Source organism: Podarcis muralis, chromosome Z (assembly GCF_964188315.1).
Source record: "Podarcis muralis chromosome Z, rPodMur119.hap1.1, whole genome shotgun sequence".
NCBI classification, from domain to species: Eukaryota; Metazoa; Chordata; class Lepidosauria; order Squamata; family Lacertidae; genus Podarcis; species Podarcis muralis.
In genome coordinates this window covers 3,078,050-3,218,321 of record NC_135673.1, presented here as the reverse complement: position 1 = coordinate 3,218,321, position 140,272 = coordinate 3,078,050, and the positions used below count along the sequence as shown (strand labels likewise).

General features: G+C 47.7%; 5 protein-coding genes across 9 annotated transcripts; 4 read left to right on the top strand and 1 right to left on the bottom strand.

Moving 5' to 3' along the window:
* The first annotated feature begins 4,207 nt into the window (after positions 1 to 4,207).
* Positions 4,208 to 24,265, top strand: UAP1L1 (UDP-N-acetylglucosamine pyrophosphorylase 1 like 1). The gene is made up of 9 exons (XM_028715309.2): positions 4,208 to 4,925; positions 7,275 to 7,479; positions 10,109 to 10,284; positions 11,322 to 11,494; positions 14,372 to 14,565; positions 16,915 to 17,055; positions 20,138 to 20,323; positions 22,211 to 22,277; positions 24,050 to 24,265. The coding sequence occupies exons 1-9, from the start codon at positions 4,631 to 4,633 to the stop codon at positions 24,134 to 24,136; spliced, it is 1,524 nt and encodes a 507-aa protein (XP_028571142.2). The 5' UTR covers positions 4,208 to 4,630; the 3' UTR covers positions 24,137 to 24,265.
* Positions 24,266 to 28,390: 4,125 nt separating this feature from the next.
* On the top strand, positions 28,391 to 59,572 carry MAN1B1 (mannosidase alpha class 1B member 1). Of its 3 annotated transcripts, XM_028715876.2 has the most exons (14): positions 28,527 to 28,645; positions 30,582 to 30,876; positions 32,518 to 32,626; positions 34,839 to 34,966; positions 38,580 to 38,740; positions 39,155 to 39,264; positions 41,183 to 41,368; positions 42,474 to 42,622; positions 47,356 to 47,544; positions 48,302 to 48,492; positions 49,095 to 49,215; positions 50,117 to 50,314; positions 54,315 to 54,446; positions 55,628 to 59,572. In XM_028715876.2, exons 2-14 carry the CDS (start codon positions 30,829 to 30,831, stop codon positions 55,829 to 55,831), a joined length of 1,926 nt encoding a protein of 641 aa, XP_028571709.2. In that variant the 5' UTR covers positions 28,527 to 28,645; positions 30,582 to 30,828; the 3' UTR covers positions 55,832 to 59,572. The 3 variants fall into 3 exon arrangements, with proteins under 3 accessions (XP_028571708.1, XP_028571710.1, XP_028571709.2); XM_028715875.2 differs by lacking the exon at positions 30,582 to 30,876 and having other exon boundaries at positions 28,391 to 28,645; XM_028715877.2 differs by lacking the exons at positions 30,582 to 30,876; positions 48,302 to 48,492; positions 49,095 to 49,215 and having other exon boundaries at positions 28,391 to 28,645.
* Positions 59,573 to 60,341: 769 nt separating this feature from the next.
* DPP7 (dipeptidyl peptidase 7) lies at positions 60,342 to 91,075 on the bottom strand. Of its 2 annotated transcripts, XM_028715878.2 has the most exons (13): positions 90,919 to 91,075; positions 89,354 to 89,467; positions 88,033 to 88,172; positions 87,759 to 87,922; positions 86,492 to 86,627; positions 86,250 to 86,331; positions 85,630 to 85,796; positions 84,005 to 84,065; positions 69,563 to 69,681; positions 62,774 to 62,930; positions 62,126 to 62,190; positions 61,950 to 62,020; positions 60,342 to 60,622 (listed from the first exon to the last, which is right to left on the bottom strand). In XM_028715878.2, exons 1-13 carry the CDS (start codon positions 90,983 to 90,985, stop codon positions 60,487 to 60,489), a joined length of 1,479 nt encoding a protein of 492 aa, XP_028571711.2. In that variant the 5' UTR covers positions 90,986 to 91,075; the 3' UTR covers positions 60,342 to 60,486. The 2 variants fall into 2 exon arrangements, with proteins under 2 accessions (XP_028571711.2, XP_028571712.2); XM_028715879.2 differs by lacking the exons at positions 62,774 to 62,930; positions 69,563 to 69,681.
* LOC114589501 (kelch-like protein 9) lies at positions 72,079 to 84,010 on the top strand. Its single transcript, XM_028715880.2, has 4 exons — positions 72,079 to 73,353; positions 78,773 to 79,025; positions 81,076 to 81,236; positions 83,068 to 84,010. The coding sequence occupies exons 1-4, from the start codon at positions 72,298 to 72,300 to the stop codon at positions 83,503 to 83,505; spliced, it is 1,908 nt and encodes a 635-aa protein (XP_028571713.2). The 5' UTR covers positions 72,079 to 72,297; the 3' UTR covers positions 83,506 to 84,010.
* A 7,784-nt stretch (positions 91,076 to 98,859) lies between the features above and the next one.
* Positions 98,860 to 138,194, top strand: LOC114589202 (dual specificity testis-specific protein kinase 2-like). 2 transcript variants are annotated; one of them, XM_077922235.1, is made up of 10 exons: positions 98,860 to 99,166; positions 99,234 to 99,324; positions 109,454 to 109,653; positions 120,878 to 120,999; positions 124,034 to 124,082; positions 124,636 to 124,785; positions 129,367 to 129,540; positions 131,170 to 131,253; positions 133,447 to 133,533; positions 134,936 to 138,194. In XM_077922235.1, the coding sequence occupies exons 3-10, from the start codon at positions 109,468 to 109,470 to the stop codon at positions 135,035 to 135,037; spliced, it is 954 nt and encodes a 317-aa protein (XP_077778361.1). In that variant the 5' UTR covers positions 98,860 to 99,166; positions 99,234 to 99,324; positions 109,454 to 109,467; the 3' UTR covers positions 135,038 to 138,194. The 2 variants fall into 2 exon arrangements, with proteins under 2 accessions (XP_077778361.1, XP_077778360.1); XM_077922234.1 differs by lacking the exon at positions 99,234 to 99,324 and having other exon boundaries at positions 98,864 to 99,166.
* The last annotated feature ends 2,078 nt before the right edge of the window (positions 138,195 to 140,272 follow it).

Here is a 140,272-nt window from a genome sequence, read left to right as displayed (position 1 = left end):
ACAGGGTGCCCCTTACTGAGACCCAAGGCAGCCATCCTGGGGGAACTGTCAGCAAAAAGGTCACCTCCCGGCAGTTCCCTGCTCAGTGGAGGCTGGTCCACTAGGCAAATGGGGCCCTGTCCCACCAACGTCAATCCAGGGGAAGACCCTGGCTACCACCTTCCTCCTCCCTGATCTCAGAGTGGCCCAACTCAGCAGGAAGGAAAATGGGTTGAAAAGCAGACTTTGGCTATACCTGCCATTGGTTCTAGCCTGTCCCCGTTTCCCTGGATAGTCCCCGGATTAACAAATATGTCCCCGGACAAAATCCATCCACGGATTTCATTTAATGTCCCCGATTTATATTTTAAGTGTTGCAGATTTATTAGTAGGGAATGAATGTTGTGTGATTGGTTCAACGGCACAAGACACATCATATGGGGACTTCTGGTGAGGCAAAATGGCAGGTGCCAAGGTAGCAAGCCGCTCCTGAAGCCAGCCAGAGCCAACTGCACTGCCAGGCTGGCTCTGAGCTGCTGAGACTGCCACTACCAAGGGAGAACCGGGGACGCCCAGCGTGTCAACTGGGGGAACTCCGCCCCTCCATGACCCAAATTGAGCTGGGAGGGAGAGTGCCTGGCCGACTGCCCAGCGGTGCTTCGGGGCCAGGAAAACCCCACAGGGAGGAGGAAAGGAGAAGGAAGAGAGAGAAAGACAAAATAGAAAAAAGAGGGGACCCCCTACCTTGCTGCACCACTGCTGCTGCTGAGGAGGAGTGGTAGGAGAACACTGGGAGGGCAAGGACATGTGGCCGAACTCAGGCCTGACATGAGCCTCTCCATGGCAGATAGTGCTACGAGGGAGCAGGCAGGGCCCACAGGAAGGCCATGCGACAGAGGAGACCACAGAAGAGAAGGTATTACTTCTTCTTTTTTAATAACTTTTTTTCTCTTAAAAAAAAAAGTGTCCCCGGATTCTTTGAAAAAAATCTGGTAACCTTATTCTAGCCCACCTACTGTTGACCTCCTCCCTTATACCTTTCCAATTTCAGTATATGGTAGCCATTACTGGGCACTCCTCCATTGGCTGTCCAATTCCACACAGCAACTGGGTTGGTGGTTGCATTGGTTCTAGAAAATAATGGAGGTGGGGGGAACTTACAGAAAAAAACACAGCTGTGGATTTTTTTTCTACCTCTCTCCCTCCTCATCACTCTTAATGAGGCACCGTGCAGTTGTGTAAGCTCCTCAAGGGACCTGGTTTTTGTTTTGCCTCTGTTGACTCCAGCAAAGCAATTTATCTCCTACATTGATGCTGCTGTATAAACAATAATTATTATTATTTTATGCCCTTTTAAAATGTGTGTGTGGGGGGGTTATTTTTATGATGTATTTTGTATTCTGATTTTATTCTGTGAACGGCCCTGAGAGCTCTAGGTATAGATAGGGTGGTATATAAATTTAATACATAATTTAAAATAATAAAATTATTTTTATTAGGTTACTGAACTAACTTTCTGCCAGTGCAATCACAGTTTAAAACAGCAACTTACAATTCAACAGGCACATAAGAAGAGCCTGTTCAAGCAAGCCAATGGCCGATTTAGTCTAGCATCCTGTTCTCACAGTGGCCAACCAGAAGCCCCACTGCGAAATCCTCAAGCAAGATCTGAACCACTATATAAAACTCCCCATGCATCAGGTGCATTTTGCTACTGGTTTTGCAACTATGCTGAGATTTCTGGGCACCATGTTGGTGACCACAGTTTAAAAACCTCTGTCTTAGTCTAGGGTTACCAGACATCCCCGGTTCCCAGGGACAGTCCCCAGATTTGCAAATCTGTCCCTGGACAAATTCCGTCCCCAAAATGTCCCCAGATCTGCAAATCTGTTCCTGGGAAACGTGGCAGCGGCAGCCTCAGCAGCCCGGAGCCAGCCTGGTAGCGCAGTTGGCTCTGGCTGGCTTCAGGAGCTGCTTGCTGCTGTGGCGCCTGCCATTTTTCCTCTCCGGAAGTCCCCATATGATGTGTCTTGTGTGCAACCTATCATATGGGGATGTCCGGAGAGGAAAAATGGCAGGCGCCACGGCAGCAAGCAGCTCCTGAAGCCAGCCAAAGCCAACTGCGCTACCAGGCTGGCTCCAGGCTGCTGACTGCCTCTGCCACCACCACTGCCAAGGGGGAACCAGGGACGTCTGGCGATACGGGTCTCCTGCCCCCTTCCCCTTTGTTTTGACTGATCGGGGGAGGCTCGGGAGTTGTGGGTGGGTGTTGGCCTGTTTTTAAAAAACTCTGCGCATTTATGTTTCACAGCGTACGAAAGAAGGGCTTTGCACCTTTATACAATATGCATGTGTGCTTCAGCCCAGGGTCTTTGGCCTCACCATCCCCATGACTGACTCCCTGTTGCTACTTAGCTTCCCCCCCCCCCAAAAAAAAAAGTGTCCCCAGATTCCTTGAAAGAAATCTGGTAACCGTAATTTAGTCCATATTTTATTCCATTTCCACTGCGTGTGTTTCACCTTCTTGCATACTGGGACAAGTGAATTGTTGCAAGAGCAAGATACAGTCAAGTAATGTAGCTGAGATTATAGAGCCATAAAATTGTAGCATTGGAAGGGACCCTGAGGGTCCTCTAGACCAGGGGTCTGCAACCTTTAAGACAAAAAGAGCCACTTGGACCCGTTTCTGAAGAAAAAAACACTGAGAGCCGCAAAACCATTGCGACATTTAAAACAAATATATCTCCGGAGCCGCGATCTGACAGCGGGCAGGAAGGTGACGTCGGGACGGTGCGTGACTAACGCACGTACTGCCCCCATGCGACGTCACAGCCAGTACAGCGCCCGCCACAGTGAGAGTGTCGGGGCGCAGAATGCGCCTCCTCCCCTCACTAGTATCCGCCCCGGAGCCGCGGCAAAGGTGTCAAAGAGCCACATGCGGCTCCGGAGCCGCGGGTTGCAGACCCCTGCTCTAGACCAACCCCCGGTAAACTGCAATCTGGAGCTAAGGTGCCATTTTGCGCTTAGCTGATATGTCTTAAGTCTCTAGCACTGGGAGCACCAGAGCCCTCTCCCCTCCTCTGGCTTCAAACAACTGGTATTCAGAAGCATTCCTGCCTCCAACTTCCTCCAAAATCTTTTTTCTGACCACTTTCTCCAGTCCATACCATCCAAAAACTTCTATCATGTCACCTATTTACTTGCCTTTTCTCTACACATCTCTTTTCTGTGAACTGCCCTGAGACCTCCGGATTTGGGGTGGTATATAAATTAAAAAATAGTAATAATAGTAATAATAATAGTACACCAAAAAGTCCCAAACAATGCAACATTTCCTCAAAGAGGAGTTGCTCCACCCCTTTGATCATTTTGGTTGCCCTTCTCTGAACTTTTCCAATTCCCAACCCTACAATATCCTTTGTACAGTAATGTAAACTACATAGAGGGGAGAGGCAGTGAGGTCAATTCAGGGAACAGATTTTTTCTTTCGGGCCCATTATACCTGGTAAACAAGCATAAAGGTATCTAAAAGACAAACGTGAAATAGCGCTGTTTCCATAGAGGACCATAGAGGCTTTGGAGGAAAAGTGTTCGTTTGCTATGAAAGAGGACAACCTGCTGGAACAAGGCCGTTTTCTTGCACAGTACACGCCGTGCTGTGTTTGGACATCCTGCGGTGGAGCCCGCAGGTGAGGCTGCCGGGGAAGGGCGGGGGTAGGCGTAACTAAGGCCATTCCGTTTCTGCAGGTGGTTACCTGCGAGGGTGGAAGGAGAGAGTCACAGATATTCACCGCGTTGGGGCAGCCGTGAAATCATAGATTGGTAGAGAAGAGGCTCTAAAGGGTGGTCTACTCTAGTCCATCTCCCGCAATGCGGGATTCACAACTAAAGCATCCCTGACAGATGGCAGAAAACGTTCCGGGAACTTCCAGCGGGCAGAGCGGGCGTTTTGCCTCCAAAGACTCCAGGATCAGTCCTTGGCATCTTCGGCTAAAAGGATCCGGCTGCAAGCCTGGAAGTATCCCCAACCCGCTTCGACGTTCGACCTGAAGGAGAACTTATGCATAAACATACACAGCGTTACGCTGCAAGTAAGCGGAATCGCTTCAGCTCAGACAAACAAGTTCGAAGCGAGCGCCCAGTATAAACAGCTAACAGTTTTGCATCCTCGCGGGAAACAGGACGTAGAAGCGGGGGCGTTCCTTATGCCTGGGGGCGGGACTGCGCGCTGGCTGCAATTTCCTCCAGCCATTCCTCTCCTTCCTCCTGAGGCCTGACTCCCACCAGTTGCTTTTTTAAAGTTTGACCGGTTGCAGTTTTGTTTTATTCCCCGCCCCCTCTGGCTAATGGAAGGGGAACCCTGCGTGGTTGGACGAGGACACGCCTGAAATCAGTGCGCTCAGGCGAAGGGGGGCGGGGCGGGAATTTGGAAGTGACACGGGTTTCCGTGCTGTGGTTGCAAGAGAGGATCTTGCAAGTAACCGACCTTCACAGGGGGAACTAGGTGGAGGCGACGTTCCGTTTCTTCCCGGGGAACGTTCCACAAACTTTGGCGCGCGCTCCCCAGGGACAGTTTTGTAGCTGTTGCAAATTGCAAAAAGACTCTTTCCCCTTTGCAAAAGCCCAGCGAGAAGCGCAGAGAGAGGAGGTGATGGCGTGCCTGGAAGAGGAGATCCGGGCGCGGCTGGAGCGTGCCGGCCAGTCCCACTTGCTGCGCTTCTGGGGCGAGCTGGACCCGGCGCAGCGAGACTCGCTCCTGGAGTCGCTGGCGAAGCTGGACGCCGAGGAGCTGGGCGAGCATTGCCGGAGGGCGGCGGAGGCCTGCGCGCGGGAGGAAGAGCCGCGCCAGGAGAGACTGGGCTGCCGGATAGAGCCCGTCCCTCCAGAGTTCTTCGGCAGCGTCTGCAGGAGCGACCCGCGGACTTTGGAGCAGTGGGAGGAAGAGGGTAAGGTCAGGAGAGACCTGGCTTTTGGTAGCCCTTTTGACCTCTGGGGGTTGCAGGTGGAGGATGAACAAGCAGTTGGAACGTTGTGGGTTACTGTGTTAACTTTTCGCTGTAGAACCTCGGCGCAAAGGTAGTCTACCTGAGACTGCCGGAGGTCGGGTGCATGTGTACCTGCCTGCCTACGTGCGCTTCCCAGAGGCTTGGATAATGATGGACCTTTGGTCCGATCCATTAGTGCTTTAATTTTCGGAGAGTGGGCGTGTGGAGAACGGACTACTGTACATTATTGGTTCTGTTCTTGTAGCCCCGCCTTTCCTTGGTCGGTCACGCCCACTTAATCAGACACACCCACAGACACACCCACCGGCCCCTTCGGCCGCACCTTCTTCGGCAAAGGCCGTTTTGGAATACAGTACTGTAGTGGACGACATACAAACCGGCATATTTTTCTTCTTCATTGTTCCATGTAGAAACAACCTGAATAAAGAAAGGAAGATTGCACAACTTTCGCACACAGTAAAATAAGTTTTGTGCCACCTAAAATTGTACATTTAGACACCAGGAAACTGTTCCCTTGCATTGTCTGTGGCCCCAAATGCTGTTGTTGGGTAAAACATTTTAAGGAGTGATGCCCCCTGTAAGCCCGCCTTCTTCCTCCAGCTTGATAATCTCCCGTTGCCATTGGTGGCAATATTTGGCTGGGGCTGTTGGGAGTTGTAGTCCACCTGTTTATGAAGGGCGCCATGTTGGCAAAGCCTTTGTTTGCAAAATACAGTTTGGCATGCCTGGGTGTCTGTATGTTGTGTGCTTTGGGGTGGGCAAAAACTTGCCTTGGGTGCTGTGCAAACACCAGTTCTGCGTTCAGAGTACTTGTGCACCTGTGTTGTTGTTTAGTTGTTTAGTCGTTTAGTCGTGTCTGACTCTTCGTGACCCCCTGGACCAGAGCACACCAGGCATTCCTGTCTTCCACTGCCTCCCGCAGTTTGGTCAGACTCATGTTTGTAGCTTCGAGAACACTGTCTCACCATCTCGTCCTCTGTCGTCCCCTTCTCCTTGTGCCTTCCATCTTTCCCAACATCAGGGTCTTTTCCAGGGAGTCTTCTCTTCTCCTGAGGTGGCCAAAGTATTGGAGCCTCAGCTTCAGGATCTGTTCTTCCAGTGAGCACTCAGGGCTGATTCCCTTCAGAATGGATAGGTTTGATCTTCTTGCAGTCCATGGGACTCTCCAGAGTCTCCTCCAGCACCATAATTCAAAAGCATCCATTCTTCGGCAATCAGCCTTCTTTATGGTCCAGCTCTCACTTCCATACATCACTACTAGGAAAACCATGGCTTTAACTATACAGACCTTTGTTACCTGTGCTACATAACTTTAATACCTTTAACAAAATTTAAATATTGTACTGATTATTGGACAGAAAACCTCTGAGCAGTTTACAAAGAGACTTGGGACTGAGGATTCCAACCAACTGCCTAGAAGATCAAAGAACCTCTGGGCATGTGTAGAGATGAAGTAAAGCACACTCTGACATCATCAGGACCTAGGGCTACTAGAGGCTTTGCCCCCTGCCTCTAAGTACTAAGTACAGTGGTACCTCGGGTTACATACGCTTCAAGTTACAGACTCCGCTAACCCAGAAATATCACCTTGGGTTAAGAACTTTGCTTCAGGATGAGAACAGAAATCGTGCGACGGCGGTGCAGCAGCAGCGGGAGGCCCCATTAGCTAAAGTGGTGCTTCAGGTTAAGGACAGTTTCAGGTTAAGAGCTGACCTCCGGAACAAATTAAGTACGTAACCCGAGGTACCACTGTACTAAGTAGTACTGTCTGGGATTGCTTTTTACCTTCTCCTTCCCAGTTCCTTTTCCTTTTGTGTTGTATATTTTTGGTGGAAAGTCTGAGGGAAGAAAAAGACTTAAGCTGCTTTGGGCGCTTACGAGTTGGAGTAAAAGTACTTCAAATAATTTAAATTCCTAGGCATTGCCTCAGTTTTTCAAGCTTCTTCTGGAGCTGTCAGACCTGTTCAGCGATGAGGGGAAAGAAGGCAGCTGGGTCCACAGAAATTGCACCATCACCCCTGTGCCTCTTTCAGATGATTCTTGCTTGGGGTGTGGGTGGGGGGCTTTCGGGGCCCCAAAGGAGCCTCTGGCCCTGTGCACTGTCTCCAAGGGCAGCCACCCGGACTGCAGTTGATCTCAGGGTCTTAATCTCAGGGTTGTGTGTTTGACAAAAGATTGGGCAAAGATTCCTGCATTGCACTAGATTCGACTGCCCTCGTGGTCCCTTCCAACCGTGATTTGAACGAGATATATATTTCCTCCGGTGATCTTTCTCTTGTCTCCTTCAAGGGCTCCGTAAGATCTCCCAGAACAAGGTGGCCGTGCTCCTTCTGGCTGGAGGGCAAGGGACACGCCTCGGGGTGCCCTACCCGAAGGGCATGTATGATGTGGGGCTGCCGAGCCGTAAGACCCTCTATCAGATCCAGGCAGAGCGGATCCGCAGAGTGGAGCAGCTGGCTGGTGATAAGTTTGGAACTCGCTGCACAGTCCCTTGGTGGGTAGCTGGCTCCTGGGTCTTAAGGCACTGGCCAATGGTTCTTGTGGTCACTTGGTGTCCCAGAATTCTTTGCTGTTGTTCCTTTTGCTGAGTGGCAGGGTGGCTTTATGCCAATCTGATGTCCTCTTCTTGGAGCCAGTGTGGTGTAGTGGTTAAGAGCGGTGGACTCGTAATCTGGTGAACCGGGTTCGCGTCTCCGCTCCTCCACATGCAGCTGCTGGGTGACCTTGGGCCAGTCATGTTTCTGTGAAGTCTCTCAGCCCCACTCACCTCACAGAGTGTTTGTTGTCGGGCAGGAAGGGAAAGGAGAATGTGAGCTGCTTTGAGACTCCTTCGGGTAGTGATAAAGCGGGATATCAAATCCAAACTCTTCTTCTTCTTCTTGGTTTGCAGTGTGACTCCCATTGGCAAAGTCTGTTTAGACCAGGGGTTGGCAACCTTTGGCCCATGGGTCACAACCAGCCCACGGGGGTCATTTAACTGGCCTCTGAGCTACCCCCAAGCTGAGCTGCCCACTTGGCGAGTCCCCGCCTGCTGTGCTAAACCCGTGCAGTACCGAGCTGGGACTCGCTTCTGTAACGCCGGAAATCACATCTGCACATGCGCAGACACCAGAAATTGTGGGCGGGCGATCCGGCCCACGGAGGGATCTCCGCTGGAGTGAATTTGCCCAGGCGAGGTAAACCTTGCCAATCCCTGGTTAATCATTTAACTAGGATATTTACAAAGCTCCAAAAATATCAGGACCGTCCCCTGAAATCTTTGTCAGATAATCAACTGAATGCTAATCAGTTGGTTAACCCTACATAAATTTGCATGTAACTGAAACAGTACCTCCGGAGAAGGGGAGAAGCATATTCAGGACTTTTCACTTTAAGAGGAGAGTAAGAGACGCGGGTTAAACCACAGAGCCTAGGACTTGCCAATCAGAAGGTCAGCAGTTTGAATCCCTGCGATGGGGTGAGCTCCCATTGCTCAGTCCCTGCTCCTGCCAACCTAGCAGTTCGAAAGCACCTCAAAGTGCAAGTAGATAAATAGGTACCGCTCCGGCGGGAAGGTAAACAGTGTTTCTGTGCACTGCTCTGGTTCGCCAGAAGCGGCTTAGTCATGCTGGCCACATGACCCGGAAGTTGCACGCCGGCTCCCTCAGCCAGTAAAGCAAGATGAGCACTGCAACCCCAGAGTCGGCCATGACTGGACCTAATGGTGAGGGGTCCCTTTACCTTTAAGGGGTGACACAATATAAGTTTATAAAACGACATATTCATGGTGTGGGGAAAGTTTCCCTCCCTCCCTCGTAATACTAGAATTCATGGACATCCAATGAAGCTGAATGCTGGAATGACTTCTTCACTCAGTGCATTGTTAAACTGTGGAACTCCCTCCCACAGGAGGCAGTGATGGTGACCAACTTGGGTGTCTTTAAAAGGCGACTGGACAAATTCGTGGCAGAGGAGAGAGCCATCAATGGCTCCTAGCCCCAGTGGCTCTGCTCTGCCTCCACAGTCAGAGGCAGCAAGGGTTCTGGACCAGTTCCTGGAAGCATAGGAGGGGAGAGGGCTTTGGGCTCTCAGTCCTGTTTGGGGTTTCCCCACAGGCATGTGGCTGGGCCCTGTGAAAACAGGGCTCTCTTTAGGTCTGGGCGATACCTGGTTTTTAACATTGTCATATACCACCACCTAAACATCACAATAGCTGAAATAAGGATGGAACTATGTAGAGGCATTGGTTGGCTTCACGTCCCCCCCCCCCCCCCCGATGTGATCTTTGCATGGCACTGCTGTTCACTTCTGTGTTTTTGAATTTTTTGTGCCTGTCCTTGTCATGCTCGCTTGTCATGCCCTGGGTGTGCCCAACTGCAGAATAATAATAATAATAATAATAATAATAATAATAATAATAATAATTTATTTATATCCCGCCCTCCCCAGCCAAAGCTGGGCCCAGAGCAACAGTAAAAGTAACACAGTTTTCATAAAATCACAATCTGTTAATTGAAATACATTCTAAAATCAATTCATTCTAAAATCAATTCAGAATCAAATTAAAGGCAGCCATTGGGCTAGAGTTCTATGAGGATTACCAAAGGAGGGGGTCAGATTGTGCCCTGGCCAAAGGCCTGGTGGAACAGCTCTGTCTTGCAGGCCTTCGGAAAGGTGTCAAGTCTCACAGGGCCCTGGTCTCTTGTGACAGAGCGTTCCACTAGATCGGAGCCACGGCTGAAAAAGCCCTGGCTCTGGTTGAGGCCAGCCTAACCTCCCTGTGGCCCGGGACCTCCAAGATGTTTTTGTTTGAAGACGGTAAGGTCCTCCGTGGGGCATACCAGGAGAGGCAGTCCCATAGGTACGTGGGTCCTAGGCCGTATAGGGCTTTAAGGTTAAAACCAGCACCTTAAACCTGACCCTGTCCTCCACCGGGAGCTAGTGCAGCTGGGATAGCACCGGGTGAATGTGATCTCGCAGCGAGGACCCCGTAAAGAGTCTTGCTGCGGCATTCTGCACCCCCTGGAGTTTCTGGGTCAGTCTCAAAGTAACATTCTCTGCTTGCTTTGGTTGTGTGAATCCAACCCTGCTGGTTTCCTTGTCCGGTGCTTCTAATTGCAGTGCCCTGTGTTCCTCCCCTGCAGGTACATTATGACCAGCGAGTTCACTTTGGGACCGACTGAGAAATTCTTCCAGGAGCACAACTACTTTAACCTGGAGAAGTCCAACATCATCATGTTTGAGCAGAGGATGCTCCCGGCCGTGGCATTTGATGGGAAAGTGATCTTGGAAGAGAAAGGCAAGATTGCCATGGCGCCAGGTATACAGCAGTTTTCCTAAACTTGGGGAAGTGTTCTGTCCCGCTTGGGAGCTTCTGAAGGCCTCTCACTGGCACTGTTTTGAATATTTGAGCGAAAAGGGACATTGCGTGTAGCAAATCCTTCACATGTGGCAGGTGCAGAGCTTTCTCGTAGCGGTACAGCTGTATCATTTTTCTTTTTCAGAATTGATTTATTATTTTTTTAAATGCAACCACAACAAAAGGAAAGAAAACAATAGAAATAAAAAAGTACAGAGTTAAAGCACAGCTCCGAAGGGTTGATACAGTATTCATTCATACAAAGATTCCCTTTACAGATAAAGAAGATTTATAAAAATAAAAGTATTGTCCGCCTGTGAGTTGCATTGTTATTGAGAGTAAAGGTTCTATATAGCTTTAAGTGAGCCAGACATTTGCATATACTGATTGTACTGAGTGACCACGTCCCTCAATATTTGTACGGTATAGGGAACACAATCATGCCACATAAAACATACTATTATAATTGTTTATTAGATCTTTTACCTCCTCACTGTGAAGCTCTAGGATGGGTTTCATTCATTTATTTATTTTTAAAAATTGTTTGTTTATAGTATTTGTACCCTGCTCTTCAGCCTTAAAGACTCCCAGAGCAGGTTACTTATAGTCAAAACAAGATAGTCCCTACCTGCAGGCTTACAATCAAAAATAAAAGACAGAATATTACAATCAAGAGGATAGGATGTGTCCTAAAATATATATCTCAGCTTTCAAAGGCTAGGGTAAGGCCATATTTTATCAGCCTGAAAGATCAGGGAACCATCTTCCCCTTTGACCTGCACCCCTGAAGGTGGGCTGCCTATATTTTCAAAATTGCAAGTGCCACATGTGCATTTGTTTGGTTATACATTCCTCCGCCACCAGCAGTGGTAAAACTAGTTACAGAGGTTGCAGGTGAGAGGCAAAGGTAGGTGGTTGATAGCATGGGTGCTGGCCAGTTGGTGCTGGTCCTAACCCAGTTTCTGTCTAGTAGTTAACTCATCCCTTGTGTGTTGCAGATGGCAATGGTGGTTTGTACCGCGCCCTGATGGACAACAAGATCCTGGAGCACATGGAGCGGTGTGGCGTCCAGTACATCCATGTGTACTGTGTGGACAACATCCTTGTCAAAATGGCAGATCCCGTCTTCATTGGTTTCTGTGTCTCGAAAGGAGCTGATTGTGGTGCTAAGGTGACAGAGAACAAAACATTGGGCAGGGATGATCGCACAATTCCCTTGTGTGCCGGCCGGAGGGCTGTCATGGTTAAGGATGAGCAAGTGGGTGTGTGAGAGAGAAGATCTCCATCTCTGCTAGAAGTGACTCATGATCTGATGGTCCTTTCAGCATCCATATGACAATTACATTGCTCATCGTGGTATGCCCTGTGGTTCCTAGACCCCAAAGCTGGGGTGTAAGTAAAGGACAATTGCATCTTACGCTTGATTAAGTTGTGCAGTTTTAACCTTACGTGGTTGAAAGCCAGCTGGCTGAAATCCCACAAATTAATCACACGCAAGGCTTAAAAGAGTTTAAAAGTTGAATTTGCATCGGGGGTAAGGAAAATGTTTTTAAGTTCTTGCTTACTGGGTTCCGGAAGGCTCTTGTGAGGTTTTGTAGGATTTTGCAGGAGCCTCCCAGAGCCCATCTTCAAAGCTGTTTTCCTTGCTTGGATGGTAAGCATGGTTGTGCAGTGGTGATTCCAAGGGGGCGCTTTGGGTATACACATTTTTGTGCATATGCGCCACTCCCAGAATGTGCTCCCAACACAAGATGCAGTCGTACTGCATGTTAAACTACAGTATTTTTCCGTGTGTAAGACACCCCCATGTATAATACAACTCCTATTTTATTTTAACCCAAAATTAAGTTGTTTAGTTGTGGGGTGTGGGGGGGGTCACTTGTGCCAATCGCTCACCTGCCTGCCCGCCACTGCCGATCACTTGCCACAGCCACTGCCAATTGCACACCTTGCCACCAATTGTCTGTCTGCTCACCACCACCAATAGCCCACTTGCTGCAGCCGCCAATCGCCTGCCCAATTGCCACAGCCAATCGCCAGCAGGCCTTGCCACAGCCACCAATCACGTGCCCAATCGCCGCTGCCAATCTCCTGCTTGTTGCTGCCATTAATCGCACGTCCCCCCTCTGCATTCACTATCCGTGTATAAGACCCAGTTTTTGCCTAATATTTTTTTTTAGCAAAAAGCATTGTCTTATACATGGAAAAATATGGTAATAAAACTGTTGTGGATTGGGGGCGGGAAGTGCAATTTGGTCCTTCCACATGTCCCCCCCCCCAATCTTTGTTTTTTTAAAAAAGAGCCCAAAGCATTGCTTGTGTCTGGCAGGTTGCAGATGGAATCTGATTAACAATCCCGGGTGGTGCTGTGGGTAAAACCTCAGCGCCTAGGACTTGCCGATCGCTTGGTCGGCGGTTCGAATCCCCGCGGTGGGGTGCGCTCCTGTCGTTCGGGCCCAGCGCCTGCCAACCTAGCAGTTCGAAAGCACCTCCGGGTGCAAGTAGATAAATAGGGACCGCTTACCAGCGGGAAGGTAAACGGCGTTCCGTGTGCTGCGCTGGCTCGCCAGATGCAGCTTTGTCACGCTGGCCATGTGACCCGGAAGTGTCTCCGGACAGCGCTGGCTCCCGGCCTATAGAGTGAGATGAGCGCACAACCCTAGAGTCTGGCAAGACTGGCCCGTACGGGCAGGGGTACCTTTACCTTTACCTTACCTGCTCAAATGAACCTTCCTTCTTCTTTGTTGTTGCATTTTTTTAAAGTAGAGCATCTCTCATCTAGATCTGCTTTTGCCTTCATGTAATGTGTTGCGTGTCTTCCGCATGCCTCTGAACCATAAACATGTTGAATATAGATAGTGTCTGAGATGGACAGTATATGAAACTTTAAGTACCCTTATAGCAAAATGAAACAAAACATGAAAAGTGAGTTTTTTAGATGAACTTTGAACACCTATGGGCAGTGCCTAGGTAAAATCTTAGAAGGGTATTTGGGGGGGGGGGTGACTGGCAGAGATCCTTTCCCCCCACTCCCTGGGCCTGCAACAGTTGAGTAATCTCATTCTAAACAGGCAAACATATGCACCCAATTAATTGACCATGTGAATTTCTGAATCCAGCATCCTCTGAGCGGAATTGGATTTGATCTGTAGAATCAAGAATTACCTGGACACAGATATAGCAAGAGAAGATCAGAAAATATTCCTCTATGCCACAGGAGCGGCAAGGATCCCAATTGCTAAAAACTGGAAAAAAGAAACCGTGCCAACAAAAAAGGAATGGCAAGACAAACTGTTAGAGTATATTGAACTGGCTGGATTAACAGAGGCAATTAGAGATCACACTAGACAAGAGTTTCAAAAAGCCTGGGGGAAATGCAGAGAATACTTCACAAAACAGTGCCCTAAAATACATACTTGGACTTGTTTTGATTAATGTCTGCAGGAGACTTTGTGGATATTTAAGTTATAATTAGAAAAATCTTAATAATTATTCATAAAGGAAACAGTTTATAAGAAGTAAATAAGGAGGCCAGATACAGGATAAAGGAAGTACTGTATTTTTTGCTCTATAAGACTCACTTTTTCCCTCCTAAAAAGTAAGCGGAAATTCGTGTGCGTCTTATGCAGCGAATGCAGAAGCTAGAACAGCAAGAGGGGTTGCTGCTTTTGCTGTGCAGTGATCCCTCTTGCTATTCTGGCTTCTGAGAATCAGAATATTTTTTTTCTTGTTTTCCTCCTCCAAAAACTAGGTGCGTCTTGTGGTCTGGTGCGTCTTATAGAGCGAAAAATACGGTATTTTTTTTCGTTGTTTGTATTGTTGTATGTTAGGCAAACTGTATGTTCATGTTTAATGAGGGTGGATTTTTGTACTGGGGTGGAGTGTGGGGTTTATGGTATGTTGTAAATAAAATTCTAATGAAAATTATTTTTAAAAAGAAAAAAGAATTACCCAGCCCCCTCCACCTGCTTGATCCACTCTGCGGTTATTTTACTCGCTACCTGACTCTGGCCCAATTTTGTTGTTGTTGTTGTTTCGTTTTGTTAAGGTAGTGGAAAAAGCCTACCCCACAGAGCCAGTTGGGGTGGTTTGCTCTGTGGACGGAGTATATCAGGTGGTGGAATACAGCGAGATCTCCTTGGAAACGGCACAGAGGAGAAACGCGGACGGACGGTTGACATACAGCGCTGGGAATATCTGCAATCACTTCTTTAGTCTTGACTTCCTGAAGGCTGTCACAGAGTAAGTCCTGCAGTTGTGCATGCTCACTTTCCCATGACCTGTTCCAGAGTTTATGAGTGTGGGATCTGCATCCTGGAAATCAGTCGGGTGGGAAGGGATGCATGCATTTCTGAGCATTGTATCAGGATTGTGACAAACTGAGCTCCTAGTTGTTGTAAACAAAATCTGACCTTTTTCCCTAATGGGGTATCCAAGAGCCCATATAGAGTCCTTATGTAGGTTCCCTATTGGTAGGAGAAAATAACAGAGGCCAACCAGAGAATATTGAGAAGCAAAGCAGCTAGTAAGCCTGATCTTTATTGAACTGTTGGAACAGGGTGCTCCCCTCACACGCAGGAGGACAGAGGAGGACCCCGAACAAAGGTGTGCCTGCCCTTATATTTACATTTTAAATTGCCTTCCCTGGAGCTTAAGACCACCCCTCCATACATCACAGAAGGGGCGTAACCCAAGACCAACCCCCACAAACATCATACCTACATCACAGAAAAGGTGGTCTACAACAGAAATTTGATTGCTGTTGTTTTTCCTGTCTGCCAGGTTATCTGATAATGCCTTATCTGATCGCCTTTCCTGGCAGTCTGGCCATTCCTTTGAGATGGTGATTTCCCAATTCCTGAGACAATGGGAAGGTTCCCTCACCCCCTCCCTCCTTGCAGAGAAAACATTTGGTCAGTTTGGGAGTTAAAATGGTTTCAGGAAGGTCTTCCTGTGCTGCTCCAGACTTGGTACATTTATGAACATTTTCTCTCTCTCTCTCTCTCTCTCTCTCTCTATATATATATATATATAAAACACCTTAAAATTCTATTACATAGTTTTCTGGTTAGAAGCTGTAGAATCATAGTGCTTTAGACTTGGTAGAGGACCCCCCAAGGGTCATCTAGTCTAACCCCCTGCAATGCAGGAATCAGAGCTAAGGAATCCCTGACAGATGGCCATCCAAACTCCATGTGTAAACCTCCAGCGAAGGAACATCTACCACCTTCAGAGGTTGCCCGTTCTATAGCTCTTAAAGCGATGCTTTTCCATTTTTATAGCAGGCAGCTTCAGCAGGCTTTTAAACTCACTTTATTCAGCAATACTGCATGCAGAAGATAAAATCTATAATGAACACTATTTCATGGAGGATAAAGCTTGGAACGGCTGCCAGCCACAATGACTATGCTCTGCCTTCACATTAATGTTTCTGAATATCAGTTGCTGGAAAATACACAGCAGTGGAAAGTGCTCAGATCCTGCACTTTTCCACAAGCATCTGGTCAGCCACGGTGAGAACAGGACTGGAGGAGCCATTGGCCTGATCCTGCAGGGCTTTTCTTAGGTTCTTATTTTGAAGAAACTCTAATGCAAAGGAATTACAGTGGACGCTCGGGTTGCGAACGTGATCCGTGCGGGATGCACGTTCGCAACCCGCAGCTGCGCGTCTGTGCACACACGAGTTGCGATTCGGCGCTTCTGCACATGCACAAAGCGCAATTTAGCACTTCTGCGCATGCGCGACCGCCGAAATCCGGAAGTAACCCTACCGGTACTTCTGGGTTTCAGCATTCCGTAACCCACCAAAAAACCAACCTGAAGTGCCTGTAACTCGAGGTATGACTGTAGTCCTGTAATTGGGAAAACAGCAGAACTCAAAAACTTGGTTGCTATCATCCAGACAGCCAAAAAAGAGACGGCTTACCAACACGCTCTCCTAAACCGCGGCCTCTGTCATATAGCTCCTAAACTGCAGTCCTAGGACAAATCTTTGCCTTCTGTTTGAAAGGCAGATTTCAGAAAACCCACAGAAACAACTCCAATATACCAGTGAATCATTACCCAAAGATTTCCAGGAAGTGTTCAGCGAATTGCCAAAAATAACTTATGCAGAGTCTCCCCCCCCCCCGCTTTCTCCATGAAAACAGCTCAGCAGAAAGGTCCCCACCAGCAGTTTGTCATACACACCACCCCTCCTGAAGAAAGGTGGGGAAACAAAATAATCAGGGGGATGAAGCTTTCCTCCCACTCCCCCCCCCCCATTTAAATTAAACTTGTCCATAGAATCATAGAATTGTAGAGTTGGAAGAGCCACCAGGTCCAACCCTCTGAAATGCAGAAAGAAGCATGGAGATAGTTGGGTGGAACACTGAAACCCTGGATCATCCAAGGGTGATCCATTGATTGTGGCAGTAGATTTCAGGCAGGTGAAAAGGCAGAAGGCGCCGCTCCTTCCCCTTACAGCTGTGCAGTGCAAGGAATGGCCTGGGGCAGCCCTGAGCGATCTTGCTGCACAACAACATTTTTTAGCAGAGCAGAGTTTGAGGAAGTCTCCTGTGTGCTTACGCCTCTGTCCTTCCTGCCCACCAGGAAGTTTGAGCCCCGCTTGAAACGCCATGTGGCTGTCAAGAAAGTCCCTTTCGTCGACCAGGAGGGCAATCGGGTGACGCCGCTAAAACCCAACGGGATAAAGCTGGAGAAGTTTGTGTTTGATGTCTTCCAGTTTTCTAAGTTAGTACCAAATGTGCCTCTTTCCTCTTTCTGTGTATCCTGTTCTTTGGGGCTGGAGTTGGGTAGACTCACTAAATTGGCCTTGGCCAAACTGGTGCCTGCCAAACATTTTGGACTACACCTCCCATCAGCCTCTGCTGGGCCTGATGGGGGGCACAGTCCAAAACATTTGGAGCGCACCAGGTTGCTAAATGATAATGGAACCAGCTGCTACGGGGTAAGGAGTTGTGACAACACAGGGTGTCTCCCAAACTTCTGATAGCTTCTGGTTTTGTTTTCTGAATTAAAATGGCAGGCACACTTACCTGCTCCACCCTAGAGCATTTCTTTTTTTGAGGGATTGATTATTGCAGTCAGTAGATGAGAACATTACATGTGCAGCTGCAGCTGCTGTAACAGGGCAGAATGGTGTGCCCCGGTAGCCTCTAGATTACTACCATGAGTTATATGTGGTGCTGCCTATGAAAACCGTTTGGAATTTATATGCCTGGCTGCATTAAGGTAAAGGGACCCCTGACCATTAAGTCCAGTCGTGGCCGACTCTGGGGTTGCGGCACTCATCTCGCTTTATTGGCCGAGGGAGCCGGCGTACAGCTTCTGGGTCATGTGGCCAGCATGACTAAGCCGCTTCTGGCAAACCAGAGCAGCACATGGAAACGCCGTTTACCTTCCTGCCAGAGCGGTACCTATTTATCTACTTGCACTTTGATGTGCTTTCAAACTGCTAGGTTGGCAGGAGCAGGGACCGAGCAACGGGAGCTCACCCCGTCGTGGGGATTCGAACCACCGACCTTCTGATCGGCAAGTCCTAGGCTCTGTGGTTTAACCCACAGTGCCACTCGCGTCCTGCCTGGCTGTATTACCGTATTTTTCGCACTATGAGACACACTTTCCCACTCCTAAAAAGTAAGGAGAAATATGTGTGTGTCTTGTGGAGCGAATGCAGGCTGTGCAGCTATCCCTGAAGCCAGGAGAGCAAGAGGGATCAGTGCGCACCGATCCCTTTTGCTCTCCTGGCTTCAGGGATAGCCATGCAAAGCCTCTTGAGTGAAGAGGGAGCGCTCCTGCCTCTTCGCTCAGGAGGCTTTGCGTTGCTTTCTTGTTTCTTGTTTTCCTCCTCTAAAAACTAGGTGCGTCTTATGGTTGGGTGCGTCTTATAGAGCGAAAAATACGGTACTTTCAATAAAAGAAAACTCTTCAAAATATGTAAATGTGGCAATCCACCATGAATTGGGAAAAGGTGGTAGCTCAGTGGCAAAGCATCTGCTTTGCATACAGAAAGTTCCAGGTTCAAACTCAAAGGAGGCCTGGGAAAGATTCGCTGCCTGAGACCCTGGAGAGCTGCTCCCAGTCAGTGTAAGCCATGCTGAGCTAGCTGAACCAAGGGTCTGACTTGGTAGAAGGCAGCTTCCTGTGCTCCTAATAACAATGATGGCTGCACCAACAACAGTGAAATTTTAAGCTTCTTTATTAGAAGCTTTCTGAGCAGTGCTTTACACCAATTGTGCTGTAGAGGTATGTGTGTAGATGATAGATAGATGATAGATACAGTGGTGCCCCGCAAGACGAAAAACTCGCTAGACGAGAGGGTTTTCCGTTTTTTGAGTCGTTCCGCAAGACAAATTTCTCTATGGGCTTGCTTCGCAAGACGAAACGTCTTGCGAGTTCTTGCGAGTTTGTTTCCTTTTTCTTAAAGCCGCTAAGCCGTTAATAGCCGCTAAGCCGTTAATAGCCGCTAAGCCGTTAATAGCCGCTAAGCCGCTAATAGCCATGCTTCGCAAGACGAAAAAAACGCAAGACGAAGAGACTCGCGGAACGGATTAATTTCGTCTTGCGAGGCACCACTGTAGATAGATGATAGATAGATAGAGATGATAGATAGATAGAGATGATAGATAGATAGATAGATAGATAGATAGATAGATGATAGATGATAGATAGATGATAGATAGATGATAGATAGATAGATAGATAGATAGATAGATAGATAGATAGATGATAGATGATAGATAGATGATAGATAGATGATAGATAGATAGATGATAGATAGATAGATAGATAGATATAGATAGATAGATAGATAGATAGATGATAGAGATTGATTGCATTCTGCTAGAATCCAGAGACCCAGCTTGAATGCAGCATGTTTTTCAGATCACCTATCTAGAAATATTTAGTTCACATCCACACCATAAATTAAAAGCACCCTTATACTGCTTTAACAGTCATGGAGAGCCACGGGGACTGTATTTTGTTAAGAGTGCTGGGAATTATAGGCCTGTGAAGTCAGCACCCCTAGACTACTTTTGGGGTGGGGAAGGCATGGTGGCTAAATTATTTGTTTATTAATTAAATTTATTAGTCACATGGGGGGGGCATGGCAACTTAAAAAAAGCCCACACCATAATAATAATAATAATAATAATAATAATAATAATAATAATAATAATAATAATTTATTTATACCCCACCCATCTGGCTGGGCCTCCCCAAAAAAATATTAAAATACTAAAAACATTAAAAGCTTCCCTAAACAGGGAATACATTAAAACCGGAGGGGGGGGGGGGAGAAGAAATACATTAAAACATCCTTCCCACTCCAAAAGGCCATAGGTGGTTAAAAGCCAAAGCCCCGGTTAAAAAGGTTTTTGCCTGGTGCCTGAAGATACGTAACGATGGCACCAGGCGAGCCTTGCTGGGGAGAGCTTTCTACATGCGGAAAGCCACCACAGAAAAGTCCCTGTTCTCCTTTTGCCACTCTCCAGACGTCCTGGGCCTCGGATGATGACCGCAGGGTGCAGACTGGTTCCTATGGTATAAGAGTGCTTTTAAAGGTCTGGCGTGGATGTGGCTTTAGTTCGCCTTTGCAGTCAAGTCCAACTGGAATTGGCAGCTTGGAGAACAGCTGCAAGGCCTCCCTGCTTCCCTCCAAATGCATTCCTTTCATGGATATGGCAAGTTACGTTTTCCTGGATTCTGGAACGTGCCGTGGCCTCAAGGGCTCCATGCTGCACATACAGGAGGGCACGACCGCAACTGAAACTCCCATTTTAAGCCTCCAGTTTCTCCCTTCTGTTAACAGGAAGTTCGTAGCCTTTGAGGTCCCGAGGGAGGAGGAGTTCTCGCCTTTGAAGAACTCTGATTCGGCCGACAAAGACACTCCCATCACGGCTCGTCGGTCACTCCTCTCGCAACACTACCGTTGGGCTGTGAAGGCAGGAGCTAGATTTGTCAATGGCAATGGCCAGAGGATACCTGAAGAACCAAGGTCTGTGAAGGCTTCTCCCATTTATCCTCCCCAAGGGATTGTGGGAACTGTAGTTTACCCCAAGGGGCCAGGGAGCACTAGATGAAATTGTGACCTGGAATGCTGCCACAGTGAAACACTCTGTGTGTCTGTGTGTGTGTGTGTGTGTGTGTGTGTCCCCGTGTCCCCATTGGCACTACAGTGGTACCTTGGGTTACAGATGCTTCAGGTTACAGACTCTGCTAACCCAGAAATAGTACCTCAGTTTAAGAACTTTGCTTCAGGATGAGAACAGAAATTGCGCGGCGGCAGCAGGAGGCCCCATTAGCTAAGTGGTACCTCAGGTTAAGAACAGTTTCAGGTTAAGAACGGACCTCCAGAATGAATTAAGTTATTAACCAGAGGTACCACTGTATGAGTAAAGCGGTATCACACCACTTTAAACAGTCATGGCTTCCTGCAATTATTTCCTGCAACTGCAATGGCTTCCTGAGAATTATTTAAGGGTGCTGAGAGTTGTTAGAAGACCCCCTACTCCTCTTACAGGGCTACAATTCGTGGAGTGGTTTAGCAGTCAAGCCCTCTTCCCAGGAAACTCTGGGAGCTGTAGTTCTGAGTGGGGAATAGATGGGGGTCTGGTCAGGACTAACCGTTAAATATCTGTTTAACATCCTTGCAACAGATTTCTGGCCTCATCCACACCATACACTTGAAGCACTACGATACTACTTTAAACAGGTGTGGCTTCTCCCAAAGGATTATGGGAGCTGTAGTTTGTTAAGGATTCTCAGAGAAGACCCTCCCCGCTCCCAGAGCTACAATTCCCAGAGTTCCCTGGCAATTGTCAAAACCACTGTGGGAATTGGTGCTTTGGGAGGGGAATTGGGGTGGGGGGGTTGTCTCCTAACACCTCTCAGCAGCCTTAGCAAACCACAGCTCCCAGGTTTCATGGCTGTTCAAAGTACAGTGGTACCTCAGGTTACAGACGCTTCAGGTTACAGACTCCGCTAACCCAGAAATAGTACCTTGGGTTAAGAACTTTACCTCAGGATGAGGCGGCAGCGGGAGGCCCCATTAGCTAAAGTGGTACCTCAGGTTAAGAACAGTTTCAGATTAAGAAAGGATCTCCGGAATGAATTAAGTTCTTAACCCGAGGTACCACTGTAGTATGATAGTGCCTTAAATATATAGCGCAGATGAGATCTTCTTGTGGAGATAAATTGTGCCCTCTGGGGTTTATACCAGGGAGGGGAAGAGTGCAATAGAGCAGCTTTCTCCAAGATGGGGCTGGATTCCAGCCATCTGCTGCAGCCACCAAGATGGATGTTGTATTCCAGCAGCATTTGGAAGGCACTAGATTAGGAGAAGTTGTGTTAACATGCTGTGACCAAACTCTTAATATGGCACAGGGAAGGTTTTATTTTGTTTTATTTTAAAGGTGGGGCATAATAATAAAACACAGGGTTCAGGATTCAAAGCTTATTGAGGTCATCCTCTCTAATCTGGGGTGCCTTTCTCCCCGTCCCAGGTGTGTGAGGCCATAAAATAATAGAATTGTATGGTTGGAAGGGACCCAAAGCGTCATCTAGTCCAATCTCCTGCTTACAGAAGTACATTGCAGTTTTGCATTCTGGTTGCAGTTATTCGGGTGACAAGGGAAAAACACTCGGCTAATGCTCTGGTGCTTCTGTTTATTGTTTACTTCATTTACGTATGACTTGTCTTCCAAGCACCCATGGTAGATTGCAGTTTTAAAATACCAAAACCGAACAGATGATATGAAAAGTGAAGTTGACCTGGGGCTGCGTTGAGCAATTTCTGTTGTTGCCTTGGGCTGCCTGCCTCTCTTTTCTGTGGCTTGTCATATGTTTGCAGAGAGTCATTATTTTCATCTTTCTCTCTTTTCAGTTTATCAGGCGATGACGAACCACCCGCTGTATGTGAGATTTCACCTCTAGTCTCTTACTTTGGGGAGGTGAGGGCAACATTTTATGTGAACTCCTGTTAAGGATTCAGTATCTGCTTCTAAGGAAATAAGTTCTTATTTCTGAGTCAGTGCAAAGAATATTGGAGATGTTGTAGAGCAGGCATAGGCAAACTCCGGCCCTCCATATGATTTGGAACTACAATTCCCATCATCCCGAGGTAACAGGACCAGTGGTCAGGGATGATGGGAACTGTAGTCTCAAAAACATCTGGAGGGCCAGAGTTTGCCTATGCCTGCTGTAGAGCCCTGAGATTGAAGAATGTTCAGCCAAGATGGCAAATATGGGATAAAACTCCCCATGAGCAAACTCTCCCTTCATAAGGGATCAGGCAGTAGCGTCTTTCAACTGTGGCAGAGTCCATAGCCTGGAACCGCAGAGCTATATAGGCTTTCCTCCATTTGGAATTTGTGATGCTGGTTACATATAATTACAAAAAACACAATATACTGTTGTATCAGAATAATAAAAAAGAAAAGCAGCTAAGAATAATTTCTTCCCTATTATTATTACTATTAAAATCTTTTTGATTGTTTTATAAGTGTATGTATGTCACTTTGGGACGCGGGTGGTGCTGTGGGTTAAACCACAGAGCCTAGGATTTGCCGATCAGAAGGTCAGCGGTTCGAATCCCCGCGATGGGGTGAGCTCCCATTGCTCGGTCCCAGCTCCTGCCAACCTAGCAGTTCGAAAGCACGTCAAGTGCAAGTAGATAAATAGGTACAACTCCGGTGGGAAGGTAAACGGCATTTCTGTGCGCTGCTCTGGTTCGCCAGAAGCGGCTTAGTCGTGCTGGCCACATGACCCGAAGCTGTGTGCGGACAAACGCCTGCTCCCTCGGCCTATAGAGCGAGATGAGCGCGCAACCCCAGAGTCGGTCACGACTGAACCTAATGGTCAGGGCTCCCTTTACCCTTTACCTCTGTCACTTTTAGAGTTAACAAGTTAGGCAGGTCCTTGTCTCCAGAGGTTTTAAATCCAGAATGGGTAGCAGGGACGTAAGGGAGAATCAGTATGTGACAGGAAATAAAGGCTGAAAGATGGGTTACAGTAGGGGTCAGCAAACCTTTTCAGCAGGGGGCCGGTCCACTGTCCCTCAGACCTTGTGGGACTATATTTTGAAAAAAATAATGAACGAGTTCCTATGCCCCACAAATAACCCAGAGGTGCATTTTAAATAAAAGGACACATTCTACTCATGTAGAATCACGCTGATTCCCGGACTGTCTGCGGGCCGGATTTAGAAGGCGATTGGGCCGGATCCGGCCCCCGGGACTTAGTTTGCCTACCCATGGGTTACAGCAGCAAGAGGAAACCTCTGGCTCTCCAGCAGCAACTCAACTCATGCTTGCATCATCTCCAACCATTGGCTGAGGCTGCTGGGAGTTGGCGTCTGACATCTAGAGGGCCACAGATACCTCATACCCCTGACTTAGGGGCAAAAGTCGTGCTTAGATTTACAAATGGGTGGAGAACCTCAGGCCTGGGAATTTAATGTGACCCATGAGGTTTTTTCTGGCTGTTAGGACTCTCTGCAAGCTACTTGCCCCACTGATGTGAGTGCTTTGCCTTGGCTTGAATGTATGCTGAACTGTGTTGATGCCTCTTGACATATTCCGTGGAAGTAAGCTACAAAAGCAGGAGCCTCATTGGTTACTCCATCCACTTCCATCTCTGGCCCTGACCATCACTGTCATGCGAACTCTGAAAGCTTGTCCATAAGGGAATGTGGCCTTTGGCTCAAAATTGTTTTCTTTTGCAGGGACTAGAGAAGTACCTGAAAGCCAAAGACCTCCAGTCACCTTTTCTACTCGATGAAACCAAAGCAGAAGCATTAACAAGAGCTTGAATGAAGACCCAACTTGGAAGATTGTCCTCTGTGACCATCTTTTTGCTTGACTGTTGCTTTGTAATTAAGAAAAGAATAATTTTGAGAAACTATCAGTGTTTATGATACTATAAAGCCAAAATCTTCTAACTTTTCTGCTTCTGGGCTGTTAGGTCACACTGTGCCTGGAGAGTGATGGTTTCTGCCCTTAATTGTCCCAATAGCATTCTCTGCAACTTTCAAAGAGCTGTCTGAAATAAGACCCACCATCCTTACTATGGCTGAGAGGTGTAATGCTGAAATTGGAGGCAGCCCTGGGGGATGGGATTCTTTGCTGGTGTCAACACTCAAAGGAACCAGAGAGGCAGGAGATAGCTGAGAGGAACCTCTAAATAGTGCTGCACACATTCCATAGATATGATTTACCAATGCTGGGTGAAGGGGCTCTGTATTATCTTGGAGGAGCATGACTCAGTGGCAGAACAAACAGGAGGACCCATGTTTGATTATGGACAACTCCACTTAAAAGGATGTTAGGTAGTAAGTCTGGAGAAAGCTCTCTGCTTCAGACCTTGGAGATAAGCTTCCAGTGAGGAGCAATCAGTGCTTACCTAAACCTGCATTTGCAAGAACATTATGCACTCAAAGTTAAGGGCATTGTCTGTGTCCAGAATCTCTTGCCTCATCTTTGACTGTGGAAGAGACAGGATCTGAATTGCATCTATTTTGGCAGTGCCATCTTGAATCTGGTGTTTTCAGCTTGAGCTGAAAGCTTCCCTCTTTGCAAATCTTTGTGTAGCAGAGTGCATTGTTTTCTTTCTCCTTTTTAATTATCCCCAAACCGTCTTGATACTGATTAATGCCCTCCCTGATCTGGTACCCTCTAGTTGTTTTAGGGCACTACAGTTTCTCTAATCTGTGACCATGCTGACTGGGGCTGATGGAAATCTAACCATAGCTGAAGGCGCCACATTGGGGAAAGCTGCTTTATACATGTTCTGGAAGAAGGTGATGAAAACCCTATATTGCCTTAATTTTCGCATATTAAAAGTGCTTTAAAAAGTCTAGCTTGCCTTTTGTGTTTCAAAACTGGCCCTACTCCCAAGACCTGGCACACAGATAGAAAACGCAACAAGAGGAGTTGCAATGCCCAGCCCTAGCAACCCCCAAATCAGTTGCCCTTCCATAGTTTACTAGTTTCCTTCCCTAGACGTGGATGCAGGGTGGGTGGGTGGAAGCTATATATACACAGGACCACTTGCCTTCTGCACTAAAAACCAGCAGGCACACAGGCAACCCAGATTGGGTGGCAAGGAAAGGCTCAGCTGTGTAAATGACACAAATCATGACAGCTTGCATAATGTATTTGTTTTTGGTTTTTTTGCGCAACTTATTCTCTTCCTGCTAGCCAACAGAAGGGCAAGGCTTCTGATGGTTCTTGCCCACTGAAAATCTTGCTCTGCCACTTCTGTCTTCACATATCAGCTGATATTTATAGAGCTTTTTTTAAAAAAAGGTTTGCAGCCATAATTACTTTTTAAAGTTTAAAATTTTAGTTGCCAAAATAAAGCTTTTAAATGTGAGCAATATCAGAAGATCTGCAAATGGAAAACTAAGGTCCTTTAAAGGCCAGACACTGCAGTGCCATGTGAAGAGTTGAGGAGTTACCGATTTGTAACACGGATCCAGAGCCCTTCCTGTCCATTAGTGGTCCGATTTCTTTTGCAGTATGTTTTCCATGAGCCAATTAGCAGCATTCTGCTAATTAGCAGCATTCCACCATTGTGCCAAAGATGGAAAAAAATTCTGGGCATGTATGCCCATGCTTTCTGGTCAACATAAGGCTGCTTGATGGAATGGGCAATAATAACTTATTTTAGGTCAGGATTAACGTGTGACCCTCCAGATGTTATAGACTACAGCTCTTTTCAACCCTGACGGGTCAGGCTGGGCTGAGGCTGATGAGCATTGTAGTCCAACATGTGGCGGGCCACAAATAAGTCACTCCTGGTTTATGATGAAAGACTGGGTATAGATAAGTGTCTTAACAGATAATAAACATAAAGTGCTGAGTGTCATATTAAAGCAAGCAGTGTGATCCAAAATCCCATTTTGAGGTTTGCAGTTCTATCAACATGGTAAATTCCCATGTTGTGGGGAGTTTTCTGAGATATATACAGTGGTACCTCGGATTACATACGCTTAAGGTTACATACGCTTCAGGTTACTCCACTAAGCCAGAAATAGTGCTTCAGGTTAAGAACTTTGCTTCAGGATAAGAACAGAAATCGTGCTCCGGCGGCGCGGCAGCAGCAGGAGGCTCCCCCCCAAAACTACATCACTCATACATCATGTTTACATCATGAAAGGGGAGGTCTGGTGGCAGGACCCTGCCCCATGGTTCCCCTTTCCCTCCACCAAACACCCATCAAGTGTGTTGTTGTTGTTTAGTCGTTTAGTCGTGTCCGACTCTTTGTGACCCCATGGACCAGAGCACGCCAGGCACTTCTGTCTTCCACTGCCTCCCGCAGTTGGGTCAAACTTATGATGGTAGCTTCAAGAACACTATCCAACCATCTCGTCCTCTGTGGTCCCCTTCTCCTTGTGCCCTCAATCTTTCCCAACATCAGGGTCTTTTCCAGGGAGTCTTCTCTTCTCATGGGGTGGCCAAAGTATTGGAGCCTCAGCTTCACAATCTGTCCTTCCAGTGACTACTCAGGGCTGATTTCCTTCAGAATAGATAGGTTTGATCTTCTTGCAGTCCATGGGACTCTCAAGAGTCTCCTCCAGCACCAGAATTCAAAAGCATCAATTCTTTGGCGATCAGCCGTCTTTATGGTCCAGCTCTCACTTCCATACATCACTACTGGGAAAACCATAGCTTTTACTATACGGACCTTTGTCGGCAAGGTGATGTCTGTTGAATAGTGGGTAGACATGGCAGACGACAGCGATTTCTCCAAAGCAGCTCTTTATTTTGTAATCTGGAACAGAAACTGAACAGCAAACAGCTCAGCCGGCCTGCTTTTATAGGCAGCTAGCTGTCAACATTGTAGCAACAACCACCCAGGGTTTCCTGCCTAAAATAACTTACGTGGACCTGAGTGAAAACTATCTACAGTATCCCCCAGCTGGCCCAGGGTGAGAACTTCAGTACATAACAATGTCTCTACTTTTTAAGATGCTGTCTAGGTTTGTCATTGCTTTTCTCCCAAGAAGCAGGCGTCTTTTAATTTCGTGGCTGTTGTCACCATCTGCAGTGATCATGGAGCCCAAGAAAATAAAATCTCTCACTGCCTCCATTTCTTCCCCTTCTATTTGCCAGGAGGTGATGGGACCAGTGGCCATGATCTTCGTTTTTTTGATGTTGAGCTTCAGACCATATTTTGCGCTCTCCTCTTTCACCCTCAATAAAAGGTTCTTTAATTCCTCCTCACTTTCTGCCATCAAGGTTGTGTCATCTGCATTTTTGAGGTTGTTGATATTTCTTCTGGCAATCTTAATTCTGGCTAGGGAACAAAAGAGATCTTTACATTTCCCTGTTTCCCAGCCAAGTTAATCACACCCTTTTGTCTTCCTCTGAGTTTGTTATTTCTGGAATGGCTACCTGTCTGGCACTCAGGTATCAGGATGCCAGGAATTATGACTCGGGCAGAGGGGCTGCTGAGTAGCTGAGCTCACGTGTCTAGATGAATTTCTGAAGTTTTCCCTGTGAGCCAGTACATAGATACATTTATCAGTGAATTATTACATTTGGTATTGTGCAGCAGAGGCCCTTGGGATAGAGAGGAAGAAACTGTGATGAAGTGTTTTGTGGGGACAAGTCACAAAAGTGGTTGTGCTGATTTTGGTAGTGGGCTGCATGTGCATGATATCTGCTGGAGGGGCAACCCCACTCCCCAACCTATACATAAATTCCTGCAACAGGGAGACCCATGTCCCCACACCATTGAGATCCTTTGGAGCGGAGGGCGGTATATAAAATGGCAATAAATAAAACAAGGCCTCTAGCGGGCATGATGCAAAACAGCAATGTCCTTTTAAAAAGGCGCTTGTGATTTATTGGCCATGGCAAACAGTCTTTTGCTGGCGGAGCAAAAGACTTTTAACCCCTTCACCACAGGGGAATAGAGAAAGGCTCCGCGGCCTTTTCCCCAGGCACTCCCTGGGCGCTGTTGCCAAGGAGATAACCATAGAGCTTTCCTCCCCGCCCACCCGCGGACGAGGGAGGGAGAGCGCAGACGCGGAAGCGGCCGCTCTGCGCCGTCATCTCTACGGGCTCGGCGGACGCGAGGAAAAAAAAAACACACCATGGCAGCCGGCGGAGGAGCGGCTCGCGGATCCTGAGGGGCCATTGCCCGCGCCGCCATGTACTCCTCCGCCGCCTCCTCTTCGACGCCGCTGCCACCCTCCGCCAGGCGGGACTTCATCACCGTGACCCTCAGCCCCGGCGGAGCCCTCGACGCAGCGGCGGCCGCCGTCGGCGGCTACAACAACAGCAAGGCCTGGCGGAGGCGCTCCTGCTGGCGGGTGAGGGGAGAAGCCATAGAGTCGGGGCTGGTGGTGGTGGGGTGCGCGGAGAGGCAATAAGGGCCGCAGCGCTCTGCCCTCCTCAGGCCGGGGTGGGAAGTGCCGCGCAGGGCGCATGCGTCAAGCCTTGGCAAGCCAGGAAGCCCCCAGGGTGGGCATTGCATAGTCCTTAGGGTGGTTACTACTCTCCCTCTCCAACCTCACCAATCCAACCCAAATGGAGCAGCTGAGAGTCATAGAAGGGACCCCAAGGGTTATCCAGCCGGGCCCCCTGCAGCGCAGGAACCTCGGCTAAAGCATCCAGGACAGATGACCACCCCGAGTCCACCGCCTCCCGAGGGAGACAGTTCCACTGTCGAAACAGCTGTCACTGTCACAGAAAGTTCTTCCTGATGTTTGGTCGGAATCTCCCTTTTTGTAACTGGAATCCATGGGTTCAAGTACTCTAAGCTGGAGAAAACAAGTTTGCTCCCTCTTCCATATGACAGCCTTTGAGATTTAGTTGTAGGGCCAGGTGAGAAATGCAGGAACTTCCTCTGACCCCTCCTTCCCTGCAGTCTGAAATGGTTGCATTGCTGCACTGGTTGGATTTCTGTCTCACTTTTCTGAATCATATGTACTGTTGTAGAATGACTGAATGATTGATTGCTTTCATATCCCACTTTCTCCTCTAAGGAGCTCAAGGTACATTGTTCTGAGTGCCATAATAAAGCATGCAGTGTGATCCACTCCCTCATTTAATCCCCACAGCAACCCTGTGGGGTAGGTTAGGCCAAGATGCAGTGACTGTCCCAAAGCCACCCAGTGAGCTTCATGCGTGAGTGGGGATTTGAACCTTGGTCTCTGAGGTCCTAGCTTGATCTCCTAATCACTATATCAGCACCAGCTCTCAATCACCTTGTGGGGAAAGGGTGTGGGAGAGTGCAGCTGGAGGAGGTGCTGGGGTGGATTCTGCTTGCTCTCCTTCCCGTTGTTGTTGTTGTTGTTGTTGTTCTTACAGTCATACGTTGGGTTGAAGCAGCTTCGGGTTGAGCATTTTCAGGTTGCGCTCCGCGGCAACCCAGAAGTAACAGAATGCATTACTTCCGGGTTTCACCACTCGTGCATGTGCAGACGCTCAAAATGATGTTATGCGAAGAAGCAGCAAATCACAACCCGCGCACATGCAGATGTGGGTTGTGTTCGCTTCAGGATGTGAACGGGGCTCCAGAATGGATCCCGTTCGCATCCAGAGGTACCACTGTATTGTAATGGTTGATTGAATGGGGGTTTTTTTAAGGGTAATATTATGGATAGTAAATGTTGGTGTGTTTACCTTTGTTCCTTCAAAGGGCAGGCTTATAAAAAGAACAGGAAGAGTCCCATAGGTGAAGGAAACTGGACTATTAGTAACCATTTATAAGAATATCAATTCCAACATGTTTTGAAAACAAACCTGGAGTTTTCATTTTAGATTAATAGACTCCTGTCCCTGCTGGGTTCCTTCCAGCTTTTAAAGATAGGTATATGAACAAATGTCCATGGAGTCCAGGATCCAGGATCCTGCTTCCCTCAGTGGTCAACCAGATGCCCCCCCCCCCCAGAAGCCTTGGAGGAAGCCTTAAAGGCACGTGTCCCCCCCAAGTTTGATGCTGCTAGTATCTAGTATTCTGAACACAGGTGTTCCAGCCCAGCTCCTCCTATGTTCTTCTGATAATTCAATCAGTCCAGAGGGGGCCTGTCAGGTCAAGCATCCTCTTCCCCCAGTAGCCAGCCACTTACCCAAGTCCACATGTGAGGCATAAATACAACTCTCCTCTCCCATTGTTGCTTCCTAGCAACTGATACTCAGAGCCATGCTGCCTCTGAAATCTGGTGGCTCAATACAGCCATCACAATTGGTAGTCATTGATTGGCTTTTCTCCTATTTATTCTCCCCCCTCCCCTTGATTTTCAGACCAACATTTATTCTCCAAAGCAACTTGCATCAGTTCATGATGCTGGCAGCAGGTGCTGTACCTTCAAGGTGTAGGCAGGGTGCCTTTCTCTCCCCACTGAATCATCACAACAACAAAAGACAGACCTCTGGGGTGCGACAGGAAACAGAGAGGTGGCATTAGCCCTGGTAGCTTCCTTTTCGAGAAAGAAACTTTGAACAGAGAACTGGCTCTGTGTTTTCCTCAGACAGCTGTTGCTTTTAAGCCATGAGAAAGTCAAGAAGCGGCCTTGATCCAGATCTCATGAGCTGTGCTGTACGTAAGAGAAATCTCTGGCATTTTTTGTTTTTGTTTTAGGCAAGATGCTGACAAGAGAGGGAGGTGCCCAGGTGCAGTGAAATCGGGGCAGTTGTGGAGGCGCCTGGGACAAGGAAGGTTCATGTTGCTTCCCTTTATAAACTCTCCTTTCTAATCCCTCCGTAGCGGAATAGCTATGGTGGCTGCATAGAACCTCCATGCTAGGAGGCAGTGTGCATCTTGAGTGCCAGAGGGAGGGATATTCTTGCCCTCCTGCCCTGCTTGTGGGCTTTCTGGAAATATCTGGCTGGCCGCTGTTGGAAGCAGGGTGTCGCACTAGGTGGACCTTTCGTGTCATTCAGCTGGATTCTTCTTCTTTGTGGAACTATACCAGTGGTTTTTATTTAGGATCTGTGTTCAGAAGCTGGAGGAGATGCTGGAGGCATACAGCAGAGAGGGGCCAGGGAGGCTGTTGTATTTCCTGTTTCGGACTTTCCAGGAGGCTTCTGGCTGGCCTCTGTTGGAACCGAGTCTTGGATTGGTCAGTCTGAGCCAGCAGGACTGCTCTTCTGCTCTAACTTTTTCTCCACAGTCACAGCACAATTTAAGTTGTTTAACTGTTTTTGCTTGCAATTTGTTCCTTTTCCCTTCCCTCCTCCCTCCCAACAGTTAAATTTCAGATTTAAAGTCCTTCTATAAGGGTGTGTGTGTGTGTGTGTGTGTGTGTGTGTACACTGTATTATACTATAGAGCAGAGTGGGGCAGAAAATAAGTCAGGATCTGCAGGTAGATTGGGATCCACTGCTAGATCTCTGGGTAATCTGAAGAACACCAAGAATGATTTCTCACTCCCAGTTGCTTAAAAATTTACTGTGTACAGTTCTGGTTGCCACAAAAATGTTATTGTAGAGTTGGAGGGCAACCAAAATTATCAGTTGGGGGGTTTGGGGGTGGAGTGACTTTCCGATGAGGGAAGTTTGCAGCATTTGGGACTTTTTAATTTAGAAAAAAAGCCAATAAGAGGTGGCAAGATAGGAGTTTATAAAATGATGCTTGGTATGAAGAAAGTGGGTAGAGAAAAGTTTTTCTTCCTTTATTATAATACCCACTGAATGTTGCAAGATCCTGTGTTCCTAACAATGGCATCAACAAATTTACCCCAAATATTGCTGAAATACTGAAAACTAGGGAGGCGGGAACCCAGAGTGGATATTTTATGTAGAAGGGCTGTGTGCTCTGCTCAGTTCTGGTTCTCATAAGAAGTTCCTGGGCTCAGAAGTCTTTCATTCTAATATTTTGTTTTTGCTATGGTCGATCTTGGGGTTCCAGTAAAAAAGCAAAGTGGATCCAGCAAAGCTGAAGTCTGCCCACTTTTATTGTAAAGTTTTATATGTGGCAAAGGAACACTGTCTACATAATTGCTTCAGAGATTCATCTTTGCTTTTCTGTGTCGAGTGAAAAGGGAGATACAAACTGGGAAGTGTTTAGTGCAGCTTGTGAAAACTCACACGGAGACCTGTGGTGTCAATGCATTCATGTCATGAGCTAGGGTTCTTTTCTGATTTAGACTTGTGAGTTTTTGGCATTATTTATTTATTGCTATATAAATAGCGCAGTTATTTGCATTTCTGATCTCTCTCTCTATTGTTTCAATCTCAGAAATGGAAGCAGCTGTCCCGCCTCCAGCGGAGCTTGATCCTCTTCCTGTTCGCCTTTCTGGCTGTCTGCGGAGTCATCACTTACGCAAACATGTCCGAACCCTGGAAAAGTAGGTCTATTTCACTTACTTAGCTTTTCTGCAGCTTAGCAAGGTTGCAGATTTGTAATTCTTAAAAAGCAGCTAAAGCTTTCATCCTAAACTCAGGACAGGTTTGGAAAGTTCTATACACAGAGAGGGTTCTGTATGCAAAAGGAAGAGGCCCTTCATTGGTGGGAGGCCAGTTTTAAAGCAGCAACCACTGGAGAAAAATTAAGGGCATCTTTGCTTATTTTCAGAGGCTGTTCTGCTTCTTTTGTGTACTGAAATCAGCAGTGCTGAAAATCCCCACCCCACCCCAGGCCTCCCTAATCAAGGGCATATTGGCTAGAAAGTATTTACATGGGATGTAAAACAAATTCATGATCTCATTTGGGTGTCAATAATAAATGAGATGTTTTTGTACCTGCTGAGAATGTTAAGATCCTAATGACTTATATCAGTAGTATAAGCATATAAGCATCTACACAGTCATTGCTGAACTAGTCAAACACTTGAAACATTCAACTTGTACTTCATTGTACAGTGGTACCTCTGGTTGTGAACGGGATCCGTTTCGGAGGCCCGTTCGCAACCTGAAAAGAATGCAACCCGTGTCTGCACGTCTTCGCACACGCGGGTTGCGATTTGCCACTTCTGCACATGTGCATGATGTCATTTTGTGCGCATGCGCGAGCAGCAAAACCCGGAAGTAACCCTTTCCAGTACTTCTGGGTCGCTGCGGGACACAACCTGAAAAATTGTATCACGAAGCAAACGTAACATGAGGTATGACTGTATTCGCATGGTGTTCACTTACGAAAACCCACATCGTAAGATGAGACTGTGCTGTCATATTGTCAAAGCGTAGAAGCGAATGTTCGTAGACGGTTGGAAATACTCAGAAATCATAGAATCATAGCGTTGGTGTAACATGGAAGGACACTGGGCAACTTATAGAGGGACTTGGACAAGTGGTGATGGATTGGTTACAGTATCATCAAATAAATGATGTGTTAAAACTGGACAAAAGAAGGGGTTTTTTGGCCCAGAGTTCACAATTTGAAAGAGAGATTATTGATAGTAAAGAAAAATAATTTATAAAATGTAGAAACAACTATTAGAATGGGAGACAAAAGATGAATTGGTAAAATTCGTTGGGTAAATGAATTGGTAAAATGGGTTAAAAAATATATGATCCATTGGGTAAGGAATAAAGGGCATGATATAGAAATGAGTGCCTGGGAGAAATTATGGAAAAAAGATCTAAAATTTACTGCATGTTACACACTGAAGGAAAACCATATGAAAATGATCTATAGGTGGTATTTAACGCCAAGTAAATTAGCTAAGATGTATAAAACTGAAACTGATAGTTGTTGGAAATGTAAAGAAAAAGAAGGCACATTTTATCATATATGGTTGACATACGAAATGGTTAAAAACTTCTGGGAAATGATGAGTTGCAAAAAATGTTTAAAACCCCAGAAGCTTTTCTTTTAGGCATAACAGATGAAAATATACCCAGGGACCACAAATCTCTTTTTATGTATGCTACTACAGCTGTATGGATGGTAGATAGAGGGAAGATAAAATACCAACAAAGGGAGAATGGCAGACAAAGTTAATAGAATATATAGAAATGGCAATGGGGGGGGGGGGAATCACAGAGTTGGAAGGGGCCACAAGGGTCATCTAGTCCAGCCCCCTGCAGTGCAGGCTCAAACTCACAACCATTAGATTAAGAGTCTTTTGCTCTGCTGATGGAGCTAACTTGCTGTTGATGCTTAGTTCACTGCAAAAGTTTGCAAGCTATTATTTTGGAATTGTGCGTGCTTTGAAGATGAAATACATATTTTGTTAATATGTTACATAAAACATGTGCAAGTTAGTGAGTACCCCCTCTGGACTGCCGGGCCCCAGCTGCACCTGCTGCCCTGTCATCAGCCCTGACTGCAATAATGAATGAATCGAAAGATCAAACCCGGTCTCAGCTCTTTGGGCTAATTTGTAAGGAAAAAAGAAATTATGCCAGTTCTTCTTGCTGGGTGATTTTTCTTGTGGGAGCAAGATACATTGGACAGGGCACAATGATTTGGTTTCCATGGTTTTGTTTATTGTTCTGGTAAGCCTGAAGCCAGCATGTAAACATGTTTAACTGGTTGAGATCTTACCAGGAGTCTTGGACGTTCATTTCATTATGTTGCATCAGGTGGCATTCACTGCAGTTAATTTCTCTTTCCAGGTCTAACCAGCAGAGCTTCAGAGGAACAAAAGACTTATATGGAGGTCCCTGGGTTGAAGCCAGCAAATCAAGCAGTTCTTCCAATTCCACAAAACGCTGATGCCAATCAGGGGGATTTTTCACTTCAAGTAATTCTCTCCCCAATGTCTTTTTTGGAATCTAGAGGGTTGGGGGGTAGCAGCCTAACACACAGGAAACACCCTCTGTATCTAAACGTATGGTAATATTTTATTATTTGGCGAATTGTGCTTTTAAAAATGTGTATTTTACATCAGACTTCCTTTAGTAATGCTCCCTTTTGAAAAGGTGAGTAAGAGGTGACATGATGAACATTTATAAAACGATGTATGGCATGGACAAAGGGGATACAGAAAAGTTTTATTTCTCCCATACTGCTGGAACTCATAGACATCAAGTGAAACTGAATGTTGGAAGATTGAGGAAGAGAAAATAAAGTACTTTTTCATGCAGCACATGATAATAATAATAATAATAATAATAATAATAATAATAATAATAATAATATTTATCACTTGTACCCTGCCCATCTGGCTGGGTTTCCCCAGCCACTCTGGGCGGCTTCCAACAAAGACCAAAAATACACTAAAATGTCACACACTAAAAACTGAACAGGGCTGCCTCCAGATGTCTTCTGAATGTCAGGTAGTTGTTTATCTCTTTGACATCTGGTGGGAGGGCGTTCCACAGGGTGGGCGCCACTACCGAGAAGGCCCTCTGCCTGGTTCCCTGTAGCTTGGCTTCTCGCAGCGAGGGAACCGCCAGAAGGCCCTCGGAGCTGGACCTCAGTGTCCGGGCAGAACGATGGGGGTGGAGACGCTCCTTCAGATATACTGGACCGAGGTCGTTTAGGGCTTTAAAGGTCAGCACCAACACTTTGAATTGTGCTCGGAAACGTACTGGGAGCCAAGACTTTCAAGACTGGTGTTATGTGGTCTCGGCGGCCGCTCCCAGTCACCAGTCTAGCTGCTGCGTTCTGGATTAGTTGTAGTTTCCGGATCACCTTCAAAGGTAGCGCATTGCAGTAGTCCAAGCAGGAGATAACTAGAGCATGCACCACTGGCAGTTAAACTTTGGAACTAGCTCCCACAGGAGGAAGTGCTTCCCACGAGCTTGGATGGATTAAAAAGAGGATTAGACAAATTCATGGAGGATAAGGCTATCATTAGCTACTAGCCGCAACAGCTATGCTCTGCCTCCACAGTTGGATACAACAATTTTTCTAAATGCTGGTTGCTGCAAGCTACAAGGGTGGAGGAGAGTGCTCTTGTGCTCAAATCCTGCTTGCAGCGGGTAAGAGGTGACACGATAGACGTTTACAAAATCATACACGGCACAGATAGAGAGAAGTTTTTCTTCCTTTTCTCATGACACTAGAACTCGGGGTCATCCAGTGAAGCAGTAATTCTTCTGAATGCCAGTTGCTAGATGCCGCAGAAGGGGAGCGGGCTCTTGCGCCCAGATCCTGCTTGTTGGTTTCCCTTTAGGTCACCTGGTTGGCCACTGTAAGAACAGGATGCTGGACTAGATGGGCAATTGGCTTGATCCAGCAGGCTCTTCTTAGGTTCTTATGAGTACCTAACATACAACAACCCTACCACAAAGGAAAGGGACGCGGGTGGCGCTGTGGTCTAAACCACAGAGCCTAGGACTTGCCAATCAGAAGGTCGGCAGTTTGAATCCCCGCGACGGGGTGAGCTCCCGTTTCTCAGTCCCTGCTCCTGCCAACCTAGCAGTTTGAAAGCACATCAAAGTGCAAGTAGATAAATGGGTAGGTACTGCTCTAGCGGGAAGGTAAATGGCGTTTCCGTGTGCTGCTCTGGTTCGCCAGAAGCGGCTTAGTCATGCTGGCCATGTGACCCGGAAGCTGTACGCCGGCTCCCTCGGCCAATAAAGCGAGATGAGCGCCGCAACCCCAGAGTCGGCCACGACTGGACCTAATGGTCAGGGGTCCCTTTACCACAAAGGAAGAACAGGAGAGGGTGGCTTTCATTTGTCTTCTACCATTTCCTATCTTCTGAAGGCTGTCTGGAACACAACTTGATTAATCATTAATCTGAGGAAATGCCAGTCTTCTCTGCCAGCACCTTTGTTTCTCAGAAAGGAGACTGAGGTTTACGAAAGGCCCTGTATGATTGCTTCACATCTTTAATCTTTGACTCCCAGCCCAGGACTCCTCCTTGTGTCTTTTGCAGGTTGCTGACGAAGTCTTGCATGCTTACCACTCCCATAAGCAAGTCTCTTTGGGTGACAGCCCTGTCTCAAGCCCTGGGCCACTGGTGTGTCACCTAGTGTGGTCAGAGGTTGCTGCCGAAGGAAGCTCAGGTCCACTTGGGATACCACCTCTCTGGCAAAGTGGGCGAGAGAAGTGGTCCATGTCCTGAATTTTCCCTGTGTCTGAGGTTTGGCCGGATTGCTGGGGCGGGGGGGCAAGCACCGTATCCTGTCTCATTTGGTGGTGCAATTATGACTCTCTTTTGCTTTGGAGGCAGGGCTGTGCAAATGGCTTCATGCTCCATCCCTTTTTGTGGGAGGCACATTCCATTTTCCAGTCTTGCCTGTACTTCCAGGCAAGGGGGACCCTCAAAGAGCTTCAGATCCTTTGCATGGCAGTAGGTGGTGTTAGCGGAGAAATCTGAGGGCTCCCTTGGACAAAAAACAAGGACATCAGCCAGGGATACCAGAGCAAAACAGAAGCCAGTAGGCTTGGTCATTCTTGAAGACTGTCGTGACACAAGGTGGAAAAAGATGGAAGCCCCAAACAAAAGAGCCCCCAAACTTTTATTAGCTGCTAATCCCCATCTTACACCCACCCCCAAACGGCATCTCTCATACATCACGGTTACATCATGAAAGGGGAGGTCTGGTGGCCGTAATCTGAGCATCCTGGACCCTACCCCATGGTTCCCCTTGCCCTCCACCAAACACCCATCAAGTGTAACAAAAGAGATCTTTACATTTCCCTGTTTCCCAGCCAAGTTAATTACACCCTTTTGTCTTCCTCTGGGTTTGTTATTTCTGGAACAGCTACCTGTCTGGCACTCGGGTATCAGGATGCCAGGAATTATGACTCAGGCAGAGGGGCTGCTGAGTAGCTGAGCTCACGTGTCTAGATGAATTTCTGAAGTTTTCCCAGTGAGCCATTACATAGATACATTTATCAGTGAATTGTTACATTTGGTATTGTGCAGCAGAGGCCCTTTGAATAGATAGGAAGAAACTGTGATGAAGTGTTTTGTGGGGACAACTCACAAAAGTCACAAAAGTGATGGTGCTGATTTTGGTAGTGGGCTGCATGTGCATGATATCTGCTGGAGGGGCAACCCCCTCCCCAACCTATACATAAATTCCTGCCTCAGTGGCATCACTATTACTGGCCTGTTTTCTTCTGACCTGATGAGAGAAGCCTCTCATCTTAAAGAAGCAAATGGAGGCTAGTAATGAGGCCAGGACTCAGTGGGGCTTCCTGTCCTGAGAAACTAGGAAATAGCTGGATTCAGTTCCCTGTCAACAGATGAAAGGGGAGAGCTGAAGGTGGGGGCAGTTTCAGTTTATCCCAGCCCTGCAGATATGGTCACAGACATGGCCATCGAGCCAAGTCTCCCCTTTCTTCCCAGTCTTGCCTGCCAAAGGTGACAAAGCAAGTGGCTTTTTACAGGTATGTGTAGCTGTGTATGGGAAGGTGGGAAGTCATTGTTTTCTTCCTCTGCTCCATTTCCTTAGAAACCTCCGAAGCAGCTTCCTGTCCGGCGGGGACCTCCTAACCTGCAGATCAGGCCACCATGGAGAGACTCGAGGTTGAACTTCCCAGATGAAGCAGTCAAGGAGGAGGGAGAAGCTGGCCAGGCTGGTAAAGAACAAAAAACGGAGAAGTCCGTCATCAGGTAGTTGGCTGGAGGAGCATTGCTTGGTTGCAAGAAAGTTATAACACACATTTCGACCCTTTAGGAGAGACAACCGCAGGAGCAGCAGGAATGGAGATGTGAAGCTAACATGGAAAACATCTAGTGACAGATGCCTGGGCTTCAGTTCAGCTGGGGGTTAAGTTCTGAGACTAAGGAGAAGCTACACGCTGGCACCACAGAGGACCTGGGAGTGTTCTGGGCATAAGGGGCAGTAAGGGAGAACCATTTAAGAGACTTTTGTGCGGAGAAATCTGCACCCCTGGGAAAAGAGGAGCATCTATATTTGGGTATGCAGCACCCCAATCCTTGACTGAGCCTTTGTTGTACATCTTTCTGACGTTGCTGTGACAGCAGAACCCAGCCGGTTTTCCTTGAATAGTTCTCTTTTTGCAGCTGGAGAGGAGCAGTTATTGAGCCGGACCAGGGCACAGAACCTCCTTCCAACAAAATAAAGGAACCAGACAGGCCCTTGCCTGTGGAATCCGAAGATACTAAAGAGCCAGGTAATGAGTCAAGGGGAACCCCCATCTCTGGTGCGGTCAAAGCTTATTCCTGCCATGCAGGCAGTTCTGGTTACTGCTACACAAAACAGACAGGTCTGAAACAGACATGTCTGTTGGGTACAGAGACTGTTGTGGAAATGTCCAGGTTCAAGCCTGATGCCCTGGACTGCTTGGAACGGCCAATAGAATCCAGACGCCAGTCATCAGTAAAATAGGATGTTTATTTAGGTGTTGCAGGGCCGATGCATCACAACCTCATCCACCAAGTAGTATGGGGGGCAGCACATCAAATATGAAAAAAGCACAAGCATGGTATACAGTTACAAGCAAAGGGTCAGGTCTGTCCATATATGCCAATAACTTCCACCTCCTAACTTCTACCGGCTTCTACAAGAGATGGCAACAGGCTTCTAACTTCCTTATCTCTTCTCCTACAACAATTTATAATAATAAGCGTGGTGTAGTGGATAACTCGTAATCTGGGGAACCAGGTTCGCGTCTCTGCTCCTCCACATGCAGCTGCTGGGTGACCTTGGGCTAGTCACACTGAAGTCTCTCAGCCCCACTCACCTCACAGAGTGTTTGTTGTGGGGGAGGAAGGGAAAGGAGAATGTTAGCTGCTTTGAGACTCCTTTGGGTAGTGATAAAACGGGATATCAAATCCAAACTACTCTTCTTCTTCAAGTTCCTGCTTATGTGCTACTTTGTCCTTCTCTCACGGTTCTGTTGTGAACACAGCCTTCACATTCCAACCCTCACTAGCTCAGTCCTTCTCAAACACTTTTCAATTTCCATTCTTTAATTTATCTGACATATTAGTGAAGATGTGGGCTCAAGCTTTCTTCCTGCCATTTCCCCTTTGTTTCAGACAGTATGGCTGCATGTGACATTCAAATATTGTTTATTTTAACCTTTTTTAACACTCCTGGCGCTGTGGGTTAAACTACAGAGCCTAGGACTTGCCGATCAGAAGGTTGGTGGTTTGAATCCTTGCGACGGGGTGAGCTCCCGTTGCTCGGTCCCAGCTCCTGCCAACCTAGCAGTTTGAAAGCACGTCAAAGTGCAAGTAGATAAATAGGTACCACTCCAGCAGGAAGGTAAACGGCATTTCTGTGCGCTACTCCGGTTCGCCAGAAGCGGCTTAGTCATGCTGGCGACATGACCCGGAAGCTGTACGCCGGCTCCCTCAGCCAGTAAAGCGAGATGAGCGCCGCAACCCCAGAGTCGGCCACGACTGGACCTAATGGTCAGGGGTCCCTTTACCTTTACGGTTTTATTTTAGCCGTGGTTTGTTGGAACAAACTAGGATCAGTCTTGTGGATAAACAAAGCAACCATGCCTTAATTTTGCCTAATGCTGATTGCACTTTTCTAATGGCTCTTGCCTCACATCTCTAGCCATGTGAGCGTCTGGGGAGGGGTGCTGAAAAAAAACCAGGTTCATGCCAGTACATTGCATTCAAAAAGTAATGGGAAATCATGGTTGCACAAGCCAGTGTTTGTAAGCCAGCTTCAGTCCATGGTTTCACATTCTGAATTGTTAGTTTCCTCAATTTATCAAATTTATTAGCCACTTGTCACCTGAAGGTCTCCAAACAACTTACAGTAAAAATAAATAAACACACACACAACAATAAGGGAGGGGGGAAAAGGGTATTGTATAATATATTAATATATTGTCTAACAAAACACTTATGAAAAAGCAAAATAAATAAATTGCCTTATAAATAATAACGGTGTTAACTATACGCTTAACTAATAAGTTTGATAAATGGGGAAAAAACGGTTTGGTAGTTGACTAGAGTAGGCGAATCATGCAATGTCAGAGGGGGCCCTTGCCTATCCAGAACCCAGAGAGCTGGTCCCAGCAGCTAAGTTCCTGTGTCCTACAGCTGAGTTCTTTTGCTTTCTGATTTTAGTACCTCTCAATGAGCGCCAGATGGCAGTGATAGAAGCATTCCGCCACGCTTGGAAAGGCTACAAGGAGTTCGCCTGGGGCCACGACGAGCTGAAGCCCATCTCTAAGTCATTCAGCGAATGGTTTGGCCTTGGCCTAACACTCATTGATGCCCTGGACACCATGTGGATCATGGGCTTGAAAGAAGGTCTGCCCCATTTCTCCCATGTCAGCTTTTTCACTTGGCCTTGATTTATTTTACCAAACATCTGTACCACTTCATCGGAGCAGAACCTCTTGAGTGGTTTATGGGAAGTGTTGAAATCACCAGTAAGACAATTAAAAGCAAATAATGAAAAGCATTTATAAAAGCAAAGGCAGTAAACAAAAAGAAGAGATTTAAAACATGCCTGCTTTTATGTGTCTTCATAGGCTTGCTCAAACAAAAATGTTTTAAGCAGAAAAAAAATACAGTGAAGGCACTTGCCTGATGCCAATAGACAGGGAGTTCCAGAGAGCAGGTATTGCTGTGCCAGAAGAATGATTTATTGCAGCTGCAGAACAGGTATTACGTGGCATCTGCAACAGTGGCAGATCTGCAGATCAGAGTGGTCAAATGGGCACATTCGGAGTGAGGCAATGCCCTCCTTTCCATTGTTCCGCTTGTTCCGCCAGTGTTATCTGAGGAGCAAGAACCTTTCTTCCAGAGCTGGCACATTACCTTGAATATTAGCACACTTTGCTGTAGCTGCAGAAGATTTTCTTTTTTGTCTTTTGTTTGGGGGAGGGGATTTAGTTTGGGCCCCCAGCCCCAGGTTGACCATGTCTGCTGTGGAGAGCATCACCTGTCCCCTACCCCCACCCACTTCCACAGGCATGAATGGTAGAGAGCTATATTGGGCAGGGGCCATAGCTGCTGCGGAGCACACTCTGCAGATGCAGAAGGCACTGGCATCATCTCCAGTTAAAAGGGTCCAGGTGACAAGTGATGGCAAATACACTTTTCTGCATGAAAAGCTGGACAGCTGTTGCCAGTTAGAGTAGGCAGCACTGGACTAGATGGACCCATTTCCTGAATGGGCATAAAGGCAGCTTCTCCTGCTCCTAGGCCAACAAAGGAAACCTGTGTTCAGCACCTTGGGGGGGGGGGGCTGCTCTTTTACCTGGCATCCAGGTGGGCAGGAGCCACTCCCAGATGTGGCCTTAAGAATGAGGGTGGGGGGCTTTCCTGAGTCTTCCCTTTCCCAGCAGCCCAGAAAACCTTGGTGCAGGGTTTCCGTTGACAAATCTCTTGACTCCCTTCCCCAATGCAGAGTTCAAAGAAGCAAGGAAGTGGGTTGCCACTGACCTCAACTTCAACAAAAATGTGGATGTCAACCTATTTGAGAGCGCCATTCGGATCCTTGGGGGCCTGTTGAGCACTTACCACCTCACGGGGGACAACCTCTTCCTAGAAAAAGCTGTAAGTAACCGTGTGATCCTGCAGTCCAACAACAACCAACGTCCCCCACTCCACCGCTGCCGCTGCCAAATCCCCACAATAATGTCTGAATGTTTCTGGCACTCTTGAGAAAGTAGCAGCCCTGTGGAACTGAAAACTGAGGGAAGCCAGTTTAAAACCAGTGCCTGTTTACAGTGGCTAATTGGATGTTTTCCATACTCACCTCTGCCACCTTGTCATGAGCCCCATAGAGAAACTGTAGAGAGAGCGGTCAGACCAGGAGAGGGTTGGGGTGTTGGAGGAGCTGCCTGCTGGTGACCCTGGGGAGACAGGCTGTGCCTGGGCCTTGAGAGGACGGAATCCAATCTTGGGGAGGGTCCCGGTGCTGTAGCCTCCCAGCACTCTGCTCTGTCCCCTTCCCGCGTCACCTGGGAGTGCTGCGTCCACTCCACAACCGCCAGCTCCAGTGCCAGTCTCGCCTCTGATCATGACACCTCTGCTGCACCGCCAGAGTCCACTCCAGCTCATCCTCTTAGGAGAAGTTAGGCACTCATCAGGAAGAAAGGGTATTCAAGGAAGACTGGAAAACGTTTGTTGAATATATGAAGAATCATTGTAAACAAATTCAAAGATTAGCAGGATTAGAGTAAATTTCAGCAGCATAAATTGTGTTGAGATAAAATGGATAAAATAGGATACAGAGTGAATGGAATATGAAACAGCAAGGGAAATTTAAAAGGAACCATGCAATGGGGGGAAGGGAAGTCAATGTTAATGTATTGTATTTGGTGTATGTTAATGTAAAAAAGCGCAACAATGAAAATCCCACATAACGGGACCCAGGTTGTGTTTGTGCTTGTCTTCATTTGCTTAGCCAGACATAGCACCCGTTGTTTCTTTGAACCCTGTTTTGTGCCACACTGACTTGAGCATTGAAGATATTGGCAGAGACTGCACTCCGAGTTCGAGTTCTCAATCCAGTGAGAGCCAGGAGGACACTTGCTGATAAAGGGCTCTGCAAATCCAAGGATTGGGGAAATCCTTTTGTGTGCTGTGGATGTCATGAGGGAGACCCTCAAAGGCAGCCTCCCCCAACCTGGTGCCCTCCAGATGTTGTGGACTGAAACGGCCAGTGGTCAGGCACGATGGGAGCTGCAGTCCAGTACCTGAGTCTGGAGAATATTGCTTTGCCTGTTCTCCTCCCAGTGACACTTCAGAGCAGCCCACCCGTGGCAGATCTAGCTGTCAAGCAAAAGATGAGCATTAGTGACATTCTGTTTGGTTGCTGAGCTTGGATGCAGCAAACCACTTAGCTTCTTTGATATCCCTGAAAGAGTTGTTCACTTTTGCTTCTTGAATGGCTACCCTCTCCCCCTACCCCCTGCCCTGCTCTATGTTTAAAGGCAAGCTGTGTTTGAAACTGAGGGAAATGTCAAGAGCCCTTGGTAATATTGCGTTATATAGCAGGGGTGTGGGTCTGTTCTAAAATGTCAGGCATGAGCCCTTAGGCCCTTCTGAAGCAGCTCTTTGGACCCCAGCAAGTCAGTACTGGCTTTGGCAGCCCCAGAATGCCCCTGCCCCGTTCAGAAAACAGGCTTCGTGATGGAGGGCCCGACCTCCAAGGCTGGCTAGCTCAGTAGTTCTGAAATGGCATGACAGGGATTGTGGGGGATTCTCCAGGGCAAGACTGGAGATGGTCGATAGCTTTCCATGAAAGGCAGCTAGCACATAGCCGCTGACCGCATTATACAATTGTAGAGTTGGAAGAAACCCCTAGGGTCATGTAGCCCAACCCCCTGCAATGCAGGAATCTCAACTAAAGCATCCATGAAAGATGGCCATCCGACCTCTGCTTGAAAGCCATTGGTTCGAGTCCTACTCTCCAGATCAGGAGAAAACAAGCTTGTTCAACTGTTCCTCATAAGGTTTGATTTCCAGACCCTTGATCATCTTGGTTGCCCTCCTCTGCACATGTTCCAGCTTGTCAACATCCTCCTTAAATTTGGTTCCCAGAACTGGACACAGTATTCAAGGTGTGGTCTGACCAAGGCAGAATGGAGTGGGACTAGTACTTCCCTTCATCTGAGCACTACTTCTGTTGATGCAGCCTAGAATAGTGATGGCTTCTTTTGCTGCTGCATCACGCTGTTGTCTCACGTTAAATTTATGATCCCTAGGTCATTTTCACGTGTACTGCTAGTAAGCCAGCTGTCCCGTCTTATATTAGTGCAACTTGTTCTTCCTGCCTAAGTGCAGAACCTTTCATTTGTCTTTATTGAAATTCACTTTGTTAGTTTGGGCCCAGTTCTGCAATCTGTTTTAAGGTCATTTGAATCACAATTCTGTATTCTGCAGAATTAGCTACCCCTCCCAGCTTGGTGTCATCTGCAAATTTGATTACCATCCCCTCAATTCCTTAGTCCTAGTCATTGTTAATAAAGACACTGAACAACAATGAGCCCAGGACAGAACCCTGCAGCACCCTTCCTGTCCTTGTTCTTCAGGATGACGAGGAACCACTAATGAGAACTCTTTGGATTCAGTCAGTCAACCAGATACAAATTCACCTCACAGTTACCTCATTCAACCCACATTTTATCAGCATTCTCGCAAGAATATCATGGGGGACTTTGTCAGCACTCTTACTGAAATCAAGATACACTATGTCCACAGCGTTCCTCTGATCCATCAAGCTTGTGACTCTCATCAAATAAGTGTGATTCATCTAGCATGACTTGTTTTGAGAAACCCATGCAAAATCTTAGTAATCACAGCATCCTTTTCTACATGCTCACAGACCAACTGTTGAATTATCTCTTATAGGACCTTTCCTGGTATCATTGTCAAGCTCACTGGTCAGTAGTTTTGTTGTTGTTTAGTCATTTAGTCATGTCCAACTCTTCGTGACCCCATGGACCAGAGCACGCCAGGCCCTCCTGTCTTCCACTGCCTCCTGCAGTTTGGTCAAACTCATGCTGGTAGCTTCGAGAACACTGTCCCACCATCTCGTCCTCTGTCGTCCCCTTCTCCTTGTGCCCTCCATCTTTCCCAGCATCAGGGTCTTTTCCAGGGAGTCTTCTCTTCTCATGAGGTGGCCAGAGTACTGGAGCCTCAGCTTCACGACCTGTCCTTCCAGTGAGCACTCAGGGCTGATTTCCTTCAGAATGGAGAGGTTTGATCTTCTTGGTCGGTAGTTACCTAGGTCTTATTTCCCCCCTTTTTGAAGATTGAGACATTTGCCTGCCTCCACTCTGTAGGGACCTCACCTGTTCTCCAAGATTTCTCAAAGATCATAAACAAAGGCTCTGAAATTACATCAACAATCTCCTTTAGTTCCCTTGGGTGCAACTCATCAGGCCTTGGAGATTTGAAATCAATCAAAGTACCTAAGTGTTCCCTTACTACCTCTTTTCCTATCTTGGGCTGCAGCTCTCTACTTGCATCATTTATTCTGTTATCACCAGGTTGGGCATCACTTTCCTTTTGGGTCAAGACAGAGGCAAAGTAGGTACTGAGTAGTTCCACCTTCTCTTTGTCACCCAATAGCATTTCTCCGCCTTCCCTACGTAGATGACCAACAATTGCTTGTTCTTCCTCTAGCTTCAGACTTAGCAGAATAAACATTAATCATCATCATCATCATCATCATCATCATCATCATCATCATCTCTCGCAAGCCTGAGCTCATTCTGAGCTTTAGCCAGCCTGACCTTCACCCTGCAACTGTTGGCTACTCTTGTTTACCCCTCCTTTGTGATTGCCCAATTCTTCCATTTCTTAACTCTCAGCTCATCTGTAAGCTCCTTGTGCAACCACACTGCTTTCCTTAGATGCCTCCCACTTTTCTTTCTTGTTGGTATTGTCTGCTTTTGGGCTTTCAATATTTCTCCATTTAGAAACTCCTATCCATGTTGGTCTCCCTTCTCTTTGAGTATTTCTGACCATGGGATCTCACCCAGTAGCTCCTTCAGCTTTTCGAAACTGGCCTTCTTAAAGTCCAGAGTGCATGTCCAACTACACTCCACTTTCCCTTGCCTCTGTATCGTGAAACCCAAGAGGACATGATCACTTCCTCCCAAGTTTCCCAGTACTTCCACTTTGTTGATCAGTTCCTTCCTGTTGGTGAGGGCCGGGTCTAGAACAGATGATCCCTTTGTTGCTTCTTCCACCTTCTGAGAAATGAAATTGTCAGTGATGCAATGGAGGAATTTGTTGAACCTTTCATTCGTGGCAGAATTTGAGTTCCAACAGATATCAGGGAAGTTGAAGTCTCCCATGACTACTATCTCTCTCTATTTCTGTATTGCATTAGGTGCCTTCCTTACTTATCAGGTGTGACAGTGAGGTCCAGTGGGTCTGGCTGATGACAGCCCTATTAACTGAATGCATGACTGGAAATAATCCCCTTTGGTACATACAGCAAACCAACTCTGGTGGCTTGTAGAATAGCAAGTTTGAACCTGCACAAGGCAAACAAACTCAATGAAGCACTCGGCTCCAGGTGGCAATCCCAAGTCCAGTAGCAACATGGCAATGCCTTGCAGACTGATTTATCTGCCAATTTAGCTTATTCCTGCATTGCATGGGATTGGGCTAGATGGCCCTTTGGGGCCCTGCCAACCCTACAGTTCTGTGATTCATCAAAATGGTTTTTGCTCACGGTGAATAATAAAATGATATTGGCTGTTCTCTCTTCTCCTCCTGTCTCTTCCCCCACCCCACTCTGCCAATACCACATATTCTCAACTGTTCAGAAAGATATTGGGAGCAGGCTCATGCCGGCCTTCAACACCCCATCTAAGATTCCATTTTCGGATGTCAACATTGGCCGGGGCACAGCGCATCCTCCTCGCTGGACATCGGATAGCACCGTAGCAGAGGTGACCAGCATCCAGCTGGAGTTCAGGGAGCTTTCGCGCCTTACTGGGGAAGAGAAATTTCAGGTATAGCTGTTGGTGAGCTCTTCGCTCCTTCCTTTTCTGATGGCGTGCAGAGGGGGACCATTGGCCATCTAGTCCCACCCCCTTCCATCCCTTGCCAGAAAATGGGAATATTCAGCCATGCCATCCTGACTTTTGCAGGCCAGAAGTGGTAATAAATAGCTTCTGGGACATATATCATTCCTATGCTATATAGACTCGGGCGCTTAAGCTAAGACACCCAGAATGGAACAGGTGGGAGGGAGGGGTCGGAGAGAGAATTGTCTGATATGATCCCAACGATTCCAAACCACCCCCAGTATTTCCAGTAACCAAATGCAGCAGGATTTAAGGTTCTATTAAAATGCAGTGTAAAGTAGTTTCTCTTTTGGCAAGGTAATAGTTACTGTTTATGCCAGGAAAATAAATGAGCATGGAGAACAGGCTTGTCCATGGCTATTAGCCCAGCTAGCAAATGCAGGCCTTCTTGTTTAGATCTGGTATACCTCTAAGTATTAGATTCTGAGAACGGGCAACTGGAGGGGACTGTTGCCTAGGAAGTCTTGCGGCCACTGAGAGAGAGGCACTTTGCTAGCCACCATTGGAAGCAGGGTGTTGGGCTGCATGGATACTTGGCCTGGTCCAGCAAGGCTGTTCTTGCATTTTCGCTTGTCTCTGAGAAATCAAAATTTGAAATTCAGTCCATCTGTTTTTGTACTTTTCCCTGGGGGGTGGGGGTTGTGTAAGCGTACAAATGAGTCTCCCTTGTTTGTACATGTAGAAAGCAGTGGATGGGGTGATGAAACATGTCCACACCCTTGCTGGCAAGAACGACGGCTTGGTGCCTATGTTCATCAACACCAACAGTGGGCAGTTTACCCACTTGGGGGTCTATACTCTTGGAGCCCGAGCAGACAGCTACTATGAGTACCTGCTCAAGCAATGGATCCAGGGAGGGAAGAAAGAAAATGAGTAAGTCCTTTTTACTTTTCCCCATCGCCTCCTTTCTTTTTTAAAAACTCTAGATTACATTGAACTTTGCTGGAAGTGGGGAATAGGTGGGCATCAAGGGGCCTGCTGAAGATCTGTGGCCTCTGTATGGAGGCAGACTATTGAGTGACCTGGATGGAAATGCAACAGCATGTTGGAAATCTGTCCACTCCCCCAAGCATTTCATAATCCTCCTAAACCAGACTTCCCTAGCCTAGTGCCCTTCAGATGCTTTGGACTACAGCTCCCATCATCCCCAGCCAGCATGACTGTATGATGCTAGAGCTGGTAGTAGTGCAGCTGGGGCTGATGGGAGTTGTGGTCCAAAGCATCTGGAAGGGTGCCAGTTTGCATAAGGCCGTCTTAAACTAATTTTTGTTTCCCTGTTCTGAAAAAGCCATTTTGCTCTGAGACCTGTGACAGTTCATTCACAGATTGACACACACAAGGTAAATGTGAATGTCACACAGGCTGGAAGTGTGAAAGGGCTCTGGGTGGTATCTTGTCTGCCTCTGCTGACAGCAGTCACAGTGCTTAAAAAGCCAAGCCCTCCTGACGTGTGTGTGTGTGTTTATAATTGTCAGGCTTTTGGAAGATTACGTGAAGGGTGTCGAGGGGGTGAAGATGCACCTTCTCCGGAAATCGCAACCAAGGAGACTGACTTTTGTGGGTGAACTTGCTCATGGCCGCTTCAGCGCTAAAATGGTGGGCTTGCTTTCCACGGCTGGGAGAGCTATTTGTTAACATTGTTTTCTCTTGACCGCTCTGTTCTGTAAAGAGGTCCAATTCCTTTTTCCATTTTGCTCCTCCCTGAACCACCAGACTTCACCCTTTTTTATCTGTAAGGGTGTCCTGGTCTTTGACTTTGTAAAAGGCTTGCACCTCTCCTCCTTTTTCATGAAAGTTAGGCAGCAATCCTGTACATCCTTTCTTGACTGTGATCTCCACTGAATACAATGGGATATAGTTCTCTGTGTGTGTGGACTGCTAGCCAAATTTTTCCTTTCTATTCCCCAAACAAAATCTTAATTCCACTGGATAAAATGAGCTGAATTTGTCAATGCACTATCACATTTTGGTGGGTGCCCTCTTAGTGTTGTAGATCTGTCTTTTTCTAGGCTCTGGGGCACTTCATAAACTTTTCACCGGTTCATTCAAGGAGTAGCTCCCATGAAAACGGTTGGGCTTTTACTCCTCAGTCCATTGCACAGCCACAGGGAACTGCCGGCTGCATCCTAGGGTACAATCTTCAGCTCATGTCTGGCAGCATTCTTCCTCTTCCCTCCCTATCCTCGTTTCATTCTGGGTTGTCTCTATTAAGATCATAAGCCTTTATTTTTAATTTACACCCCCAAGTCCACTGTCAGGAAAGCAGTATATATAGTAAAAAAAAACCCCACATTGAAATGCAGGGACCCGGTCGACCTGTCCGTTACCCCATCCAAATGGAGCACATGCCCAAGAACCCTTTTCAACGTCCTCTGGTTCTGTATCAGGGCTCCTGGCAGGTAGACTGCCAGAGAAGTCTCCCCGCCCCAGCATAGACTTTGAAAACTCATAGAGAGATTTGGTTCTTCCTAACTCTTGTCATGTGTTTCCTGAGCAGGATCACCTGGTCTGCTTCTTGCCCGGAGCCCTGGCTCTTGGTGCCCACAATGGGCTCCCCGCGGACCACATGGCCTTGGCAGTGGAGCTGGCAGAAACCTGCTACCAGATGTATGCGCAAGTGGAGACGGGCCTGAGCCCAGAGATTGTCCACTTCAACATGCATGCGCAAAAGGACCGGAAGGATGTGGAGATAAAGGTGAGCAACTCAGCAGGTGGGGGGGGGGGAATCTCAGCCCTGAGTGAATCTAACACCCTTTTCCTCCATGGACTCCCTTCCTTTATAAGCAGCAGGACTGCTGTGTCCTCTTGACTTCAGCAAAGTTTCCACTCTCCCATCTCTCCACCCCAGCAAGCTTACAGGCCCAAGGCCCACCCCCAGCACCTCCACTTACAAGCGCGGCAGAAAGCAACCTGAGGCAGGGGCACAGCTGCTCAGCCTCTGGTTGCTGCTGTCGCAGGCAGAAGTGGGACAGATGCACCAACATACAAGGTTTGACTGTTGGTCCATGTGTTCCATGTGTCCTTCTTACAACCGTATTACTCCGATATTGTTATTTTGGGGGGTGGTGGTCTAAAACTGAGAGGTTCTGCTTTATTAAAGACCGTCTAGAGCAGGGGTCTGCAACCCGCGGCTCCGGAGCCGCATGTGGCTCTTTTACACCTTTGCCGCGGCTCCGGGATGGATACTAGCGAGGGGAGGAGGCGCATTGTGCGCCCCGACACTCCCCACTGTGGCGGGCGCTGTACTGGCTGTGACGTCGCATGGGGGCGGTGCGGGCGTTAGTCACGCACCGTCCCGACGTCACCTTCCCGCCCTCTGTCAGATCGGAGGGCAGCGGCGTGCATGCTTTAAATGTCGCAATGGTTTTGCGGCTCCTAGGTTTTTTTTTCTTTGGAAACGGGTCCAAGTGGCTCTTTTTGTCTTAAAGGTTGCAGGCCCCTGGTCTAGAGAGAAGATACAGTGGACGCTCAGGTTGCGAACATGATCCATGTGGGAGGCACGTTTGTAACCCGCAGCGCCACGTCTGCGCACGCGCAGGTTGTGATTCGGCGCTTCTGCGCATGCGCAAAGTGCGATTTAGCACTTCTGCGCATGCGCCAAAACCTGGAAGTAACCTGTTCCGGTACTTCCAGGTTTAGTGCAGTGTGCAACCCAAAAATGCGCAGCCTGAAGTGTCTGTAACCCGAGGTATGCCTGTACATGAGACAGTGGCGGAGCATCTCCGGCACCAGGGGGTGGAGAGCAGGTGGCGGCAAGGCTGGCACGTGTCCTGGGGACGTGGCACACTGCCTGTAGGGGCGGGGTGCCCAGTGCGCGCCGGGGGGGGTAGCCACGATGGCACCCCACCGGGATCGCACTGCCACTGAGGGCAATGCTCTCTCCCTGCACTGAGAGTCCCAGTTTGTAGCTTTGAGTCTCTTAGCAACTGTTCAACTTCATGGTAAGTACCAGTGAGAGGGCCTTTGGAAGTCTTCCCTGGGCAGCTTGCCTGGCACCATTTTTGTGGTGTTTTAACGCCATGAGAAACCGGGACGTGGGTGGCGCTGTGGGTAAAAGCCTCAGCGCCTAGGGCTTGCCGCTCGAAAGATCGGCGGTTCGAATCCCCGCGGCGGGGTGCGCTCCCGTTGCTCGGTCCCAGCGCCTGCCAACCTAGCAGTTCAAAAGCCCCCCCGGGTGCAAGTAGATAAATAGGGACCGCTTTCTAGCGGGAAGGTAAACGGCATTTCCGTGTGCTGCGCTGGCTCGCCAGAGCAGCGATGTCACGCTGGCCACGTGACCCGGAAGTGTCTCCGGACAGCGCTGGCCCCCGGCCTCTTGAGTGAGATGGGCGCACAACCCTAGAGTCTGGCAAGACTGGCCCATACGGGCAGGGGTACCTTTACCTTTACTTAACGCAGTGTTTCCCAACCTTTTTTGGGCAAAGGCACACTTGTTTCATGAAAAAAACCTCGAGGCACACCACCATTAGAAAATGTTAAAAAATTTAACTCTGTGCCTATATTGACTACCGTATTTTTCGCCCCATAGGACGCACCGCCCCATAAGACGCACCTAATTTTTTGGGGGGAGATTAAAGAAAAAAAAAATTTTCCCCTCCCCAGGCACGGGGCAGGCGTGGGGGAAGCCCAAGCTTCCCCCGACCCCAGAACAGCCTGATATCCGCAAGCCTAGGGAGCCACACTGGTCTCCCCAGGCTTGCGGAGAGGTGCGTGAAGCCCGGGGGCGCTCTTCAGCGCGCACCAGGCTTCGGGATGCAGGCAGCTCTGCGCTACCCTCCAGAGCCCTGTGCGGCTTCGCGCTGGGATCCGGGGGGTGGCGCGGAGCTGCAAGAAGCCCTGGAGCGCAGGCAGCTCCGCGCCACCCTCCGCAGCCCCGCGCCGGGATCCGGGGGGTGGCGCGGAGCTGCAAGAAGCCCTGGAGCGCAGGCAGCTCCGTGCCACCCTCCGCAGCCCCGCGCGGCTTCGCGCCGGGATCCGGGGGGTGGCGCGGAGCTGCAAGAAGCCCTGGAGGCAGGCAGCTCCGTGCCACCCTCCGCAGCCCCGCGCGGCTTCGCGCCGGGATCCGTGGGGTGGCGCGGAGCTGCAAGAAGCCCTGGAGCGCAGGCAGACCCGCGCGGCTTCGCGCCGGGATCCGGGGGGTGGCGCGGAGCTGCAAGAAGCCCTGGAGCGCAGGCAGCTCCGTGCCACCCTCCGCAGCCCCGCGCGGCTTCGCGCCGGGATCCGGGGGTGGCGCGGAGCTGCAAGAAGCCCTGGAGCGCGGGCAGCTCCGCGCCACCCTCCGCAGCCTCCTACGGAGGGCGCCCCGTGCTCCGCGCTGCTGGCTGCGGGCTGCCGCCCGCAAGCCGTGCACGCGGGGGGGGGAGTTCCCCTGGGCGCGCAAGGCTTGCGGACAGCTGCGCGAAGAACGGGGCGTCCTCCGAAGGACGCCCCGCGCTCCGGGCTGCCGCCCGCAAGCCTTGCGCGCCGGGGGGGGGGGAGTTCCCCCAGGCGCCCAAGGCTTGCGGACAGCTGCGCGAAGCACGGGGCGTCCTCCAAAGGGCGCTCCGCGCTGCAGGCTGCCGCCCGCAAGCCTTGCGCGCCGGGGGGGGGAGTTCCCCCAGGCGCCCAAGGCTTGCGGACAGCTGCGCGAAGCACGGGGCGTCCTCCAAAGGGCGCCCCGCGCTCCGCGCTGCAGGCTGCCGCCCGCAAGCCTTGCGCGCCGGGGGGGGAGTTCCCCCAGGCCCGGCGCCCAAGGCTTGCGGACAGCTGCGCGAAGCACGGGGCGTCCTCCAAAGGGCGCCCCGCGCTCCGCGCTGCAGGTTCCCGCCCCCCCGCCCCGCTTCGGAGCACCGGGAGAAGCGATCTCCCCGCAGCCCCTTGCTTCAAAAGAGGTCCCGGGGCAGCGGGGAAGAAGCGCTGCGCTTCCCGCTGCCCCCGGACCTCTTTTGAAGCAAGGGGCGGTGGGGAGAAGCGATCTCGGGCGCCGCGGCGCGCAGGCGCACTGCTCGCTCCTCTTTCTGCGCAGGCGCCTTCTCTCGCTCTTTCGCCTCCTTTTCTTTCTCTCTCGATGGTCCGCCTACAAAGGAGCGAGGGAGGCGCCCGCCATGTTTGGATTTGCATCCAGCAGGAGATGCCGCCGCCGCCCCGCCTCTCCCGCCTCCCTCCCACGGCACACCAGGCAAGGTCTCACGGCACACTGGTGTGCCGCGGAACACCGGTTGGGAAACACTGATTTAACGCCATGAGAAGCTTTCTATTCAACTGGGACCTATTAAACGGTTAGCTGGTGTCACCTGGGTCTTGTGATTCTTAGCTCTGTGTCGGGGTACAACTGAGTTTTGCTTTTGTGGTTTCCTGACTTCTTTGCCTTCATGTTGTTTTCTTATTTATTAAGAGACCAGCTAAGAGAACAATGTTATGAGGTGACAAATGCAATAAAATGAATAACTTAAGAAAATAAATAAGCAAGCTACTAGCTGTTGTGTGCTACAAGCACCTATTAGGGATGTATACTCTGGCATGCATAGATACATTTTAAAAACGGACCTGCTCAGTAGGTATATTGCAAACATTTTAGATCAAGAAAAGTAAGGATATGGTAAAATGGAGGAAGGAGAGGCCAACACACACAAACACCCCTCAGGGCTGAGGGATGTGGGGCTACAAATGGTCCCTTTCTTCTTCTATAATTCTTTATTTTTTTTTTCCTACCCCAGGCAGCGGACAGGCACAATCTTCTGCGCCCTGAGACAGTGGAGAGCCTTTTCTACCTGTATCGATTCACTGGTGATAAGAAGTACCAGGATTGGGGCTGGGAGATACTGCAGAGCTTCAATAAATACACACGGGTAAAGCAGATCTCTGGGCTGTGCTTTAGAAGGTCTTGGGCAGCCTTGGTCCATATCTTCATACGATGCACAGCTGATTTGTGGAATTTGCTGCCGCAAAATGTGAAGGCCTTGAGCTTAATTAACTTTAAAGGCTGTGTGTGTGTGCATGAGAAATCCAGTGGCTATTAGTCATAGTGGCTAAATGAAGCCTCCATGTTCAGAAGCAGCATAGCTTTAAGACCACTTGCTGAGGAGCAACAGCAGGGGAAGCCCGTTGTCTTTATGCCCTGCTTGAGGACTTTACCTGGAGGCAACTGGCTGGCCCCTGTTGGGAGCAAGTGGCTGGCCTTGATGTGTTCTTTGGTACGATCCAGTAGGGATGTTCTTAAGGTGTTTGTTTTTAAAGATTATTATCTCACTTTTCCTTATGGGACGCGGGGCCCTGTGGGTTAAACCACAGAGCCTAGGACTTGCTGATCAGAAGGTCGGCGGTTCGAATCCCCGCCACAGGGTGAGCTCCCGTTGCTCGGTCCCTGCTCCTGCCAACCTAGCAGTTCAAAAGCACGTCAAAGTGCAAGTAGATAAATAGGTACCTCTCCGGCGGGAAGGTAAACGGTGTTTCTGTGCACTGCTCTGGTTCACCAGAAGCGGCTTAGTCATGCTGGCCACATGACCCGGAAGCTGTACGCCAGCTCCCTTGGCCACTAAAGCGAGATGAGCACTGCAACCCCAGAGTCGTCCACGACTGGACCTAATGGTCAAGGGTCCCTTTACCCTTTACCTTATCTCACTTTTCCAGCTTGTGTTAGCTGTCCAGGCCAGCCTCTGCCAACCTGGTGTCCTTCAGACGTTTTGGGCTGCGACTCCCATCAGCCTCCAGCACAATGAGTTGTAGTCTGGAACACTTGGAGGACACCAGGTTGAAGAAGGCTGGCTTAGAACATTCAAGGCAGTCATGTGCATAACACCAGGCAGTGCAGGAAAGACGACATTCTTGGAGGCTGTCCTCCTGTGCACAACCCTCCCCCATTTCCCTCATGAAGTAGGAAACATGGGATTTGGAAACCTAACGTGTAGGGGGTGGGGAATGGCTGGTGCAGGTGTGTGTGTCATTACACTTGCCAAGCAATAACCAAATGGCTCTAGGCAGGGAGCCAGTCCCATGCTCAGGTTTCTTTTCTTGGGATCCTTCTGCCCAGGTCCCCACTGGTGGCTACACGTCCATCAACAACGTCCAGAGCACCAGCAACCCGGAGCCAAGGGACAAGATGGAAAGCTTTTTCCTGGGGGAAACGCTCAAGTATCTTTTCTTGCTCTTCTCTGACGATGTGGACTTGATAAACCTCGATAAGTATGTCTTCAACACAGAAGCTCACCCTCTTCCAATCTGGCCATCAGCATAAAATGAAAGATGAGACACCAACCATTCCCGGTCTTGATCGTGTCCCAGCTTGTTGGGGTCTGAAGGGAGAGTTTTGTGGGTTCATTTTTTTGCTGGCGGCACGTCAGAAAGGTTTACGGAAGGGGAGCTCCAGACATACACCCCCTCCACCCACCACACTACCCTTGCGTCTTATCTCTCCGTCCACAAAGACTTGGTTGGGCAAGCAATGAAGTGCAATGCTGAATCCTGCCTGGAGCACGAGACATTTGAGAGGAGAAACAGGGATCACATTTATTTGACCTGGTGAGATCCACCAAGCCTTAGATTTCGTATTGGTGTCCGAATGAACGTCCTGGTGAGAGGAGACTCATTTGGGAACGCCAAGCTGCTCTCACTTTACAGCATCGTTCCACTGTATGAGCCTGTGCCATGTCTGTATGGTAGAGGGAACAGAAAGAGATAGGCATCCTCATCCCAGATTTAGAATCCTTGTTGCTGGTGCAGTTTGCTGATTTTCCACTCACATTCCAAAGCCAGAGGACTCTACCGCTGGCCACACAAAAAAAGCTGACCCTTTTTAGCAGTGTTACCAGTGGCGACATCTTCATGGCTCTCTGAATAATCTTGTGATGCTCGTACCGTTGTGAACTGTGGGGCAGTTTAAGCGCAGAAGCTGCTGGTTTGGGTGGAGGGTTGTGTACACTTCTAGGTGTGTCACTCTATATATTTCTTAACTTATCTGCATAAATGCAGGAAGACAATGTGAAAAAGAAATTTTACATTCTAAAAAAAAAAAAGGGTTATCTGTGCAGAAGTTTATATATGTATAGTTAATGTTTCAGCTCAGGTATTCCAACTGAAAGCTGCTCCCTGAAGCTCCAGGAGTCCTGAATATATGTGTGAGGTCGTTGCCATTTCCTCCCGTGGATTGGAACCCATGCCTGAAATAAGCAGGCTTGCTGTTCTTTCCTTCGCTGTGTGCTGGCTCAGCTGGGCCTTTGCTGGAAAAGAGGGTTCTTGTTTGGTGTACACAGCTAGGAAGCAGTTGCTTCCAGGGTCCAATTTCTATGGTGAAGTCAAAGAGAATGGTAATGATTGTGACTGTTAGGAAATGGGTTAGCACAGAGGATGTATTGATTTGTATTGATTCTCCTGAAACAGTAGGCTTGATAAGAAAATGCTGTGGTGGCTTTTTAAATACAGGTCAAGGAGTAAACCTAATGTATTAAGTGCAAATGTATTAAATAACCTAATGGGGTTTTGAGGTCTTGAAAGCTCTTGCTAAGGGGAAAGCTTAGTAGGGGGCTCTTTGGCAGTATTCTGGCTCTGATGCTCCTGCTTCCTGTTCTTCGTCTTGCTGGCCACCTCCAGGGTTAGCTCAGGGTGGTGAAGGGCCTTGTGCAATAACCTGAGTTTGGGTCAACTAAGGAGCGGGGGCATTTCTCCATTTCCTGGGTCTGTTGCATGTTGCTACCCTTTCATTTGCCCTTGCTGTGGCTTCATGTGGAATTCAGGGTACATGTTTCAGAAATGTCTTGTCTGCAGTTCCTTTTTTTCCCCTTTTTGTTTATGCTTGCACAGCACCACCTCTCCCTCATAGTTTGTTAGCCATTATTTATTCCACCTCCTCCTCCTTCCACTGAATCCCAAACTCCAGAAGAGGAATCCCAGATTGGAGGGGTGGAGAGGGTGCTGGAGACTATCCTCTCTAGTTTGGGGACTGACCAGTCACCCAGCAATTTTCATTGCCTGCCGTGGAATTCCCAGCCTCTGTTGCTTCCTGCTTTTCTCAGTAGTACGTTCTGTCAGGCCTGTCTTGTAACCGCTTAGTCGCTGTTTTTGAGCTGGAACAAATTATTTAAATATCAAGGGGTAACAAATTAGTGGGAAGGTGCCCTGTGGCTTCCACGTCGGAATGAATAAGAGAGCATAGCTTGGACTGGCACGAGAATTTCCTGCAATGAATTATGTTCTTGGTAGATCCTACTTGTCTTTTATTTTTTAGAATTGTGACAGAATTTCAGAGTGTATTTTGCGAGCTGTATCAAATCTGGCACACATGGTGTTGGTGGTGGACTCGCTTTGCCCAGAACAAGAGCTGAACAACAACAACTTGTCTTAAGACTTTCCAATAAAAAAGCAAGTTTTCAGAGACTGAGGCTTGGCTGCTGACTTAATAGCTGGAGCAGCGCAGTGGACAAGACCCTGCAGGTGGTGATCCAGTTCCAAGTCTCACCACGGCTAGGTATAGTCTCAGCTTCAAGCTTCCCTGCAAAAGTGCATGGATTGCAGCAGCCCTACCTTGCAGGGATGGCCGTTAGGATCTCAGAGATAAAAAGTGCAATATAATTGCTAAGGATTAATAATTCCAAATTTTGCTGCTGTAACCATGGATTTTCAGAGGAAGGCACTGGATGCCAGTTGTTTTACACGAAGCCTGTCTTCCCGGTTGTAGGGCAGTGTCTCCTGAGTGGCAGCAGAAAAGCAGCCACAAGCCACATGACCCTGCCTGCCCTGGGCAGTACTGGAACATTCGTCCAAGAAAGATTTATGTGTGCGTGTTTGTGTGTGTCATTTAGAATACTGTGGTGTTCCCTGTTCCCCACTCTCCTCACCCAAGTGCACCCTGGAATTTAAAAGCCATATTCTAAAGCTGAACAGTTGCCCCATCTTGGGAAGGCCAACGCTTAAACTTTGCACTGGGGCCTTCTACACCCAAGGGTAAAGGGGGTGTGTGAATGGGTGTGGGAGCTGGAGGCGAGTGCTTTCCCTAGGAAGGAGGCAGAAGCTGGTAGACAGGTGATGATGTATCCCTTGGTAACATGCAGCTAGCCAGGCACAAGGTGGAGTCTTTTTGGCACTGAGCAACCTACCGTGCTGGAACACGCTCTCCAACTCCTGGGCCCCCACCCAGAGACTAACAGCAGAACAAATGAGCTGCACCTGCAAAATGTGGCTTTTGTTGGTGCAGAATCCTGAATTCTCACTCCCCTCACATGCAGAATATTCACAGCTCCCCACAAAAGCCAAATCCTCTTCATTCTCTCGTCTTTCAAAGCACTTCCAAAAAAGAAAAAAACACTGTATTGTCATTTTTCTCGCTCTGCAATGCCACAGGTCTGCAGACATTCCGTGTTAAATCTTCCATGGTTATGTGTAGGCAGGTGGGTTATGGGTACAGTGTTGTGAATAGGAACATGTCTTACTGTGAAATGCTGCCTATGAAGATTGCCAGTTCTTTCTCCAATGTCTTAAAGGAGGGGAAACAGGAGTTTCCCATCCTCTTCCTCCGAGCAACAGAAACAACAACCAGGAGTCTAGTTGGCAACTTGCTGCAAACTGATAGGAAGAGAAGGCCAGATCTTCCAACCACCAAACCTCATGCCTAGATGCTCAGTTGCTGCTGCGTTTACTCCTCCGTTTGGTACAGGAGCTGCAGGGTGGAGGAGCTTCCAAGACTTAGCCTATTCCCTTCCCCCATGCAGCTGCTCTAAAGCCGACTGCCTTCCTTCTCTTCCCCTGCCAAAGAAGAAAAAAGAATGAAGCCTTGCTGTGTTTGTTATCTGGTCCACCATATTTGTTACATAGATGAACCCATCCCATTGTGAATGTGCAAATGATTTTTGGTGTACTTCACCTTTTTAAGAGGTGGAAGAAATATATCTTAAATATGATTTAAATAAAAAAAAACCCCATTGTATTTAGTCAAGCTAATCCACAGAATTCTATTCCACTTTAATAAACTTGTAATTTATTTTGAGACGCTGGTTTTTCCCGTGTTCTGGTTTACTGCTTATGCATCCTCACACCCTCCGGGCTGCTCAGCACCAGGCTTTGCTTGATCTTGCACTGAACTAAATGGGGCACGGGTGCCGCATTTCAGTCAAGCTGCAGGCAGTGACCAAAACAAACAAACAAACAAACAAACAAACAAACAAACAAACAAACAAACAAACTCATTGACACTAGTGGTCCGCAGAACAGCTAGAGAGCAATGCCCATCCATGTGTTCCTTTAAGGCTGGCTGGGAACACCCTTTGGGGGGGGCGTAGCTCTGTCACAGGATACCTGCTTTACATGCAGAAGTCCCCAGGTGCGACCCTTGGTGTCTCCAGTTAAAAGGAGCAGGGGGCAGGTAACGAGCCCGAGATGGGGGGGGGGGGACAACTGAGTACTGGGCTAGACAGACCAATGCTCTGACTTGGTGTGTGGGAGCCTGAGCTTATTCCAAGTGATTTCAATGAGAGGGTAGAATAATCAACATACTTGCCTCCAACACTTGGGATCGGTTATAAGCTCCATTAAGACACAGGCTGTTCTTCTTGTTCTCAGCAATGGCAATTTGCCTGCTTTGAAACAACACGAGACGAGTGAGCTTGAAAGCCTCAGCTAGCGAGATCGGTTAATGGCAGAAGTCCCTGTTCCTTTCTCCGGAGAGAGCTGGCTGTCTCACTATAGGAAATAATGCGTGTCATGTATACCTGGACCTGATCCAATGTTCAGGAAACACAAACAAAGCAGGATAGAGCTCCTGAGGGAATCTCCAGTTTTATTCTTTTTACAATCCTGTTGCAGAGAAGTGTCATTGATTCAGCAGCCCAACAACCAACTGGCAAACCGTAGGCAGGACTCCTAGCTGGTTTTGGTACCCAAATGTTGCCTTGACGACTCCTGCTAAAGTCTGGCTGGATGGTGGTTGGGAGTGAGCTGCTTCGAGGCCCCAGCTGCTGCCTTGACCCAGTCACGGATGATGTTTGCTTCTTGGAGACGAGCCTCTCTGGCGGAAGGTGGATCGGCTGGGTTGGAACCCCTGTTGGAACACATAAAGCCCACAGGAAGCAGATGCCAAATCCAGGGACCCACAGCTGGCAGTTTTTCAGTTCGGCTATTTTGGAGCTCTTTTTGGGGTGAAATGACCCCTCTGGTTTACACCTGCTCCTCTGGGGTAAACTGCCTCTAAACACAGAGGCTCTATTTATCTATCACAGGTGTTGGTCCTATCTTCTGTGAATTTATTCAAGTGGCTGCTCAGGAACTGGGCATCTTAACATACCTGCACTGAAATAGCCCAGATTGAATTGCTTAATGCAATATACTAACCTGGTGCCCTCCTGATGTTTTGGATGTTAATGGCTGTTGTAGTTCAAAACATCTGGAGGGTGCCCAGTTGGGAAAGGCTGGCTGAATGGCATAAAATAAATGAAGAGTTAAAAATGTATTTACCACATTTTTCACTCCATAAGACACACTTTTTTCTTCCTAAAAAGTAAGGGGAAATGTCTGTGCGTCTTATGGAGCAAATGCGTGGACCCTGGAGCCAAATTGTCCAGGGGCAAAAAGCAGATCATGCTCATTTTTTTGAAAAAGGGAAATGGGTGTTGAAACAAAGCTGCTGATTGGCAAGCGATCAGGGAGGGAGATAAGGGACACTAGCAATAAAGGAGGCTGCCTGGGAGGGGGGAGGTAAAGACAGTGAACTTGCAAGGAGAGGAGACAGGAAGACTAAAGCAATGAGGAGAGAAATTGGAAGAAAAGGAGGCGCAAAAAATGCTCCAGCTAAGGAAAAGACACTAAGGCAAACAAGAGGGAAGGGAGTGTTGAAAGGAAGCAGCTGATCGGTGGGATCGGGAGGGAGATAAGGATGCTAGCAATAAAGGAGGCTACCTGGGAGGGGGGAGGTAAAAGCCCATAGATCCTCAGGATTTTTGCATTGGGCCACCCCAAATTCACCATCAGAGTACATAGCATGTCCATGGCTACAGCCTGCACCAAAAAAACCCCACACATCCACTGTTTCGTGGGGCCGCAATGGCGCAAAAGCGTGGTTACAAAGCACGGATCCACATGGATTCTCAGGATTTTTGTATTGGGCTACCACAAACTCACCGCCAAATCACATGTCTGTGGCCACAGCATGAACCACAAAAACCATACATCCACTGTTTCATTCAGAATATTTTTTTTCTTGTTTTCCTCCTCTTAAAAACTAGGTGCATCTTATGGAGCCACAAATATGGTACTTATAGGTTTTTAAAAGGACTTCGTGTCTGAAGGAGGATCTTGAAGGATTCATTAAACCTTCAGTGGTGGCACCCATGTTGGTTACATAGCTCCTGACAATTTCTGCAAATACATACCTGAGATCTAGGTGGTGGGCACCTCCCTTGATAAATATCGCTATCAACGAGGAGCTCAGGTTCTTTCTAACCTGCAATGACAATGAACGGAAGTCAGACCTTTCTGGGGCCAGGCAAAGCGTTCAAGCTGACAGCTATAAAAGAGCAAGCAGCTTTTGGAGAGGGTGATAACTTACTCCACCACTGGCCCAGGGATCCAAGTCTCCGTTTGAGAAGATGATGTTGCTTGCAGCAGTCAGATCTGAGGGTATTAAGCAAGATACTAAATAAGACTATTCACTTGTCTGGTAGAAACTCTTTAAATTGCACCAAAGCAGCTGCATGATGAGCTGAGGCCCAGTGGCAGAGCTCCTGCTTTGCATGCAGAAGGTCCTAGGTTCAACCCCTGGTACAGCTGGGAGAAGCCCCAGCCGGAAATCATGGGGAGCCCTTGCCAGTCAGTGTGGACAATACTGAGCTAGATGAGGCAATAGTCTGACCCAGTAGAAAGCAGTATGGTGACAACTCATGAAATAGACTCCCAAATGTAATGCCCGAAGTCTTTCATGGGCTAGCTGAAATTCAAGGGGAGCTCTGCATTCAAAGCAGTCGAGGAAAAGGACGTGCTCTAGACTGGGGAGGGGAGGGAGCTGTCTTGTTACAGATTTGGACCATCTGTACCTCAAACCAATATTGGCTACTCTGGCTGGGAGCAGCTCTCCCATCAGGGCATCCATCGGGAGGTGACAAAGTTTGCAGAAAAGGATTTCTGCTTGCTGATCTCACCAGTGAGGTACAATCCCAAGCCAAAGGGAGAGGGAATGAAGAAAACCCTGTCTGCTTACCACCACCCCAGAAGCTGGTCTGTAGCCATGACGGCCGAGGGCGGACCCCCCATTTCTGAAAGCAGTACTGCTCCCTGGCAGCATCTGTGAAGGGGATCTCTGGGAACATGTCAGTCACGTTGTTGCTGTTGAAGGTTAAGTTGATTTCAGTGCAGGCCTGAAGAAAGAGCTGATATTTCAGCAGCCGTACTGGTCCCAAAGAGGGCAAAAATGGCAATGAAATGTGAGCATGTGTGTTTCATTCTGCACCAGAGGTGGCTTTCTTGGAAAAGTACGTGCTGGGCCAGAAGGTGGCTTCCCTTCGTGAGGATGCTTGAGATTCTCAGTGCAGTAGGAGCACATATTACCTGCACTGAACTTGCACAATTTCAGCCAATTTCAGTGCTGCTGAAGGGCACTGGATGGAATCCCAAAAGTTAAATGCAAGCAAGGTGGCTCTTTTTGCACTGGGAAGACCTAGCACAAAATAGCTTTTAAGCTCTCTGCCTTGCCTGGGAGCAAGGCCCTCTCTATGGGTCTGGGATGCTCCCACAAGATTTTGTGGGAACTAGGAAGGCCTCATGAAATGTTGCGAGAGCATTCAAAGCCTGGTACACAGAGAGAACCTTGCTCCCTAAGCAAGGCAAAGATCTTAAAAGCTCTTTTTTTGCACTGGGAAAAACTTGTTTGGGAGAGGGGAGGCAAACCCCTATCCATGCCAAAAATCAAATGAAATATCTTTAATACGGTCAGTGGCCAGAAAGCAATTTATAAAAAATATGACATTAAAAGTAGTATTGTGCTACAAATAGCAGTAAAAATATGGCCAATTCACAAAATTGGTGCTTATATTTATGGCTAGGTTTCGACTTTTAAGGTTTTAAAAATTCAATTCAGATGTCACTAGTGTTTATTATCGTTCCTTCGATGTTTACAATTTGAACTCCGTTGTTGACATCATTGCTCGTCTTATTCTTGTTGCAATGTAACAGTACTCTTTACTCTTTAATGCGCTGGGAAAAACTTGTTGGGAGAGGGGAGGCAAACCCCTATCCATGCCCTGGCTCTGAAGCCTTGAGATGCTTGAAAAGTACCTCCCGGTACTAACACCTCCCAACACTACCATCCTGAACGGGGGGCATCAGCTTGGGGAGGTGGTGCCTCCCAGCACCCCGTTCAGAGTGGTACAGTGGTGCCCCACAAGACGAACGCTTCGCAAGACGGAAAACCCGCTAGACGAAAGGGTTTTCCGTTTTGGAGGCGCTTCGCAAAACGAATTTCCCTATGGGCTTGCTTCCCAAGACGACAGCCCATAGGGAAATCTCCGGGACAGCGGGGAAGCGCAGCGCGTCTTCCCCACTGTCCTCGGACCTCCTCCGAAGCCTGGCGGCGGGGCGGGGACACCTCCTCCCGCCGCCGCCGGGCTTCGGAAGGCTCCTCCGAAGCCAGGCGGCGGGGCGGGAACACCTCCCACCGCCGCCCGGCTTCGGAACGATGCTCCGAAGCTGGGCGGTGGGGCTGCGAAGCCTGGGCGCGCTGATCTCAGCGCGCGCAGGCTTCGGCATGATGGCAACTCTCCGCTGCTTGCGGAGAGGTCCGCGAAGCCTGTCCAGGACAGCTTTTGAAGGCAGGCGGGGGGGGGAGAGAAAAGACTTTCGCCCCCCGCCCGCCTTCAGAAGAGGTCCTGGACTGCCTTTCTCCGCTCTCCCAGGAAGGCAGGCAGGGGGGAGCAAAGACTTTTGCCCCCCGCCGGCCTTCAGAAGAGGTCCAGGACCTCTTCTGAAGGCAGGCGGGGGGCAAAAGTCTTTGTCCCCCCTGCCTGCCTTCCCAGGGGCTTTTAAATCGCTGGTTTTTTAAAATGCTGGCAGGTGGCAACGGAGGCTTCGCTCCCGCCCGCCAGCATTTTAAGATCACCCCGCGACAGCGGAGAAGTCTCCGCTGTCCCGGAGTTTTTTTTAAAATGCTGGGGGTGGGAAGAAAAGCCCTTGTTCCCCCCCCCCAGCCTTCAGAAGAGGTCGGGGGACAGACTGTCCCCGGACCTGGTCTGAAGGCGGTTTCCCTAGGAACGCATTAATTGATTTTCAATGCGGTATCATGCAATCATATGCTTGTGTAAAATCAGTGTGAAATGAAGATATCATGATTTCATGATTGTGTGATAACATTTCATGATTGCGCAATGTGACTTCATGAATGTGCTATGATTTCATGAAATCATAGCGTGAGATCAAGGTGTCATGATTCCATGATCACGCTGATTTCATGAAATCAGCGTGATATCAAGGTGTCATGATTCCATGATTACGCTGATTTCATGAAATCATAGCGCGAGATCGTGTCATGATTCCATGATTACGCTGATTTCATGAAATCAGCGCGATATCAAGGTGTCATGATTCCGTGATTAAGCTGCTTTCATGAAATCATAGCGCGAGATCGTGCCATGATTCCATGATTACGCTGATTTCATGTAATCAGCGCGAGATCAAGGTGTCATGATTCCATGATTACGCTGATTTCATGAAATCATAATGCGAGATCAAGGTGTCATGATTCCATGAGTACGCTGATTTCATGTAATCATAGCGCGAGATCAAGGTGTCATGATTCCATGATTACGCTGATTTCATGTAATCATAGCACGAGATCAAGGTGTCATGATTCCATGATTACGCTGATTTCATGTAATCATAGCGCGAGATCAAGGTGTCATGATTACAAGATTACGCTGATTTCATGAAATCATGGCGCGAGATCAAGGTGTCATGATTCCATGATTACGCTGATTTCATGAAATCAGCGCGAGATCAAGGTGTCATGATTCCATGATTACGCTGATTTCATGAAATCAGTGCGATATCAAGGTGTCATGATTCCGTGATTACGCTGCTTTCATGAAATCATAGCGTGAGGTCGTGCCATGATTCCATGATTACGCTGATTTCATGTAATCATAGCACGAGATCAAGTTGTCATGATTCCATGATTACGCTGATTTCATGTAATCATAGCGCAAGATCAATGTGTCATGATTCCAAGATTACGCTGATTTCATGAAATCATAGCGCGAGATCAAGGTGCCGTGATTCTGCTGATTTCATGAAATCATGGCGCGAGATCAAGGTGTCATGATTCCATGATTACGCTGATTTCATAAAATCATGGCGCGAGATCAAGGTGTCATGATTGCATGATTACGCTGATTTCATGAAATCATAGCGCGAGATCAAGGTGCCGTGATTCTGCTGATTTCATGAAATCATGGCGCGATATCAATGTGTCATGATTCCATTACGCTGATTTCATGAAATCAGCGCGAGATCAAGGTGTCATGATTCCATGATTACGCTGATTTCATGAAATCATAGCGTGAGATCAAGGTGTCATGATTACGCTGATTTCATAGCGCGAGATCAAGGTGTCATGATTCCATGATTACGCTGATTTCATGAAATCATAGCGCGATATAAGGGTCATGATTCCATGATTTCGATGATTTCATGAAATCATAGCGCGATATAAGGGTGTCATGATTCCATGATTTCAATGATTTCATGAAATCATAGCGCGATATCAAGGTGTCATGATTCCATGATTACACTGATTTCATGAAATCATAGCATGAGATCAAGGTGTCATGATTCCATGATTACGCTGATTTCATGAGATCATAGCGCAGGATCAAGGTGTCATGCTTCCATGATTGCGCTGAATTCATGAGATCATAGCGCAGGATAAGATATGATTCCATGATTGTGCGCTATGATTTCATGAAATCGTAGCGCAAGATCAAGATATCATGATTCCATGATTGTGTGGTATCATGATATCATGATTCCATGGTATCGTATGTGAAATGGAATCGTATACAAGGGGTGGTATGTGGTGTTATGGGAGAGGGACCGTATTGGCCCGAATATAAGCTGCACCTGCAAATAAGCTACACCTTTAAGATTGAAGACTTATTTGTGGGCTCTACCCCACTGAACAGGGGGAGGGGGTGGCGGCACTCAGTTCCGAGCACACTGCATGCCCGCCTCCTGGCACTACCTCCCCAAGCTGGCATTGGCCTCCCTCCCCGTTCCCTATTTACCGGGGTTTGAGTACCTGCGTTTTTGCATATATGCAGGAACCCTTTGAATCAAACCCCTGCATAAGATGCAAACATACTGAACAGAGACACTGAAGTCTACACTGCAATTAAAGGGGGGGGATTAAGAAGACTTGCTCAAAGTAGCAAAGTGGAAAGGGCTATGGATTGAACAGCTATTTAAACACACTCCCATCTGCAGAATGTTAATGCTTTTGTATAATCTCTGGTGGAGCTACATTTGGGAAGCTCTGTGGTTGTCTGGCTACCCAATCTCAAAAAGAATTAGCGTAGAACTTGGGGAAAGCACAGGAAAGGGCAACCAAAATGATCAGTCTAGACCAGGGGTCCCCAACCTGCGGCCCATGGGCTGGAAGCGGCCCACGGAGGCCGTTTAACCGGCCCCCGAGCCACCCCCGAACCGAGCTGCCCGCTCAGCAATAATGGAACACTCCTGCAGGCCCCATGGCTGCCTCCAGCAACTGGAACAGCTACGCAGTATTCCTGGGAAGGGGTCCTGGTGTTCTGGAACTCACAGCTGCTCTCTTGTAAGCACCTGGTCTTAGCAGAGTAAAGCAGCGCAGACGGAGGTGAGGAGGTCTCTGGGCATACCTACTTTATTTCTACTAATTACAGATTAAAGAACAAACATGTATGAGAGGAGCAGCCCTCATACAGACGTCCTGTCTCATCGCAAAACAGAGCAGAAAGAAAACTCTCACGGAAGAGAAAGTAAACAATAGGATCAGATGATCCTTGCAATGGGAGGAGTGAAATACTAATAGGTAAGTTCCTGCGTGCAGTGCTAAACCAGCACAGCGCGGCACAGGGACTCTCTTCCACAGCTCCGGAAATTGCTTCTGCGCACGTCTGCAGCACCGGAAATTGCTTCTGCACAGACGCCAGAAATTGCTTCTGCGCAGGCATGGTTTTTGGCGTCTGGGCATGTTCAGAAGCTATTTCCACTGACGTAGACATGCGCAGATGCGATTTCCGAAGTCGCGCTGCACTGGTCCGGCCCACAGAGGATCTCTGCAGGAGTGATCCGGCCCATGCCCAGTAAACCTTCCCAATTCCTGATCTAGAGCATCTTTCCCTATGGGCAGCAGCTGAAGTGTTTTGGATACTTAAATTTAGTGGGGGGGGGAGCTCATTAAGTGTAGAAGGCAAAATAGGATGGAAGATTGTAAAACTACATACAGTGGTACCTCTGGATGCGAACGGGATCCGTTCCGGAGCCCCGTTCGCATCCTGAGTAGAATGCAACCCACGACTGCGTGTCTGCACGTGTCGTGATTTGCCACTTCTGTGCATGCACGTGACGTCACTTTGAGTGTCTTCGCATGCACGAACGGCAAAACCCAGAAGTAGCACGTTCCGTTATTTCCGGGTCGCTGCAGAGCGTAACCTGAAAACGCTCAACCTGAAGCATATTTAACCCTAGGTATTACTGTACGGTATGATATCCTGAACAAAGGGAAGTTCTTCTCCCTCCGATTGATTTATCAGACTTGTTCATTTGCTGTTGTTATTGGCTACTGCAAACCAGTTTTTATATTGGAAGTCAGTTTAAGAATAATTAAATACAACTAATGAGAGCCAGTGTGTTGTAGTGGTTAAGAGCAGTAGACTCCTAATCTGGGGAACCGGGTTCGCGTCTCCGCTCCTCCACATGCAGCTGCTGGGTGACCTTGGGCCAGTCACACTTCTTTGAAGTCTCTCAGCCCCACTCACCTCACAGAGTGTTTGTTGTGGGGGAGGAAGGGAAAGGAGAATGTTAGCCGCTTTGAGACTCCTTAAAGGGAGTGAAAGGCGGGATATCAAATCCAAACTCTTCTTCTTCTTCTTCTCTTCAATTGTATTTAATGATACGATTAGTATCACTGGGCAGAAGATTTGAGATAGCGAAAGAAAAAGAAAGAAAGGTCCTACTCTCAATACTTAGTTTATGGAACTCATTGCCATAAAGCATGGGTAGGCAACCTAAGGCCCGGGGGCTGGATCTGGCCCAATCGCCTTCTAAATCCGGCCCACGGACGGTCCAGGAATCAGCGTGTTTTCACATGAGTAGAATGTGTCCTTTTATTTAAAATGCATCTCTGGGTTACCTGTGGGGCACAGGAATTCGTCCGCCCCGCCCCCCGCAGAAAAATATAGTTCGGCCCCCCACAATGTCTGTGGGACAGTGGAGTGGCCCCCTGTTGAAAAAGTTTGCTGACCCCTGCCATAAAGCATGCAGAGCGACCTTTGCCAACCTGATGTGCTTCAGACTTTTGGACTAAATCCCCATCTTCGTTAAAATATATTCATTTATACCCTGCCTTTCTCCCTCACAGGGACTCAGAGCAGCTTGCTGATAAAAATAAGAACAATTAAAAACGTGGGGGAGGGGGTTTCCATTAAAAAACAAACACTGATATAATTAAAACACATAATCCTGTTAAAACCATACAGCACAGCACCAGGCCTTTCATTAAGAGCAGAGATTTCCCCAAAAGCCTGTTGGAACAAAAAAATAAATAAAAAATCTTCACCTGCTGGTGGAAGGACAACAAGGAGGGAGCCAGTCTGGCTTCTCTAGGGAGGGGATTCCAAAATCTGGGAGAAGCCCGTCATCCAGCAGGGCTGGTGGTAGTCAGAGTCGACACAGCATCTGGCGGGCACCAGACTGGTGAAGGTGACGCTCTTGTTAAATTTCACTCCTCTTCCCCCAGGCATACCTGATAGTCCCATGCAGCGGCATCTGATCCTGTTCCACAACCTGTGGGGTCAGCACATTTCTGGTACAGCTTGTAAATATCGAAACATGGAACTATCCCAGTGGAGTTATAGAGCAGCCCTAGTGAGTAAAGGGGAGGAGGTTATGATGCTGCTCATTTCAAGGGGCCAGATTAGATGGCTTATTATCATCAATAACATCAGTATGTTTAATAATAATAATAGTGATGATTGCAAACGTGATCCATCCGTGCAGGAGGCACGTTCACAACCCGCAGCGCTCGTAGCCTGAAGTGTCGCGTCTGCGCACGAGCGTGACGCGATTCGGCGCTTCTGCGCATGACGCCATTTTTCGCTTCTGCGCATGCGCGAGTGCTGAAACCCAGAAGTAAATCGTTCCAGTACTTCTGGGTTTGGCGCGGTCCGCAACCTGAAAACGCGCAACCCGCAGCGTTCATAACCCGAGGTATGGCTGCATTTTGCTTTTTCCAGCAACATAAATTTGAGATCAAAGTGGCTGACAATAATCAGAATAGCACCGTGAGGGGAAGGGGGGAACCCCATTGTAAACACTATAATAACAAAGACAGTAACATTAATAATAATAATAATAATAGCAGCAATTAATTTGTTGTTGTTGTTGTTGCTTCTGCTGTTTTTGTTGTTATATGCCACCCATCTGACTGGGTTGCCCAAGCCATTCTGGGCATCAAACAAAGCAAACCACAACAATGAATAATCGAAACCCTTAATATAATTTTGTAAAATCATAGTCATTCAACAGTAATAATTAAATTTACATCCTGCCCTTCCTCCCCAAAGGAACCGAGGACATCAGACGACAATAAATAAACAATAAAAACACTTGAGAATGTAAGAATAGCCTGTTGGATCTGGCCAGTGGAACATCTAGTCCGGCATCCTGTTTTCATGGTGGTCAAGCAGATTCTTCAATGGGAAACCCGCGAGCAAAACGTGAGCACAAGAGCCCTCTCCCTCCCCTCCTGTGGTTTCCAGAAACTGGGATTCAGAATCATTTATTGCCTCCGACCATGGAAGCAGAACAGAGCCACTGTGGCTAGTAGTCATTCATAGCATTGCTCTCCTCCATGAATTCATCCAATCCTCTTTTAAGGCCATCCAAATCAGGAGCCATCGCTACTTCCTCTGGGAGTGAATGCCATTGTTTAACTTTGCCCTGCAGTAAGAAGTCCTTTCTTTTCTCTGTTCTGAATCTTCCAACATTCAGCTTCGCTGGATGCCCATGAGGTCTTGTGCTGACGGGGGCCGGGGAGGGACTTTTCTGTCCACTCTGTCCATGTCATGCGTGATTTTATAAACTTCTATCATGTCACCTCTTAGTTGTCTTTCCTCCAAACGAAATAGTCCCAAATGCTGCAACTTTTCTTTGTAGGGGAATCTCTTCACCCCCTTCATCTTAAAAGCACCTTGAAAGCAATTCCAATATAGATACCATCTGGGAAAGATCTGTACTTAAAAAGGCTTGTGGGAAGACAGAAGTCTTCAGTTGGTGTCAAACAAAGAAGACTTCTATTGAATTCTTTCCAGGGCAGGGGAGATTCCAAAAGGGTAGGTGCCACAACCCAAGAGGATTGCACAGAAATGACCTGTTAAATTAGGACCTGTAGAAAACAGTATACAAGGGGTGAGACAATCTCTCAGGTGTCCTGGTCCCAGTGCTTTGTTTCCGGGGGTGACGCAGGGGCACGCATACCCCTAAACATTTTGTGAATCTCAATTTGGCCTTATTGAGGGGCAGTATTTCAATATGGGACGCGGGTGGCACTGTGGGTTAAACCACAGAGCCTCGGACTTGCCGATCAGAAGGTCGGCGGTTCGAATCCCCATGACGGGGTGAGCTCCCATTGCTTGGTCCCTGCTCCTGCCCACCTAGCAGTTCGAAAGCATGTCAAAGTGCAAGTAGATAAATAGGTACCGCTCCGGCGGGAAGGTAAACGGCGTTTCCGTGCGCTGCTCTGGTTCGCCAGAAGCGGCTTAGTCATGCTGGCCACATGACCCAGAAGCTGTACGCCGGCTCCCTCAGCCAGTAAAGCGAGATGAGTGCCGCAACCCCAGAGTTGGCCACAACTGGACCTACCGGTCAGGGGTCCCTTTACCTTTTTATTTCAATATGAGTAGGAAAATGAGAGTACTCCTAAACATTTCTTTTAGAAAAAAACCACTGCCTGGTCCCAAGCTATACATCAAAACCAGCACCTTGAACTTAGCCAGGTATCGTAACTGGTAGATGCTAGAGAAACAGCTGGAAGCAGAGCTTTCCTCTGCCTATGCTGCCACCTAGCAAACATTCACATGCCAGTGGGTGCAGCAGCCTCATCCTAGGCAAGGACTCAAAAAAAAAAAAACTGCAGGCAGGTCTGGACTTGCTTGCCTGGCCCGCTGCAAGCCACTTCAGGCATGACCAGGAAGCTGAGTAGATACTGCACCTTTGTGGACATGAATAGGCTCGTGGAGGTGGGGGTAAGGAAATGGTGTTCTTGGAAATGGCATGTCAGCTGACCTGCTCTCATAGTAGCCCAAACAAAAACTTCAGGCAGCCCCACTTCTAGAGTAAGCACCAGTTGGAGTTCTCTGTTCAAGAGGCATGCCTTTAGATTTTAAGGACAGGCCCTGAACTCTCTTTCCATTAGAGGGTGCCTGGGGAGATCTTCTAAGGCTACCGCCTGTGGATTACCAGACTGCAGCTTTGGGAGGGATGTATCTTGCCAGCCCAGTCAGGGCCGAGAGCCAGAGTCTTTGCTCAGACACCTACCTGTCCAAACTTCTAGAGGGCCTCAGGAATCTGCGCACGAAGAACATCTTGTGCGATGTCACACTGGAGGCAGAGGGAGTCTCTTTCTCTGCGCACAAAGTCATTATGGCTGCAGCCAGCAACTACTGCAAGATGCATTTTTCCAGAGATGCTGCAAGTCACAACAGTCACATCAAGCTGCCGCGCGTCACTGCCCAGGGCCTGCAAAACATCCTGTCCTTTGTCTACTCCAACAAGCTGGAGCTGACACTCCAGAATGTCGAGGAGACCTTCCAGGCAGCAGAGGTGCTGCTGGTGCGCGATGTGATGTGCTTGTGCTTCCGGTTTCTGGATGAGGGCTTGGATCAGAACACCTGCCTAGCAGTCCTCGAGATCGCAAAGAGGCTTGGCCCAAAAGAGTTGAGGCAGAAAGCTATGAGCTGCGTGAGTCGGCACTGCAGCAGCATTTTGGCAGATCCGGCGCAGCTGCAGGAGCTGGATGCAGCTACTCTGTGTGAGATCTTAGACACTGCAGGCACCGAGGAATTCAGTGAGCTGGAACTGTTCCATGCAGCGGAATGCTGGCTGCGCCACAACAGCACACACCTGAAAGATGCAGCCGAGGTTTTGCAGCACATTCGGTTTCCCCTCATACCTCTCTATGACCTGCAGAAGTTTGTCCAGGACGTGCCCTTCATGAAGGCAGAACCCACCTGCCGCCAGTACCTCCAGGAGGCCTTGGAGTATCACTCCCGGCTGCATGCTCAGCCGACTCTGCAGAGCGAGCGGACCAAGGTCCGTGCTGGCGTTGACACGCTGGTTGTCCTTGGTGGCAGATCTGCGGACAACACCATCTGTGGCAGCATGTGGGCTGCTGATCGGAACTGCCTTTTGTGGAAAAGGATTGGGCAACTTCACAGGCCCCTGTACAACCACTGTGTTGCTGTGATCCAAGGCTTTGTCTTTGTGATGGGGGGCCAGGACAGGTTTGACCCTACAGGACAATGTCCTTCGAACCAGGTAAGCACAAAGCTTAAAATGAAGAGAAGCCTACAGCAGCTCATTCACACACAACTTAAGTCTAGAAAAGGACCAAGGTAGATAGCCCAAATACGTATCATTGTTCCCTATCTGTTCCTATTAGGGTCTCTGCTTCTAGGTCACTCGTTGTGAAAGCTAGTTCCTCAGAAAGCCAACGCTAACCCTCTCATGATGCTTTTTTGTTTGTTTGTACAAATGCTTTGGAATAGCCTTTGTTCCAGATGCTGTCCCACACCTCCCATTCTGCTCTCAGAGGTTGATTTTTTAAAAAGACAAACTTAATCTGTGTTTGTGCATCTCCACCTAATCCTTGCTTCCTTTATATGTGCTAGTGTGCACAGTTTGCTCTTAACCTTGCTCTTAACTGCAGCACAGCCCCAGAGATACCAGGGGGTCCACTCTCCAAACCCACATCCCAGCAAATTTATGAGTGCCCATAGGTGTATGTGCAAGCAAAAGGCAGCCCAGTCCCCAAAGAACGAGCCCTTTAATCCTCAGAGGAGGAAGCACCGAAGACAGCAGGCTTAGTACAGTGGTATCTCTGGTTGCGAATGGGATCTGTTCTGGAGGCCTGTTCACAACATGAGCAGAACGAAATCTGTGCGTATGCAGGTCACGATTCGCCGCTTCTGCACATGCGCGTGACGTCATTTTGCGCGTCTGCGCATGCGCGAGCGGCGGAACCCAGAAGTAACCCTTTCTGGTACTTCTGGTTCGCTGCGGACGCAACCTGAAAACACTCAACCTGAAGCAAACGCAACACGAGGTATGACTGTACATAAAGGAACAAAGAGAACAAATCAGGCTGCAATAAAGGGATACAGGTGGGAATCACAACAAGCACGATCATCTGAGCGAGTGGAAAGCTTACCCAGTTGGGCACATAACGAGTCTCATCTCCGACATGGTAGTTCCATACTCTGGTAGCTTCCAGGCTGGATTACCACAATGTGCTCTACATGGGGCTACCCTTGAAGACGACTTGGAAACTTCAGTTGGCCCAAATGCAGCAGCCAGATTACTGGTTGGGGTTCAATTTATAATTTATATAATTCCCATTTAAAACAATTGGATTCATTTTCCAGGTTCAATTTAGGGTGCTCGTGCTAGCTTTTAAAGCCTTAAGCAACTTGGGATGCAAATATGTGAAAGACGCCTCCTTCCCTATAGACCCTCTTGGGTGCAGGGAAGGCCCTCAGAATAATTGCTCCACCATCAGAAATGTGGGTGGCGCTGGTGACCTTCATTATGCAGCTTTCATGGTGCTGAAGACACACCTCTCTTTGACACCTGAGATAAATATTTTTAGGACCCACTCTAGTTGTGATTAGGGACGCGGGTGGCGCTGTGGGTTAAACCACAGAGCCTCAGACTTGCCGATCAGAAGGTCGGCGGTTCGAATCCCCACTACGGGGTGAGCTCCCGTTGCTTGGTCCCTGCTCCTGCCAACCTAGCAGTTCAAAAGCACGTCAAAGTGCAAGTAGATAAATAGGTACTGCTCTGGCGGGAAGATAAATGGCGTCTCCATGCGCTGCTCTGGTTCGCCAGAAGCGGCTTACTCATGCTGGCCACATGACCTGGAAGCTGTACGCTGGCTCCCTCGGCCAATAAAGCGAGATGAGCGTCGCAACCCCAGAGTCGTCCATGACTAGACCTAATGGTCAGGGGTCCCTTTACTTTACTAGTTGTTATTGTAATTTGCTAACTCTTTCTAACATTGTATCTTACATTACTGTCACCCTTCCTGGGACCTTCTGGTGAAGGGTGGGTAACAGTAATAGAATTCTTAGTTCTGGGCTTTCTGAAGCAAAGGCATTCAGTCTGCAAAGTGGACCTTCCCAGGGACAAGTAGGCAGTTTCCAAGGGCCAGGGCACTTAGCAATACAGTGGATGCTTGGGTTGTGAACGTGATCGGTATGGGATGCGCGCTTGCAACCCACAGTGTTTGCAACCGGCAGCTGCACGTCTGCGCACGCGTGGGTTGCGATTCGGTGCTTCTGCGCATGTGCAACCGCTGAAACCCAGAAGTAACCCGTTCCGGTACTTCTGGGTTTCGGCGGTCCGTAACCCGAAAAAAACGCACCCTAAAGCGTCTGTAACCCAAGGTATGACTGTACCTCTTTCTCCCACTTAAATGAGCAAACTGCATGGATTTCACAAGCTCTGCCCATGTTGATAGGTCCACACTCTCTGTGTTCTTCAAAACCTCAGTCCTCCTTTGATCTATCTGGGAGACCTCTGTGGGTGTGTATTCCTTGTCTACCTACTATCAAGGGGAGACTTAAAACAAAATGCTGTAGTGTCTCCCCAGTTACCCAGTGGGAGTGTTCCTGCTCAGGACTTTGGTTAACCTGGAGCCTTTTGAAGCACTGTTTGTGGCTTGCAGAAGGCCACGCATTCTTCTGGAATGAGAGTAAACACCTCTAGCTGAGTCACATCGTTTTGGTTACACTTGCAAACGCTCAAACATTTCCCCTTTCAACTGATGGAACTCCAGCCTGATAACATTTAAGAGTTGCTGCCCCCCCAACTCCCCCCCCCCAAGGTCCTATGCAAGAATGATGCCCCAAAGACTTGGTGCTAGTAACTTTTTTGTATTTCCCCAACCCCAGAATGCAAAAGGGAGAAGGAAAAACTTGATGCTACTGATTTATTTATTTTTGCATCTTTCCCGCCCCCCCCCTCCCAACCTGGAATGCAGGAGGGGAAAGGCTGAAAGAGTAAGGTTGGGCTGGTGGCTGAAGCAAGGACAAATATTTCAGATTGGCACAGTATAAATTGGTGTGGCGTCTGAGGGGCAAGATGGGTTCCACAGCCCACAACAAAGCCATCCTATGTGAAATGCCGCATTCCTACTGCAGTCACAGGAACCGCCAGGGATGTAAAAGATCTGGGACCCAGAGGCACAATTTTGCAGAGTTTACATGTGCTAATACAGTCATACAGTCAGTTGGGGACACAGGTGGCGCTGTGGGTTAAACCACAGAGCCTAGGACTTGCCAATCAGAAGGTCAGCGGTTTGAATCCCCACGACGGGGTGCGCTCCTGTTGCTTGGTCCCTGCTCCTGCCAACCTAGCAGGTCAAAGTGCAAGTAGATAAATAGGTACTGCTCCGGCGGGAAGGTAAATGGCGTTTCCGTGCGCTGCTCTGGTTTGCCAGAAGCGGCTTAGTCATGCTGGCACCATGACCCGGAAGCTGTCTACGGACAAACACCGGCTCCCCCGGCCTATAGAGCGATACAAGCGCGCAACCCCAGAGTCAGTCACGACTGGACCTAACAGTCAGGGGTACCATTACCTTTAATACAGTCATACCTTGGGTTAAAGACGCTTCGGGTTAAATATTTTCATGTTGCGTCCCACGGCGACCCAGAGGTACCAGAAAGGGTTACTTCCGGGCTTTGCTGCTCGCACACTCGCAGACGCTCAAAATGACATCATGTGCATGTGCACAAGTGGCGAATCACAACCCACACAGACGCGGCTTGCATTCTGCTCAGGTTGCGAACGGGGCTCCAGAACGGATTCCGTTCGCAACCAGAGGTACCACTGTAATTTATATGTACAGATGCAGGTTTAGAATTGAAACGTCACAGAAGGCATGTTGGCTAATTTCCCAAACTGCCACATAAAAGTCCTTCAACTGATTTGCCCCCCCCACTCCACCCCAGATCATCTCAGATCAGTTCCTCCACATTTGCAGCCAAACCATTTCCCAACGATCCCGTTCCCTTTCACGTGCCCCCATTCTGTTGTCCTCCACATCGCTTCTACATAATGAGGACATCTTAATCTGGGGAGCTATTTAGTCTCCTGCCTAGTAACTCAGGTCACACTCCAGTTCCAGTTCCCTGTCATCCATCACACACCCCAGAAACACTAGGGGCACTTTGGAAAGGGCTTGGGGCAAGGAAGGAATGCCCCATGGACTCAAATCTGTGCCCCACAGAATCCTTGTCAAGCTGCTGCAGGATTCCACAGCCAAGTTGCTCGCAGGGGCAAAACTGTTTGAGAATATTACACCAGTCCTGACCCGACTGCACTGGCTGCCAATCCGTTTCAGGACCAACCTGGTTTTGTCCTATAAAGCCTTTAATGGCCAAGGACCGCAAAACCTGAAGGACCGCCTTGTGAACTGACCCGGACCCTGAGATCATCCTCTGAGGCCCTTCTTTGTGTGCCTCCTCTCCAAGAGGTCCAGAGGGTGGCAACATGAGAACAGGGCCTTCTCTGCAGTGGCTCCCCATTTGTGTAACACTCTCCTCAGGGAGGTTCGGCTGGCGCCTTCATTATACACCTTTAGGTGCCAAGTGAAAACGTTCCTCTATAAGGCTTTTAATTATATGCGGCCTTTGAGAGGTGGGTGGGTTGTGGTTTTTTGTATTTCTTTCCCCCGCTTCATTTAAATGTATCTACATGGGGCTGTAAGTTGCTTTGGGTTGCCCTGGGCAAGATAAAGCAATTTATGAATTTAGTAAATCATCAGGATCATCCTCATTCACAAGCTTGGAATAAGATCAGCTCAGTATTAACCCTAGCAATACAAATCTGCCAAGCAGCAGAGAGGAAAATGAGCAGGGCCTTTGGCTTGGGATCAACTTGATCCCCTCCCCCTCCTTCCTTTTTCCTTTCTCTTTCTGTGATGGAACTATTGGGGACTTCCCTGGTTTTTTCTGGCCTATGTAGGACCAGTCTGGATAGTTAGTCTTGGTGAAGACTTGACGTTTTTATCCCCAAAAAAGTTTTTGATTGAGTTCCACTGAAATGAGGCTGCATTTTAATGTTTTAATGTTGTATTTTAATTTTGTTTTTTAAGCTGTATTCTAATCAACTTTTTATATTTGGTGTTAGCCACCCTGAGCCCGGTCTTGGCTGGGGAGGGCGGGGTATAAATTTTTTTTTATTATTATTATCTCGCTGAAGGGGTCTTCTTGCCTGCTTCTGACTTGGCTACTAGCTGCTGCAGGAGAGCCCCTAAACGCCAACCCCCCCCAGAATGCTGAATGTTTCCTAGCCTGCTAGCTGGAGAACAAGTCCAGCATGGCCCTGTAATCCCTTTCCCAGGGGCGTATGAAGTGGGGGGCGGAGGGGGAGGTCGCCCCGGGTACCTCTGGGGGGTGGGATTGACAAGATGGCCCCTGCCTCCCCCTAGCTGTAGAGCGGCAGAGGGTGCACACAGTCCATAAGGGTGTTGCTTCGCTGCCTCTTGCACAGTGACCGTATGGGCTGCCGCACATGCGCACTCCATATGGGATGCCACACATGCACACTCCATACGAGCTGCCGCACATGTGCACTCCATACAGGATGCCGTGCATGCGCACTCCGTACGGGCTGCCCCGCCCCGGGTGCCAGAGGGGGTTCCTCTGCCACTGCCCTTTCCTCCTTCCGGCTCCAGGTGTTCAGGTTTGACCCACGACACGGCAGCTGGCTCCAGGTGGCGAGCATGCTGGGACGGCGGACTCGCTTCCACGCAGGGGTGCTGAACGACTGCCTCGTGGCTGTGGGCGGGGGAGCCCTGCTGGGGACGCTCACCGACACGGCAGAGGAGTACCAGCCAGCTGAGAACAAGTGGCAGCTCATCACACCCTTCCCAATGCCCGTGGCAGACCACGCAGGGGCCACCCACAAGGGGATCCTCTACGTCTCAGGTGAGAGACCACTGGTGGCTTGACCGAAGGGGGCCACCATCAGAAGTCTTGGCTCAGGGTGGAGGGAGGGGGTGGGAGGCTGGATGTTGGCCATTCTAGAATGCAGACCACTATCAAGCATAGCTGTCAATGTTCCCCCTTTTTTAAGGGAAAGTCCCTTATTCTGAATAGGATTCCTCACAAGAAAAGGGGATAGTTGACAGCTATGCTATCAAGGGTTGCTGATTTTAAGGGGGCATACAGACAAAGCATAAAATGATGGTTCCTGGTGATGTGGCTGTGATCTATGCTCCTGTAAACTCCAGCTTAGACTGCTGTAATATGCTCTACTAGGGGCTGCCCCTGGAACCCACCATTAACTCAGAATGCAGCTGCTGGGGTTGCAAATTAGCTTCATGTATTCATCCTTTGCACTTCTAAGTTTGCCCTTTATCAAATGGACCCAGGGCAGGGTGCAAAAGTATCTCACTTGAAGTATAAGGTAAAGGTAAAGGGACCCCTGACCATTAGGTCCAGTTGTGACGGACTCTGGGGTTGCGGCGCTCATCTTGCTTTATTGGCCGAGGGAGCCGGCGTACAGCTTCTGGGTCATGTGGCCAGCAGGACTAAGCCACTTCTGGTGAACCAGAGCAGCGCATGGAAACGCCGTTTACCTTCCCGCTGGAGCACTACCTATTTATCTACCTGCACTTTCACATGCTTTCGAACTGCTAGGTTGGCAGGAGCAGGGACCGAACAATGGGAGCTCACCCCATTGCGGGGATTTGAACCGCCAACCTTCTGATCGGCAAGTCCTGGGCTCTGTGGTTTAACCCACAGCGCCACCCGCATCCCACCACTTGAAGTATACTGTACATTAATTAAGAGCATAAAATAAAGATCTCAAGAACAATGGCAGATGGATGCACTGGCTCAATTCAAAGTGCTGGTTCTGACCTTTCCAGCATTAGACCGGCACACTTGAAGTATGTTAAGTTCTTCTGTATGCAGGCTCCCCCACTCCTCAGGTGAGGTTGAGTTGTGTGGTCAGCTGGAAGAGAGAGAGGTCCTTTTCAGTGGTGGTGCCCCAATGATGGAATGCCCACCCCAGAGAAGGCCAGCATGCACATACTTTGTTCGCCTTTCAGTGCCAGTCAAAAGCCATAATGTTTTCCCAGGCTTTTTAGACTTAAAAGCAAACTAGCTTTAAAAATCTTGTTCCCTCTTTACTCTTCACGTCCCTTATTTTGTTTGGATATGTATTATTTGTGTTTTAATTATTTTTGTATCTTCTGCTTCTTATGGAAACTGCCCTAGGGATTTATTAAAATTGAAGGGAGGTATTAAAAAAAATCAAATCTGTACAGTGGTACCTCTGGATGCAAACGGGATCCGTTCTGGAGCCCCGTTTGCATCTTGAAGCGAACGCAACCTGCGCCTGCGGCGATTCACCGCTTCTGCGCATGACGCCATTTTGAGCGTCTGCGCATGCATGAGCGGTGAAACCTGGAAGTAACACGCTCCGTTACTTCCGGGTCGCCGTGGGACGCAACCTGAAAACGCTCAACCTGAAGCACATTTAACCTGAGGTATGACTGTACTGAATTTGCAGCATCCCAGTGCATGAACGAGAAAAATAGAGACAGGAGCAGGTATATGAGCAAGGGAAAGGAAGGGCCCCACAATGGAGTGCCTGAGAAGAGGGTTGAATAGACTCCCTTCCTATCATGCTCAACCGACTGCCAGGGGCACGAGGGGAGGGCCAAGAGTAGAGAAGAGGAGACAGCCATGATGGGGCAGCCAACCAGTGGAGAACAGCGTTCAATATAGTGAGATGCTACAGACACAGAAGGGAGGCTCTCAGCGCTGTGAACACACTTTGCACCCCCTTTTACGACCCAGTCTCTTAAGGCTTGGGAGAGGCCTTGGCTAAGTGGTAGGCAACACGCTCCGCAGGGACACTTCAACTCCACAGGACCTTGAGAGGATCGGGACAGGAAAAGGCTACTGTGCAACCCAAAGGGAAAACCACAGCCACCCAACCCAATCTTCTCTCGCCCGTTTCCACCAGGGGGATTCGCCGCTGGCAAACCTTTACGCGACACATACAGCTATCTCTCCCGCCTGCGTCGCTGGGTCAGGAACCAGCCAATGACTTTTGCCCGGTGCGACCACGGAATGGCAATTGCTGGAGACAGAATCTTCTGCGTAGGAGGAAGGGCCCTGGCAAACGTATGTTGAGCTTCATTTATTTAACGAGTTGCAGTGGGGCCAAACGCCAACCCCAGGTGTCTGGTGTTGCCCTGAGCTACACAATGTTCTCTCATTTCTCACTTCCTGGCTCCTTGTGGCCAGGCTCCCTTCCTAGAAGGGGGAGCATCCCCTTCTGTACAATGGGAGCAATGGCTCTAGAGCAGCCTTTCTCCACCTGTGGGTCCCCAGATGTTGTTGAACTACAGTTCCCATCATCCCTAGCTAGCAAGGCCAGATCTCAGGAATGATGGGAGTGGTAGTCCAACAACATCTGGGGACCCACAGGTTGAGAACCGCTGCTCTAGAGAGGAAGCAGAGTGTCCCTCCTAAGGCAGCATCTGGCAGGTGCTGACCTGTCGATATTCACAGGTGGGGAAGAGTTGCTGTTGCACTCAGGTCCTGCTTGTGGGTTCCCCACAGGAATCTGGGTGTCCACTCTGAGAGCAGGATGCTGGACCAGAAGGGACCCCCTTTGGCCTGACTCAGCCGCAGGGCTCTTCTTGTGATCCATGGCAGCCTTCCTCAACCTGGTGACCTCCAGATGTTTCAGACTCCCACCTCCCATCACCAATGACCACCAGTTATTTTGGCTGAGACTGATGGGAGACATGGTCCAATATATGTGGGGGAGGTACCTGGTTGGAAGAGAATGCTTTCTACACCACAATATTCTAGGTTTCCTGACAGGGCATTGAAGCATTTCTTACTTTACCACACACACACACACACACACACACACACACACACACACACACACCCCCCAGGCACATAGAACTAGCAAGCCCTTTAAAAAAATAGAAACTCTTCATGCCCCTTCCAAATTTTCAATTCTATGTAGCTGGATCATGTGGCAAGCCTAATATATTTTACTACCTGGGGCTGAAAGGCCAGGTGGTTCCCCCTTATTTGCTAATTAACAAGGCTGCCAAGTTTAATCAAACAGATTAATATATTTTTTAAAGGTACTGCCAACTGACTGGGCAGCAGGTTTTTAAAAGAGAGGAATATTTGAAGAAAAAAAGGCCTGTCCATTATGTGACTGGTTCCCTATTTAACCCATACCCTTTTAGGTTTGTTTAACCAAGTAGCATCCCAGAGTTAGACAGATTGGGTTCCATGACTGAGAAGCAGATCCCTGTCAGTTTTAGATGTTTTATTTAAAGGGTTGGCGTTTTGCAAATAATAAACCTAACACGTGGACAGAAAATGCAATCATTTGGGGAAAACACACCTACATGGTCTGTCTCCTGATGAAGTCAGAAAAGTCTTCATTACAATCTTGGTCTTTAAAATTTGTTGGAAGCCACCCAGAGTGACTGGGGCAACCCAGTCAGATGGGGGGCATATAAATCATCATCATCACCATTCCTCTGCATATACTCAGGTGTTCCCTTGAACTAAAACCAGAGCAGATTGGTAGCATTCCTACTAACTGATTAACACAGGGGGTGGGGGTGGCAGCCGAACAATGCATTACGAAGGTCTCCTGTGCAATTAGTGGGAACTGCACACCAGCACAGCTTCTACACAAACTGACAAGAGCTGCTCTCTGACCTCTTTAAAGCCAGAGGTGGCTCACATGCAACCTTCCCAATGTTTCTGGAATACTGGCTAGGCGGGTCTGGTGGGAGTTGCATTCTGAAACATCTACGGGGCACCAGGAAGGGAAAGGCTGCCTTAAAACAACTTCTGTGCCAGGTCTGTCTGAGCAACCGGCAGGCCACGCTGTCTGCTGGAGCCACAGCATACCTCCCTCACCCTCCACTGAACAGGGACTGGATCCACCCCTCTGATATTTGGTTCTTTACAGGCTCAGGAGTGGGTTCCTGTGAACGAGACGGAATACTACTGCCCAGTTACTGATCAGTGGACCCTGCTCAGTCTCTCGCCCTTCGACCTTTGTCAGTTTGGTCTCGCTGTGCATGGGCAGCAATTGTACATCACAGGTGGTGGGTCAGTGAGACAGAAGCGGAAAGAGGACGGCGTCTACATCTGCAACCCTGGTGTGAAAGTGTGGGAAAAGGCGGGCTCCTTGCCCAAGCCTTTGGTGGATCATGCCTCTTTCTTTGTTCAGCTGCCGCGTCACCTGGTCACAGGTGAGCAGCAGCAGAATGGAGAGGGGCCTTCAGCTGCTGGCAGGAAGAAATCCACCCTCAACCTGTTCATCACTCGCAAGACTTCATCCCAGCCAGCTCTTCAGGCAGAGAAAGAGGCTTTGGGCAAAATCCAGGAGGAAGATCTCTGGTAGAAGCCCCACTGAAATGAATGGAAGTGGCACCTGATTTTTTCCAAGCCTGTGGCCACATCCAGATGGCCTCCTGGTCCACGGCCTAGACGATTGGGAATGAACCTCAGGTTCATGTACTCCATCCTCCACATATGAGGGGAGGAGATTAGAATCTCTCAGTAGCTTACCAGTCTGTCTAAATGATAGTTTGAGCAAACCATAGTTTGCGTCTAAGGCAAAATCCAGAGACATGCTTTTATCCTGCTTTATGGGCAAACAAGAAGCAGAAATGTTCTAACCTTCCTTTGTGCATTGAAGAAAGGCTGGAGGGAGGTGAGAGGAGAGAGAAGGGAGCACACAAGCTCAAGGCTTGCCCCTGCTCCCCTCAAAAGTGTGGCTTAGGGGACTGTCCGAACGCAGCCTAGATAACATGCACATTTTAAGGCCTGACACAACCTGAGAGAAAGCACAGTGCTCATGTACACTTTGGAAGGAAGTCAGATGTCTTACAGTCACTCACCACTAAGAGCTGCCAAGCCCCTGATCTGGTCCTTGTTCCCCAGCATCAGCTCACAGCCAATCTGAGTTAAACACACAAACACACACAGCAAATTAGGTTTTCCGCGAGCCAAAGAGAAATTGGAAGAAAGTTCCAGGATCTTAGGTGGAACTAAAAAATACATTGGTCACTGCAAAAAAATTAAATAAAACAATGATGGAAAAAGCTGCTTACAAAGGCTAGATATGGCTAAGGTGAAAGTTCAAAAGACGGACAGAATAACTTCTGGGTTTCCAGTTCATTTTCAGCCTACCAGACCTAGAGTCAAAGGGGAGTTCCAGCATTAACATCCTGCAATTCCACCCTAGCAGGTAGTCATAAAATGATCCCACTGCTATATAAACAGTATACTTCTTATATTATGTACCTATACAGTGGCACCTCTGGTTGCGAACGGGATCCGTTCCGGAGGCCCGTTTGCAACGCGAAAAGCCCACAACCTGAAGTGCTGTATCTGTGCAGGTGCGCGGCGCGATTTGGTGCTTGTGCGCATGGGCAAAGCATGATTTAGTGTTACTGCACATGCGCAGGTAGCAAAACCCGGGAGTAAACCTTTCCGGTACTTCCAGGTCACTGTGGGACGCAACCTGAAAAAACGTAACATGAAGCAAACACAACATGAGGTATGACTGTATTATATTAGGACTCTCCTTCCTTGGAGGTTTTTAAGAAAGGTTGGATGGCTATCCGTCATGGGTGTTTTAGATGAGATTTCTGCTTAGCAGGGGGTTGGACTAGATGACCCTTGGGGTCCCTTCCAACTCTACATTTCTATGATTCTATGTTTATCATCTGTAACATGGCAACAAACACCCTCCTCTTCTGTAATGCCCGCTCAGTTTCCTCCCTGTTGCACAGACAGTGTGGACAGACCAGACCAGAAATACTTTGATGCAGCCTTTGTTTGAGGGAGCACCTGCAAACGCTTGCAACATTAACCAGGGTCTCTTTGCAAGAAAGAACGAGGAACCCAAGTTTATAACCATGTTAACCTGTGTCAGGTATAAATCAGCACCAGGCAGGGAAGCTCCACAAAAGGTGGTTGGCGGTACAGTGGTACCTCGCAAGACGAATGCCTCGCAAGACGGAAAACTCGCAAGACGAAAGGGTTTTTGGTTTTTTGAGCTGCTTCGCAAGACGATTTTCCCTATGGGCTTGCTTCGTAAGACGGAAACGTCTTGCAAGTTTGTTTCATTTTTCTTAACACCGTTAATACAGTTGCGACTTGACTTCGAGGAGCAACTCATAGAACGCGGTGTGGTAGCCTTTTTTGAGGTTTTTAAAGACCTTGGTGATTTTTGAAGCTTTTCCAAAACTTTCCCGACACCGTGCTTCGCAAGATGAAAAAAATCGCAAGACGACAAAACTCGCGGAATGAATTTATTTCGTCTTGCGAGGCACCACTGTAGTGTGGTTTGAAATTTTTAAAAATAAGCAAACATTCAAATGTAGGTATGCGTTAATTTTGTAAGCCTGGCCTATAGACATGCTGCGAGAGCTTTAGCCCAGCCCAGTGGCAACCTGTGGAGGTAGGGGAGTTGAGTGTTCTCTGGTTCATGAAGTTGCCTGATCTGTGCAGGCCTCACCTTGACAGGATTTGCTGGAAAGTGGCCCATAAAGTCCGTCTCGTAAGGGTAGTCCATCATGGCTATCATGGTGAAGGCATTCCGGGCAAATCCGAAGAGCTGGTAGATATCATCCTTAGACGAAAGCTTTTGGCATGTAGACATCCCACGACTGATCCTCTCGTAAGCTGAATGTGGAGAAGAGAGGTGTGTTGCATGATTAAGCGCGTCTCACCACATTCTTAGAGTCTAGTATGCTTTAGGACAGTAGCCTAAGTATAGTGTTTGGGCTACGCAGTTGCTTGGATGAGTGAGGTTTTCTGCTTTCATTCAAAAGAAAAATGAAGTGCCTAGACCTCATGGTTTTAAACTGTAGTGCTTAGTCAACTGACTGCTTACACCGGGGGGGGGGGGGGGGCTACAATTTATATTAGCTACAAAAGTGCTGCCCAATTAAAGAGGGCACATTTCCTTCAAAAATTGTTTATTTTCTTATGCACACACAAGACGGGAGCGGTACTGCTTTCCTAAAACCATTTTAAAGCAATTTGTTTATTCTATAGCTGCTCCAGAGGTCTCGTAGCTTAAAAGTCCTCTCTCCCAAGGGGCTGTTCCTTGTCTGACAGGTGAGCTCACTTTACCTCCAGCCAGGTACAGGTCTTTGATTTGCCTAAATGCTTCTCGTACAGCCGTGGCACAGTCCGGACTGTAGTTCTGAAAGTCCTGGGGGAAAAGTCCAGATTTAAGTGAATTGCATCTTTGAAGGAGCCTGAGAATTTCATACCACTTCACAGGTTCAGGCACAGCATTTTACGATGAAGATTGGGAGGTTTGCCTAGTAAGAGGAAATGAGCCCACTCAAAAGTTTCCATCTAAAACTTACCGCTGTGACATCCTTGAAGAACTGATTGGAGTCTCCAATCCCAGCCACAGACAACACAGGGGCACTGGCAGCGAGTGCGCCAGCCACTATGTTGGGATATTTCATTCTCATGTAGGCACTCAGCATCCCTCCATAACTGGGAGAGAAAAAGAAGCAAGTTATGTTCTTTGACACCATGAGACATTCAGGTGGACTGCTCACTCACTGGAAAGGGACAGAAGTCTCTTCAAATTGTTGGCCTGAATTAGTGGGTGCAGATTTGCCACCCTCAAAGATTCACAATACAAGAGCCACAGGTATGAGGCAAGAGGAAGTGGACAAAATGGCTGAACTTTGGCTTCTTCCCTTCCCTAGTAGCTCATGCCAAACTCAGACCCCATTGCTCAGAAGGAAAGGGTATTACAGTGGTACCTTGGGTTACAGACGCTTCAGGTTACAGACGCTTCAGGTTACAGACTCTACTAACCCAGTAATAGTACCTTGGGTTAAAAACTTTACCTCAGGATGAGAACAGAAATTGTGCTCTGGCGGGGCGGCAGCAGCAAGAGGTCCCATTAGCTAAAGTGGTGCTTCAGGTTAAGAGCAGTTTCAGGTTAAGAACAGACTTCCAGAATGAATTAAGTTCTTAACCCGAGGTACCATTGTGTTGGGGAAGAAAAGTGTGCCCCCTGCTCATTCTTGGGGCAAAGGATCTTTTTACTTCAGACGAGGGACAGCTATTATCCTAGGGGAGGGGCTATAATTTCCCTGCAGACTTTAGAGTGTTTCCAGTTGGAGTGCTGTAGAGAACAAGCACATGACAAGATCCGCCAAGGCATCCTTGTGTCTAGGGTGCCCCACTAAGCATGCCATGAAGCATACTCCAGAGAGAACACAATTCAGGGCACTGAACTTCCAACCTAAACAGTCCCAGAGTAAATACCGATTCAAGCGACCCCCAGTTTGGGGGGAAAGCTAGCACTGCCCTCACCAAACATACTGGGGTACAACCTTTTCATACTTCAACTCCTCTTGGCCCATGAGCTCTCCTCACCTTCCTTGGCCATAGTTAAGTCAACCCTTTGGAGAAATCCTGGTTACTATGAAGTTTAGATGGTGGTGCCTAAACATTTGAAATATCTGCCTCATTCCCTGCTCAGAACAGACCCCCTTCCCAAAGGCAGCTGGCACACAGCAACTTGGAAATATTTTGCCAGACCTGCACGAAAAACATTGCACACATCAGATGCAGGTAACTGCTAGGAGGAACAAGCGAGTGAGCCCTTACCTGCCTCCAAATGCAATGACAGGTGAGTCCTGTGCTGCGTACTGCTTCTTTAGCGCCATGATGAGAACTGCATAGTCAGCGAGGGCTTGCTCCACACTCAGCAGGCCAGCGTTTTCCCTCTGCAGCGACGCTGCCCCAAATGGAAGTGACTTCCCATAGTATCTCTGAAAAGCCAGCAGAGGAGAATAAGAGACATCTCAGACAACAAGGTCACCATAATCCCCATCAAGCACACTGCCTCAGGCAATAGGGACAACTTTGCAAAAACACTCACATGCTCCGCAAAGACCACCAGGGCGTTCTGCTGCTCAGCTAGCTCCAGGATGAAGCCGCTGTTCTGAGCAAAGGCCCAGACATCTCCTTCATTCCCGGTGTAGAAGAAGATGGGTCCAGCTCCCCTCTTCCAGTATTTATCTGTGTGAGGCAGCAGAAGTACATTGAGGCAACTAAGAAGAATCCCGTTTAAGAACAGAGAGACCTCTAAGAAACTTGCAAGAAGGACGGTGCCTGTATTAGGATTGCTATATTCTTTTCCCCTCTACGATAGCACAATCCTCAACTTTCTGACTGGTCTTCAGCAATGGAACTGGCACTACTTGCACCTTTGGGTGCTGCCAGAGCAAAAATGGAAAGGCTGGGGCCCAGCGGCTGGGCCCTTCATATGTTGTTAGGACTATCATAATCCCTGTCATCCGCTGTGCTTGCTGAGGCAGACAGCAGGAGCCCCACAAGATCTGGGGGGCCACGCATTCCCTCATCTGTGTGCCACAGCAATCAGCTGTGAGGGGAGGTAGGCACTTTGAAGCACTGCTTTTTCTCACAGATTGTTAATCCAGATAAGTGGAAACCTGTTCAAATTAACTAAGGAATGGACATATTTGATATTAAGGGGCTGTCCACATCAGGGAAGCCCCCATAGCTCAACAGTAAAGTTCATGTATTTCAAAAAGAAGGTCCCAAGTTGGCATCTCCAGTAAACAAAAGGATTTTAAGTAGCAGGACTAGGAAAGGGCAGCCTCTGCCTGAGGCCTTGAAGAACCACTTCAGTCAGAGGAGGCAACATGGGACGAGATGGGTCAGAGGCCTAACTTGGTATGAGACAGAATGGGTCATTAACACACAATTAATTTATGGAATGTGCTGGTGACGCTAGCTCTTGGATTCCCATAGAATTTATTTATTTCATACACATATAATAGGAAAGTAAGGCTGTCGTCATGGTGCAATTTGCTTGGCCACCACAAGAGCTGCTTTGCCATCACAGCAGTGTTGGACTCTAAGTAGAAAGGAAGCAGAGGAGAGAGGCCCAGGCTGAGGCAGGTGGCCCAGGAAAGTCACTGAGGAACTGTCAGCACAGGACACAGGAGATCTAATAATACCTCTGAGCCATGGTTACAATATGGAACCTCCATCCTTCTCTGTTGCTGCAGAAAAACAGTGGGAGAAGACTATTGGTCTCATGTCCCGCTTGTGGGCCTCCCAGAGGATCTGGCTGGTCATTGTGGTAAGACAGGATACTGAACCAGATAAATGCTTGCTCCAATCTAGAAGCAATCTTTTCATGTTTTTATATATTTTCATCACCAAAAGCATACCTGTGATGAGGTATCTCTGGGCAAAAGTTTTGTTGCTGTAGGTTTCGAAGTTGAAGTGATCTATCCACTGCTCAAAATATTTCTCTTTGAAGTCAAGCTGGGGGTTTCTGTAACCTTAAAAGAAACAAACCGTGTCACTTTCAGATAGAAAGGGGATAAAAAATGGCAGTGTCAATCTACTGACCATGGAAAAGACCATGGAGCAGACCAGTATCTGCTCCATGAAATTTGCTCTGCTGTGGATTCTATGGTACAAGAACAGCTAGGCTTTACAGTCATACCTTGGGTTACAGACGCTTCAGGTTGCGTTTTTTCGGGTTATGGACCGCCGAAACCCAGAAGTACTGGAACGGGTTACTTCCGGATTTTGGTGGTCGCGCATGCGCAGAAACACTAAATCACACTTTGCGTATGCGCAGAAGCGCCGAATTGCAACCTGAATGTGCGCAGACGCGCTGCTGTGGGTTGCGAACATGCATCCCGCATGGATCACGTTCGCAACCCGAGTGTCCACTGCACGTACTTTCCTCTGCCACTCCAAAATGCTGGCTGTATTTCTTTGTTACTGTCAAATAATTATTCAAGGCTGCAAATTTGGTGAAGCATGTGCTGCAGAAATTAAATCATTTTTAAAGTAAAAAACATGGCATTTCTGGTCAGGTCTGGACATTAAGAAATGTAAACATAAGGTGAGGAGGACAGAAGTAGGGCTGGAACTGTTTTTTGTTGGTGGGGCTAAACCCTGCAACATGCAAAGTAACTAAGTGAGCCTCACTAATATAACGAGATGAATTGGGGTGGGGAGACAGAGGAAATACTTACAAAGCACAGAAAGTTACATTTCCACCCCAGAACCTCCATTAAGTAACCACACACTGCTAGAAAGGGACTGATAGCTTTGTAGCGAATCTGATAACTGAAACAAGGAAAAGGTGGCGAGTAATTTCTAAAACATGAAGTTGTGGAGCTCAAATCTTCCCAGAAAGCATGTGCACTAGCCCTTTGACACACAAGCCATGGCTAATATTGCTCAAAACTGTGGAGGTGGCATGATGCTCCAAGTGATATATTGCTTTATTTCCAATATTTCTATTGCAAGACAGAATTGCAAATTGCAACCAGCTGATTTGAAGTTACTGAATGAGAGGGGTGGTGCTCTCTGCAAATGCTCAGAAGCACTCTTACTCAAAACAGCCGCAGAAAACACTAGCAAAGCAGCTTTATATGTTCTCCAAGTGGACCGGGATGGGGGGGCGGGTTCTGAGTTGCGGGGATTAATTATAAAGGAATTGCTCCTGAGCCTGTGAAGACTGTACTTCTCCATCACATGCTTTCTGCCTCACAAACCAACTCCAGCCGGGAAGACCCTGAAATAAGGATTTAACGAAGAACGAATAAATGCATTCACAAAGGAGAGTGCTTCTATTCCTGTGCAGTCTTGCATCCCTTCCCTCTGGTGCACCTGAGCATGTGCAGAGTTGCATCCCTTCCCTGCGATCACCACCACCGATTTCCGCTGACCCTCTCTCTGGGAGCAGCGGACCCGAGGCCCGCCGCCGCCTTACCTGCAAGGACCCCCGGCAGCAACGCCAGAGAGACGAGGCGCAGGTAGAGCGCGGGTCGCGTAGCCATGACCACGGGCGCGGCTGTCCCTTCTTCTGCAGCGTGGGCACGGAAAGCGGTGGTGTCACGTGAGAGGAGCCCAAGGCGTCACGTGAAAGACCTGCCGGCAGAGGGGCGGGGCGAAGGGAGGGCCATGTGGTTTCCCCCGAAGGGGCGGGGAAGGAGAAAGGGGCGCGGCTCGCCTCTCGTCGCCCTGCCGCCATCTTGGACATCAAAGGGCACTGGCCCCGCCCCTCTCCCTCTCCACTGCACTCTGCACATGCTCAAGGGCACGCCTTTCTTATAAAAAAGGGGCAGCCTGAAGGCCGGACGCGTATTTAAATTGCTTTCCTGGACCCTGTAATAAATTGTTTGCTTATGTAAATATAATTTACTTGTTTTGTTTATTTATATTACATTTATTTCCTTGGTTTTTTTCTTGATCCTTATTCTTATTTTCTTGTTTTGTAAAATTTTTGTGCCACTTGATTGTAACACACACAAACACTTCAGACACTTCAAAAGCAGCTTGCAAAGAGAATAACATTAACAAACTTCAAAGAACAGTAATAGACTGTAAACACAGCAGCATTCTGAATTTATATCCCACCTGCTGATATAAATATATATCCCACCTGCTGGTATATAAATAAAATTACCCATAAATAAAAATAAATTTGACAGTTTATTAAATCCCAGCATTATGCCTAGTGTGCTCCCCTGACAAGGGTGTCCTGGGTGCATGTCTGACTCCTGGAAGGGAAGACCTATGATTTTGATTGTGGTTTTTGTGGATGTTCTTGATGAAAATGACGAGGTTCCATAAAGATCTACGCTCAGAACCATGTTTCTGTGCATGACAGTGCTGCAAACAGGAGCGGCCTAAGCCATTTTTCTGTTTGAGGCAAGAAGAGTGCATTCCCCATTCTGTGTGCAAAATCTGACTAGACTGGTAATTGAGTCTTTCCTCAGCTCTGGTGATAGACCCTAGGGTGCTAGGGCAGCAAGCTAGCTTAGAGCTAATAATAATAATAATGTTTTATTTATACCCCGCCCATCTGGCTGGGCTTCCCCAGCCACGCTGGGCAGCTTCCAACAAAATATTAAAATACAGTAATGCATCAAACATTAAAAGCTTCCCTAAAGAGGGCTTCCTTCAGATGTCTTCTTTTAGGGCAGGCCACATGACCCACATTTCTAGCCACTTCCCACCCTTCAGAATTTGTCACCCAAGGCAGCTGTCTCACTTTATCTCATGGAAGGGTCGGCCCTCACTGCAAAGCACCAGATCCATGATGTTTAACGTTCAGTCAGTTGTGAGCTGGGATAGTGATGAAAAAACTGAAATCTCAAGAGGATCTGTTTTACTGGATCCAAATTTCAGCACATGTTCTCTCTCTCTCTCTCTCTCAACTCACTTTTTTCTCCTTCCTACACCCTCTGCCCCCATTTTACAGTTGTTATAGAAATAATAGGGGGTTTGGCTTTTGCTGCCCAACTCCCCAAGGGACTGGGTCCCCTAAATCCGTGATCGGTCAGAGATGAATGGATGGAGGCAAGATCCATAGAAAGCAAGGCAGAGTTCCCTCCCCTCCTTGCAAGGAGGTAGGAGAGACACAGAACAGTGATGCGCAAGCTCCTATAAAGACTTTTGAAATTGCCCACCCTATAGCCCAAGACCACCCCCCAAAACATCATACATACATCACAGAAGGAGGTGGTTTCCAGTAGAAATTTTAGAGTGTTGCTACTCTCCTGTCTGTCAGGATACCTGATAATGCCTTATTTGATAGCATTTTCTGGGTAGCCTGGCCATTCCTTTGAGATGGTAAATTCTTTAGATTCTGAATCTCTTACACATATTGATACTGTAGTTTGCTCAGCTTAACAGATACTTCCCAGACTGCATTTGAAAAGAGAGGTGTAAGCTCTAATAATAATAATAATAATAATAATAATAATAATAATTTATTATTTATAGCCCGCCCATCTGGCTGAGTTTCCCCAGCCACTCTGGGCGGCTCCCAATCAGTGTTAGAAACAGTACAGCGTTACATATTAAAAACTTCCCTGAACAGGGCTGCCTTAAGATGTCTTCTGAATGTCAGGTAATTATTTATCTCTTTGACATCTGATGGGAGGGCGTTCCACAGGGCGGGCGCCAGTACCGAGAAGGCCCTCTGTCTGGTTCCCTGTAGCCTCACTTCTCGCAATGAGGGAACCGCCAGAAGGCCCTCGGCGCTGGATCTCAGTGTCCGGGCTGAGCGATGGGGGTGGTCCAAAGTCCAAAGACAACTGGAAAGCTTTTCCCATTTCCTTCCTCCTTGCAGAGAAATTGTTGTTGTTTAGTCGTGTCCGACTCTTCGTGACCCCCTGGACCAGAGCACACCAGGCCCTCCTGTCTTCCACTGCCTCCCGCAGTTTGGTCAAACTCATGCTGGTAGCTCCGAGAACACTGTCCCACCATCTCATCCTCTGTCGTCCCCTTCTCCTTGTGCCCTCCATCCAGGGACGCGGACTTATAAAAAATATTGGGGGGGCCCGGGAAAGCTCATGAATAATAAATAAGCTCATGAATATGCAAATAAAGTGGCGCCGCCTCCTCGTGAGCGAATAGGGGAGAGCATGCTGCGCCTATTAATCAGCTCCAAAGGAAATTGGGTGGAGCTTTTGCTCGGGAGGGAGGGCAGGAGGCATGCAGCCCGCCCCTCCCTGTGCATTTTGGGCTGGGGGAGGGGCGGCGATGGCGCTCTGCTGGAGGGGCGCCGGAGATTATTGGGGGGGCGGAGCCCCCCCAAACGAATTTTTGAGGGGGCTCGGGCCCCCTCAAGCCCCATGGAGTCGGCGCCTATGCCTCCATCTTTCCCAACATCAGGGTCTTTTCCAGGGAGTCTTCTCTTCTCATGAGGTGGCCAAAGTATTGGAGCCTCAGCTTCAGGATCTGTCCTTCCAGTGAGCACTCAGGGCTGATTTCCTCAAGAATGGATACGTTTGAGGTATAATGGCAATAGAAGCTGGGAAATGCGTAACTTTGTTGACTACTTCGAATGATTTACGGACAAACTGAAGGAAGTCTTGAAAGGGATAGCGAAGTAATTGGACTGATGTGAAAATTATAAATTTGTGTATTTCCCCCCCCCTCTTTTTTGTTCTTTGTTTGTTTGTGTATTATTTTCTTTTTGCTTTCTATGTTTATTTTTGTGTTAGTTTCTATTCTCTTATGGAATCAACCAATAAAAAGAATTAAAAAAGAAAGAAAGAATGGATACGTTTGATCTTCTTGCAGAGAAATATTTGAGGTCAATTTGAGAGAGTCAAAATGGCTTCAGGATTGTTCTCCTTACTATTTCAGACACGTGCTTTAGACACTTATGTATGTGTTTGCCTCGTACGTACATTTATGAACATTTATTATGTATTTGATACCTTATAATTCTTATAACACAGATCACTATCCTTTAACTCCTACTCTCTGAGGCACTCCACTTTCCGGTCACCTTCTGGATCTTGAAAATCACATAGAACTGAAGCTCCTCCAGCTTCACTTCTATGTACATACAGAACAAGGATAACATGGCATCTATCCAGGTGAGACAGGAACAGACTCCCCCATTTGTCTCTATGGCAACAGAGCTCACTCTTTTAAGATACAGATGATAGTACAGTAGAACCTCGCCTTACTTTGGGTTGTGAAAGGGGCAAACCTGGAAGTATTTTGCCGGGTTTCACCACTCGCACATGCGTAGAAGCGCTCTATCATGCCGCATGCATGTGCAGAAGAGGCACCTCTGGTTGCGGAAAGCTCGGGATCCAACCGGAGCTCCGGAACGGATCCCATCCGCAACAAGAGGTATCGCTGTACCTAGCCCCACTCAGCTATAAGGCCACTATCTTAGACTAAGGAAGTGTTCTGGTGGGTTTCCTCTTATATACCTTACCCTTGCAGCTACAGGATCAAAGGTTTGGAAGGGACCCAAAAATGTCATCCAGAATGAGTCCTCAAACCTTTTTGGCATTTGTCTCAGGAGACATTAGGGTGCGCCATCCACCTGTCTTACATACTCCACTCTGGATTTGTGTAGAGTTTACTCCCTAGTCTTTTCTTCTCCTGAAGATATCCCACAAGGCAGTGAAGGTGTAGAATCAGAGCTTTCCTAGATGGGCTACCTTCCCAGGTAGATGTGTCCCACGTGCCCCTCTACACCATGTGCAGATACCACCTTCTTGACTGTTGGACCCACTCTTGGTCTTGTCTGCTCAATCCTTCGGAGCCTGTCTTCACACACAGAGTCCCAAACTCACTGAGGGTTTGTGACCCAATGGCTACCCTCACCTGATGCAGCCGGCCACTCGAAGCCGTTCTCAGGACTGTGGCTGCTGTCACATGCTGGCAGCTTCTAGGAGCCACAGGTGAGAGCTGAGTGCAGGGTGGGGACCAAAGGGGGATGAACTACCTGAGAAGGAGCACAACATGCCCCCCCACCAGAGGTACTGCCCCTCCCCTAACACCCCAGACACCCAGCCCCAAACCTATACCAGTACTTTTCAAAGGAAGTAGGAACGCAGGTGGCGCTGTGGGTTAAACCGCAGAGCCTAGGACTTGCCGATCAGAAGGTCGGCGGTTTGAATCCCCGCGATGGGGTGAGCTCCCGTTGCTCAGTCCCAGCTCCTGCCAACCTAGCAGTTTGAAAGCACGTCAAAGTGCAAGTAGATAAATAGGTACTGCTCCAGTGGGAAGGTAAACGGTGTTTCCGTGCTCTGCTCTGGTTTGTCAGAAGCGGCTTAGTCATGCTGGCCACATGACCCAGAAGCTGTACACCGAATTCCTTGGCCAATAAGGCGAGATAAGCGCCGCAACCCCAGAGTCGTCCACGACTGGACCTGGGGTCCCTTTACCTTTACCTTTAGGAAGTAATCACCTTCATCACCTCATAATGAAAGAAGCAATGAGTTAGGGGTGCTCAGGGGCTTGCACAGGCAGCAGATGACGTCTCCAAAGGTTCCATTGCACTCTCAGACACCACGCTGGCAAGCCCTGAAGGCTCACAGTGCCTTTAGCTCCTCACTGAGACAGTCTTTCCCTCTATAGCTGTGAGGGGGCACCAGACAGCAGGGCCCATGGGCAGCTGCCCACAGTCTTGTCTCCCTTCCCCACCCCTGACTGCTGCTCAACCAGACCGGACTTAACAGTCCCTGACATGGGCTTCCTGGGAGAGCCTCTGTCTGACTGCCTTTGCTTCTCTCGTAAGCCTCAGTGGAACAAAAAATGCATGTATTTAGGATGACAGGCCACACAGCCAGGGAGAATATGACAGCCCTCAGCTGTGGGCTCCTTTTTCATGCAGCTGCCTCAAACTGCTGGAGAGGCAAGTTTCAAACTGAAATTCAAAATGGTGTTGTCTCTTCAACATGTAATGAGAGAGACGGGATGTTTTATAGTCATAGCTGTCAACTTACAGCCTCAAAAATAAGGGATCAGCCTCAAAAATAAGGGATCAGCAGCCAAAATAAGGGATCAACAATTACTTTGATAAAATACATATTTTGTTACGTGCAAATGGCTTTAGATACCTATTAGGTCCATAAATTACCATATAGCATATATTCAACACAAAAAACTGCAACAATTTGTTGTTGACAAAGCACAGCTAGACATAGAAAGGGCCCCATTACCTTCAGTAGCTTATTTAAGGGACATCATCAATAAGGGACAGCATTGGGACATGGCGCTGGGATAAGGGACTGTCCCGCCAAATAAGGGATGCTTGACAGCTATGTTTATACTGTAGTGGGATACCCTGGAAACACTGTATTTGCCCACCTGGTCTGTTTTGGGCTACAACTCCCGTAAGGCCTTGCTTCATACAGCCATGCTGGGTAGGGCTGGTGGGAGTTCTAGTACTAAATATCTAGAGGGCATCTGGTAAGCGAAGGCTGCTCTCTGGGAAGCAGTCATATATACCAGAGGTGAATGGCCTGGGGCCTTTCAGATGTTGCTGGACACCAACTTCCACCATCTCTGCCCACTGGCCATGCTTGTTGGGGCTGACAGCAGCTGGAGTCTAATGATCGCTGAAGAGCCACAGGTTAGCCATGCCTGCCTTACCAACTGATGTTCAGAGATAGACTGTCTTTGGACATGCAGGTTCCATCCTCAGCTAGGAAGATATGAGGATAAGAACTTTCTCTCCTTGTTGCTCTGTAGCCTATGGTATTCAGAGGCAGATTGTTCTGGAATATGGAGGCTGGTGCCCTAAACAAGCATTAATGCACACAGCCATGTCAAGATCAAATGTCCTCCAAGCAACCTCTGGCAAAGGACTGAACTTGATCTCTATCAAACAGCCTTAAAGTTAATTATTTCCCCCCACTTCATGCACTGAAGTAGCTTGAAGAGGTGGACAGCGACATGCTGGAAAGCCAACTCGTAATTGCAGAGTTGAGTTTCCACTTGAAGGGCTAAAAATAGTCTTAATAATCAATTTGGGGGCAGGAGATCTCAGAGAATTGGATTGTTGCACAAGAAAAGGTCAGTTCCAGGTTGGGAGAGAGAAAGTTCAATGTGCATTCAGTGAATGTTATTCAGTGTACCGTAGATAACATTCAGGGTCCTCAAGCTCCCCCATCAAGAGAAAACAGCAGGAGAATTTAATGCTCCAAAGCACATTGCAATTCATACGGTAACTATTGTTGTTGTTGTGTCTTTAATACTGAGAAACTGAGAATACTGAGAAACAAGACATGGGTTCAAATTTCTGCTCAACCCATCACCATCTCCCAGCCCCTCCATCCCACTCTACCTTTCAGTGCTGCTGTGTGAATAAAATGGGGTGAGGGGCACCACAAACATCACTGGAGAACATAAATGTAATGAATATAAGTTAATAATTGTTCATGCGTCTGACAGATGGATGCTGCTTTTTAGCGGTTTTCCTCAGCATGGATTAATCACAACCTTTGTGGGTTAATGATGTAAAAACCACCACATTCCTTTCTAGGTAAAGAAAATTATGGATTCAAAGAAGCCATTTAATGTAGCCTGGAATCATCAGCAAGCTTACTAGGAAGTAGGCCCCATGCACAAACATGATTACTTCTGAGTAAACAAGCAAGGGATCGCAGTTAGAAATTAAACACAGTATCCATCACTCCTTGTTCCTGAAGTTAAGGGAAGATATTAGGACTGCCAGTGGCTCTGTTCTGGCTAGGCTCCTCTGTGTTTAATATTTATTATTTTATTTTATTGAATTCATATCCTGCCCTTTCTCTCAAAGGAGTCTAGCAACATTTAAAAGATTATTTTAAAAGATTATTTTAAAACAACATTTAAAATATTATTTTTAAACAAAGACAAAAACAAGGGGATTATATTAAAAAGTGAAAACCTTCTAAAAGAATTGCAGCAAAAACATTCTAAAAGCAGTTACAGGTAAAAACATTATTCAACACCTCAGACGGAAATCTCATTGGCGGTGTTTTCCTGTCATCGCACCTGAATGCCAGAAAAGCGGCTTCCACTGTTGGATACAGGCAGCCAACAATGCAATTTTTCAGTATTTCTTTAAAAGTGCATGCAAGGATAAATTTGGAAATTTCAGGCTCCAGCTGATTAACCGGGTAGGGTTGTGTTTTAGTTTCTTTATTATTTTAAGCATTTTGTTGCCAATGTGCGAGTTTAACAGGCATGTAAAAATCACCGTCTAATGAATTATCTCTTGTAATCTATTAAAAACTAACACGGAAACCCTTGTATGGCGATTTTGGTGTCACATGCACAATGATTTATATGCAATTATGAGACACGTTTATACTGAAGACAGAATACCGCTGAACTTGGAGGCTCCATGTAAGCGTCATTCTTCGCAACCCACTGAAAGTTTTCCCGCAGCGCTCCGCGGCCGTCAAAGAGCGCGTCGGGTGCAATCCATTCTCCGCTGCTTGTGAAGTGATGGCACCGAGCTCTTGTTTGTCCAGAGGGCGGCGCTGAACCCGACTGCCTCGCCTTTCTCCCCCAGACTTGGGCTGCCGGGAGCTAAACGCGGCGGAGCGCGCCTTGGAGAGCTCATCGGAAACCGGCGCCCGCTGTGCCTTTACGCACGGCGCGCCTCCGCTTCGCCGGAAAGAGGCAGCACTTCAGCTGGCAAGAGGAGAAGGCGGCAGCAGCAAGGCGCCTTCCAGCAGAAGCTGAGCGCGCCTCGGGGGCCCCAGCAGGTGAGTGCGCTGCTCCTCGGGCCCATTAGCCTTTCTGGCCAGCGCGTAAAGTTCTTTCTCCTCCAAGGCGTAGGAAGAGACGACCCACACCGGTGACTTGTGCTACAGACAGGAGAAGAGCGGTTTCATCTGAGCCCCGAGACCCGTTTGGTGAGCAGGTGAAGAAATCCCCTAAATCGATTTCCCCCGAGCGCGGGTAAAGCGCCTTCCTTTCCCTCCGCGGATTACCCTAAGCTCATCGTCTAGGCTTAGGGAGGAAGGGCAGAGAGCGATGGGTGAGCGCCGGTGCTTGTCTAGCAGCGAGCTGGGAGGGCAGAGACGAAGGAAGGCTCCTGGGCGTGCTCAGCGCAACTGCCCGATCCGCCTTTGCAGACCCCAGCAGTGATGGGTTTCAGCGCGCTTTCTCTCTCTCTCCGCCTCATTACAGATTTTTCTCTCCTATCCGTAAGGGTTTTCTTAAGGTAGAAAAAGTCCCGAGGTTTTAAAACAAAAATTCAGTTTTCTGAAGGTATCACATAACAGAAGCGACATCAGTTGCAGGTAATGGCCCAGCCTTGTAGTGGGACTTCCGTTAAGAGCCCTTGGGGTAATTCCCTAACCCCCAGGGGTGGGGCTGGGTGGGCTGGGTGCGGTTTTTACTCCCTTCTCAAACTCATCCTTTTTCCAGAACTGGATTTGCCAGCCGTTTGCAGCCTTTAACAATAGCAGTAATAATAGTGATCGGTTGTGGCCAACGAAATTCTACTCAGAGTAGGTCCACTGAAAGAATTGAACCTAAGTTTGACTGCCTGCCATCAGGTGAAGACCTTGTTCCAAGTGGCTTTTGGGAACTGACTGCTTTTAATGAATGGGGTGGGGCTGTGCTGTTTTTATTGTAATTATTTGTATATTTTAAACAAATGTTATATATGTATATAACTTTAATTCTGTTTAATTGTTTTATAATGATTTATTTTTTAAATAGTAATTATTATTTTTATTTGTAAGCTGCCTTGAGTCCTGTCAGGTGAAAATGTGAGGTATAAATAAATAAATATGTAAGTAGTAGTAGTTACTCATGTCTATTAACTTCAGTGCTTTCGATACAACCTTGTGCCTTTGAGCACATTCAGCCTTCATTTAACCATAACCATCATTCTCATGTGCTTGCAAGTTTGGGAGCTGAGGTTCTGAGGCAAGCAAAGTCTGAACCCCACACCCCATTTTTTAAATAAAAAAAAATAACAAGTTGCTATAAGTGTTGTGGGGAAATCCCTGCTGGGGGTTTCAGCTGCTTTTTAAAATTTTCCTTTGGTTCCCCAACCGCTGATGTGTTACAGCTTGCTTTTTAAAGCACAACAGAGATGTTGGCCCATCTAGTCTCATATTGCTTTGTTCTGACTGGCAGAAGGTTTCCAGGGTCTGTCATGGAGCTAGACTTTCCCCAGCCAAGTGAAGAGTCTTGCTGCAATTTATTCAAATGCTGCAGATTTATTCACATGGGCGAAGTTGTAAATTAATGCAAGGACCTTGACCTTGGCCTAGTCATGGGCATCTTGTGCAAGCTTTTCAGCGCCAGAGTTATGTGCTGGCTGTGGTCTGTCCCAATCAACAGTCCAGCCTCAGCAATTTGTACCAGCTCAAGGGTATCCACACAGAGAGCACTTTGCAATAATCAAGTCTTGAGGTTACAGATTATTATTACATTATTATTACTTAATGTATATAAATCCTGCCATTCTCCCAAATTGGGATACCAGGTGGCGTACAACATTTAGCAACATCATTATAAAATAAAATAAAAATGAGTTGGTTGTTAAAACTCAGCCATTAAAATTTATACAAAGTGCAGTTAAAATGCAACATGGGATAAGCAGTATATGTCTTCATGCTTTTTATTTTATGCAGTGCACATACTTACATTTGCAGCCTACTTATATTTCTATTCTTCTAACACCCGTTCATCAGTTAATGCTCATGAAAGTGCACAGTCAGTAGAGCAGTGACTTCTGTCCCAGAGGGTTAGCATTTGCAACCTTAAGTTGCAGGAAGCAATAGTTTGAATGTTTGGAGACACTTCTTAATAGTAAGAGGCTGTCTGTCAAAATGTGCCCCTCAGGATGCCAAACTACCCATTCTCACCCTCACCATGTAACCAGCATCACAAATGCCAATTGGAGAAAAGCCTTTATAGTTCTGCGGTTCACAGTTGAAAGACACTATCCCTGATCCCTTATGAAGAGAGAGTTTGCCCACTTAGGAGTTTGTGTGCCTGAAGATTTCCCACACTACTTACTGGTTTGTCCAATCCATGAGGAATTAAGAACAGCCTTGTTCAAAGATTTAAATCTCCCAATTGGGAGATTGATTTGATATCAAATTAACTTTTTATTAGGGGACAGGACCCCCTATACCTCTGAAAATGTGGCTTATTCTGCCTTTAGAGCAGCAATTTTAAGGTGAAAAGTTTGTGGGGATGATAAGCTAAATTCTTCAGGGCAGCAAACTCCTATCTAACAGGATGCCTGGTTTTAATCATTATTTTAACTGTGTTCCGTTTTATGCATCTTGATTTGTAATGGTTTTGGCTACATAAACACTTGTAATTTGTAATGGTAATAGCAGTCTGACAAATGGAAGCAGGGATGTGAAATAGCTGGGCAAGAATAGCTGGGCCAGATGAAAGGGTTGCCAGCCAACACCCCACCTCTACTTACTGTTAGCTAGACCCTAGTTAGGTGTTACTGCAACAAGTCGGCATGACTTTTCCCCCTCCTGCTGCCCTCCCCTGCCTCAGTTGTCTTCTGCTGTGTTGAATGATGGATTGTAAGCTCCTTGGGGCAGAGACTCTCCTTTTGCACTTCTTGCAGAGAGAGTGCCATGCCACATCCACAACACTATACAAATACAGTTGTGCTTGGTTTTGCTTGCTTTGGAATTCCGGTAAATCTGCATAAAACGCAACCAGGTGACTTATTCTTTGTGGCTTCTTCTGTTTTTTGGTGCAAATGCTAAATATAGTCCAACTTATATTTGCTGCTGCTGCTGCTGCTTTTTTTTTGGCAAATGTCACAGAGGTGGGGCTGGGCATTTGGCAAAGATGCTTCTGGCCTGGGGCAGGATTCAGTTTTCACTGGCTGCTAAGCTTCCTCCTGGCTTGCCAGCAGCCTGTTCAGTTTCGTTGCGGCAGCTGGAGGAGAGCTTGACTTGTAAATCACAACTAGGGATGGATGGATGCCCTTGTGACTTGACCACTCCCCTGTGTTGGGAAATGAGAAGGGAGTTTACTCTTAATGCAGCCTTCTTCAGCCTGGTGCCCTCCAGAGGTTTTGGGAATACAAATTCCAGCAGCTGTAGCCAGAGTGGATCCAAATCTAAGGTGCCAGTGTGTTGTAGTGGTTAGAACTTTGGACTGGGATGTGGGAGACCACGATTTGAATCCCCACTTGGCCAAGGAGCATACCAGGTAGCCTCTCAGCCTAACCCAGGGGTCAGCAAACTTTTTCAGCAGGGGGCCGGTCCTCTGTCCCTCAGACCTTGTGGAGGGCCAGACTATATTGGGGGGGGGGAATGAATGAATTTCTGTGCTCCACAAATAACCCAGAGATGCATTTTAAATAAAAGCACGCATTCTACTCATGTAAAAACACGCTGATTCCCGGACCATCTGCAGGCCAGATTTAGAAGGTGATTGGGCTGGATCAGGCCCCGGGGCCTTAGTTTACCTACCCATGGCTTAACCCACCTCACAAGGTTGTGGGGATTAAATGAGGCGGGGAGAACCATGAGCTCCTTGGAGAAAAGGTGGGCTTTAAATGCAACAAATAAATACAAATAAACAATGAAACTCCGGACTGAAACCTCAAGGACTTTGAACGGGATGTGGAGCCTCATATTGCTACAGAAGGGAGGTGTAGCATCAACCCTCAAAATTGTCTGGCAGTGTGAATCCTGGCCTTTTGCTGGGTTAACAGAGCAGGACCCCAGGCTCTCCAGCCCAGACTGTGGAAAGCTCAGGACAGTGGGTTCACCCTCCAGGTGTCTCCAAAGCCCCAGCCATGACTGAGGGCAAGTTGCCTCCCCCTGGGTCACGTGGCTTGGCTTCCTTGTGTGAGTTATTATCTGTAGCTATGTTATTTGCACCGCATGCCCATTGTGGCATATGTGTGAATACACACACACGGATCTGGATTGTGATGATTAGTAGTTAGACATCTCTGCCTGTCAGTCAGTAGTGTGAACTACTGTATATGATCTCTGGGCTGCTGCCTTAGGACTCAACAGTAGCAGCCCTGTCATGAATACATACTGTTTCCTAGCAACCAGACACAACCTCCTGTGCTGATTCCAGAAAGCGTTGGAAACATTTTGGTTCTTTCCTTAAAAACAGAAAAGAAAAGCTGTCCCTCAGGTAGCTCTTCGCGCTTTCTCATAGTGCAGGGAGGGATGAAGGAAAGATGCAATGTGCAATGATGAGTCTCGCACCGGCTGTTTTTGCAAAGAGGTGTGGTAGCTCAAATTTCACCCGCTGACCTGTGTGCTAATGGAGTTGGCACCCAGCTTATGCTGTGGATGGACTTTTCCCAGGCAGATCCTCCTCTGCAGGTCTCTTAGGTCCTACACAAGGTGTTTTTTCCTTTTGAATGTGATTTGCAGGGTGCGAGTTTGTGCGTACCTACTCAGCATACATGGGAACAGACCGAGTAAGACTACAGTGGTACCTTCAGTTACAGACGCTTCAGGTTACAGACTCTACTAACCCAGAAATAGTACCTCGGGTTAAGAACTTTGCTTCAGGATAAGAACAGAAATCGTGCGGTGACGGCGGAAGGCCCCTTTAGCTAAAGTGGTACCTCAGGTTAAGAACGGACCTCCAGAACGAATTAAGTTCTTAACCCGAGGTACCACTGTGTTCTATTAATTTTGATGATTGCGTTACTGAACCTTGTTTGATTGGGTATGATTTTGCTTTTACAGTGGTACCTCGGGTTAAGAACAGTTTCAGGTTAAGAACAAACCTCCGGAACGAATTAAGCTCTTAACCCGAGGTACCACTGCATTATGACTGAAGTGCCAGATATGGAAATTGAAATAGCTGTAAGAATAATTGCATAAATAATTGTACAGAGTCTGTCACAAGGAAAATGTAAAGTCTGTGGCAGCTATGAATTTAGAAAATGTGCATGCCTTGGCTCCTTTCAGGAGGAGGAGAATCCATAATGCATTCATGGGGGGGGGGGGCGGGGAAGAGAAAGCATTGATGCCTTTCCCCCTGGCCACAAGCTTCAAACTCAGCCCCACAAGATCAATTAGTCTTTGCCAACATGCTTCCAATTTTTTTCTGTGTTAACGCTTTTTACCCAGACATTTCAACACGACTTCTGTTTCTTCTTTAGCAAGGCTGAGAGGCTAAAAAGTGTTGCATTCTCATCAGTCTTTCTCCGTACTGCTTTATTTACCAACCTCTGGTGCCCTCCAGATGCTTTGGACTACAACTTGCATCAACACAGCCCTATCTGTGGTATAGGGATTGGTGGGAGTCATAGTCAAAAACATCTGGACTGAGTCTATAGAAGCAGAGGCTGCCTTATGCTAGAGTTTGGGTGTTGTCTGCTTTGACTGCCAGCAGTGGCTTTCCAGGCTCTCAGGCAGAGAGAGAGAGAAGCCACCTCCATCAGCTCCCTGAGGTTATTTCCACTGGACATGCCAGGATTTGAACCTGAGACCTTCTGCCTGCAAAGCAGGGGTGTTATGCCACTGAGCTCTCCCTCAGAGGCACATGGAGATTCTTGAACATGGGTAGGCAACCTAAGGCCCGGGGGCCGGATCTGGCCCAATCGCCTTCTAAATCCGGCCCACGGATGGTCCGGGACTCAGCGTGTTTTTACATGAGTGGAATGTGTCCTTTTATTTAAAATGCATCTCTGGGTTATTTGTGGGGCATAGGAATTCGTTCATCCCCCCCCCCCGCTTCAAAATATAGTCTGGCCCCCCACAAGGTCTGAGGGACAGTGGACCGGCCCCCTGCTGAAAAAGCCCCCTGCTGACCGCCCTCTTCTTGAAAGTTCACAGAAAGGTTATTTCCCTTTTCCCTTTGTTCATTCCCTATTCACTCTCCCACATCCGTGCTCATTTCCCTCCCTCTCCCCCCCCCCCTGCCATATGTATTACTTAGCTGGAACAAGGGATTGGGTGAGGGGAAAGAGGATGTCATTTGATTCACATTTATAGGTGAACTTGGCTAATTGCCACTTTCTGAAACAACATGAGAGCTGAAAAACCACCACCACCAAATACTCACATGTCTCTGAGTTTTGCGATGCTGTTCTCCAACCAAGTTCATCAGGTAGTATACAAAAGTCATATTACGGGGGTTAAGTGCAACATGCAAAATGCATTATATTAGGGGAAATCGTTTTGCCAATATATTAGGAGAATTTCTGGTGTTGATTCTGCATCCAAGTCTTTAGTTTACCTGGTCAACCCCCCCCCCCCCACTATCAGAACAATATAAATTCCAGGCTCTTAGCTAATTTTGCTAAGAGAAAACAAACCAAGGGCCAGTTTTTTCTTTATGCGTATTTGGACCCAGAGGGGGAAAAGACTGCTGCTAATCAAACTGCCTCTGTATTCATTACATATTATGCATCCCTCTGTGCCACTGCATCGCTGGATGTCGATTGCATCTGTCTTTTTGATGGATAGGCAACCTAAGGCATAGGGGGCCGGATCTAGCCCAATCGCCTTCTCAATCCGGCCTGTGGACAGTCTGGAAATCAGTGTGTTTTTACATGAGTAGAATGTGTCCTTTTATTTAAAATGCATCTCTGGGTTATTTGTGGGGCATAGGAATTTGTTCACCCCCCAAAAAAAATATAGTCCGGCCCACCACATGGTCTGAGGGACAGTGGACAGGTCCCCTGCTGAAAATGGTTGCTGACCCCTGGGTAAGATAGCCCTATACCCCTGAGAGTCATTCGGAGGCCACAGTTTCCCTCCCAGAGCTACAGTTCCTATAGTGGTGTAACAATCCGTCTCCTCAGGGAACTTTTGGAATTGTAGCTCATAGGGGGGGGGGGGGATAGTGCAGTATCGCTCAACATCCCTATCAAACTATAGCTCCCATAATTTTTTTGGGGTGGGGTGGGGAAAGCTGTGGCTGTTTAAAATGGTGCTGTACTTCTTCAAATATGTGATGTGAACCGGGTCTCTTAAAGAGTTTACCACATAGAAACAGCCAGCCAGTAGGCGATGCAATAGGAAATTCTTGCTAGGTTGCATGATATGGCCTTGGAGACTGACCCCCCCCCCACCCCCAATCCATCCAAACTATTTAGGTTGAAAATACAAAGGCCCCATTTCATAGCTAGTGACTCTTCTGAAAGACTGCGGAGCTATCCAGCTCTCCTCCCAGAGGCCAGCCATCAAGCTGGTTGTTTCCAGCCAAGTTTCCCTCCTTCTCTACGCTCCCTGTCCCCTGAGCCTGGGCGTCTGTGTCTGAAGAGAAGACAAAAGCGCCTCTCTGCTTGTCATAAGAATGGGGTTCCTGCTTGGGCGCAGTGGTGTGAATGGCTTGTCTCAAGCGCCTGGGGAAGGGGCATGATGCAAATTCACTTCTACACAAAAGGCTCTTTGAGGGAAGGAGGCTGGGCCAGCAGGAGACTGATCTTGAGAAAAGCCATGAACTTGAGGAAATACAGTAGATGTTTCCCATAGAATTTCAAATGCCAAGGTAGGGGGTGCGATGGCGCAACGGCCCTTTTCCCCCTGGCGCCATTGGGCCTGTCCTCTCACTTAAAAATAGAGTGTGCACTCAACTCACAGAATGCCAATCTCATAAATTCCCACAGGCTATCTCAGATTATCTTGTGGGGGACTTGCGTGAGGTAAAACTTAATAATTAGGAGTCTCAGGCAGGATTTGTTCTAATAAACAATAATGGTTTTATTTAACAAGGAAATTTATGACACGAGTAGATAACACTTAGGATACTTCAGTTTACAATGTTATTTCACTTCAAGGTTTTCTCGGTTGTTTCACACTTAATACTTTGGTTCTTAACTTAATACTTTGGTTCTTAACAAGGTGGTGCTTTCTGTCGGTTGCACACCCCTTTGACAACCCTACTCCTGAGGTACTCCAAGTAATAGACCCAAGGTTTCACTGGTTTGGGAGTCTTCTCTTACTAGAAGAATCTCTCCCCTCCTTACAGGAATGACACCTAAGTAGACTGTCTCTTTACAGCTTCTACTTCTCCTGTCTCAACCTCAGCCTCCCCGTTAATTCCTGGCCTATTACTCTCACAGGACACCACACACTGTCCTTCACACTAAGCTCAGAGACTCCTTTCTCTAGCTTGTGATATTTTCCTCAGAGTGGATGTTTCTACCCAGAACCAACTCTCACTCCCTATTGCTACAATGCACTCTCCGTGGGACTGCCCTTGAAGACAACTTGGAAACTCAACTTGGTCCATAATGCAGCTGCCATATTGCTGGGTGGGCTTCCATTTAGATTTCATATAACCCCTGTTTTTAAAAAGCTGCAGTGGCAGCCAGTTTGTTTCTGGGCCCAATCAAAGGTGTTCACTTAGTGTTTAAAATCCTAAATGACTTGGGCCCCAAATATCTGAAAGCCCATCTCCTTCCTTACAGAACCCTTTGAGTGCTAAGATTGGTAGTTCGTCCACCCTCAGAGATTCAGAGTGGCAGTGACCCAGGAGAAGGCCTTCTCTGTGGTGGCCCCAGTGGTGGAACTCCCTCCCTACAGAGACACGATTGGCACCTTCATTACATAGCTTTTGGCAAATGCTGAAGATGTGCCTCTGTACCCTGGCCTTAGATGCTTGAGGTGCATATTTTTAAAACTTACAGCTTGCGGTTGTAAGCTGCTTAAATCTGTTTCCAATATTGTGTTTTTTAACATTGCAACCTGTCCCAGGACCTTAGGATGAAGGGCAGGTAATTAGTATTTTTGTTTTTTAATTAAGTCTTTATTGGTTTTAAATACAAAGATACAATGATACAAACATACAATGAAGGTAAGTATTTCAGATTTAAATACAGGGGGAAAAGAAAAGAAAGGGGGGGGAGAGAAAATTTTGAAACAAAGACAAAAAAAATGATAAAAAGAAAAAAAGACCAAAGATTTATACGACATTATAATATTTTTTTTTTGCAAAAAACTTCCAATCTTTCTCGTTATACTTTTTCTGTTGTCATGGTATTATTGTGCAGTTTTGTTTTATATCCTTTTTCATACATTCCACTATAACATTTATATCATTTATCTATTATTCGCAAGTATCATTCCAATTCTGCTAAGATGGTATCATTTTTGCGATGTAATTTTATATATTCCTTAAATATTTTCCTTTCTCCGTATGTTTTCTGGTTTAAAACTCCCCTGACTTTTCCCGTCAGCTTTGCCAGTTGGAAATACTCTATCATAAGTGTCTGCCAATCTGTGGGCAGGTAATTAGTAATAAGAATGTTTCACACCACCACCCTGGGTCATTCTGATCAGTAATGGTGGAAGAGGGTGCCTCATCAGAGCTGACCCATTGCCACTGCTCATCTTCCCAGGTAGCGTTCCAGGGACGAAGGGTGCTGGCTGTGGCCCTGGGAACCCAGAAGGCCCCACAAGAACATTCCAGAATGTTCTAGAACCATCTTGAATGTTCTGGAACAGTCTTGCAGCCTGCCGGGCTCTCCTGGCAGACGTGCACCACTTTCTGGAGTAGATGAACCAAGGGAGAAGTAGTTTTCCTGAAGTTTGAAGGCCTTTGGGCATGGGTGGGGAGGTCTCAGTGGCAGAATCTGGCCATTCACTAGCCCTGATCTGTGTTCTCTCCTCCAGTGCTTAAGCCTGGCTGGGATGCATCCTTGCACTCTGGTAATGCTTCTTGCTTTCCTGGATGGTGAAAAGAGATGTTTCCTGTGCAGGGCAAAGTATGCTTGAAGCTTGTGCAGAAGCTCCTGACTTTTGCTGGAATGTAGCATGTTGTGGAAAGGTGAAAGGCACATCCATTGCTCCACCTGCTTTTGGCTCTGACCCTGCCTGTCACTGGCATATGGCCTCTCAGAAGCTTGTTCATGGGGGAATATGGCCCTCGGGCAGCATAATTCCCCACCTTGGGACATAGGAAGCTGTCAGTCAAATGGCGAGGATGGCTAAAAGCTCTGTCCCCTGGAAGGGACCTGCTGCTTGCAAAGCAGGCACGACAACAGCCAGCCTTCCAGGGCTTCTTCACCCATTTGGCAGAGCCGGCAATGAAACCTGTTCTTTCCTTCTCCCTCCCCTTTGCAGCACCTGTCTCTGAGATGTGTGAAATGGGGCTGGTCTCTCCTGAGCCCTCCAGCCTGACGCCATACTATGGGGAGATGCCGGACGCTTATTGTCAGGACGACCGCTGGCAGAGGTTGCGCACGGCTGTCAGGAAGCTGGAATTCTGGGAGAACTTTGAGGCGGAATTGATTGGCAGCGGCTTCTTCTCCAAAGTGTTCAAGGTATGACTGAAGCGAAATGCAGCCTTTGCAATGCTTTGACACTGGCTTAAGCTTTTAGTGCAGATTCACCCTCTGGAGTGCAGGGCGCTTGCAACCCTTTGCACCTGCCTGCCTGTCTGTGCTGCCTCTTCAGTTCAGCTGCCCTGTCAAATAAGGGAGAGAGTGTTACTCTGGCAGCCTTTTTTGTGCTGCTGTAAAACAGAAACAGGGGACGCGGGTGGCGCTGTGGGTTAAACCACAGAGCCTAGGACTTGCTGATCAGAAGGTCGGCAGTTCTAATCCCCACGACGGGGTGAGCTCCCGTTGCTCGGTCCCAGCTCCTGCCAACCTAGCAGTTTGAAAGCACCTCAAAGTGCAAGTAGATCAATAGGTACCGCTCCGGCGGGAAGGTAAATGGCGTTTCCATGCGCTGCTCTGGTTCGCCAGAAGTGGCTTAGTCATGCTGGCCACATGACCCGGAAAAAACTGTCTGTGAACAAACGCCGGCTCCCTCGGCCTGTAAAGCGAGATGAGCACTGCAACCCCAGAGTCGGTCACGACTGGACCTAATGGTCAGGGGTACCTTTACCTTTACCTAAAACAGAAACCTGTTGCAGCCTGGAGAGGGCAGGTAAGGCTGTACTGTGGTGGTGGTGTGCAGCATCTGTTTTGTGTGCCGGGGTGTCTATGTGGTGGGGTCCCAGGCTTAATTCCCTGCATCTCCCAGTAAGGCTGAGAAAGAGACCCCCTGCCTGAAGACCCACAGAGCTGCTGCCGGTGGGAGGGCACAGTGAACAAGACAGTCTGGTGGCCTGACACGGATAACACAGCTTCTTGTGTTCCTAGACTGGGGTAGGCAACCTAAGGCCCAGGGGCCCAGATGCGGCCCAATCGCCTTCTCAATCCGGCCTGCGGACAGTCCGGGAATCAGCTGTTTTTTACACGAGTAGAATGTGTGCTTTTATTTAAAATGCACCTCTGGGTTATTTGTGTGGCATAGGAATTCATTCATTATTTTTTTTCTAAATATAGTCTGGCTCCCCACAAGGTCTGAGGGACAGTGGACCGGCCCCCTGCTGAAAGTTTGCTGACCCCTGTGCTAGACCTTTACTCAAGCCTGTATGCGTTAAACCCACAACTTAATAGTGGTCAAAGAAGCTGAGCCCGGTTTCCTGAGAAAAGGCACAGTGCCGTGTTTCAGACAAGGAAGGTCAGCTGTAAAAATTGCCAGTCTCCTGCCAGCCTTCCTGATGCAAGCAGATTTGGAAGCATAGCACATTCTCTCCATCCCAGGCACCCCCTCCCCTGGCAACTGGCAACCATGAGCTGGTTCCCAATCCGTCATCCCCACCTACTCACTGCAGCCTCCTGACTCTCTTGTTCCTCCCAATCTTGCAAATTGTTGTTGTGATAGTTACTATCTCCTTCCCCCTCCCTGCACACACACACACACACACACACGCACACACGCACAATTTTCTTGCAGCATTTCTCTCTCTCTCTCTCTCTCTGTCTCTCTCTCTCTCTCTCTCTCTCTCTCCTTTCTTGGCGCTCTGTAGAATCCCAGCAGCCAGCAAAGCTGGAGACATTTCACTGTAGAATGAAACCGTTTTAGATAACAAGAAGGATTCCCAGAGATCCACTATGAAGCCTTTGTTTAGAATAGAGGGGGGGGGGGGTCTCTCGTTGGACATAGGTGAAATTGTGTTTTCTTCTAGTTTTATAATGCCCAGTGATGAAATAGCATTTGATGTTTGGGTTTGTATGGCATCCAGGAGAGCTGTTCCCTGGGGTTTAATCCATTGGTTCCTGAACTTTTTTGGGCTGCTGCCCCCTTGGTTCCATAAACTCACCCGATAAAAAGCATTGGTCAGAACAGCACAGTAAAATTTGAAACAGTAATGTGCTCGTGTATTCAAAATACAATTAAAACTTAATTTTAGCTAACAAAACTGATTAACTTGATCCAGCGACACCAGCTTCTCAGAGTCTGATGGTTACTTAGCAAGAGTCTTGTTCCCCACCCCTGAAGTAAAGGTTGCAGCCGTCATTCTCAGCCTCCCTCGTCCACTTGTGTGGAGTCTCTCCTTCATGGGTGGCGGTGAGGGGGAAGCACTCAGCTATTTATTTATTTGTAGGAGTTTCTAAACTGCTCAACACATAAAAAATACCACAAACAGAACCAGTCAAACAGACCCAGTTGAAAGTGCTTCACTTATATCAGGCACGTCCAACAGGTGGTAGATCACTGGCTCCCCCCAAAAAAGCTCAACAACTTTGACCTGAACCCCAAAAAAGGGGGTAGATCACTGTCAGTTTTTACCTCTGTGAGTAGATCACGGCCTCTTGGAAGTTGTCCACCCCTGACTTATATTATATCACTAATGCTAGTGGAATAATCCAGGTGTTCGATTATTTCAGTCGTCGTACATAAAGTACTCACATATGTAATCACTGGGCCTTTTCTTTGCAAATTGCTCACTGGCGGGGATTCCTTGGGTCTATTTCCTGACTCCTCATCTAAATATCTCATCTTCGTCCAATACTCCGGTGGTTCTATAGTTATTTTTCTGTTGAATTACCGTATTTTTCGCTCTATAAGATGCACCAGACCACAAGACGCACCTAGTTTTTGGAGGAGGAAAACAAGGGGAAAAATATTCTGAATCTCAGAAGCCAGAACAGCAAGAGGGATCTCTGTGCAGTGAAAGCAGCAATCTCTCTTGCTGTTCTGGCTTCTGGGATAGCTGCGCAGGCTGCATTCGCTCCATAAGATGCACACACATCTCCCCTTACTTTTTAGGAGGAAAAAAGTGAGTCTTATAGAGCAAAAAATGTGGTATATCACTAAGATAATACCTTCACAATAGCCCTGCCCTGGTAGATCAGCCTGAAGCTGGTCTAAAGTAAAAAGGACAGGAATTTCCCTCCAGCCTCCCAGTGAGTTTGTGGTGGAGGTGAGATGGTTGTGTTGTGTTTCCGAATGTTTTATTGAATTTATAGTAAGATGTCAATGACCAAGGACATGGCCAAATAATGGTATCATTGAGTACAGTACCAAGGCTTCAACTATCCATGGCAGAGCATGTGTGGTGGAGGTCGGACATTAATGTCACTTCTGTTTATGTTGTTGCACCACCTCCTCCAGTTTCTGCTCATAAAGCCCTCATCCGAGCACAGTACGTAGACACTTGCCAGGTGGTTATAGCAGGTCTTTAAATGCCAAATACTTGGTGCAATATGCCACTGACCCCGCTATTCCGCCAGCCTGGTTAAAGCATCAGCCTTGTTTTGAGCTGGCTGCCTCTTCCTCAGAGAGCTGTGAGCGTGTAAATCCCTTTTATTCTTCACTAAAAACAAATGCTGAGCCACAGTGCTGCTGGGCTGGTTAATAGCCAAAGCAAATGAGAGGTTTTTGATAGTTGTTTACTCAGTTACAAAGCAAACTAAGTCTCTTTAAGATGTTTGCCAATTCCTTGCAATTGCCTGGAGCCTGCAGCTCTCTATTTTAAGGCTGGCTGGTCTTTTACACCCAGATGTTCCAGGGGAAAACCTGAAGATCTTGAAGATGCAAACTGCTGCTCCCTAATACACAGAATTCCAAGGAGATATCGTATGAATTCTATTTGATAGATTGATTATATTTGTGGATGGGTAAATATTATATATATATTTCCCCCCACAAGTTGTGAGGAGGTGTGTATGAATCTGAACTTATGATATGGTTTATATCTTTAGATCATGGCATAAGTATAAGATTGACATAGCTCTAATGTGGCATGAGACACCCCCCCCCCCATGATGAGCTTTGGTGACCCTGGAACAAGCCAGATTCCGACTGCCTGCTGAAAGGCATTTGGGCATCCTAAGTTCACCCGTAAAAAGGTAAAGGTAAAAGACCCCTGACAGTTAAGTCCAGTTGTGAACGACTCTGGGGTTGTGACGCTCATCTCGCTTTCTTGGCCGAGGGAGCCAGCGTACAGCTTCCGGGTCATGTGGCCAGCATTACTAAGCCGCTTCTGGCGAAACCAGAGCAGCACACGGAAACGCCGTTTGTCTTCCCCCCGGAGCTGTACCTATTTATCTACTCTGGGCTGCATCAATAGGAGTATAGCATCTAGATCAAGGGAAGTAATAGTGCCACTGTATTCTGCTCTGGTCAGACCTCACCTGGAGTACTGTGTCCAGTTCTGGGCACCACAGTTCAAGAAGGACACTGACAAACTGGAACGTGTCCAGAGGAGGGCAACCAAAATGGTCAAAGGCCTGGAAACGATGCCTTATGAGGAACGGCTAAGGGAGCTGGGCATGTTTAGCCTGGAGAAGAGGAGGTTAAGGGGTGATATGATAGCCATGTTCAAATATATAAAAGGATGTCACATAGAGGAGGGAGAAAGGCTGTTTTCTGCTGCTCCAGAGAAGCGGACACGGAGCAATGGATCCAAACTACAAGAAAGAAGATTCCACCTAAACATTAGGAAGAACTTCCTGACAGTAAGAGCTGTTCGACAGTGGAATTTGCTGCCAAGGAGTGTGGTGGAGTCTCCTTCTTTGGAGGTCTTTAAGCAGAGGCTTGACAACCATATGTCAGGAGTGCTCTGATGGTGTTTCCTGCTTGGCAGGGGGTTGGACTCGATGGCCCTTGTGGTCTATTCCAACTCTATGATTCTACTTTTTGGCATGCTTTCGAACTGCTAGGTTGGCAGGAGCAGGGACCAAGCAATGGGAGCTCACTCTGTTGTGGGGATTTGAACCTCTGACCTTATGATTGGCAAGCCCAAGAGGCTCAGTGGTTTAGACCATAGCACCTCCCTGTCCCTGAGTTCACCCATATCTGACATAAATGATTAACACATGCAAATTAAGTGGCTAAGTGCAGGATATTCAACTCCTCAGTATTTGTATAATGGTGAGGTGATTTGAAGGCAGATAGCAGACAGGGATGCCTAGTTACAGGAAGGTAGCCATTTTGGTCTGCTGTAGTCGAAACAAAATAAAAAAATTCCTTCCAGTAGCACCTTAGAAACCAACTAAGTTTGTTATTGGTATGAGCTTTCGTGTGCATGCACACTTCTTCAGATACCTAGGGATGCTTAGGTTCAGATAACTATTACAAGTCTTTCACCCTTTTGTTAAACAAATAGGGTGGCTAGTTAAACCATTTCTCACTATTCTGGGGCTAGCAGGGCAAAATTGTAAAGGGAAAACATTCCCTTCTCTAAGCCGAGATTGATTTATAGGGCTTGGATACCCTATATTGCATTCCACTTAGGGGTCATCTATTTTCAGCTCTAGGCCCTTCTCCCAGGTAAGTGTAAAAGCTTCTAATGGGTCCAAAAGCTGGAGGGCACCTAAAGCAGTTGCTCCCAAAGGAGGCAGTATCCGTGCTCTGGGGACGGGGCAGGCCAGTTGGTGGGGTTACCTGTGGAGTGAGGCAACAGCTTCCACTGTAACCTTTTCTTTCCTGAATCTTAATGCCAAATTGATTGAATTCCTGATGACTTCCGACTCAGGGTAGCCCAGTGTGGGAGCACTGATATTCCACTGAGCACAGAGAGAAGCAGGTGGTGGGTGAGAGAATCCGGAAGGCTTCCGGTTGTGGGTGCCAAATACCCTGCACTGGTGGTCTAGATTAGACATGCCTTGAAAGTGATTAAGAGGAGGCAAGGCATGGTGGACATTAGCAAATGGCAGCATGTCCTCAGCAAAACATATTTTATTAGGAAGAGGCGTATGGAGCCGAGTGAAGATTTCCTGCATTGCCTGTTTGCAAAGGTCACTCCACAATTTTGCGTCCATTAGAGGCGGCATAGTGACTGTTTTATGGAGCTGAACAGCTGAGCTGCCCCCATCAATCTTGTTTTGAAGCAGGGAATGTGGAACAGCCAAGGTAGTGCACAAAGAGGGATGCGGGAAGCGATAAAGGTCAGACCTGGATAGAAGTGCTAAGCAGGGCTATTAGTTAATTAAAAAGCCTTCACAAATCAACAAGGAACCCTTTTAAAGTGTGGCTTTGGATGAATCTGAAATTTGCATATGTCAGTTTCAGTAAGAGGACCTCACAAATTCTGGCACTAATTATTGGAAAGAAAGATATGCTTTTAACATTTTTTGTTTGTTTGTTTTAATTCCCTAGCCCAGTAATGCCTCAGAATTCACATTACTGTACCCTTAGCACACAGCTGCACTGAGTATAGAATTACTCTTGGCCAATAAATAGAGCTTTAGTTGATTTAATCCAACACTCCCACTTTCTGAAATTGCAGCTCTGGCACTAAAAGACAAATGAAAATTTAGCTGCAGCAGATATTACCTGCTGAAGGAATCAGGCCCACTAGAAAAATCAATATGTAAACATGAGATCCTCTAGAGGTAAAAAAAATGCAAGGACAAATATTAAATAGTGAAATTGAGGACAATATTAAATGGATGAAACAAAGGTCATTCGAATTTGCAAATAAACCCGGAAAGATGCTAGCCTGGCAACTGAAAAAGAAACAAAAGGAAAAACTGATTGATAAAATAGTGGAAGAGGGGAGAACTTTAGATAACCCTGAGGAAATTAAAAAGTGTTTTACAAAATATTATAATAAGCTATATAAAGCAGGAAATGAGACAGAGGTTGAAATAAAAGAGTATCTATGTGGAAAGGATATACCTAAAATTAAGAAAGAAATTTTATACCTAAAATTAAGAAAGAAAAGATTCAAGAGCTAAACTCCCCAATAACCACGACAGAAATGCAAGGACAAAAAAAAATGCAAGGACAATTTTCTTTCTTTAGTGTCAGGCCTGGTCGTTGTCCTCTTCAGATCACCACACAAACGCTTCTTGTTCTTTTATAACTTTTTATTGCGTATTAACAAAACAATCTTATAAACGGTTCTTAAATATTCTTCCTCAGAGTCACTTCTTTCAGATACCTTCTGAGCTCTGCTTCTCCATGACCAGCCACTCTCAAAATGGCGAAGGCGCCATTGTTCCCTTCGCTTTCCCGCTCTTTTTCCTACCCTCCTGGCTAGAGCTGGCTTGGATCTCCCCTCCTCCGAATCTGAGCTAGAACTGAACCCTGGCCTTTCCTGGGAACAGCCGGTCCCCAGTGGCATAGCGTGGGTTGTCAGCACCCGGGGCAAGGCAAGTAATTTGCGCCCCCTAACCCGTGGATTTGCACCCCCTAACCCGTGGATTTGCCCTAACCCCAGATGTTGCGCCCGGTGCGGTCGGCCCCCCCCCTGCACCCCCCACGCTACGCCACTGCCGGTCCCTCCCTGTTGCTCTCTTCTCTTCAATTCACTGCTCTCCTCCCCCCCTTGGGGAATGCTTTCTCCCTCTGGGAAACTGGAATCTTCTAACTCTAACTCTTCCCTGACATTTAGTTAGGTTTTTAAAATGTTAAATAATGTAAAACAGAACCATTCACCCCAGCCTATGAATGGCTGTGGATAATACAGGAAAAAAGGAATATGTGCAGAGCCTCACAAACTAAGGTTCACTGGAAATGCAGTCTCTCTTTCTAGAAAATAAGGCGTATCCATGTCAGTGGTGTTTTTGTTTTTATAGTCTTGGTTCTAATTTCTATTGTAGAAAAAGTCTGGAATGTATCACTGAAGTCCCCATCCCCTGTTTTTTGTCTCTGCTTCAATATTTCTTACCAGTTTTCTGCTGGTGTGGTTTTGTTTTATGCTGAATTGTGCATCTTAATAAAATTCCTTATAATACTATAAAGAAAATATATACAGTATGTAGAAGCCCCAACCTGGAAGCGTTTTTGCTGGATTTCAGCAGGCCTTGTGTATGAAGGTCTCTTCCAATTAACCAGAGCACCTCCTCACTGCCCCAGCTGGAAAATTCACATCCCATGGGTGCCACGTGCGAGGAGTGGCTGTTTATAAATTCGCTATGGGAGAAGGGCAGTGATGTGGCAGCCTCTTTGGCAGGTGTCATTTGTAGCCTTTAATCTGTTTAAAGTGTCCAGATAAAGGGATGTGATAGCACTACTCCCTTCTGCCTTGGTCAAACCTCACCTGGAGTCCTGTGTCCAGTTTAAGAGGGATATTGACGAGCTGGAAGGTGTGGAGAGGAGGGTGACCAAGACGATTGAGGGTCTGGAAACCAAGCCTTATGAGGTTGGTGCAAAGTGTTGGTGCTGACCTTTAAAGCCCTAAACGGCCTCGGTCCAGTAGACCTGAAGGAGCGTCTCCACCCCCATCATTCTGCCCAGACACTGAGGTCCAGCGCCAAGGGCCTTCTGGCGGTTCCCTCACTCCGAGAAGCCAAGTTACAGGGAACCAGCCAGAGGGGCTTCTCGGTAGTGGCACCCGCCCTGTGGAACACCCTCCCACCAGATGTCAAAGAGAAGAAGAACTACCTGATATTTAGAAGACATCTGAAGGCAGCCCTGTTTAGGGAAGCTTTTAATGTTTAACAAACCACTGTATTTTAATACTTTGTTGGAAGCCGCCCAGAGTGGCTGGGGAAACCCAGCCAGATGGGCAGGGTATAAATAATTAATAATAATAATAATAATAATAATAATAATAATAATAATAATGGACAGTTGAAGGAACTGGGAATGTTTAGCCTGGAGAATAGGAGACTGAGAATTGACAGAATATGATGGACTATATGGAGCTGGCGGAGATGACCGGTAGAATCCAAGACCAGGGAGAAGAGTCGGTGGAAGAAGATTGGAAGAAATTTAAAGACTATTTACAGAAATATTGCAAAATTAATGAATGTTAGAATGATGTTGGAATGAAGTTAAGTGGTTTTAGCAGCAATGCTATTAAGGTCTATGTAAAAATGGATTGTTAATAGATGGGAATTTGAAGTAAAAATATATTAAGATAAAGGATTAAGATAAGAGCAAAGAGGGAAAGGATTTGCTGAATTAATTAGTTGATTTGGGATGCAAAAAAGGGAGGTGTGAGGAGGTCCGGGAAACAAGTGAACGAAAGATAAGATATGGAAATACTGATTTGTTTTTAATTGTTATTCTATTTTCTCTGTTTTTTGTATTTTTGTGTGTTTTTTTTGTATTATTGTAACTTTGATTGAAACTTTAATAAATATTATTTTTTTTTTAAAAAGAGAATTGACAGAATAGCCATCTTCAGACACGCATGCAAGATGGAGCATGCTTGTTTTCTGTTGTGCCAGAGGGGAGGATCCAAACCAATGGATTCAAATTGCAAGAAAGATTCCAACTAAACATTTGGAAGAACTTTTTGATGATAAGAGCTGTTTGAATGTGGAATGGCCTGCCTTGGTAGGTGGGAGACTCTTATGCCTTGGTAGGTTTTTAAGTGGAGTTTGGATGGCCATCTGTCAGGTATTCTTTAGTTGTGATCCCTGCATTGTCAGGGTTGGACTAGATGACCCTTGGGGTTCCCTTCAAGCTCTATAATTCTTTGATTTTGTTATCCTTAGCTTCTACGTCATGTGCTTTGCGTGTGCTTTGGTACCTTAAACCTGTGTGCTCTCCCAAACTTTGTTTAAGCTGTTTCCATCTTACTGAGCAAATCACTACTACGATAGTCAGGGGAAAGTGTCAACAAAGGGCCTCTGATAGCTTGATCAGAATGATCCAGCAGGTACCAGCTTAATTTAGGTTCACCTCCAAGTGCCAGGGTTTTAAAGGAGCCATCAAGGTGAAGTGACATTATACCAAGGAGATCCTAGTATGGTGGTTTTAAATTTTGTTTGCTCTGCAGGGCTGCCCAGAGATAGGGAAAGACAAAGACAAATAATAATAATAATAATAATAATAATAATAATAATAATAATAATAATAATTTATTTATTTATACACTGCCCTTCCCTGGGTATAATACTAAGGTAAATGGGTCAGCAGTCTGACTTGGAGGTATTATTACTATTATTATTATTATTATTATTATTATTAATCCTGCCAAGTCAGATAATAATAAGTGGCAATTTAATTTACATACTGCTTAATGCCCAGGAGGCTTATAAGCAGCTTGCAAAACAGAAAAACAATTGCACAACATTATTCAAAAACAGAATTTAAATACAATCCTTTACATCAGAGGTCAGCAAACGTTTTCAGCAGGTGGCCGGTCCACTGTCCCTCAGACCATGTGGGGGGCAGGACTATATTTTTTTTTGGGGGGGGGGAGAACCCAGAGATTCATTTTAAATAAAAGCTCACATTCTACTCATGTAAAAACACACTGATTCCTGGCCCGTCCGTGGGCCAGATTGAGAAGGCGATTGGGCCGGATCCGGCCCCCGGGCCCTAGGTTGCCTACCCATGCTTTATATCCTGCTTGTGGGCCTATCAGAGGCGCCTGGCTGGCCACTGTAGGAAACAGGATCATAGAATCGTACAGTTGGAAGCGAACCTGAGAATCATCTAGCCAAACCTCTGCAATGCAGGATTCTGCAGCTGTATGGGGACTGAACCTGCAACTTTGGTTTTATCAGCACATGCCCATACCAACTGCAGGATGCTTAAGTAGGGATGTAGGAGGCTGCCTTATACCGAGTGAGACCGCATCAAGCTCAGTACTAGGAACATGAGGAGATTCTGCTGGATCAGGCCAATGGCCCATCTAGCCCAGCATCTGTTCCCACAGTAGCTCACCCAGATAGCTCAATGGGAGACCAGCAAGCAGGATTCAAGCACTAGAGCAGGTGTCAGCAAACTTTTTCAGCAGGGGGCCAGTCCACTGTCCCTCAGACCTTGTAGGGGGCCGGACTATATTTTGGAGGGGGAAAATGAACAAATTCCTATGTCCCACAAATAACTCAGAGATGCGTTTTAAATACCGTAAAAGCACACATTCTACGCATGTAAAGACACCAGGCAGGCCCCACAAATAACCCAGAGATGCATTTTAAATAAAAGGACACATTCTACTCGTGTAAAAACACGCTGATTACCAGACCATCTGCGGGCCGGATTGAGAAGGCGATTGGGCTGGATCCGGCCCCCGGGCCTTAGTTTGCCTACCCATGCACTAAAGCATTCTCCCCTCCTGTGGCTTCCAGCAACTAGTATTCAAAAGCATTGTTGCCTCCAACTGTGGAGTACAGCCACTTTGGGTAGTAGCCATTGACTGCCCTCTCTTTCATGAACCTGTCTCCCCCTTTTTTAAAGTCATCCAAATTGGTGGTCGTCACTGACTCCAGCCGGAGGGAGTTCCATACTTTGACTATGCCCTGCAATCTGCATGAATAAGTACTTTCTTTTACCTGTTCTGAATCTTCCCAAAACTCACAGGTTGCCCAAAGCCCTGGAGGCAAAGCAATGGTGGTGAAGATCTACAAGAATGACGCAGACCAGGAGGGGATCGTACGCGAGATCAGCTTGCTGCAGAAGCTCTCCCATCCCAACATTGTCAGGTGGGTCTCTGGGTGGCAGGTGACCAGGGGTGGCTCCCCCACTCGCCTCGGTGAGGCAGTCGCCTCAGGCGGCAGGCTGGAGACAACTGGGAGGGGCGGCAGATCCAGGGCCCCAAGAAGCATGCCTCACACTACCTTCTGCGCTTGTTTCCCATGGCCGTGGTCTAGAAAGAGTGGGAGCGATGCTTCGGCCACCTGTACCCCTTTGGCTTCCTTTTTTCTCCCTTGCTGCTTCCAGGATGTTGGTTCTTCTCTGAGCAACCTCTAGCTGCCTCAGGCTGAAAGCAAAGAGTAAGGTTACCGTAACTTCTGTCATAGAGCTTCAGTATGCTGATGACAACTTAGTGTGCGCGCACTCAGAGGATGACCTCCAAACCATCCTAAATATCTTTGCAGAAGCTTACAAAAAGCTTGGCCTATCACTCAACATTCAAAAAACCAAAGTGCTGCACCAGCAAGTACAAAATTATCCTTCTGGCAGCACCACAAATCCAACTCAATGATGTAATGTTGGAAAATGTCAATCACTTCTCCTACCTGGGCAGTTATCTTCCCACAAGGGCCAACACTGATGCCGAAATCCAGCATCGCCTGAGCTCTGCGAGTGTGGCTTTCTCCCAATTGAAGTATCATCATTCTTGTTCTTGGTTTAAATGACCTCGTGCTAGACAAAATAATAATTTTATTATTTGTACCCTGCCCATCTGGCTAGGTTTCCCCAGCTACTCTAGGCGGCTTCCAACAGAACACTGAAAACAGAATAAAACTTTAAACATTAAAAACTTCCCTAAACAGGGCTGCCTTCAAATGTCTTCTAAAAGTCAGATACGTGTGTATTTCCTTGACATCTGATGAAAGCGCAGTGAGGGAACTGCCAGAAAGCCCTCAGAGCTGTACCTCAGTGTCCGGTTGAACGATGGTGGTGGAGATACTCCTTCAGGTATACTGGGCTGAGGCCATTTAGGGCTTTAATGATCAGCACTAACACTTTGAATTGTGCTCAGAAATGCACTGGGAGCCAATGCAGATTCTTTAGAACAGGTGTTATATGGTCTTGGTGGCCACTCCCAGTCACCAGTCTGGCTGCCGCATTCTGGATTAGTTGTAGTTTCCGGGTCACCTTCAAAGGTAGCCCCATGTAGAGTGCATGGCAGTAGTCCAAGCAGGAGATAACCAGAGCATGCACCACTCTGGCGAGACAGTCCACGGGGAGGTGGGTCTCAGCCTGCGTACCAGATGAAGCTGATAAACAGCTGCCCTGGACACAGAATTGACCTGCACCTCTATGAGTAGCTGTGAGTCCAAAATGACTCCCAGGCTGTGCACCTGGTCCTTCAGGGGCACAGTTGCCCCATTCAGAACCAGGGATTCCCCCATACCTGCTCGCCCCCTGTCCCCCCCAAACAGTACTTCTGTCTTGTCAGGATTCAACCTCAATCTGTTACACCCCATCCATCCTCCAACTGCCTCCAGTCACTCACACAGGACCTACACTGCCTTCACTGATTCTGATTTGAAAGAGAGGTAGAGCTGTGTATCATCCACATACTGATGAACACCCAGTCCAAACCCCCTGATGATCTATCCCATATAGATCATATAGATGTTAAAAAGCATGGGGGAGAGGATGGAACCCTGAGAGACCCCACAAGTGAGAGCCCAGGGGTCTGAACACTCATCCCCCCCCCACCACTTTCTGGACACAATCCAGGAGGAAAAAGCGGAATCACTGTATAAAAGTGCTTCCAGCCCCTCTAGGTGGTCCAGAAGGATGTCATGGTCGGTGGTATCAAAGGCCGCTGAGCGATCCAGCAGAACTAGAAAACAGCTTTCACCTTTGTCCCTAGCCTGCAGGAGATCATCAACCAGTGAGACCAAGGCAGTTTCAGTCCCATGATGAGGCCTGAATCCCGACTGGAAGGGATCCAAATGGTCCACTTCTTCCAGGCGTGCCTGGAGTTGTTCAGCAACCACCTGCTCAATCACCTTGTCCAAGAGTGGAACATTTGAGACTGGGTGATAGTTGGCCATATTGGCCGCGTCCAAATATGTTTATTTAAGAAGCTATTTAATGACCACCTCTTTCAGTGGGTCTGGGAAGGCTCCCTCACAGAGGGAAGCATTCACCACTCCACAGAGCCCATCGCCTAGCCCTTCCCAGCTCGCTTTTATGAGCCAGGATGGGCAAAGATCAAGGAGACAGGTGGTTGGTTTCACTCATCCAAGCAGCCTGTCCACATCCTTGGAGGTAACAGATTAGAATTGATCCCATGCAACTTAACCAGACAGGACTCTAGCACTCTCCCGCCCCGGCCCTGCTCCCATGGTGGAGTCTACCTCTTTCCGGATCTGAGCGACTTTATCGGCAAAAACTTTGCGAAATCGTTGCAGGAGATCTTGGAGTCCTTACCAGGCCCAGATAACACAGGTGGTTCCATTAAATTGCAAATCACCTGAAAGAGTGTCCTGCTGCTGTTTTCTGCAGATGCAATAGAGGCAGTGAAGAAGGTCCTCTTTGCCGCCGCTATCGCCACTTGGTAGGCTCGACTTTGAGCTCTAACCCATGTCCGGTCTGATTCAGAATGAGTTATCTGCCACTGGCGCTCTAGCCATCTCAGTGATTGTTTCATCACCCTCAGCTCCAGGGAAAACCACATGGCTGTCCGGGCTCCATTAAATTGCAGAGGGCACTTCGGAGCCAAACAGTAGATAGCACTGGTTGACTCCTCATTCCAGTAGGCCACCAGGGAGTCAGCTGAAAGGCCATCAACATGGGACAAAACATCCCCTACCACTTTCTGGAAATCATTTGAATCCATTAAGTGGTGGGGGCGAACCACCTGAATCAGTCCTACGTCCCTGCAGAGGGGAAGGGTCGTGGAGAAGTCCAGTTGCACCAGGAAGTGATCTGACCATGGCACTTGTTTCGTTTCGCTTTTACTAAGTGTCAGATCACCCACGTCACTAGAGGTGAACACCAGGTCCAAGGCATGTCCGTGACTATGATTTTTGTACATTATATTCCCTAATAAAGGTATCTTGGGATCTGTGTGAAGGGTGAGAAGCTGTATCCCATTCTGGAGGTAAGGAACAATTCCCCAAGTGATTCCTCTTTACTGTTATTATGCCTATAACTATACAAGCAGTAACCATAACATAACAAATTGTTTCCCCATGATGGTACTGAATGTTAGGCAGCCCGCAAGACTTGAACCCTTTCCAGTGAGTGCTGGCTGAGGGATCCACTTATTCTTTCGGTGGTGGGCTCCAGATAATACTGTCATTCCCACCCAAGAGTCATCTCGTTCTTTTAGGACTAATGTGATGGAAGCTTCCACTAGAGCAGCAGCAAACAACAAATCCCTGCACATAGAAAACTAGCAAGTAGAGCATTTCTGATTTACTAGCTTTCTGTGTGTGAGGATTTGTTTCCTTTTTGGACTAGTGGAGTGGTCTGCCGTGGGAACCCTTGCAGGCAAACTGAAGAGGAACACTCCAGGCACGGGTTGCTGTTGGTGGCAATTTAACCTTGGTCCGTGAACAGCCTGCTCTGTTTGGCTGGTGCTGGAACCAGTGTCCCTTCCAGCTTCTTATGGAAATGATAATGGGTGTCCCTCTTCAATCCTCTACTGGTAGTATGTGAATGGCGGGTGCCTGGAAGAGCTGCTGGCCTGCAAAGACGTCTCTCTCAGCTGGAAGGAGAAAGTGGACCTGGCTTCAGACATCACCCGGGGGATGGTCTATTTGCACTCCAAGAACATCTACCACCGGGATCTCAACTCCAAGGTAAGCTAACTGGAGATCCTCCCTGGGCAGGGACAGTCTACCTCTTAAGGACCAGTTGTTGGCTGTGATGGTTGGTGCCCACTGGCACTGTTAGGGCAGAAGACAAGCAGGTTGTCAGAACCAGAACCAGAGCAGGCAGGTGGGGGTTGGCAGTGCCTCTTGCACCCTAACGGACTAAGCTCCACTGGTTGCTGGGCAGCGATAGCAAGGGAGGGTTGTGGTCTTTACGTCCTGCTTGTGGACTTGCCAGGGCGTTTGGTTGGTCACTGCGGAAAACAGGATGCTAAACTGGGAGCTTAGTCCAAATCAGGACATTCACCCATCTAGCTCAGTACAGTGGTGCCTCGCAAGACGAAAAGAATCCGTTCCGCGATTCTCTTCGTTTAGCAGTTTTTCCGTCTTGCGAAGCAAGCCGATTGACAGCTTAGCGGATTAGCGCTACAGCGGTCTAGTGGCTTTTCGCGATCAGCTGTTAAGCGGGTTATCAGCGGAACAGCTGATAGGCGGCTTAGCGGCTTAGGAAAAAGGGGGGGGCAAAAAAAACCCGCGGGGACGCGCAAGATTTTTTCGTCTTGTGAAGCAACCCCATATGGAAATTCGTTTTGCGAAGCGCCTCCAAAACGGAAAACCCTTTCGTCTAGCGGGTTTTCCATCTTGCGAGGCGTTCGTCTTGCGGGGCACCACTGTACCAAGGATGGAAGAAAAGCTCTGCTGGATCAGGCCCATGACCCGTCTAGTCCAGCACCCTGTTCTCGCAGTGGCCAACCTATGGAAAGCCAGCAAGCAGGACTTGAGGACCAGAGCACTCTGCCTTTTCTGTGTTTCCCAGAAACTGGGGAGCATTGCTACCCCTGACCATGGAGCTAGAGCATAGCCACCGTGGCCAGGAGCCCCTAATAGCCTCAACCTCCATTTATTTGCCCAGTCCTCTTTTAAAGCCGTCTCTGTGGGAGGGAGGGTGTTCCATAGTTCAACACTGCGCGGCGTGAAGAAGGACTTTGTTTTATCTGTCCTGAACCTTCCAACGTTCAGCTTCGTTGGGTGTCCACAAGTTATTGCATTAGGAGTACTGTCTACACCAGGGGTCAGCAAACCTTTTCAGCAGGGGGCCGGTCCACTGTCCCTCAGACCTTGGGGGGGGGGGCCAGACTATATTTTGAAGGGGAAAAATGAACGAATTCCTATGCCCCACAAATAACTGAGATGCATTTTAAATAAAAGCACACATTCTAATCGTGTGAAAACACCAGGCAGGCCCCACAAACAACCCAGAGATGCATTCTAAATAAAAGGACACATTCTACTCATGTAAAAAAAAGCTGATTCCTGGACCACCCGCAGGCTGGATTTAGAAGGCGATTGGGCCAGATCCAGCCCCCGGGCCTTAGTTTGCCTAAAGGTAAAGGGACCCCTGACCATTAGGTCCAGTCGTGGTCGACTCTGGGGTTGCGGCGCTCATCTCGCTTTATTGGCCGAGGGAGCCGGCGTACAGCTTCCGAGTCACGTGGCCAGCATGACTAAGCCGCTTCTGGCGAACCAGAGCAGCGCACGGAAACGCCGTTTACCTTCCCGCCGGAGCAGTACCTATTTATCTACTTGCACTTTGACGTTCTTTTGAACTGCTAGGTTGGCAGGAGCTGGGACCGAGCAACGGGAGCTCACCCTGTTGCGGGGATTCGAACTGCCGACCTTCTGATTGGCAAGTCCTAGGCTCTGTGGTTTAACGCACAGCGCCTACCCATGGTCTATACCAACTGGCAGCAGTTCTCCAGGATTTCAGAGAGGGAATCTTTCCCAGCCCTGCCTGGAGAACCTAGGCATTGAATCTGAGACCTTCTGCGTGCAAAGCAGATGATCGGCTACTGAACTTCTGGCCCTTCCTGATTAGACGAGCCTTTGGTCTCTAAGCAAAGGCAGTTCTTTATGCTCTTCAGAGATTTTGCAAATTATTTTAAATTTTGTATTCATTTCATAAAATTTATACGCAGCTTGATTGTTAAAAAGAACAAAGTAACCTCAGAGTGGCTTACAAATTCAACACACATTAACAAAGAGCCCTTGCAGGAAATCTCCCACATGAACCTAGAGAAAACTGGCTGAGTAGGGGAGAGGCGCATCTTTTTTGCTGCCTGCCTCTGCGAGGCAAAGCTCTCCAAGCTTGAACAGTGAGGTCATTGCCAATCTACTTAGAGGAGAGGCAGATCATCTGCTGGTTAATGGCATCATCGCTTAATGGGATTTTGGCCTCTGCATTTCTTGGGACTTTTCCAGAAGCCTCCAAATTTGCAGAGCTGTTGTTGGTGCGGGTAGAGGTTCGTGTCAGATTGGAGTTTGGGGTCACCCCAAGGGAAACAAGTGGGCAGGAGATTCCTGGAAGAGGGAAGAGTGCACTTGTTTGCACAGTGATGCAGCAATAGCTATCATTAAAAGGCGACCAGGCAAATTATTGGATAAGAAGGTCTATCAGTGACTATTAAATTAATGGAACTTCCATGCTGAAGTCAAGTCTACCTCTAACAGCTGCAATCGGGGGGCGGGGGGGGGACAACAGGATGCAGTTCTTTGGAGAGCTTTATGTCCTACGTGTGGATTTCTTAGAGATATCCTGCTGATAATTGTGGGAAGCAATGTGTGTATGTGTGTGTTGATCTAGGAAGGCTCCTTCTACAAAAGGGATGTCAACTAGGGATGAACAAATCCACTTCTTTCTCTTTCTAATTTCCTCCACTGTCTTAATTTGTGTGTTTAAAAAATTCTCATGAGAAGGTCCTCACTTTGGCCGCACACACACACTTTTGCAAGCAATTTCCCCAAATATAATTCATGTGTTGTTTACGCTAATATATGCATTTGTTACCATAAGTTTGTTTCTATCCTTCTTTTTGGCCCAAAGGCTTCCAAAGCAGTGAACAGATTAATAGAGAAAGAAATATACAGTACGTATAGAAGTACAATGAATAAATACAACACTTCAATAAAATTATAAAATAGCGAAGTCGCTAGATGCTCCATCAATCCCATTGCATGTGTTTGTGAGCTGGGTTCATTATCTCACCGCAGCTACAGCTCCCTTGCGTTCCACCTCTTACTTAGAAACCAAGTTAACTCATATCCACAGTTGCCCAAGGGGAACTGCCCTGAAGGAGCAAACACTGGTGACACTTTCCCCAAAATTATAAATTTTTGTACTCGTTTTTTAGTTGGTAAAGTAAAGGTAAAGGGACCCCTGACCATTAGGCCCAGTCGCGGACAACTCTGGGGTTGCAGTGCTCATCTCGCTTTACTGGGCGAGGGAGCCGGCGTACAGCTGCAAGAAGAGGGTGCTGGACTAGAGGGGCCCCCTTTGGCCACATCTAGCAGGGCTCTTTTTATGTTCTTATGGTGCCTTCAGATCTGTATCATCTTTTGGGGCTAGAACAGTGGTACCTCTGGTTGCGGACGGGATCCATTCCAGATGCCCGTTCGCAACATGAAAAGAGCGCAACCTGCAGTGGCACATCTGCACATGCACGGGTTGCGATTCGCTGTTTCTGCACATGCGCGTGACGTCATTTTGTGCTTCTGTGCATGTACGAGCGGTGAAACCCGGAAGTAACCCTTTCCGGTACTTCCAGGTGACCGCGGGACGCAACCTGAAAGAACGTAACATGAAGCAAATGTAACATGAGGTATGACTGTACAAGAATTCACCGACCTTCTGATTGACGGCTTCCTCAGCCAGTAAAGCGAGATGAACGCCGCAACCCCAGAGTCGTCTGCGACTGGACCTAACAGTCAGTCAGGGGTCCCTTTACCTTTACTTTATAAGAATTCACACACACCTCCTAGTGGTGCAGCAATAAAACTGCTGGCACATTTGCAAAGCTAAGCAGGATCCGGTATGATTTCAAATAATAATAATAATAGTAATAATAATAATAATAATTTTTATTTATACCCCGCCCTGCCCAGCCAAGGCCGGGCTCAGAGCGGCTTACAAGCAATAATAAAAACAAGAAGAATGATGACAAGTTAAAAACAAAAATAAAATACAACATTAAAATAATGGAACATTAAAATATTAAAATGTAGCCTCATCGCAGGAGGAGAAGGAAAAGAAAAAAGAAAGAGAGGGAGGGAGGGAATCAAATTGGCTCCAAGCCAAAGGCCAGGCGGAACAACTCTGTCTTACAGGCCCTGCGGAAAGAAATCAGATCCCGCAGGGCCCTGGTCTCATGAGGCAGAGCGTTCCACCAGGCCGGAGCCAGTGGTGAAAAGGCCCTGGCTCTGGTTGAAGCCAATCTAACTTCCTTAGGGTCCGGGACCACTAGGGTGTTGCTATTTATGGACCTTGAGGCTCTCCGTGGGGCATACCGGGAGAGGCGGTCCCGTAGGTACGAGGGTCCTAGGCCGTGAAGAGCTTGAGGATGAGGGAACGCATGTTGAGATTCCTGCATTGCAGGGGGTTGGGCTAGATGACCGTCGGGTCCCTTCCAGCTCTACAACTCGATGATTCTTGTATGTGTTCAAAGTTGCCACTTAGAGCAGGACAGGAAGAGAAAATGTGCAACCTTGTAAAGTGTGCCTTGAAATGGGTTTCAGAACTGCCTCATTCGGGTGACGCAACGTGGGCGTGAGGCCCTGGTGACGGATTTCGGCCTAGCCAAGGAAGTGGCGGAGCTTTCTGCGAAGGACCCTGAAAGAAAGCTTTCTTTGGTGGGCTCGGCTTTCTGGATGGCCCCTGAGATGTTGCGAGGGGAACCTTATGACCGGAAGGTACCATGTTGTCCACCCCCCATTAGTTTGAGGGCTGTTCTTTGTGGGACCCAATCTGGCCCTTATCCCCAGGGTACCTTGGTTTACTAGAGTAGTCTGCCTTGTTAGTAGTGATGGATGAGCCTATGAATTTCAGTTTCTCTGTTTCCCCCAATCTTATGTTCAGCTTACATCTATTTGTATTTTTTTAAGTCCTCAAAATAATTAGTTGACAACTTAGCACATTTTCCAATTTTATATGCAATCTCCCCTAATATTATTTGCCTTTAATGCCATTTTCATGAATATGCATTTTAATACACACTTTCCCCAAGTGTTTGTGTGTATGTGTGTGAGTGAGAGCGCACACACACAAGCACACACACACATTTTTCTTGGATTGGAGAACCGCATGGCAAAATTTGGAGACGTTTGAAGTTCAAGGATAGCTGTATTTTGGTTCATATCTAGTTTCAGGAAGTATTAATTGGGTAGGTTTGCATAAAAATGTGAACTGAACAGAATCCACCTTTCACCCCCTGGGTACCATGCCTGTCTATTTATTTTATTTTGCAACATTTATATAATGCTTGATCACTACACAGTCGTACCTCGGAAGTTGAATGGAAACCGTTCCCGAAGTCCATTCGACTTCCAAAATGTTCGGAAACTAAAGCGCAGCTTCTAATTGGCTGCAGGAAGCTCCTGCAGCCAATCGGAACCCGTGCAACCCGTGTTGGACGTTTGGGTTCCAAAGAAAGTTCGCAAACCAGAACACTTACTTCCAGGTTTGTGGCATTCAGGAGCCAAAAGGTTCATCTCGCAAGGCATTTGGGATGCAAGGTACGACTAAAACCAAAAAGCGTTTTACAGAAACCCCTTGTACAAGCTCACCTGCACCATTGTTTAATGTGGGTAGTAAATTTCTTGTACTTCCGTTCATTCTATGTTGTCTCGCCAGCATTCTTCTCTTAAATCACTCACTTCCCACACATTCTCCTCTATCGATCTGGATTTTCTCATACCAGCGATACTTGAAAAAGGCGAGGGCACGAAACAATCCATATTGGAGGAAAGGAAAGTGTAGGCAGAGAGTGATTTAAGAGGAGAGAGTCATATGGGTAGTGGAGAAGTGATGGAGGTGCAGAAAGCTTCCTCTCCACATTAAACAACAGTGCAGATGAGCCATCAATCTCTGACTCAGACAACAGTGTATGTTGTTTGCTTTTATGCAGAAACCTAGACGGCATCATCCTTAGCTGTGGTGGGTGGAGAAGTCTGCCTGCTTTCAGGTATTTCCAAGCTATTCAGAAGACTTCAGGGGATCCACCCACTGATGGCATTTAGCCAACCTCCCCGACAAAAGAGGCGCTTGGCAACTTTGCCAGGCTCATTAAGGACTTAATTATCCAGCACTGGCTCTCCTCCAAGCTCCCAGTCTCACAGGAATGTTAAAAGCAGTCTTTTATTAGCAAGGCACCTCTGTTTGTGGACTAGTAACCTCAGGGTTCCTGTCTTCCAACCCTTTATGATGTTGCCTCCAACTTCTGTGAAAGGCTGGATTGTTGGTCCCTCTGCTCACTGCCTGTGGGGCCTCCAGAGACCATCTCCCACTGCCTCCTCCCACTGACCCCTTGCTCCCTCCTGTAGGTGGACGTCTTCTCTTTCGGCATTGTCCTGTGCGAAATACTAGGGAGAATCCCAGCTGACCCTGAGGTGCTGCCCCGGACCCAGGTAATTATGGTGCTTTTTTATCTGCTTTTCCACCTCAAGTACAGATGAAACTTGAAAAATTAGAATATCGTGGAAAAGTTCATTGATTTCAGGAATTCAGCTTGAATGGTGGAACTAATATATGAGATCGACTCATGACATGCAAGGCGAGATGTGCTTCTGCTTCTCAGAGGTCCAATCTTGCTCTATTTGCAGTCCTTGTTTTGCTGATTTCCTTGAATATTCTAATTTTCTGAGATGGTCAATTTGGGGGTTTTCATCAGCTGTACGCCATGATCATCGCAATGATAACAAATCAGGGCTTGACATATCTCGCTTGGCATGTCACGAGTCAATCTCATATATTAGTTTCACCTTTCAAGTTGGATTACGGAAATAAAGGAACTTTTCCACGATGTTCTAATTTTTCGAGTTTCACCTGTAGAACAAATAAAGGCTTGACATATCTCACTTTGCATGTCATGAGTCTATCTCAAATATTAGTTTCACCTTTGAATTTGAATTAGTGAAATAAAGGAACTTTTCCACGATATTCTAATTTTTCAAGTTTCACCTGTAACATCGGCTGACACCAAGGCTTTGGCATGTTGCATCATGCACCGTCCATGCAGTGCCCACAAGATGCTGTGCTCTGTTTAAAAGCACATGCATTGGGGACTCTGCCTAGTGACAGTGATGGTTTTGTACAGCACCGTCTGTGTTAGCAGGTGGAGTTTGTATGTTGCAGGAGAAGTTAACATCAGTGAACTGAATCCTTGCTTGGAGGAAACTTTTAACTGGAAGATGTTCAGACTAAGACTTGGGATAAAATAAGAAAGCTTAAGGGAAGTACATTTCTTGACAGGAAAGGGTTCTATAGTCTATGCTAACTAAGTATTTGGAGAAACCAAGAAGCCTTGTTTGCCTGTTTGTTCTCAGAAGATCAGTGCAGGTGCCAGGCTGTTTTGTTCCCTAGGCAAGGCTATCTACTTGCACTCCCCACCCAAAAAATTGCTAACTTCAGTTTGCAAAAACAGATGTTTTGTAGACAAAAATAAAATAAAATAAAATCACAAAACTTGAAACTGCTAAATTTATTTTGAGTTGCAAGATAATATTTGATCATCTTTCTCAAATACAAAAGAAAATGTTTTAGCACATACCTTATTTTTCGCTCTATTAGATGCACCGGACGATTGGATGCACCTAGTTTTTAGGGGAGGAAAACAAGAAAGAAATAAGAAAGGAACGCAAAGCTTCCTGAGCTAAGAGGGAGCGTTCCTCCATCTTCGCTCAGGAGGCTTTTGCAGGGCTACCCCTGAAACCAGGAGAGCAAGCGGGATCGGTGCGCACCGATCCCTCTTGCCCTCCTGGCTTCAGCAAAAGCAAGGCTACTGGCTTTTCTCCCGCAAGAGCCGTGTGCTCTTTAAAGGGAGCGCGGCTCTTGGGGGCTTTGCTGGGAGGTGGGGGAAGGGACAGAACTGCACACTCTGTGCCTTCCCCCATCTCCTGCAAAAGCCAGGGATAGCCGCACGAAGCCTCCGCAGGGCTGCGGGATGAAGGCTCCCCTGCGGAGGCTTCGCGTGGCTAAGCCAGAAGCTAGAACAGCCAGCGGGATCCCGCTCACTCTCCTGGCTCCTCTTTAGCTGCACGCAACCTCCCTGCTCGGGAGAGGCTGTCTGCAGCTAAGGCTCCCCCAAGAGCCACGCTGCCTTTAAAGAGCGCGTGGAGTGTGTGTGCGGCTCTTGGGGGCTTTTCCCTGAGGAGGGAGAAAGGCAGCCCTTCTCCCTCCTCGGGAAAAGCCCCCAAGAGCTGCACACATGCTCCACGCAGCTCTTTAAAGGGAGCACTGACAGAGCCTCCCGCCTGCATTCGCTCTATAAGACGCACACACATTTCCCCTTACTTTTTAGGAGGGGAAAAGTACGTTTTATAGAGCGAAAAATACGGTATATCATTTGAATAATCTTCATGCCAAAATAGGCTTCTGAGACATTGACCAAACAGGCAGGGGCCTCTGGCCACATGTGTACTCCACTCATTTTAAGGGGTCCTCTTTTGTGGAAGGGGAGTGGAATCCCTGGGGCCTAAGTGTAACAGAGGGGGCAGCAGTCTGCACAAACTTGTGGTGGCACAAGCTCTGCTGTTCTCGAGCTGCATAAGTGGATGAAAAGCCGAGTCACCTGTGAATCCTTTTATCATTTTCTCTGCTAGGATTATGGTCTGGATGTGGCCTCCTTCTATGACATGATCCGCGAATGTCCCAAGCAGGTCTTGGATCTGGCTGCCAGCTGCTGCAGGGTAAGGAAGTTACTGGGAATTAAAAGAAAGTCCTCATCATGCAGTGTATCATTAACTTACAAAAATTGTTGCCGTGATAGCCAATTAGCTTGGATGGCTGCAAAAGCGAAGAAGTAACTTTTTTTCCCTTTTTTATGAGGACAGCTCTGTTCAGCAAGATTCTTGGTAGCTAAGAATAGAGCCTCCATATTTAGAGGCTGTCTTAATAAAAATAATGATGATAATAATAATAATAATAATAATTTATTTGTAGCCCACCCATCTGGCTGGGTTTCCCCAGCCACTCTGGGCGGCTTCCAACAGAACACTAAAATACAATAACCTAGTAAACATTAAAAGCTTCCCTAAACAGGGCTGCCTTCAGATGGCTTCTAAATGTTTGGTAGTAGTTTATTTCCTTGACATCTGATGGGAGGGCGTTCCACAGGGCGGGTGCCACTACTGAGAAGGCCCTCTGCCTGGTTCCCTGTAACTTGGCTTCTCACAGTGAGGGAACTTCCAGAAGGCCCTCGGCGCTGGACCTGAATGTCTGGGCAGAATGATGGGGGTGGAGACACTCCTTCAGATATACTGGACCAAGGCCATTTAGGGCTTTAAAGGTCAGCACCAACACTTTGAATTGTGCCCGGAAACGTACTGGGAGCCAATGTAGGTCTTTCAAGACCGGTGTTATGGGCAGGACAGTAGGCGACAGGGAGAAACAAAGGACTGTTGACTTTAGTCCCTGGCATCTGGTTAGCCACTATGGGGGCAGGATGCTGGACCTGATGGAGGTTTAATCTTTCTTGATTAATTCCATAATTAGGAAGGAGAGCTGGCTGGATCAGGCCCATGGCCCATCTGGTCCAGCATCCTGTTTTCGCAGTGGCCAACAAGAGGCCTGTGGGAAACTCTGAAGCAGGATTTAAGCACAAGAGCCCTCTTCCCTCCTGCACGTCCAGCAACTGTTATCCAGAAGCGTCGCTGCCTCTGGCTGTGGGGGCAGAGTCTGGCCATCATAGCCAGCAGCCATCGACAGCCTCCATGAATTTGTCCAATCTTCTTTTAATCTTCCAACCTTCTGTTTCATTTGGCTTCCAAAGAGAGCCAGTGTGGTGTAGTGGTTCAGAGCGGTGGACTCGTAATCTGGTGAACTGGATTCGCTTCCCCGCTCCTCCACATGCAGCTGCTGGGTGACCTTGGGCTAGTCACACTTCTTTGAAGTCTCTCAGCCCCACTCACCTCACAGAGTGTTTGTTGTGGGGGAGGATGGGAAAGGAGATTGTAGGCCGCTTTGAGACTCCTTCAGGTAATGATAAAGTGGGATATCAAATCCAAACTATCCTCCTCCTCCTCCTCCTCCTTCCTGGCCTTGATTTTTCTCTTGCTGCTTCTCCCCGCAACCCCTTCCTGCTCCTTCCAGGTGGAAGCATTCAAGCGCCCGTCATTCTCAGAGATCTTGGAGGAGCTGGAAGACACTGCAGAGAGGCTGGAATCTACAGTGGGCAAGCAGACCCCCGGCTGAAGCACCGGGGACCTGAGCCGCGAATGTACTTGTATATCTTGAAACGGACAGCGGTGAGCAGGAGGGAAAAGGGCCTCACGGCAAAATATTAAAGGGGTGCCTTGCCCTGCTCACCCATTTCAGGACAGATCTGCAACTTGTATAGAGGAAGAGGGGGTTCTGTTTGTGCCTGGCTAGCCCCTGGATCTGTCCACTGCAGAGCCTCTCTTATAGAACAGCTTTTAAGAAAAGATGGTCCTGCCAAGGTCCTGTTGCTTGCAGAGCAAGGAAGGTGTACCACACAAGCGGGGGGGGGGGGGGGGCACCCACCTCTCCAGACCAGTGCCTGCTGAAGAAATGGGCTTTAGGTAGCTCTATCCAGTGAGCCCAAGGTGCATGGAATAGGCAGCAAATCCACTGCAACTGCCAGCCCCAAACCCTTTTCTGGTCTGTTCTGCCCTCCCCCCACATTTTATTGAATTTTTATTTGTATGCAAAAACTATAGGCACAAAAAAAGAAAAGAAAAATCTGTTCCTCAAGCCTCCCCCACCCCATTCCCGGGCCGTCTTGCTGTCGCTTCTTGGCTGTTTCTGCTTCTTAACTGTTGCCAGGATCAGGCCAAATGAGAGACAACCATGCACACACAGTGAGAGTGAGAGAGAGAGAGCACTTTTTCTCAATGCGAAGTTTAATTAACACATAGAACGCGGTGCCATAGAATGACTCTGGGGGCTTAGACAAAATTCGTCAAAGTGGAGCTAGCTAGGAGCTGTGGTGGCTGATAGTGGGATCTCTGTGCAAATAAATCGTCTACTGGGAAAGGCAAATGCCCGTTTGTGGGCTTCCCGAAATGGGGATCTGCTTGGAAGTTGTGGGGAATGGGAGGCTGGCGCAATAGATCTATGCTTCATTGGAGCTCCTCCACCCTTGCAGCCCATCTTCTGCAACATGCAATTCGGGGATTGCAGCAAATAGGGCATTATTGACAAGATGACCTCTAAGTCACCCCCTCCCAACTCCTGCAACAGCGGGGTGGGCCCAGGAGTTGCCTGTTCACCATGATGGCCAAACAGAAGCAGTGTAGCTCTGAATAAGCTGCTGGTGGTGGGGCAAACAGCAGGTGAGAGATGCAGCCTTTGTGCCCCTTCATGGAGCCTCCTGGCTGTCCTATGCTTGGAAGCAGTATACTCAACTAGAGGTCAAACTTCAGCAAAACAGTCCTTGTTTCCATATCTGAGAAGTCCCCATTTTTCAGCAGAAGACTTTCTCCTCTTGCCAGACCTTGTTTCTCCCTAAGCCAGGCATGGGGGAGCCTGTGGTTCTCCATGGGGCTTTGAACTCCACCCTCACTGCCTCAGCCTGCATGACCAGTGCTCTGGCATCCATCGTTCCACCTCTTCCTAGCAATGGTCCACGTTTTGAGGTGTCCCTGCCAAGGGCACATCTCACATTTATTCCTGCAACATCAGTACTGTTCCTGGAAACAGGTGTGACTTCTTGGGGGGCTCCCTGTTTACAAATCACCATGGGCAAGTGATGAGAAGGGTGGAAGTTCAAGATGGGGAGTGTGGCATAAAAAGAGGTGTGCGAAGTATGATGGGCTGTAGCTCAGCAAAGGCCCCGGAATCAACCCTTGGCATCCCTAGTTTTTTAAAAAAGGATCTGAAGGAAAGACCCTTCTCTGCTTGAGACCCTGGAGGAGCAGCTGTCAGTTTGCATTTATTTTATGCTGGAGAGAAGCAATTCAGTTTGCATTTATAGGCAAACCTACCTAATTATCCAAAACAATCTGCAAACCGAAACTCACCCACCCTATGAAGTTCTCAGCTCTCTTAATGTCGCAATGCTGGGGCATAGCGTGCATATAAATGCACACACAGTGGTACCTTGGTTCTCAAACTGAATCTGTTCCAGAGGTCCATTCCAAAAACCAAGGTGTTCCAAAACCAAGGTGTGCTTTCACATAAAAAGTAATGCTAAAGGGATTAATCCATTCCAGACTTTTAAAAACAATCCCCAAAGCAGCAATTTAACATGAATTTTGTTATCTAACAAGCTAGATCCATAAAATGAAAGCAATAAACAATGTACTGCAGTCACACAATCAATCAATCAATCAATCAATCAGTCAGTCAGTCAGTCAGTAGCTGAACAAAAAAGAGCTGTAAAAACAAAAACGCAAAATAAATAGCAAAAACAGACAGACACCAGTGTCACACTCAAAACGGAAGTGTGGCACTCAAAACAGAGCATGTTTGGCTTCCGAAGAAAGTTTGCAAACCGGAACACTTACTTCCAGGTTTGCAGTGTTTGGGTTCCAAAGTTGTTTGAGTACCAAGGTGCTTGAGAACCAAGGTACCACCGTATATTAGTGAAAATAAACAAAATGAGAATGTGTTGTAAAAGGTGAATTCCACACTAAAATTCTGGTGCGTTTTCATGAGAGCTTATTTAACAACAAATCACAAACTGATGTATGATTGTGGAGAAGTGAACTTAAGAAAAAAGCTAGAGATTGAGAAGACACCAAAATTGCCAACATCCCTCAGCTGGACTTTGGACCAGGCAGCTTCCTGTGTTCATGGGGGTGACTTTTGTTTCAGCCCAACCCAAACATGATGAGGGATGCCTGGCTTGATGTCACAGCTGCCAAGGTTGTCCCCTCCCTTTGCAAGCAGCGGTCAGTGAGGTGGGATAGGGAACTCTGAGCATCTTGACATCATACTGTCTTGCTTTATCAGAAGCTATCTTGTAGTACTTGGGGGTAGTGAGTAGGGGCACATTTGCTGGGAAGTCTTGCGTGGGCCTCAGTCTCTAGGTTGTCTCTCTCTCCCCCCCCCCCATTAAACACAACATTAAAAAGTGGGATAGGTTTTGCCAGGTGGGCTTTTAAAGCAGGTACGGGGAACCCAGTGCCTTCCAGATGTTGCAGACTACAGGTCCCATCATCTCTGGCCATGCTGGCTGGGATCTTTGGAGTCCCCAACACCTGGAGGGGCTGTGGGTTACCCATTCCTGTTTGCAGAGGGTGTCACTCCTGCCCTCCCCATCACTGATTTTTTTAAAAGTCCCATCTGCAGAGTTATGGCCCCAGCCTGTTGCAACTCATGATTGGTCTGCCTTTTCCCTTTGTATGAATCAATAAATGACTTGGGAACCTGCTCCTCAAATACCAAACGTCTCAGTTTCCCTCCCCCTTTATGTGGCTTTTCTGTTTCTTTGGTAGCAGCTTTGAAAGGGTGGGGCTGAGAGCAGAAAGTTATCTGAAAAGAAGTCAAACTGAAATTTGGAATGGAAGTGCATTTGGGAGAGTTGATTTTCTGCCAACGTTCCCCGCCCCGCTTCTTCACAGATCCCAGCTTTGCATAGCCGCCCCATCGCCTCCAAAAGCTTCAGACCTCTGCCTTCATTCAGAACTGGTTGCAGAGCTGTGTACACACACACACACACACACACACACAAATACTGATTTGCTACTAAAAAAAAAAAAGCAATCAAGGCAAAACAAAACAATAACAATAACAGTGGTATCTAAAAAAGTAGAGACATCACCTTGCCAACAAAGGTCCATATACTTAAAACCATGGTTTTCCCAGTAGTGATGTATGGAAGTGAGAGCTGGACCATAAAGAAGGCTGATCGCCGAAGAATGGATGCTTTTGAATTATGGTGCTGGAGGAGACTCTTGAGAGTCTCATGGACTGCAAGAAGATCAGACCTATCCATTCTGAAGGAGATCAGCCCTGAGTGCTCACTGGAAGGACAGATCCTGAAGCTGAGGCTCCAAGACTTTGGCCACCTCATGAGAAGAGAAGACTCCCTGGAAAAGACCCTGATGTTGGGAGAGATGGAGGGCACAAGGAGAAGGGGACGACAGAGGACGAGATAGTGGAAGAGAGGAGTGCCTGGTGTGTTCTGGTCCATGGGGTCACGAAGAGTCGGACACGACTAAACGACTAAACAACAACAACAACAGTGGCATCTCAGGTTACAAACACCTTGGGTTACAAACACTTCGGGTTACAGACTCCGCTAACCCGGAAGTAGTACCTCGGGTTAAGAACTTTACCTCAGGATGAGAACAGAAATCGCGCACTGGCGGCAGCATGAGGCCCCATTAGCTAAAGTGGTACCTCAGGTTAAGAACTGTTTCAGGTTAAGAACGGACCTCCGGAACGAATTAAGTTCGTAATCAGAGGTACCACAGTATTCAGCTAGCTGCAGCAGTGAGATTTTTAAAGCCCACCTGGGCAAGTAAAGTGGTCCTAAGCTAGTGCTGGAAAAGCATACAGTACCTGTGCCAGTCTTGCCTCTTTGTGGGGGAGGGGGTGTTCCAAAGCCAGGGTGCCACCCTTGAAAAGGCCCTCTCCTCCCTAGATTTTCAATGGTAGAACGCATGCTGCTTGTGCAAAAGGTCATGGGTTCAATTCTTGGTCTCCCGGTAGAGCTGGGAAAGAATCCTTGTCTGAAATATTCAAGAGCTTCTGCTGGTCAGTGTAGACAATCCTGGGCCATATGTACTGGTGCTCTGATCCAGGTTAAGACATCTCTCTACATTTCTATTTTAACTCAGCCCTTTGTTCAGAGCCATGAAGACAGGATCTTACTGGAAATAACCCTCCTTACCTCACTAGTGGAATACCTCCAGGTAAAGGTAAAGGGACCCCTGACCATTAGGTCCAGTCGTAGCCAACTCTGGGGTTGCAGCGCTCATCTTGCTTTACTGGCCGAGGGAGCTGGCGTCCAGCTTCCGGGTCATGTGGCCAGCATGACTAAGCCGCTTCTGGCGAACCAGAGCAGTGCACGGAAACGCCGCTTACCTTTCCACCGGAGCGGTACCTATTTATCTACTTGCACTTGGACGTGGTTTCGAACTGCTAGGTTGGCAGGAGCAGGGACCGAGCAACGGGAACTCACCTCGTCGCAGGGATTCGAACCGCCAACCTTCTGATCAGCAAGTCCTAGGCTCTGTGGTTTAACCCACAGCGCCACCCACATCCCATACCTCTAGGTAGAGCTGAGGAAATGCCCCCATCTGAAACCTGGAGAGCTGCTACCGCGCTCCGTCCTACTTAACATCGCTTATGGCTGTGTCTCACCGTTATGCCTTCATTAGAGCTAGGTTCAATGTTTTTCCAACAAACGTGCTGAGACATAGATTCACTAAGGGCCAAGTCCCTTCAATGTGTGCTTGTGAAATGAAAACATCTGAATCTTTACATCATGTTATGTTTATCTGCCCTTTGTACAGTTCA

Bases quoted from the DNA above. Each gene is read 5' to 3' on its own strand.
- UAP1L1 (XM_028715309.2), top strand. From the start codon at position 4,631: ATGGCGTGCCTGGAAGAGGAGATCCGGGCGCGGCTGGAGCGTGCCGGC. The intron at 11,495-14,371 runs GTGACAGAGAAC...CGTTTTGTTAAG, and splicing joins GAGCTGATTGTGGTGCTAAG to GTAGTGGAAAAAGCCTACCC. The intron at 17,056-20,137 runs GTTAGTACCAAA...TTCTGTTAACAG, and splicing joins GATGTCTTCCAGTTTTCTAA to GAAGTTCGTAGCCTTTGAGG.
- LOC114589501 (XM_028715880.2), top strand. From the start codon at position 72,298: ATGTATCTTGCCAGCCCAGTCAGGGCCGAGAGCCAGAGTCTTTGCTCA. The intron at 79,026-81,075 runs GTGAGAGACCAC...CGTTTCCACCAG, and splicing joins GGGGATCCTCTACGTCTCAG to GGGGATTCGCCGCTGGCAAA. The intron at 81,237-83,067 runs GTATGTTGAGCT...GGTTCTTTACAG, and splicing joins GAGGAAGGGCCCTGGCAAAC to GCTCAGGAGTGGGTTCCTGT.
- DPP7 (XM_028715878.2), bottom strand. From the start codon at position 90,985: ATGGCTACGCGACCCGCGCTCTACCTGCGCCTCGTCTCTCTGGCGTTG. The intron at 84,066-85,629 runs GTGAGGCCTGCA...TGTTTAACTCAG, and splicing joins TTCCAGCAAATCCTGTCAAG to ATTGGCTGTGAGCTGATGCT. The intron at 60,623-61,949 runs GTATGTATTTGC...GTGTTCCAACAG, and splicing joins GCCCACCACCTAGATCTCAG to GGGTTCCAACCCAGCCGATC.
- LOC114589202 (XM_077922235.1), top strand. From the start codon at position 109,468: ATGTGTGAAATGGGGCTGGTCTCTCCTGAGCCCTCCAGCCTGACGCCA. The intron at 109,654-120,877 runs GTATGACTGAAG...CAAAACTCACAG, and splicing joins TCTTCTCCAAAGTGTTCAAG to GTTGCCCAAAGCCCTGGAGG. The intron at 124,083-124,635 runs GTAAGGAACAAT...CTCTACTGGTAG, and splicing joins AGCTGTATCCCATTCTGGAG to TATGTGAATGGCGGGTGCCT.
- MAN1B1 (XM_028715875.2), top strand. From the start codon at position 28,484: ATGTACTCCTCCGCCGCCTCCTCTTCGACGCCGCTGCCACCCTCCGCC. The intron at 38,741-39,154 runs GTAGTTGGCTGG...CTCTTTTTGCAG, and splicing joins ACGGAGAAGTCCGTCATCAG to CTGGAGAGGAGCAGTTATTG. The intron at 49,216-50,116 runs GTGGGCTTGCTT...TTTCCTGAGCAG, and splicing joins GCCGCTTCAGCGCTAAAATG to GATCACCTGGTCTGCTTCTT.